This window comes from Anticarsia gemmatalis, chromosome 10 (assembly GCF_050436995.1).
Source record: "Anticarsia gemmatalis isolate Benzon Research Colony breed Stoneville strain chromosome 10, ilAntGemm2 primary, whole genome shotgun sequence".
Lineage (NCBI taxonomy): Eukaryota > Metazoa > Arthropoda > Insecta > Lepidoptera > Erebidae > Anticarsia > Anticarsia gemmatalis.
In genome coordinates this window covers 10,952,454-11,096,632 of record NC_134754.1, presented here as the reverse complement: position 1 = coordinate 11,096,632, position 144,179 = coordinate 10,952,454, and the positions used below count along the sequence as shown (strand labels likewise).

The 144,179-nt window shown below is 33.0% G+C and overlaps 1 protein-coding gene across 1 annotated transcript; it reads right to left on the bottom strand.

The window, feature by feature from the left end:
- Window positions 1–55,563: 55,563 nt before the first annotated feature.
- Window positions 55,564–134,792, bottom strand: LOC142976190 (uncharacterized). The gene is made up of 9 exons (XM_076119448.1): window positions 134,631–134,792; window positions 96,580–96,877; window positions 80,184–80,284; window positions 70,199–70,407; window positions 69,543–69,683; window positions 68,321–68,523; window positions 65,488–65,672; window positions 59,022–59,145; window positions 55,564–57,312 (listed from the first exon to the last, which is right to left on the bottom strand). The coding sequence occupies exons 2-9, from the start codon at window positions 96,763–96,765 to the stop codon at window positions 57,202–57,204; spliced, it is 1,260 nt and encodes a 419-aa protein (XP_075975563.1). The 5' UTR covers window positions 96,766–96,877; window positions 134,631–134,792; the 3' UTR covers window positions 55,564–57,201.
- Between the last annotated feature and the right edge of the window lie 9,387 nt (window positions 134,793–144,179).

The following is a 144,179-nucleotide window of genomic DNA, read 5'->3' as shown; positions in this document are numbered from 1 at the left end:
TTTTCTGGCGCGGGGGTCTCCGCAAAGCGAATGAACTCTGACCACGCAAGGCACCTAAAGGGGGCGCCACTGCAGGAGTTACTCGGGATTTTCACAGAGGTGGTCTCCTCGCGACCCAGCCGGTTAAGGCAAGGCCCTCGGTCAAGGATGGACGGATTTACGATAACCGACGGTTGACGAGGGCGGCAGCGGCCTGGCTCTTCGTCAGCTCGGGGCAGTGTGAGTGCCTACTGAGCCCGTCCTCCCACTGACGGCTCACCTGTCCCGCACCTGTGTCCTCTGCAAACAGAGGGACACGCACAGTAATTTTTTGTTACTCGCGATCACTGTTTCCCCAAACTTTCAATTCTACTAAGCCCCCTCACCACGACAAGATGCAGACCCAAGAGAGGAAACCGGCCCGGGCTATAGCCCTTCTAGCCCTAGGGTAAATACACCCCTGCAAGGAAAGATTTGTTAAATCTTTGTGTCAAAGGTGTCATACCAAGCGAACTTTATCCTTGGTATGAATCTTTACCTGTTAGTAACGATGTGGTGGATAGGCTATGTGAGCCTGACGTCACTTAGCTCGAGGAAGAAGAGGAAAATGATGTGGCTATATCATTAACCCGGGGTCATTGAGGTTGGGTCAAAATAACCCGTCTTGTTTACAATTTATAATAACTTCGTAAGTACGTGCACGACGTTGCCGTTCTTTGCAGTAGCTGGAGCCAATACGGCACTCTAAACCTTTTTAATGCGAAATCAGTTCGGCGGCGACCGCGCTGGGAGCTACACGCGTGCAATTTGAAAAAAGGTAAATATGACCCGTCCTCACAATTGACGTAACAATTATGCGCCTTTGTTTACTGATTGATTTTTACTATTGTTTATTGATTCTTTGTGTATTATTGACATATTTTTTTTGCTTTTTGCCTAGAATTTTGCTAAAAATAAAAATTTTGTCAATAGGTACTTATTATAAAATACAATGAACCGAGAGGAGAGAGAAAATCAACGTATTATCGCAGTTTTAGAGGAGTCTGATATGGAGGACGACTTACCTGATAATGACGATGAAGCGGAGGAAGAGGATCATGTTAGTGTTCGCAGTGAACCAAGTGATACAGAGCAAGAATGTTCGGACCATAGTTCGGATAGTAGTGATGACAATATCCCGCTCTCCGAAAGAAGAACAGAAATACAAGCTAGACCAAACCGTGAGCCGTCGACGCAACAAGACCACCCAGTATCGCAGTCACGATATCTTGGCAAAGATGGCACTGTATGGCTCAAGACACCTTTTCGACAAAATGTGCGAACGAGGGCAGAAAACATAATTACTCAATTGCCAGGTGTAGCACAAGGAGCAAAGTTTGCTACTTCCGAGTTGGAATGCTGGGGCCTGTTTTTCAGCAATGAGATGTTACAGAACATTTTGAGATACACTAATGTACGTATCAAACGTAAAATTGAAGCCTGTGAAGATTTGTCAAAACATACTTATATGAAAGAATGCAGTATGGAGGAATTTAGAGCATTTCTTGGTCTTTTATATATTGCTGGCCTTAACCGCTCGGGAAGACAGAATCTCAGTGACTTGTGGGCTTCAGATGGCACAGGTGTTGAAGTATTTCGGCTAGTGATGTCTCAACAACGTTTTCACTTCATACAGAGCTGTCTGTGCTTTGATGATGACACTACCCGCGAGCAAAGGAAGCAGTTAGATAACCTAGCACCCATCAGAGAACTTTTTGAAGCTTTCGTTGAAAATTGTAAGACAACTTATTTGCCGGGTGAGTGCCTAACTATTGATGAAATGCTTGTAGCCTTTCGAGGCCGATGCAAATTTCGACAGTATATTCCATCGAAGCCTGCCAAATATGGCATCAAAATTATTGCATTAGTAGATTCTACGAACTTTTATATTTTGAATCTCGAAATATATCCCGGAAAACAGCCTGTGGGTCCGTTTGCTGCTAGTAATAAACCATTTGATGTTGTGAATCGTATTGTGGGTCCAATTTCTAAATCAAACCGTAATCTTACGTTTGATAATTGGTTCACCAGTTATGATCTGGTCCAGCATTTGCTGAAAGAACATAAGTTGACAGCGGTGGGTACTCTGCGTAAAAACAAAAAACAAATCCCTCCTGCATTTACAAAAACTCGTGGCATTGACGTGTTTTCATCTCGATTTGGTTTCCAAAAAGATATAACTCTCGTATCTCATGTACCGAAAAAAAATAAGGTGGTATTGCTAATGTCAAGTCTTCACCATGACAATAAAATTGACGAAGCAAGTGGTGAAAAGCGAAAGCCCGAAATCAACACCTATTACAATAAAACAAAATGTGGGGTTGATGTCGCTGACGAACTAAGCGCCACATATGATGTGTGTCGTAACTCCAAAAGGTGGCCACTTACAATTTTTTATGCCATGTTAAATATGTCTGGAATTAATGGGCTTATAATACATCGCATAAATAATAACACACAAAACGAGAAGCGACGCTTTTTTTTGAAAAACTTAGGCCTTGCTCTAGTCAGTGAGCATTTGAAAATCCGCCAGAATGTGAATCGCTTGCCTCGGGAAATGCGCAAAAGAATCAGGGAATTTGTTGGTGAATCATCAGAGGAGCCACCTGCAAAGATACCCAATTCCCGTAAAAGATGTCAAGTGTGTCCTGCAAAAAAAGATCGCAAAACAAAGCACACATGTCAAGCTTGTCATAAATTTATTTGTCCTGAACATATAGTATCTTTCTGTAGTGATTGCATTTACAATGAAGATTCTAATTAGTTTTGTTAACTTTTGTTCAAAAGATATTAAAGTTAAGTTTATAAAAATGCCATTTGTAACCGAAAAGACTGGATATTAGTGTAGTAATGTCATTGACATTCAAGAGATCTCTGTTTTGTTCCTATCTTTAAGAGTTTATGTAAGAGTTGATTAAACCTAATAAAACATTACCTAATTATTATTATTATGTTTTATTAACGTAACTTAAATACCTTAGGACTAAAGTAATAACAGAAATAATAATAACAATTAATAATTTTAAAAATACCATGAGTTAAATATATGGGTAATATTGACCCACCTCAACGTTCGCGTATCTGTTTTCTACCACAATGACGCCGGGTTAATGCTGTTCTATTGATGATTTTGTAACGTGTTCTTGTTCATTATGTTTTAATTAGGTTTTGTATACTTAAAGACAGTTTTTTTTTCAATAAATGTTGCCTAAGAATGTTGTTTTACTTATAAACTTTTCAACTGATAGGACACTAGTTTTAAATTAGGCAATAAATTAATAAATAAGCAAAGTCTATTTAGTTGGGTATTTTATTTAGACATAGTTATGTAAAATATGTTTTACTCCTAAAATAACTAACTGATTTTAGTTACTAGTGTAATATTTAAATGCTGATGCGAAAACTAACTAAGTGACAGATAAATAGGTAAAACTTGGGGTAAAACAAATTATCCTTTACAGTTAATATATTATATACTATTTTCGTGGTTTAATACATATAACATATACTTAATTAATATATCTTCAAAAATAAACCTTTCATACATCGATAACTAATCTCCGAAAAAAGTTATATTTTTTTTTGTCATTTAAGACATAAAACACCTCGTATCTCAAAATCACTTAGGTGTTAGTTAGTGATTTTTCGCTCTACGGGGACGATATAACCACGCCAAGAGTTGCTTAAACCACAAATCGTTTAGTATCAAGGGTCTACGTAACCCCAAAAACAAATTTCTTTCAATCCACGCTAAACATCCCGCCTTAAAAGTAAAAGTTCTCGAACTAAGATACGTACATTGACTTTTATATTCTTTGTAACGTTTCACGATTATTGCTGTTCAACAGAAAAGTGTTGAAACCTTATTCAAGAGAATCTTGCCGATAATTGCCTCAAGCCCACCCGTTTTGTGTTGAGTTATAAAAGATTTTATTTTATCAAATGTTGTATTAACTGTACTATTCAATGTTGGTGTTTGAGGTCATTGACTTTTCTTTAAACGTAAAGTTCGTTCGAAAAATAATTGTTATGATTTTGAATGGCAACTTCTTGTGGTCGGTGCTCGTCTATATGTCGACGGCAATCTTTTGAGTGAATAATTTAGTCATTTATTATAAAGTATTATTTAAAAATAATTATAGAAGGATATGTTTTCAAATCAACTAGAAGTAAAGGCAGTTCAAAATAGTAGAAATTATTAGATAGACTTCTAGTCTCTCTCAAGTCTGAGTGTTTGCTTGCTAGGTTGAACGAAGTATGGTCAGTTGGCCTTTTCTGATTTATATTATTTGCAATATTTTGATAGATTACTAGCCTTAATTCTCATTTTTCTTAGAGTCTTGTACTTAGCAAGAACAATCTAAGATAATAAATACAAGCACATACACAAAAATATGTGCTTCATTAAATAAATACAATTACGCCCAAATAATTTCCCACAAATACCAAATACATCCAAATAAAACCAGCAGATTTACTATAATTGTCTTAGATAAATAATAACGAAACAAATTGTATTGTTTGCGAACAAGCAAGTATCGTCTGGCGAAAATCCTAATAGCGTTCTTATTGTCTCCCATTTCGTTATATTTCTGCTACGAACAAATGTGTCAGCGTAACTCCATTACTTAGGCATTAAGTCGGCTGTTGTCGGCTATTTTCGCCTATTGTCGGCTAATTAACAAAATAGAATGTGCCGACGGTTCTTTATTTCATTTCGCTTATCTGTGTAAGGGTATTCGATGGATGTTGTGTTACGAGAAACGTTTTGGTTCCTGTTAATGAATTGTGGTACTAGTTGCTTTTCATTTTGATGGTCGTTTAATTGAATATAAGTAAAAGGTTCCGGTTAAATTAAATTATCCTAAAAGTTTAACTAACAATTTATTTGTACTGTCTACAATTTTATTGTGTAGTAGTAAAAAAATATTCGACATACTCTATTAGACAAGTTATGGTGGAGTTTTCTATAGGTAGTTAAATAATTAATTTCAGACACTACAAAACTTTCAAACTTTCACGTATTGGACATTAATCTAATAAATCCTTCGTCAGCTTTATACTTGCATAGTGACTGACTTTTACATATTTTATCAGAGCTTAATTTACAGGCTACGAACTCACATGCTCAGTAAATAGACAATAACTCAGTAAATAAACAGAGACCGCTTAAATTGTAGTATTACAAAGGCAATAAGCGACAGTTTAGCTTAGGGACGTGTTGCTGTAGGTGCCTCGAGGTGGGTGATTAAAACTAACGTTCATGGAGTTTGAGTGTATACGGTACCGTATTCTGGTAAGCTTGTTCGAGAACCAAAATTTATTTTTATCATAGTATATTTCAGAATGTCCTTAAGCAATTGCTACTATTAATTACTGCCCATGTGTCGGATCAGTGAAATTCCTGTGGTTTAAACTTGCGTTCCTCGTGCAAGTGGTCGGTGGCTTGAACCCGATTCGACACACCAATGACTCTTCAAAGATATGTATGTGTTAGAAATAATTTTTATATTATGGAAATATACGATCATTCCAATTCTGTTACTGAGTTTAACATAGGCTACCGCTATTATGTCATCTGCTTACTAGGAAATGAATATACACACATACACAGATATTTAATACTCCTTTCTTTAAACAAAGTACAACCTCCATATATTATTTCTCCTATTCCTTCAAGGACTTTGATAAAATGCAGCTCGCCAAAATATATTTCCATATATAAACTATAAACAGGAACACAATGTCACAGTATGCACTTACCATTGCACCGAGACCCCCCTCCCCGTTCGTATTGTACCAAATTGCCTATAAAAATAAACTGCACGACTTTTTTAAAGAGCTCTCGTTTAATTGGACGTTGTTGTTATTGGGTTGCGCTTTGTATTTAGGGGATGAGGGCTGTTGTTAGAATTTCGTATTATTTTTTATATAAATCTAATGATAACTAAGAATTGATTAAACTTCAGGTCAAATAGTTTAAGAATTTTGACTAAATGTAAAGATTCTTGAGTCAATGTTTATACTATATCTACAATTTCTTATCTAAGCGTATCTTTAGTAGATATCTTAGCTAGAGCTGCGCACTGTGCCACGTAAGACAAATGCATCTAACTAAAACGTAAGTGCATATTATACACCTTCAGTAGCACGAATTTCTTCAACCGCTACTAAATTTTAGTATTTGTCATCTATAATGTACTAAAAATTTGTTCCGTCAACGCTCCAGCATCCGCTAGGAGCGTTGATCAGATCTTCATTCAAAACTTGTGTATAGTTAACCGGGAGTTGATACTCGATGGTGATAAAAAATCTTACTACGTATTATAATACATATACATTATTCTTTTCTTTTTAAGATAACTCCCGCACTAAGAATTAGTCTTGTGTCTTGGAATCGAACCCGACGACCTCCCGACGCAATAGAAGCAGCGTGGTGACCTAAACTACTGCGCTACGAAGGCAGTCAATAAATATATTTTTATATATGTTTTATAAAGAAACTAAAAATACAATTTTCTATTGCTATCACGTTTTATCAGAACATTAATTATTCCACATCAAACAGCTAGCTTTTGCGTGACATAATTACTGTAGCATTTTAATTCGCAGCGCAGATTAAAAATAACTTTGCTTTGTATTTTTAAATAGCTTTATTGCTTCAAGTGTACTGTAATTATAGTTGGAACATTAATCAATTTTATGTTGCGTGTCTTTTTGTACTATTTGTAGTTTGAATAAATTGTAAGAATCGTGATTCAAAGCTTTTAACTTTAAAATGCTTATTATTCGTATATTTTAATGTAAATACGGTACAGTTTGGAAGAACAAAAAGAGATTATCGTATTGCATTGATTTATGCAATAACTTACTAACTTATACAAACTCCATTTGTGTACACAATCCTTGATCCCAAAGAAATAAAAAGAATATTTGAGAACCTCAAAGAAATTCAAATCCCCAAGTACCTAATGCAAGTTTTGATTAAAATTATTTCCATGACACTGGGAAAGCTTTAAAAAACAGAGACTGCCAGATATCTAACAATTTGAATATTAGTACAAACAAATATGTAACAATAACTTTTCATTCACGAAAACACAATTCAATTGCTTTTTTCATTTACTCACAAAGTTTTAATCAATTGACTAAGTTTTCTAACAGATATAACAAACACCTTTTACTCTCAGTAGCTCAGTCTCAGTTTTCACTTAACTCAATATATTTCATCACTAAATCAGAAAAAAGAAACTAGCTCCTTTGATTTTATTACTTGATCAAACAAGTTTATTAAATCTAAACAATACACTTCGTTTACTACACAACCGTGAAAATAACATTATATTTCATCAAAAGTGTTGAAACAAGTAATCATTTTGCTTACAAGAAGAACACGTAATCAAGAAATTGATCAAATAAATAAAAATACAATTTTGACGAAAAAAGAAACATATAGTTTAACGTTATAGTTTTTAAATATATGTGTATCAGGTACTAACGACCGGTCCCAGTTTCGCACCCGTGGTAATTTTATTTTTTTGCAAATACTACATACTATTTTTTGCAAATGCTACATTATCACCGATTAATGTAGTTTATAGCATTCAAATGTTTGTTGAACACTTTTACATAAATTATTTTCTTCTTAATAACTTTTATAGTACAGATGTATAGATATATTATTTATTTTAGATATAGATCTTAACGATATTCACCTATATTTTAGTAAATTTTTCATCTTACTATTTGCAGAGTTACTAATGTGCCACAAATCTTTGTATTTCATACAATTATTTTTCAATACAACCGTATCTCAATGCCTCAATAGTGCAACAGAACAGAATTAAAACAGCACAATACAATATTTTAATTAAAAACTCCGTGTTTTTATCAGAAACTGTAACTTTTATTTTATTTCAAGCGTTCTCTCATACGCTCGCACTCAATTGTCGACCATTGAATACGGACAAGTGGTGTGCACTTAAAAATTGTTTGAATAGTTTTTTGTGCCGGAAAAATATGGACACCTATCCCTGTTATTTTTTGTTTTAAAAATTGCAGCAGTGGTGCAAAATTGTTTAGAATTTGTGGGCTTAATCTAAACTGTTATGCAAAAATAAAACCGAAGTAGTAGATATATTTTATAAGTAACTAAATGTATTTAATTGTTGTTAAAACAATAGTACGATCTACCACTATCTCTAGTCCTCCAATAATTAGCATCGAGCAATCAATAAATTTTGTATGAAAATATAATCAGCGCCTCTTGTGGACACCATAGGAACTATTTGTACCGAACATTCTAAATGAAAACCTCGCGCTACTGAGGTCTACTTATGTGAAATTTAATTGATCGACCCGTGATTACCTTAACGTAAACCATCGTGTAACATAAAATGCTCTGAACTTCACAATTGGTAACGCGAACCCCAAAGAAGAAAGTATAGGCCAAATCCGGTGCTTCATAATTCCACCGCGGCATCGACCGCGACCGCAGTGAAAATATATAATTTAGCAACACGAAACATTTTGAACCACCTACATCATTTTGAAACATCAAGTAATACTACACCGTTATTCAATCACAATGCATTATAAATGAGGCCCATTAAAACCGTCGCTCCAAATGAATAATGGCGAATTGTCATTGCGCACAGTGCGCATACAGCATTATTAATGAGAACCCTAACGCCATAAAATATTCCATCCTATAAAGAACGTAATATTTAAGTGAGGAAACCCATTGGTGTCTTCCGAGAGGTACTTTAAATTAAATGGCTGAGATACGATCTTCATAACTTGAAATTATGGGGGAGTATATAGGCAGTTAAATTAGGTTGGCTTATGTATTGATGATTTATCAGTGATAAGGAATAATTGCAAGATTTGTAAGTATATACTTTAGTAAACCTTGCGAAACACGTTTAGAACAGTGAATGTTTTATACAAAATTGTCAATAGTCGATAGTCGTCAGTGGTGGGATTTCATGCCACAAATAATAAACAGTTAATACATATTCGTTACACAAATTTATTTCTTTTTCAACACGTATAATTGGAATGTTAGTCACCTACATTTGTAATTATATTATATGAAGGCATCTAGTATATAGTTGTTATGTTTTACTTTTTAAGATAAATGAACTTGCATTCAAATTATAAGGAAAGTAAAATTACTCTCTAATCAAACTAAATCACAAACAAACGAATAATGTTTTAAAAACCAATCATTCACGTTAGTTCAAAGCTTTAAAGTAAAACGGCCAGTAATCCGATTTCTAATAACAATCACGTTAAATAAATAATGAATGGTATTCCAATCAACACTATAGTCTGCAAACACTAACCATGATTGCAATGGTTATAATCAAATCGATATACTCTATAAACAGAGTTGCGATTTACCAACTATTACTATTGGCAACCGGATACGTTTTGTATGAAAACTTGATCAGCGCCTCTAGCGAGTGATGTGGAAACTAATTTTGAAGTACATTTTAAACGTCAAACTCTCAATAGTTGACAGTAAACTGTAGAGAATCGCACCATTGGCCAATCCAAAAGTCGTGTCGTGCTTAGACATTGTTTGCGTTTTATAAAAGAGTGGTTGATATATTAAAAAAGATTAACAAAATTTTGTCCGACCGGCGAATACCTCTAGTATTCGAAACCTCGCGGTCAGTAGTCGTATAAACTAGGTCCTCAGTCTACGTCCTCAGACTACAAAGGCAGTAATTATTTTATCACAGGAAAAAGACGTAAGTATGACTTTCAGAAATCGCGATGTACCTAAATTTCAAGCGTTTTATACGGAATAATTCAAACAAACTCATACACAATTACAATGCAGCATACTCTCCATTCATTTCACAAATTTCAATAACACAATCCCTTTTCCAATCTCCCACAATTCCCCTCCCTGCATGCAACATTCATACATTGTAAACATGCATACGCAATTTTTTTTGCAATCTCCAGATCCCAAAACGAAATTACTGTACAAGCAATTTTCCTGGTACCAACGATTGTATATTTTTTTCCCGAAGCCCGGCTTCCTTATAAATCTCGCACGACAGCCTTCTGTGACGTGGCGTATCAGGCAACAGCCTTATATAAATCATAACTGAGCCTACGCTGTTTTTGTGGCTTGAGTTGTGCGTAACAAATGTTAAGGTGGCACTCCATATGGTTTGTGTGAGTAGGGATGGCTGGATGGAGAATATGGAGATAATATTGTTATTTTGGGGAGTTGTAATGTTGGGTGAAAATTAATCAGAGGTATAATTTTGGTTCTCTTGAGATTTTTGGTCTTTACTTGCGGTCTCTTACTATCTTTGTACGAACATATATAAACATCGGTTCAGTAGTTTAGGCATACAGAAAAGACTGACTGACATACTGAGTTACTTTCGCATTTTATAATATGAGTAAGAATTTAAACAACCCTAAGATATATACTATTGTTAACTCGTGGAACACTTTTTTATCCTGATTGAGTACTACCGCCATAAAAAAATGTCCCATACCTATTTATTTTTAATTGAGTGTATATTTCAAAGTGAAAATATGTACTATAAATGGATTTTCATACGAATTTCTCCAATATATAGAATGGTTTCAGTGTGTACTTCGGCCCAACTCAAGTCAAGCCGTGGCAGACTGCTAGTATCTGAATAAAATATGAAACAAAATTTAAAATCCTATTAAATGAATTAAAACCTGTTTTGTTTTCGTTTGAAGCTTTACAACTCACAACAGGAATTAATTAAATGGACCTGTAATCGACTAATATGAGAAAAAAATAATTTATTATCTGATTCTGCTTTATGCCTGATTTAATGTTGGCTTCGGATTAAAAGCTTTTATAAATCATAGTTTGAAGTGTGTATCTATACTAATATTATAAAGCTGAAGAGTTTGTTTGTTTGTTTGAACGCGCTAATTTCAGGAACTACTGGTCCAATTTGAAAAATTATTTCAGTGTTAGATAGCCCATTTATCGGGGAAGGCTTATATGCTATATATCATCACGCACCGATTTCAATAGGAGTAGAGTCTGGTACTCTACTCTAAAGAATGTTACTAAAACAGGAAAAATTACGACCCATTCTCTTTTGTGTGACGCAAGCGAAGTTACGCGGGTCAGCTAGTTTATCATATTATATTTATTATTATTACCAGTTAACAGTATATTTACGAGTTTTCAAGCATTGTTAAAGGATTAATATTGTAGAAGTATTATTTAAGTCCAGTGCCGATTTTAATGTTATTTCATCGTATGGTTAGTAGTCAACCTTGTGTTAATGTTCAAGCCACCTTTCACATGAATTAGCAATTCTTAACTTCATTGATAACGACCGAGACTAAGTTTTTACGTACCCTCGATAATACAGAGACGCTCTGTCCAAATAACCTCTGAGCGACTACCCACATTTGATTGACTGCGCCAAGGGTTATCTAGCCCACAAATCGTTTTCCAACCGGTGAACGTAACTATTTGGCTATTTGTGCCGATGATTTGTGTTTAAATGGAAATAGGGTTTTTTGTTTGAATTAAATTAGTACGTTTCTTAGAACCCAGTATTGTTGTCTTAGTAGTTAAAACTTGTAATTTTTTAGGCTGAGAAGAAATTCTCTAGAACCAAACAAGCCTAATCCAATTTCTATTCAAACACAGTATTAAATATTTTAATCTCACTTTCCACCAGACAGTGGGCCTGCTATTAATAACATCCGACATAATAAAAGAGTATTTGTTTATCCCGACGTCGCGGCGTCGTGACGTCACGATACACAAAGCGGGACATCCGAAACAATTCAGATAATTTTTCATCCCCGCATTTGACAACTTATTGCCTTCACAAAAGATGTTTTTTGTATGAAATTGACGCCATTTTTTCATTTGACATTATATTATATAACAATTTCGGTTAAGTCATTCTTTGCCGTCTGATCGGACAATAAGCTAGACCACTTATATACCTACTTTGAAATGCATAAAAAGACGCTCATGCAAATATGTAGATATCTGTTTGGCCTTACCGAAAAAGGTGTGATTGGGTGAATTGGTTCGTGCTCAGGGGGGTGATTATTTGTTACAATAAACTACCGGTTAGCAATCGATAAATTTTGTATGTTAATCTGATCAGTGTCTCTAGCGAGAGCCGTAGGAACTATTTGTAGAGTACAATTTAAATATCAAACTAGCGATGTTCGCACGTTAGGCTATAGAAAATCGCAGTTAAGTACACAAATATTAATTAGTCCTGAATAAGATTGGAACCCACGACACACAACAGCCACTTAGCAAGGCGGCCAGTTCATTCTAAAAGTCGTATCGTGATTAGAGATTTTTTGTTTCATTCTTACGCTTTATAAAGGAGTTCTTTGATGTTTTTTGTCCCTATTTTTAGCTGAAAACTTTACTTGTTATTCACAACGCCACATCTATTAATCATTGTATTTTTACTTTACAAGAGAACGTTACATTAATTTTTATTTCATGTCTACATTCTTAAGTTAAAAAAGAATAAAAGTGGAAAAATCTAGCATCATAACGCCTTCTTCATAAAAATGAGTGAGAGGTTTATAAAGTGCTAAATCTCTTTTGTTCTTTTTAAGATTAAAAGAGAAAACATAAGCAATAAAATCATATTCAATAAAAAAATCTTCAGAAAAACGCAAAGCTTGAAACTGTTAGAAGTAATATTTATAAAGAGCTCCCCACGAATGTTAGATTACCATTAAGATATTGTTTTATTATACACCATGGTTCCTTACTGTATTTCTCACTGCAGTATAAAGTTTTTCACCCAAAACGAAGTAGGAGTTGAGCCTTGAGTCCATCACACTGGCCTCATGTGGATTTGGGACTAATAAAACATATATTATTATCAGATCATAAATATTATTATATATATATCAGCTTAGCCTTTGTTCCAATCTATGTCGGAGTCGGCTTCCAGTCTCACCGGATGCAGCTGGATACCAGTGTTTTACATGGAGCGACTGCCTATCTGACCTCCACAACCCATTTACTTGGGTATTAACACGATACCCTTCGGTAAGACTGGTTGTCAGACTTTGAAGCTTCTGACTACTGTTAACGACTGTCAAAGATCTTCGAAAATGACAGCCGGGACCCACAATTTAACGTGCCTTCCGAAACACGGAGGAACTCGATATGTATAAGATGGTCACCCATCCTCGGAACAACCTCGGCAAGCGTAGCTTAACCTCAGAGATCAATCCGTGCGGCTGTTGTCAACTAAGCCACGAGCTCCTCCGTGATCCGTCCGTACGAGATCATAAATATTATTATAACATTTAAATCTATGTATACAACAAAAGTTTTGGAGATTAAAAATCAACACAAAATATTTCGAAATCACTGAAGCCCACTGAAACACTGCATTAGTTGATTAGAACCGAATATAGAAGTAACGTGAACTAAATGCCCCGCTATTGTTTGTTCAGGCTTTCAAATTTAAAATATCTCTATGTGTTAATATTGAAACCGGCTTTATTTTTACATTCTATAGGTGCATATTTTTTTGATAATGGTATTATTTTGGCATATATTTGTAAAATAGCACTGCTGAAAATACTGTTTGTTTTTTTTGGTAAATTTATTCTTATTAGGTTTTTAAAGAGACACGATCAAATTTGGCACTTGTAAACTTTTGTCTCAGACAAATAAAGGTGGGTAGTGATGTGATGTGAGTGATGACCATTTGATTGTTTTGGCCTATATACGACTAAGAATAAGAGTTCATTAACTAACAGTGATTTTAGCGGTCGGAGTAAAATTAAAATTTGAAATAATGTTACTTCATTGTTTGAAACTTTCAGAAACAAGAGACTAGTTAATTATCGGCTGAAGTTGTGAGTGATCTGAAACCTTTAACTCTGTATTTGATCTGTCCATATTTTCAAAATAGTAAAAATATGCAATACGACGATTTTCAGACGAAAGAGCAAGTAATGTTTATTGGTAATACAAATTTATAGTGGTTATCAATTCGGGGTGCAAAAAACGTATTCACATAGATATAGACGTAGTTATCTATATATTAATACGTTAAGCAAAAACTTAGTTTATGCGTAGGAGGAGTATAGAACGCCAATATTTTGTAATAATAATGCTTATAAGGTAGTTACATTAAATCAATAAAAAAAACATTATACACACTACCATGCATTTGACATTTGTCTATATGCATAGAGCACTGACATAGGACAGAGAGTACAGTTTATATGTTTACTGAGGTCTTATTGAATGTCATGTATTTTAAAATGAAATAACTTATAATTTAAATTCATTATAGTCGAATTTCGACTACTAGGCGACCACTAGTTATCATTTTAAGCAACACACACATAAAATATAATATTCTAAATAGCTATTGTATGAATCCAACAAACCGGATGAAACAGAAGCGTCATGTACCCAACAGGAATGTCCCTGAAATTAATTTATATCATTTTGGACAGAGATAAATGGTGTCTTAGCTTGCCCAAGGGACGAATTTGAAAATAAGCAAATAGCATAAATTAAATTATTCTAAGTATATAAAAATATATATTTCCCTCAAGGGCTATAAAATATATTTTTCTTAGGGCTGTGAAGTTTGTAAAATGAATAAGATTTTTTTTCTTTTTAATTAATCGGGAGGCATTTATCATGTGTAATATTTAATTTTGATGTTAAAATTTGAAAAACTATTTTGAATAAAATTCCATATATTATATATAATAGTATCTAAAAACATATTGTGGCCGCCTAAAAAGATTTTTTGGTTAATTTTTTTTTTCGGTTAAACAAACAATCTGAATCATTATAATATATTTTGATACCTATCTTGTTATATTGACTGTACTAGTGTATTTACTTAACTTTAATTTCAATATTTATTTATATTAAGGAACCGAACCATACGTTTAATAACCTGTAAGTATTATTACTACTAGTTATTTCACTTGCTTATGTTTACATTGTACATTTCACCAATTGAGTTATACGCAAAAAAAACACTAAAGCGAGTGTCACTTACGACCTTCTGCAAAGGCACTATATCTTTATTTACATCACCACACGCCCCAATATCTAGTTACCACCAAGGCAACCCTACTGCGTACGATCAGCAAAAAAAATATGAAATTACATTTTCGTACGTCATTTTAGTATACGAATTCAATAACGGTCTAACACGAAGGCTTGGTTCCATTTCCTGCCTTATATTCTATCGGTACACATTCATCATTTTAGTTTTTTTGACAACGCTCCTTTTGGCGTTACACAATATTGTTTTTTATTTTTAGTAGTGACGCTGTTTTCTTGGCGGTTATGTGTTTGTTCTGAGGCTGTGTGATGTATTTTTCTTTAGAATAATCCATACTATAAACGTGTAGGCGTAAAACTTGTTTGTTATATTGTAGAGTTTAGTTGAGAATTATAATAGAGATCTAGTCAAATCTCAGAGAATAAAATTAATGAAATAACACGAAGAACCTAATAATAATTTATGGAAAAGTTGATGCGGCACTATTTTGAAATATTTTTTGCCACACAACTACATTGTGTCGTCTTGATATAGTTTTCTTAATATTTCTTTAAATCTCCTTTATCTTTGCAGAAGACAATCCGCACCATGAATCACTCTTGTGTCGCGGGTAATTTTACAAACATACAAAAAATGGAAACAAAGTATAATCAGGCCCGAAACAACTATTTGTGGATTGCCCAAATGTTTGTTCCGTGTGGGAATCGAATCCGCGATCACCCAACGCACCGGAAGTGGCATGGTAACCACTTTAACCACAGCCACAAAGGCCGTCAAATTACGTGATAGAATATTCTGTATCAAATACGCAGCTAACAAATCTTGATAGCAAATTGATAAATGTAAGTAGTTTATCAACTTTTAAACAATAACATAGAAACTATTAGTAACTGACTGAGCAAGACAAGTGAATGCCTTATAACAGGTATGCTTTCCAAGAAAACTCCCTATTAAGTTTTCTCTGAACGATACTAAGACACCACTAACGATCTCTCAGTATAAATATTAGTTACTCCATGGTATTAAGATCCATACAACTTTGCCCTTTCGTTTGTATTGTGTTTAAGGGTAAAACACTACTTGGAGAGGTTATTGACCTTTAGGTCACATGACATGTGTCTTGGTATTATGGTGTGATTATATCAAAAGCTTATTTTTGATATCCATAAAAACTGTCTGTTATCTTGTGAAGCTGGACATTTTGTACGTGTAAAATTAACCATTAAAGGGCAAAATTTACCTTTAAGCAAATCACCTCGGATATATTATAATAGTGTAGGGTGGATTCTAACACTACTACAATGTCTACAATTTGTTAACAATACTAATCTTAGTTATAGTCATACCTCTACACCAAAGATAGTAGTCTAATTGAGTGCCTTATAGAGTGCTACAAAGCCTATAATTATTTCAATATCTTACTCATAATAGCCAGATAACCACCCATAATAACCAGAAAACTTCTGAGACCGAGTAAAAATGCTAGGTATATTTAACCTTAGAGGCTAATCCGATATCTGACGCAGTAAGTAATCCTACATCACATAAAACATTCTGTTTGTATCAAATAGCTTAGAACTAAATAATCTAGAATAGGTCATTCAGTCCAAACAAACGAAACAAAATTACGCTCTTATCCATATTATGTACAAAACTGTAATTTTCAAACAAAAACTATAATACTTCTTGTTCAATTATATATTTTTTTTATTCCACGTAGACATTTTATGGATACAAAAAACATTTATTAACGTTTCGCTGCTTATAATGCTGGTCTATGGGAGAAAATAGGAGGCTAACCTAAGGAAACATAGGGGAACGTAACCAAACTTAGTACGGATGATAACAACATACGAACATTATATTCTTTCTTAAACGAAAGTTACTAAAAAACTTAGCCGTATACTTCTCTATTTGGAAGAGGTGAAAATAAATACAACCAAGAAATTATTTCTATAAAATAAATCTCTAAATAAGCTCTTGAAACCTAGATATTAATTATACAACAAACTCCCAAATTAAAAATACAATTTAAGGGAAGAATCTTCTGAAAATTCCTTTAACTTTGAAGACAAATAGAAACTTCGAGAATACTACTTAAGATTCTTAATTACTGTTCGTGAGAGCTAAATTTTGATAAATTATATTTTTAGTTCTAGAACGGTTTTGTAGAGACTTGTAACCTAGTTAAAGCCATTCCGAGTTGCTAACTGTTTATTTATTGTTTCATTTGTAACACGATGTAAAAATAACGGTTGCTGTTTTTATGGTTTACGAATAAGGGTTTTGTAATTACTAATAATACAATTCATAGCCTCTAGTCACTAGTGAATAAGTATAATTCCGATTATGCCGAAAATTAGTTAAGAAATTTGAGTGCACTTACTCACATGTCCCAATTTTGCAATGTTTTCGGATTAATTCATTTTTCACATTGCTAACTTTTTCATTTTGAAAGATAAATAATATTTATTTTCACACATTTTTTTCAAAACATTTTGGTATACTAACTCATTTTACATAAAATATTACTGTCCTAGTGTCTGCGTGTAGAATGTACGTCACAAAATAATACACTATTCTAAAAAGTTCACAATAAAGCAATGCAGTCTTTACTTTCTCACAATCTAGTGCACATAATATATCCCCAACAATGCCTCAAATTCTCAATTTTTAATAATCAGTTACCAGTCATGCATTCATTCAACGAAAACAAAAGATCTTATTCATCACAACAATGTGACCTGCGAGTCAATTCAGAGAGCACATAATACGTGACTCGCTGTACCCACTTGTAAAATCAATATGAAATTTCTAGATTAAAAGCGGCTTTAGAAAATACTGAAAGGATTTTCCAGTATAGGTTCTGCGTGTAATCTCAATTGTTTTATGAGTTTTATTGTGTTTGTGAAGCGTGTTTGATGATTTTGAAAATGAATGAAAAGGTTTTGGATTAATAGAGAGTGACGTTGGTATGCTGTTATATTATACATCAGCAGTACTTTCATTGCTGAGTTAGTACTATTATAGTATGTATGAATATTTTTAGGGACTATAAAAACATTTATTTAAATGAAGCTAATGGGTAGATGGTGAAGTCTTAATAAAATATTTTTCCGCACATTGAGTAATTCTATTCACGGGTTGGTAATGTTTACATTTTTTTCTGAAATCGCTACATACGTACGTAGACTACTATTAAAAAAAATTTGAATCTAGATTTACATTTACGCTTAATAATATGTAAGTTAAGCTACGTAAATGACACTTCTAAACTAATACTAAGGCGATCTAACTAAAGGCGACCTTACAATAAAAATAATTTGACTGGAATCCATCCAAAAGGTTTCAGACACATTACACTTCATTGACATAATTCAGTACATACATAGCAGTACACTGAACAATCTCCCTAAACCCACACATAATATTCTATTACCCATCAGTTTGGACAAACGACTTTATCCGATACGTGGTTTATCTTCCATCGCTATACCCTCGTGTAAAAATATAGGCAATGTTAGTTTTCTTTATTTGATTTCGGACACTCAGTTCGTGGGCGGTAGACTACGCACTATGTTCTTATTAATAGATCTTAGGTTATTTACGTTTTTGGGATAGTTTTTGTTGCAAATGGAATCAAAATATGTGATACCTATTCCGAGAGATATAAAAAGTGAAAAAGTGACTTTTTGACGAATACAATTGTAACGATTTTATTTGATAAAGCCACATTTTTTGGTAAGATCACAAACGGTTTTATTACTTAGTATTTACGCTCAAGCTCAAAAATCAAGTGTTTTAACTACAAAGTCAAAGTTCAAACTTCCAGTAGCTTCATTAAATAATATTAGATATTTTTTTATAAAACAAAAAATTATATGTTACGAAATTTTTTACTCAACATTTATTCTTATTTCTTCTGTTCATTTCGTAAATTTTGGATCACTGATTTACTCTACTATTTTTATTTATCTACTTTGATTTATAGATAGTTCAGTTCAAATATATTTACTAAAACAGCTAGGCTTATGTGACTTTACAACTTAATCGACCGTGTAAAAGAAGGATTTAAGATACACTTTTATACGTTATTTCTCACACGTTCCACTAGACTTAACGCTAACATTTTCATGCCTAATATGTCGCTTAAAAACGTATCCGTCAACGAAATGTTACGTAAAAAATCTCAAAAAGAAAAATATTTTTTAACCAAGAATATTTTTCTGTAAACTTTTTAGTTAAAATGTTTTTAGCGACGAACGTGTTCGCATGAAAATTTAATCTACTTTCTAAGTGATGACGTGTCGACTGAATGAAGCCTACGTGCGAAGCCTTACTCTATAGGATATTTATTTTAGACAAGACTCTAGGAATTTATTTTTATTTATAAAATTTTGCCTATTTCACCTAAAGTTGTATGCATAACTTCATTTCTTTTTAATTTCATTATTAAAAAGACAACTAAGAATTGCTCTTGTGTGGACTTTTACAAACATACAAACAACGTACACAAAGTACAACCATACTCGGAATAATTATTTGTGGATCACACAAATAATTGTTCCGCGTGGGAATCGAACCTACGACCTCCCGACGCAATGGTAGCGGCGTGGCGAGCTTAACCACTGCGCCACGGAGGCTACCATAAGTTCGTGAAATATACTCGTCTTTCACCATGTACTTACTTGGCATATGGCCACGTTATTAACCTCTAGGCTAGTATTAAATCTAATATGAATAGAATAAAGCAACAGCACTTTACCTGACCCGGAAATCGAACTCCCTCGTGATAAGCAATATACTACCGCCTAGACTAGGCGCTCTAGGCACTCTAGGAATTATTTTGAAAATTCGTTTTCACACAAATTGTGACCGCAATGCGGTATGCCTCTAAATTTTCTACGTAGAGGTCACTAGAATATGTTTCCAATTTTGTATACTACGTCAAACCAGCTTTTGTTTGCGTTTCCACCTGCTAGTTTCAGAGCTGATATACTAAAGCAATTCAATTTGTAAGCTTAATATTTACATCTTAGTAGAAAGAGACGCTGAAATGGCTTTCGATAGAAACCTGTGGATGAAGGGAGCATTACATAGCGATGGGACCGTAAGGGCTGATTGAATAAATATTAGAATATTTCTCAATAGTAGCATAAAGTTAAGCAACGTACCTAGTATATGACAAAAGACGCTTTTCTGCGACTAACATTGTATTTAATGAATCGCGGATGTATTTCTCGCCGCACATCAGCATCGAGTAAAACAGGCATGAAATTTTGTTTGTATTTTCATTTAACAATAACGACAGTTAATAGTTCCGGTTAATACCATTCAAAAACCGTTTCGCAGTAATAGAAACAAGCAGTGTTGACCACAATTATGAAATGATGAGCGACAAACAGTGTTCGCACAATCATTGATTACGTTGCAACTACTGACAGACGTTGATTGCCTCACTACAGTCACTACTGTGGGTGAATCGACACACCTGTTTTGTTCTCTGCACAGACTAAAGGTTAATGACCGAGCTTTAGAATTTGTGTTGTGTCTGTAAAATGAAAAATATATTCTGGACACGGTCGCGATATGCGTTTTGGGTTTTATTAGATCTAGATTTTTTTTTGTATTAAGCTTAGTAAGGTATAAATGATGAATTATATCGTTTTATTCAAAAATTTTCTTTAATAAAGTTTGAAAAGGGCATTTTTATTTGAGTCATGTGTGTTTATTAAAATTATAATCGATATACGAGATTTATTACTATTCGAAAATTTACTTTTTATATTTTTGCCTTTCGCGTTGTTGGCCTGTTCAATTAATAAAGCGTAAATGTATTTTGACTTTGATATTTTGACGCAAGAAGCACAGATAAACGGATGGAATCAATAGCCTTGTAACAATTGTGTTATGTTTGCAGTACACTAAAATATTATATTTCTAGAAGCAAGATTATAGTACATTTAGTTTCTAAAAACACTAGACAATCCTATAATCTCTACAAGTGACATAATAAAAAATAATCATACATCAATAAAGAAAACAACTCCCAAAAGGAAATAATCCCAAGTTCAAATAAACTTAAACATCTCATCTTAACTTATTCCCGTCCGCTCTGATTACCGAGTGATTGATTATAATTGAGAGGCTATTTACTTAGATGATTGATCACGTTCCGAACCATTGATGTTGCATATCAATACTGTAGTAATAGTACTTGAGAAATTGAACAAAGTATGGCATTGGAGAATATTGAACATTTTTATTGATTTATAATATCGTATTATTGATTATGAAATTATTGTTAAGTTAATGGTGATCACATTTTTTTTCTGCTTTCTTTCTTGTAAAATATCAAAGCAACGGGTTTATTGACTTATCATCTGCTGGATGCAGGTCGAGAATAATAAATTTAAGTTTTACCATTTTCTTTTACTTTTGATTTATGTAAGAATTACCTAATCGTTTTGAATAGTTCAACAAAATTTCAAACGTTACAGTTGTTTGTGATATACGCAGCCAGGCTAGACGTAAAATACACCAACGCAGGCTTCGGCCACAGAAAGTGTACCTTGCGACAAAATAGTAGTACTAGTAAACCAAAAGATGACCTAAAGACATGACATCATTTAGATTACAATATAAATTACGTTAAGTATTATGAAAAAAAATTGCATCATTTGTTTTAAATCCCATACACACACGTACACATACGTATTTTCCGTAGTCATCAACAAATCAATACATAATAATATAAAAGTAAATAGTATTAAGCTAAAAGGCCATGGTGTGTATTCATGTAGGTCACAGTGGCCGGCATTGTGTGAAAATGGCGCTCAATTTACGCGTCACCTATTCTGTACTATGATCTAGTGAAACACCTCCCGACCACAATGCTGATGAAGCAAAAATAAAACAGAAAGTTAAGTTTGTTTTATAATCAGATTTTTTTGCGGCTAATGAGCTTTAGGTACTCAACATCCCCATCACGGCAATGGTGTCGTACTATTTTGAGTCAAATGAAATTTACAGGCATGAACATTTTAATCTTTTATAATTAGCATGAGCATTTTAGGAAACAAGTCATCAAAATATTTTTGATGAAATATGTTAATGACAGAAAAGTCAGCCCCATACACAAAAACAGATTACATTGTATTACCAAAGATTGAGCGCCAAACAGCGGTTAGCGCAGACATAGGACACCCTACCGAATATAAATAAGCTCATTTCAGAATAACTGTCAAAAACTAGGCTATTGATATGTTTATTTGACAATAAATCGGAAGACTTTAAGGTAAAACTAAAGAAAAAATCGATTAACGCACTTAACCTACTGTTCTCCAACTTAACTACGTACCCTTTCCCCCACCCGCTCTCATCCCTCATCGTACCCTACGTTCTTTTCAGGCTAGATAACGTTAATCCTGTCCCGTATAGTGCAGACATGAAACAAATTGCTTCATTAATGTTTCCCATTCTTCCTTTTGTTCAAGCTTGAGTGTTTTTTTAGTTAGGTTATTATTTAGAGCATTCGTCCTTTTAGAAAAGACAATAGAGTAATCAACTTCCGATTTCGGATGTTCTATGAAACTAAGTAATTAAAATGAGTTTTTATAAAATTTTGAAAGTCTGTTCGTTTTTTGGAGTAAGTTTTGTAGAAGTAATGCCGTTTGACAATATTTGGTACGTCGCGTTCTTTTACATGAACAAAACAGTCGCAAAAATCTTGTGTGACCAGTTGTTTGGTGGAATATTAACACAGTTCAAGTGTTTTTCAATTTAGAAGTGCAGAAAATATTTAAATTATGTATTGTTCACTATGACATACTTTTAACCCAAAAATATTTTAGGCAAGAGTTAAACCTATCAATTTAATAATTTCATAGCCTATGAACAAGAAACTCATTTTATAGTCATAATTTTATAATTTGATATAGATTTCATGTGCGTAATCCAACGCTTGAATACTAACATTTATGTCAAACAATGTATAATAAAGCATTGTTTGTACAACACGTAGAAGCTATACGTCACGTTCTACGACGTAGCTTATGTTCGATGCGAGCGTAGCACTCACGTAGCTTCTCTACGCCATAGCTATAAGCTACGCCAACCACGCCAAATTAAAATTTATTTATTTTAAGTGATTTTGAGGATTAATTAGAAATTATGAGTAGGTTTTTTATTAACTTAAGTAGTGTTATTTCACGTATCTTATGATGATAATGAAGAATAAAATATTTTTTATGCTAAAGATCTAATTTCTTTTTGACTGAAATTTTCTCTTTTCCACAAAATATCTTTTGGCGTAAAGTATTTTTTTTTATTTATTCAAGTATAAATATTGTCAATTATTAAACTAATTGACATCAAAGCGAGACCATAATTGCCTTGATTTTTTTACCAGCAATTAATATAAGAATTATAAAAAATTCTAATAGATATAAAAATATTGGTTTGCGTTCATTTTTCTCTAATGAGAAAAATCCGTGAGCCGTGATCATTATCATAATTATAGGCTTCTAAAGCGCTTCATAAAAACGTGACTCTTGAACACATAATTACGATATGAAATGATACTTTTTTTATTTCTAATGACATTTGAAGATCAGCTTAGTTAAGACTCGGTACACACTGCCGACTTAAGGCGTATACGACCATTTTATTTTGTTATACTTTCTTTTCCTTTACTTCATATGGGACTTGCCTATACATATAATATCAAGTAATTTAATAAAACATGGAATGTCTGCACTCTGCATTTAATTGAGTATGGTACAATACTGGAGTGCCGCATGTATCGTTCTTTTATATAGCGTGTTGCTGAGGCAGCTTAAAAGTGCAAAAAACTTAACGACTGTTAGTCTTAAATCGACAGCAGTAAACAAACTATAAGTCTTAGTGTTGATTGAAACTGTTAGTTGTTGACTTTACGTGTACTAGCTACTACTTCTGTGAATCGTCGAATTTATTTCTTATTTAATATCGACATAAATAAAAAAATAAAAATTTGACCCATTAATGTCCCACTGCTGAGCAAGGGTCTCCTCCCGTAATGAGGGAGGGGTTAGGCCTTGAGTACACCACGCTGGCCAAGTGCAGGTTGGGACATATCGACATATGCCTTAAAGTTCTGTTTATTTTATTTGTATAGTTACGTAAGCTTTCTTTATAATCTCAGTATCTACTTGAATTTTCTATAAATAACCAACAAACCAATTAATTTCCCAAAAAATCTCCGAAATATATTCCGTCGTATTCTTTAGATATAATTAACAGTGTAATTTTGAAGAATTCATAACGAGACGGCTATCCCGGCTTAATAAGAGATCATTAAAATTTACGGTTCAAGGCCGACATCGTCAGCGTCTTTCAGATCGAATTGAACGTTTGAAAGACAAGTAATTATAAATAACGTGAAAATATTTATTATTTTATTTTTATTTGATGTTTGATCTTAGTATGTATTCGATTTTTGCGTATGTTTAACAGATGGAAAATTGATACTTTATCTATACAAATTTGGTACTTTAGTATAGAGTATAGAAAGTTGCGATGCAGCGTTAGTAGGCCACAACATATCCAAAATATTTTCATCATATTATACTCCAAAAACAAGAAAAGTGTGCAAACCAGTAGTAAAGATTTTCTCTTCAAGACTTTTTCCGAACAAAGATTTATTAGGTATAGTACAAGTTTAGTATGACAGTTTGTCTTTTGTACGTAAAGTAATTAAAATACTCATCATCTTCAAAACTATCTTAGCTCAGTTTAAGGTAGACACGCAAAAACTACTAACTAAACAAAGACTTACACGTGTAACCCAAATCTTTGCTTCTCAAATCAGTATAAGCTACGCATGTTATCATGTTATTCTCAATACACAATTATCCATACTCCATACTAATATTATTAATGCGAAAGTCTCTCTGTTTGTTTGCTACGCTTTCACGGCTAAATCATTGCAGTAATGATGGCAGATATTAGACACGGATTTCAAGCTAATTTAACGCTAAATGCTTATTGTCGCAAGGCTGTACCTGTCGCTCCAGAACGAGAAAACCTAGAATGAACTACTTATCTATACTAATATTATAAAGCTGAAGAGTTTGTTTGTTTGTTTGATTGTTTGTTTGTTTGTTTGTTTGTTTGTTTGTTTGTTTGAACGCGCTAATCTCAGGAACTACGGGTTTGATTTGAAAAATTCTTTCAGTATTAGATAGCCCACTTATCGAGGAAGGCTATAGGCTATATATCATCACGCTACGACCAATAGAAGCAGAGTATCAGTAAAAAATGTTACAAAAACGGGGAAAAAAATCACCCATTCTTTCTTATGTGACGCAAGCGAAGTTGCGGGGGTCAGCTAGTTTTTTATAAAATAGTTGCCTAAATAGCTGAAGAGTAACACGTAAGCAAGTAAAACCGAAGCGGTTCAGCTACTTGCAAATAATTGCGTCATAACATAACAGGGGTATTATCTATAACAAGTAGTAAATTGGACTAAATTCCCGTTTACAAGGCCTTGAACATATTATTATTCTCTTAAAAATAACGTAATAGCGAAATAATCTTGAGCCTCAAATAACATATTATGACATACGGAAAAGCGTTTTGTTTTATTCTTTTTTCTCTTATACTCTTATAAAGAGGTTTTTTTTAAATATTTTATTTCTAATGCGTTGAAGTAGACGAGTAGACAACCCAGTTAGAAAATCTTACAAGTCAGGATTTTTTTTTGTTTACATCGAAAGTTAGCTGATCTATGTGGCCGTGTAAAACCTTCTTATTATAAGAGGAACTGAAGTACCTAGCAGTAAGGTGGAAGTATCGGTTCTTTATTAACAACACCCATCTAACACTGTTGCAATTATGGTGGATCCACATTGACGTTTATTGTAGCAACGATTTATGCTCGAGAAGTAACCTGAGGTGAACTAAAATTGACTCTTATGGAAAACGCTTGTTTTTATTTAGGTTTAGGTTACGGGAAGGTAACTGTGAACTTCTTTATTTAAGTTCTCTCACCGCCTCTGTTTCTGTGTCTGTTCACAATAAACTCAAAATCTGCTGAATAGACTTTAGTATGGTTTTTACTGGATAATAATAATACTGCTATTAATTCTTAAGACTTTTAGTAAACTAACTTTTAAACTCGGGCGTTGCTTGGGTGTGCCACTAGAACTTTACGCAAATTATGAAAATCTACAGTCATTTTCAACCTTAAACCTAGAAATAGAATCCTACTAAAGTTCGCCAATTTTTCAACACGTATATCACAAGGCCGCCATAAGCGCGCTGTCATGGTGATTTCCTTCAAATCTGAACACGGGATCTGTCAGTGGTTCTCTCGCGTATAATCCGGGACTAATACCTTCGGCGCCTTGAGTGCGTTCTCTTGCAAGTTCAAATGTCTCGGCTTTTTTATTTTATGGGAGTGTAATGGTGGATATGAATGTTTATGTGTTTGTGTATTGGATGAAGCTGTCTTTGTGCGGTGTAAATATATACAGATATAATCGTAGACCATTATGTATTACTAACTACTTTACTAACAATTTCAGTGGCGCGATTCTTTACAGTCGTTTGCATCAAATATTGAGATTTTACTTTTGAAATGCGATGCAAAACTAGTTCTTACGCCGTCCACTGGAGGCGATAATCAGATTTTCATGCAACATTTCTAGACAGCTAGCCGGTTGTCGCTAGTCGATAGGGGTAGAGAATCGCACTCCAGTTGTATCTTATTAAAATGTTGTATGTTTTTTTATGTCACGATACTAATACTATTATTGTATTATTAATAAAACTCATAAGAATACATAAATGGTATTTTACGATAATACTTTCTAAGTTATTGAAAAAAATATTTATGTAACTTATTGTACAGGTTGCGGTTGGATTTTATTTAATTATACAAATCTTGTGTTTATAACGGAATAAACAAGACCAAACCAACAAACTTCTTTGTACCATACTTCCTAACCCTTCAAAAACAAGCATAGGAAAATAAGGAACTAGACTAGGGAAATATCTTTAAAGGAAAAACAAGCTTAGTTCCTAGTTCCAAATGATATAAAAGAGCTTAGTTCAGACCTAATTAATTTCCTACTAATTAACTTTGGCGATTTTATTAAATTCATGAGAAAATGGGAATAGATTTCTCTAGTGGCGGTAAAAGAAGATGATCTTAATTTTAAGGTGACTTGCAAAGTTAAAGGGGAAACTGGATAAAAAATGATTTATCAGTTTTCTAGAAAATATAATGAGCATTTTGTGCAGGGTATTCTCTTTTACTTCTGTAGTCTTTGAAGTCTGTATAATTGTAATATTTAGTACCTAGCTTATGTATGATTATAGCGAAATTACTTTTTTTGTGTTTCGCTTTAAGGGGTCAACATGAAATTAGAAATATATTGATGTTCTTGAAAAGAAGTTGAAGATGTTATTCAAATATAATTTATTAAACTTGGGTGAACTTTTATAAATAAATTTACGGTGTACGTAAGCAACCTATCATTACTTGAGTCATAATGAAGAATATGAACATTAATTATTACGTATCCATATAATGAATACTAGCGTAATTAAATACTACTATTGACCGCACATAACCCTTTCAATGCAATCTAAATGAAACCATATTACATTACAAATTTAAGAATAATCAAGTACACACACCAGCCATATTAATAACCAAACGTTGACTTCGAACTTCCAAACAAACTTCAAGTCCTTACCTCACATTCAATACGAAAACTTACTCAAAAGATCTCTGTACAGTTCAAATATCAAAGCATTCTCCTTACTCATTAAACATTCGAAATCAATAACATTGGTCCCATGTATCATGAACAGGGACCAACCGAACTTTAACTGGCCAACCAGCTTACAAAACTACACACACGACCAGAATACCTTGACCTCTGAATTCAAGAGAATTTAAACTTTAACACGTTGTAATGAGATCTTTTTTTGAAGTTTGACAGGTCTTGTTATACTGGTCGTAACGGTGACACCCGACTAAAGTTGAACGTACCGCTTACTCGCCTCTCTTCTTCTGTGTGAGGGACTCTTTAATTAGGTCAAGTTATGTATAGGGTTGCGTTGAGGTATTCTCCAAGGTAGGGTAACTCTTTCGTTAGGGTCTGTCCCAAGATTTAGTTTGGTACGTTTGGGAATTTTATCTTATGGAAGTAATGTTTATTATGTAATGTCCGTTCTGTTAGAAAGAGTTTTGTTATATTGACGTTTTATACAATAGTTATTTGGTATTTAAATATTTGAGTTAATGTTTTTATAAAGTCTATTTAAGTATTGTAACTACAGACGTTTTTAAAGCTAGCTAAAAGGTCTTAATTAATACATATAATTTAGAGCAAACATGAAATGATTTTTCATAAATATTATGAAACCAACAAACGTTGAATTCAAATATATTATATTTAAAACGCTTTACTTGATACGAAGTGGATACAAAGATTTTAATGAAATTAATGAATAATAACAGTTATGTTCACAATGTAATAAAATGTTTGTCATATTCGAACTTAATGCGAAGATCTCAATTCATTACAAAAATACTACCAAACGCAAAATTCTACAATCTTCATACGTACTTCTTCATTTTAATCCAGTCTCACAAAAATATAATATCACTTTAGCATACATTGTATAATCTACAAAGATATACGCTTTTTATTTCGCCATTTGATTGGTCGGTCCTTTGGGAGGTAAAATGAAATATTATTTCTCGCCCCTGTCTCCGCGGGTCTATAATTTTGTCAAGAGTACAGTCGTATTGAATTAAGCTCCAGTGAAATTTTAGTTTTAATGTACAAAGGTGAAGGAAAGTGGTACCGAAGTCAAATTGGAACTGTTGAGAGAATTTGTTGCTTTATAAGAACACTAGTTTCAATTCACGACTCGCTTTACGGAAGGTTTCTTGAACTAATTTCTGTGATATTCACATAACTGCATAATAAAATACATCATATTATTTGGGACAACTATAGAACATGGAAGTCTCTATGATATGATTTATTTCTCTTACTTATGAGATCAAAGGAGATTCTGAATCAATTCTTACAACATTCCCTATATTACATTGGCAGAAAATCATTATAAACCTTTTTTAACTACAAATGCTGAAAAAATGGTTATTTATTTTGACATATTTTTTGAGTGACAACAGCTAATAGCTGTCAAATCTCGAACGTGTTGACCACCGTAAGGTAGTTCACAGCTAACTATAATAATTTTATGACGCAGACGGCAGCAATAAGAATGAATTCGTGATTTTCTTTTATAATATCCCGAATACTTAACAAACATTCTTGGTTGACCTAATAACAGTCACTCTATAATATTTGTCGGCACTCAGTTTTATTGTCGAATGAATGAAGCGAAACTGCAGTAAAGGGTTGCTTTATTACTGTTCTCATTCTTCAGGCATTTTGACTCGAAACTTTCGAGTTTATGCAAAATATGATTATGAGTTGAGTTATGAGTTCGGGAGTTTGTTTGTCAAAATATTATGGGAATTATGCTCTTTGAAGTAAAAGTGAGGGGAGAGGTTTTTAGTGAGTTGCTTAGTGTGCAGGGGAACGTGATATAATTATCATTATTAATCTTTAGCGTGAAATATAGATCGAGGACCGGTCCTTTTGGCGCTCGATGGGGGAGGCCTTTGTCCAGCAGTGGACGATTCCCGGCTGAGATGATGATGATGATGATGATGATAGAACGAGGAGAATAGTCAGCTTTTCTATTGAGATACGTGATAGCCTCCTCGCCAAGTTTTTAAATATCCAAATAGGTTAAGAAATTCTTTAGAACAATTCATTGATTTATATCATTTTAATCTAGAAAGTACGTTTGAATGGAAAAATACTCAGTAAATCGTGGCATTTTATTTCAGTCATTATTTCCAAGGTTTAGTCTATGCATAGTAGTAAAATAGAAATTCGGTTAAAGTTAAAAAGGTCATAATTAATGTAATCAAATGGCATTATAATGTTAAATAGTTTTATATTAATACTTTATAAAACTAAAATTACGTTAAGTTCGTTTAAAAAACTGTAATTAAGGTTTTCTAGTTCTAAAAGGTCACCTTTTGTATAATTCTTTACAATCAGTATAATAAGCTATGATTAACATTAATTTATGAAAGAAAATTTCCATACTTATTTCAAAATATAGTTTTTAATTAATATTATTACTACAGTTTATATTTTATAATTATATCCTAACTGTAGTTAATTTTACTGAAACATGTAATTATGAATTCCATTAATTATTATATAGGCTACTTTTTAAATTTGGTTATTTAGTTTAATAGGTTAGCCAGCTTATTTGTTAGAACTAGAAACCATTTAAATCTTAAACTATTTCAATGCATAATATTATGTAATATTACTTGATACTAACCACTGGTCTCTACTTCCTCCACGTAAAAAGATTTTTCGGGGAGAATCTTATCTGTAAATCTAGATTTAAAGCTATCCGTGTACCAAATTTCATTGATATTTCAGGTTTTGTGAAGCAGTAACTAACATACCTATACGGCTACATCCATCCATTCATCAATCTATCCATACTTACAAACTTTTGCATCTATAAGAGAAGTTACAAAGATTCACCTCACAGATGTTTAACGTTTCGACGCAACGGTAACACTAGACGTTGTCGCAAGCTGACTAAACTAGTTTTACAAGAGGCTTTTCCTCCTCAGTTTATTTTTCCTATCTTTTAATAGAAAGTAAAGCAATGCAAAGAGCTAACGGAATAACAAGCCCCAACAACGGTCATTAACACCGCCTTATGGAAGCCAGCCAAAACAGCATTGATAATTTTAAATTAGACCAAGTTCAGACTGCTAAACCTTTTGGATTTTGACTTAACGCATTGAAGAGTCGCGTATAAATGGGGTTCTTAACTGTCACCAACTAAAATAATTGTTGGAATATCTTGACTAACTAGTTATAAAAAAAATATCTTTATATCCAGCTTATGGTATTTAGCGATTCGATGACTAGGCGCACATGCGCATCTGTATCGCTATTATATCACCTTCATATTATGTTGATGTTAAAACAGATAAAAACCTTTTTAAATTGCAACTTGATAGTTATGAAATAATCCTCTCTGGTACAGATCACACTAAATACAAAATAGTAAATACAAAAATCAACCAAATACATGTTGACGCTACAAATACGCAAACGCAACGTCCATAAGTGTGTAAGAGCTCTAAAAACACAAGCTAATGTTGGTATAACTTTAATTTGTTAGTTCACAACCGTTTTGTAGTGAAGTAATGTGTGGTTTTATACCTCATGGGAGTGATACAGGAAGCTAAAGTAAGTGGTACAAATCTGTTACTGTTAAAAGTATTTTGTTTAACATATTATTATTGGTGGAGTATTTATTTAGGGAAAACAAACAGTTACACACTTTTCTTAATAAATATTAAAAATCATTTGTATGCAGATTTGTAACTCACCACGTTAGTATAGTAAACGGTAAAATCTTGGTAGAATAAACGAAGGTTGTTGTTATGTCTCTATAATTGGACAAGGATAGGTACAATTGCTCACTACTTTCGACTATCGGCTATCGGCTATTTTTTTTTGATGAAAAGCTGTAGCAGGTGCCGCAGGCAAATTTTAAATGTTAAATTTTCAATTCTCTTGCTACAGCGCCGTGGGTTTGATTTCTACTTAAACCAAATGCAAGATCCGAATCAATAACTGTTTTTGTTCATAATCAAAGCAAAACGATATTTTTTATCGTTTACGAGTATTTTTTTGCGAAATGTAGGCTTTGTTTTAAAAACACATCTCAAAAGCCAATACTTTTGAATATGCTGTTTCAGGTTAAATAATAATAATATGATATTTTTCATATACGTGCTCGTATTTCACGAATAATGTTTTCATTCCATAAATAGGTAAAAGCAAGTAGCCATAAATGTCAGTAACATTTTTCCGTCGGGTACAGAGAAATACTTAGAATTTAACATATTTAAAGAATAAAACTTAAAGGAAGAATTGTTTATTATTTTATACAATACGGATACTGTTATATCGTGTGTATTTTTTTAAAAGAATACGTTTTTATTATCATTCAACGTTTTCCTTCCTCATAAAATATTATTTCACTTTTTGATACATTTCGAATACGTAAGACTTGTTACACACATATTTGGGTCGTAAATATTGGTTCGCTAGTATTTATCGAACAATAAAATAGACTCCAAGCAATTACTGCACTTGTTCGGCTTGTGCCGATTGGGTAGACCTTTCAGATTTGGTAGTCTGAATGCGGCGATGTCAAGCGGCATTTTTTTTGAACATTTATCTACATAGATATATTATTATATTCTAGATGGATATAATATACTAGCTGACCCGCGTAACTTCGCTTGCGTCAAATGGAATGGGTCAAAATTTTCCCCGTTTTTGTAACATTTATTACTGGTACTCTGCTCCTACTGGTCGTAGCGTGATGATATATAGCCTATAACCTTTCTCGATAAATGGGCTATCTGACATTGAAAGAATTTTTCAAATCGGACCAGTAGTTCCTGAGATTAGCGCGTTCAAACAAACAAACAATCTCAGCTTTATAATATTAGTATAGATATAATATTAGTATAGATTAATAAGATTTTACCGTCCGGCTCGGTCGATTAATGCCGTCCCAAATATACGTGCAGCAAGCCTTACATGCCGTCTTTTCCGTGTCATGTTAAGATTTCCGTAAGAAATCTCGCGACGTATCCTTTATATTTTATGTCATGTGTAGCAATAAATTGTTTTCTGATATTCTTGGCTCATTTCGCGAGAATGTTTTATATTGATGACTTGGGTACGTCTGACCTTTGAAAGGTTTAAGGTCAATGTTAGGGTTAAAAGTCGACTTTTACTGAGTAGGTTTAAATAATAGCAGTTTAATAAACGGGCGTGGTATTTTTTTCTGTCGTTTTGTTCCTATAGAATAAAACTGTGATTGAGTAATTACAGCTATATAGCAAATTATGTTTTTTTTTAAGTATTTTACGCAGAAATGTCAACAATATTTAATAAATAATTACTCAAATCTACCCATCCGCTGTTTATTTGGTAAGTAGTCATCAAATCCGTGCAAGTTCTACGTGACTATAATATTAATGAAGCTCATCATACGATTTCATAAAATTTTAATCAACTAAAAAGCCTCGCAATCTAATTTGGGAGACAACGCAACATCACCAACCTGTCCCCTTGGGAAATAACCTCAAAAACCACAAACACAAATTCTCTAACCTATAACCCTAACCCTGCATCAATCAAATCAATCAGGTCACAAAAATCACCAACCATAACCCAATAACATTTGAGACTGGTTATTAGGCGATGGCCACACTGCCACTGTGGGCGGTCTAGCGGTTTGAGTATCAAATTCTGCGGTCACTGTAGTGCATGAGGTATTTTAGAATGTTATTTATATATATATTTATACACAATAACATGATACTTACAAAATCGAAATTAAATCATAATTTCACTTTATTAGAACTACAAATCATACGGCCTTATAGTGTAAGTGTTTACCAAGCATTTTTGAAGTATATTTGAAAAATTGACAAATCTTGATCAAACTGAAATTAGATCGTCATCATTATCTACAAAATGGGGCCCATTGGTTCACTCTCTATGTAACCTACCCAACATAAAAAGTTTCAGACGAATTGAGAACCTCTTCTTTTTTTAAGTCGATTCAGTTATCATGAACGCGCGTTTAACAAACGCAAAACGCAGACCGCCATGGTGATGTGTTCGTCGCCTTAATATCACCAGATTTATTTCTTAGCCTACAATCTTCTGACCGCTCGTAAATCATCGGAGCCAGGCTTCGGTGGACACCACGCGTATGTGAGTTATGGTCATTGTTATAGAGGTGTAGGTATCGGAAGATTGCGGTTATTCCGACTGTTTCTGATTGGTGTCGTATGAACGGTGTTGGATGGTTTTTTTGTTTATTTCCTTGAAGATAGAATTACAGATAACCTTTATATTGTTTTTTGGATTATATTGGTATAATATTGCGTATATTTTTGTATAATTTGTTTACCTGAGTCCATTAATGTAATTGTTCACAAAAACTGTAGCCCGCACTTGTTACCTACATAAAAGTTCTAACTAATCAAGGTGAAATTGTATTTATAATAATAGACAATAATATATAGTAGATACTAGCTGACCTTCGTTAAATGTTTCAACCCTTATTTCCACCCCTAAGAGGTTAATTAAAATAAAAAAACCAATCAGCTTTTATTTGATCATATTTTATTTTTCTATCAAAATTGTGTCCAAAATAGTCATATAGTAGCCTTAAAAGCGTAAATAACAGATAAACCTTCGCATTTGAAATATCAATACGGATTCCACAAGACAATGCACACTCACATCTACAGGTAGACAGTCAAATATCATTGACCTACTGCCAGAAATCGCTCTTGATGAGAATCTGGAGCAATAAATAGCAGCGCAGCAGAACGCGAACTTTGAGATCAAGATTATATCGCTCTGTGTCTGTACTGCGATCAGATTGTGATGGGACTTGAACAGTTGCTTTAGAGTACGTGTGCGGTAAAATAAGTTTGCGAGTGTGGTAATGTTATTGTGTAAAAAGGTATGTATTTTTTTTTGGAATCTCTGACAAATAAATCAGTATTTGAATGCTACAATTTTTAAATGCAAATATTATTATGTCTAATGTTGTACATCTAACTGAATCAGTGCTAACTAAAGCTTAAATGTTTTTTTTTTGTTATTATTTTGACGTCAATTCAGTGGCATTTTTTATTATCATCATCATAGATCCTGAAACATAAATAGATCAAAACTTGAAAATGAAATGAACAAAGAAATTGAAAATGAAATTTATAAAATTCAAAGAGTAAAATGACACACCTCGAATATAGAAAATGCAATAGACTCCCAATTAACCAAAAATATAAAGTAACACCATAATTTCCACCCCACACCATCACCGCATTACATCATATAGAACCCACATGTAACAATATCCTTTCCCATGAGATATTAAGGCGAATATATCACAGCCCGTTTTCAATTGGACCCGCGAAGAATCCGACCTCATTAACTCGAGTAACATATGTGTAGAATGTTCGAGAATAAAAAGTTCCGATTGACTGAGCCTGGGTAAAAACATGATGTCTAAATGGGGGGTTTGGGTTCTGAGGGTTGGAACTATTTTGTGACGCAACCCTTCGTATGGGATTGGATTTTATTATAGTAATGTATGGTGTTTTTAATAAATTAAACGAATCTGTTTGCGAAGTAGAGTAAAATTTTGATTGAATCACAAAATGATTGCAATTAAGTGATTGGTTTTGTTGAACATGCAGTTTTAAATGAGTGACGATGACGGACTGCTATTTTAAAATCCGGCTTTATTTAACGAATTTGTTAGAATTCTTATTATTACAAAATTAAACAATAGGCTTGTAGAGATTGTTCCAAGTGGCGTTATTTTGTCTTTATATACTCTTATGGGAACAAGACGTGATTTTAAGTATGTATGCATAACAGTTACTCTAGTAAATCATACAAGAAGTTGGAAACCCCTCATTTTACTTCCGTTTCACGAAATACAGATATTAACATTATCTTAGAAATGTGATTTTTTCATCAAAATCTATGCACTTTACAATATTAAAATCTTCGACAAGTTTCAAAATCAATACAAAACATAATCAAGTATTTAGCTCAATAAGTACAAAGTTGTTTCACTGAGAACTTTGTGAACTAACAAACTTTATACTCAGTACCCTTGTTACTAAACCACGCGGTTACTCGATCAGACGACTATGAAATTATTTTATGTAAACGTTTATTATATTATTCCTTTTATCAAAGGTCTATGACTTCGTGATTTAGATTTGGTCATGAATCTAGACTAGACCCTTTGCTGATGAAAATCAATACTAAATAGGTAAAATATTGAAAAAAAAATCTGTCGATCTGTCCATGTCTTTACCCTTCACAGCTAAACCACAAAATCATCTTAGATAAAATGAAACTAGAAATAAGTAAAGGATCAGGTCAAGTATACAGTCTTTATCTTCCAAAATAAATCTACCCCAAATACCCCAAATTACACGCAAGTGAACCCACGCAAATAAACTAGTTTTAAATAAAAGACAGTGTCAGTTAAACAATGCTTTTATTTTGAATTACTTTCAAGTGTAGTAATTTAATATTTAATGCGGCATGTCTGAGGCTCATTATGAAATGTTAAATTAAATTAAAAGCCCCGCAACTACTCTTTAATTAGTTGAAAACGTTTTATTCTTAGTTGAATAAAACTATAATGTTATAAAGTTTATATTGTTATATTCATTGTTGTTATTATAACTTTTATTATACTCGCAATCATTTATTTTTTTATACACGAGATTGTTTTTCTCACTGTTCGTTTAAAACAACAATTAAAGACAGCAAACAAATAAATTAATTTCTTTTTTGCCGCAGTGATCTAGCAAAAAACTGCGATTACGATACTCCGGTACTTAAACCCGGTTTCAACACTCCTTAACAAATATTCGTTTGTTTATCGTCATAATATGACAATCTTTGATATGATTTTCATACAATTTCTCTCACCTATAATCTTTCATTTATCCATAAGCCGCCAAATCTCACCAATAACATTTAATACAGTGATATTCCTCTTTCAATTGCACAACAAAACAGTACTCCAATGAACCAAATATACCCAACACAAATAAACACGGTAACCTAAATATCATTTGAGAAGCAACAGCAAACTCCACTTGTTAATTGCAACTATTAAAAAGTCATTAGGATACAACCCTAGTAATTACTATAGAATACTAACTGATCCGTGCAGCTTCACTCGTATTTTCATTGCACTCTCCATTTTAACCCCTTTGTAGATTGATATTGGGAAAATATTTTTTTTACTCTGGTTTCTTCAGCGTAGTTTGTTTTTGCTTTAAAAGTTTATACGGCGACAAATCTACTATTCACTCACCATAATATTAGCTTCTTGTTGATAGGGTTGATTTTTAAAGGAGAATGTAGCCTAAACTTGTTTACGGGTCTTCGGCTACACGCTGTATAACAACCTGTTCAGTGGTTTGCCTTTGATAGTACAACAGACAGACAGATCGTTTCATTTTTATTATTAGTATGTAGGTATGTAGCGGATAGTTTTAGGTCACGTCGAGAGATCTAAATGGAGTTTAGAGTGAACTGGTATTTGTTTTCGCATATGGTATGCATTGTTTACATTTAAAATAGTATAATGATTTTAATTTAGACGTTTTCCATGTACTCTGGCGATATTCCAAATGATGCGCCATCGTATTTGTATAATTCATAGGTTTAGAGCAATGAAAGCATGTGTATTTCCTTGTATCTCTTGAAACAATGCCGAAAGGTAATTGATTTGTGTGAATATTCATAAAAAATATTTTAAGATATTTTAGTACGCACTATATCACATAGGTCATTTTCCCCGTCAAAAGTGACGCACTATTCTTAAAAACATCAGCCATATTATTTTCTTATCCAAATAATTAATCCAGAGTTAAACAGCAATAAAAGTAATTCTTACACCTTTCAACAAGCACTTCCCATTCAAACTAAATTATAGTCTTACTAAATACCAACAGTAAAACAAATAAAATAGCCCATAAATCTCTCAGCAACTTCCATAATCTAATTAGGCGATTGAATATTTAACGGACTACCTTATACCTAGCACGGGGTAGAGAACCCATAAGATAAGACAAGACAAGAATATGGGACTTAAAATGATACTAAATAGTGATCTTATGATTTGGTTAGTAAATTTCTATTTAGTTTAATGAAATGCGCTTTTTTACATTATTTGCCAAATTTAAAGACACTGAGATAAAAAAGTTTCTTATTTTTTTTTAATTGGTTCACTTGCATAAGGGTGAGATAATTAATTTTAATTATTAATTCTTACTCTAAATAGCATAACTTACACCTATGTTCTGTATGTTACATATATATTGAAGTGTGCACATTGAACATTGTCAATGACATTCAAAATATCAGAGTCACAAAAATCGTAATCCTTTTCACACATTTCACATACATCCAACAACGCAATTTCAATTACCATCACTGGTTAGTAAATCCGACATACTGTATGTTGACAGCAGCTGTCACTACAACAACTGTCAGTTTGACAGTTGTTTGCGATACAAATGACTAATAAACTCATGCTAACCCCAGTTCAACTAGGTATTTACATGGCCACTATTTTGTTAAAGGTATTATGCAAGTAACTCTTTTTAATACGACACTTCAAAATATTACAACTACAGTCCTATTCGCACACAACACAGTCTTTCAATTACTATCACTGACAAAAAAATCCGATATACTGTATGTTGACAGCAACTGTCACTACAACAACAGACTGTCAGTTTGACAGTTGTCCGCGATACATGAGACAAACAAACCTGAGCTAAATCCCCAGTTCGACTAGGTACTTTCATGGCCCCTATTTTGTTAATGGTATTATGCACGTAACTATTTTAAAAGCGATAACTCAAAATTTAACAACCGCAGAGAAGTAAGGTCAATTTGGGTAACCTTGAATCATTTGGCTAACATTGACAGTGGGAATATGAGCTAGTTTCGATTATTTTTACATATGAAACCAACACAGTTATTAAAGGTTTGTTTTAGTTTTGCAAACTTTTATCAGTTCATTTTCAGTTACTAACACAGACACAAAAATGTATTATCCTAAATTTTGACAGCAGCTTGTCACTACAACAACTGTCAGTTTGACAGTTGTTCGCGATACAAATGATAGATAAACTCATGCTAACCCCAGTTCGACTGAGTATTTTCATGGCCCCTATTTTGTTAATGGTATTATGCACGTAAATCTTTTTAATACGACTCTGGCTGCCATTACGTTGATAGATAATTCTGTTTGTTACAGATATATTACAGCAGAAGGTTTGTTTGAAGGTAATATTTTTGTTTGCCGGAAAATGTTTGGGCGGCGTTTGAATAAAATTGGGATAATTTTAAACGTTTTTTTATACTGTTGGGTCATTGTTTACGTTTAAAGTAAAATATATATTATATTTTTTAACGGATTTTATTATACTTCAAAGTAAATTTAAAATAATAAGTACTTTATATGTGTGTCGTATAATTAATAAATGTCATGTCCGTAATTGGCATAAGCATACACCCATGCATTGTGTTGTACTTGATGCTTAATTCACAAACAATACACTGAAACGCAGTTTATTAATACGCGTCTGTTATTATTTTTCAACAGCATTACCACAAAAATAGAATTGAACAACAAAAGCCTAAACAGTAAATATTATTCACTACATAACCATAACGTAAACAAACGCGTTACCAAATTAACGCAAACGCAAAAGCTTTATTTATATCACCACTTAACTAAAATACTCACCAAAAAATGAGCAGTTTGCGTTAACCACAAAATTACATTTTATAAAGGCATGCACCCTGTTACTACGAGTGAAATATGACGTCATTTCCGTAGGACTCACACCCCCTATTTCCGCTAGCAAGTGCAGACTCGCCAAGCGGATTTGAATGGGGAACGGACAAGCCAAGTTCTGATGAAATAAAAATGTTTGGTTTAATTTTGAAGGTGGATTAAACGAATTGCTTTGCTCAAGACGTGTTTTCTTGAGACTTTAATGAATACAAAGTAGTGGAGACTGTCTTGTAAATTATAAAAGAGATTTCTTGAGGAAATTAAAGATTTTTCACTAACTTCATAAAAAAAAATGGGATTATGCATAATATATTCTCGATGCGTGGTGAAATGAGCTGATTTAAAAACGATTATCAATCATAAGTATTTACAAAAATACGTAAATCAAAGGATTTTATAAGCAAGTAACGCTTGGAAATTATAATATTTATAATCGTTGGCAGAACACGTCAAACATAACCAAAACCAGTAATGTATGTACAACATTTATTTCCATTATCTAAACAAAATCTTTTTCTGAGTATTTACAAACAACAATTTTACAATGTAATTCTCTCTTTCAATGAACAATAACATAATATTATGGCAAAAAGCAAGAATATGCTATATGAATAAGAGATTCTTAGAAATTCCTTTACAAAGGAAAGACAATGAATAAACACGTGTTTTGGCGATACACGAGGCATTTGACGGGTGAACGAGCACCTAATGACCTTAGTTATATTAATGAGAAGCTAAATTTGGCTGATTGAAGAGTAACTCCCTATACTTAATCAGGCTTTCTTTATTTTTACCTGCGCTATTATCAATAGAGGGGTAATTTGACTGACTTTCTTTCTCTCTCTTTGACACGAGGTTCCGGGATGGATTTACAGGTCGGAAAACTGATATTGGTCTATCTCCAATTCATATTAGACTAGCTTTTACCCGCGACTTCGTCCGCTACCTGAATTTTCCTATGGGAATGCGTAATTTTCCCGAGGTAAAAAGTAGCCTATGTTCTTTCTCGGGTATCAAAGTATCTTCATACGAAATTTAATGCAAATTGGTTCAGTAGTTTAGGCGTGATTGAGTAACAGACAGACAGACAGAGTTACTTTCGCATTTATAATATTAGTATGGATTATTCTCAATAAGAGTCCGGAGTTTAGTAGCGTGCCAACGTTAATATATTGGCATTAATTATAAACTGGCTCGCCCCCTATAACCTGGGCCTAGCACTGTAAATTACGAAATGCGGGTGTATTTCATACCTACCTCTGCCTACGTTCTCGGGTATAACAGGCATGATATTATGGATATATTTTTTCAGTTTGGATTACCAAGTATCTAAATAAATCGTGTCTTAAATCAAAAGTAGTAAACTGCCTTTAAGGACTAACTTCACCAGTGATTTTTTTTCCTTGTCACCTTCAAGTGACCGGTCATCACAGACAACTAAAGCTTACCGTAGCTATTTTTAGCAATATTTTATCCATTTTCTGGCCACATCAATGACACCGTACCTCGATCAGCACCTAGTAGGTATAACATCAATACTTGTATGATGAGGAAAACTACGTATTTTAAGCTATTTTTTGTCTGTTTCTTTTTATTAAACCATAATGTTGACCACTGTCCATATAAATGCCAGCATTAAAAAGCATCTTGTCGAGAAAACTAGAAAGTCTATTTCAAACTGAAAACTGTAACACGCTCGCGGCTAGTTGTATACAAGTTGTATTACATACGCATTCGTGTTTTACAAACCACGCTGTGAAATAGAAGACATGCCGCCGGCAAAACGAAGTGGGGTGCTAACTATTCTTCCTAAAGAAAAGGGAAGGTGAGATGATGGAACACTATATAGGGATCCTTGAAATGGCTTTTAAATGCCTACCGACTTGATTAGACCTAATGAAAATGTCTGCCTTTGATTATCTTTTAACTTTATTTCATGCAGTATCTAGACATGCAAACGTTTTTGATAAAACTGGCTATTTCCTTACGAGGTCACAGTTTTTTTTCTTAGTCCGTTTACCCGAGCAGCGATTCCCTACTACAATTATCCGTGACTATGACCGAGTAACTATCGATATTTTTTATGTGAAAAACTGCGTTCCAAGCGTATTTGCTCAGAACTATTCTTTCAGTTATTTTAAACGTTAAACACTCGCTGGTAAATTTTTCCAAATTGGTCGCTTAATAGAGAAACAGACACAATACAATTTTGATTTATTAAATCAAACATATGCCGAGTTCAGAAATAATTCGATACAAATGCTTTCCAATCACAATTTACTTCGATTTTTTTCAACGAAAACTGACATTAATATTTCAAGAGCATACTTTATTAAACTATCTCCTTCTATTCAGATGAGTCTAAGCAATTACTTGATTAATGGGTACAGGGACTAGTTATTAATTTTGTTAAGAGACAATTATCAAAAGATTAATGATCATACGCAGACGTTTTCATTTACTTTTTTATAAAGTTTTTTTAGAAGATAAAAAGCAATTTAAAATTCTTTATTCACAAATTAAAGGTTATAGAGTCAACTGACTAATTATGTTTTTAAAATTAACTTTTTATTTTTAAATGACAATTAACTTGGTTCTTTAATGAAATATGTTACATTAAGTTGTAATTGTATAAAACCCATTAATATGTGATATGATAATAACATAACAAACATTGTTTCAAATTTTATGACAATCGGTATTTTATTCATTATGTTTTTTTAAAAATACTTAGGACACAAGTTTACCAAAACTACCAAATAATTGTGAGATGACAAAAAATATATGCAAACAAAGTTGAAGAAAGAAGCTAGTCAAGAAATTCATTTAATTTATCAAATTGTTTCCTCAAACCAACAAACCAACTAGTCCTTAAAAACTTTGAAGAAAAAGTGCAATAACAAAAAACAATCAAAACTACCTCTCAAGAAGCCTTACAAAAGTCAATATAATAATATTAAAAATTTAAGCGGCTATAATGAGAAAGTAATCAATAATTCAATAAGTCGTTCTAATGAGTTTCATCTTACATCATCGCAACAATCTTCGATAAAAAGTAATTAAAGTAAAGTAATTAAGTAATTATCGTTGACCTGTTACAGTTCATTGGATTCGTTAAGCGTTTTCTTTTAATGGAAGGCGTGGTCAGTCTGAAAAAAATACGATTTGAGAAATAAATTATGTGAAAAGTTTAGGAATTTCGGTTGTCTTTTCATGCTAAGATTATGACAGGGTATGTGATATACTGAGTGTTAATATAATGTTGAATAGTATATTGAGTGCTGGATATGTTATGTAAGTTCCCTTTTTCGGTTTCGAATGGCCGCCAATGTTAGTGTGTTCGTTACTGTAGTCCCCTTGTTTTGAAACGGAACGCTAACTTTTAATATTTCCAGTTAAGATGAAGGATTTCAGGCCATTTCAATGTAAAATGCGTGTTCACGTTAATTCCCGTATCCTATTATTTGACATGCAATACGAGAGTTTAAAAGTTATGATTGCATAAAAAAGTATTTTAAATGAAAGCATAATTTTCCTATGCACCTGAATTGCAACCTAAAAACGGCATGACACAAGCGTCAACAACCCAACAAGATACAAACCGTAATGACAAACTAACATCGTAAATTGTCTGCATATGTCAGATATACCGTAGAAGCACGATGTGACTGGCATTGCGCCAGATTCACCCTCTGTGATATGAATGTCTCTGCGAATGAGATGAACAACGGATGAAGGGAAATTAGGAATCCTGTGTTTTGGTCTTACTTATTAACTGTGATTCAAAACCTTGAACCGCAATCTGCGTTACTGCTAATAATGTTTAAGACGCGATTCTTATGTCAGGGTTACCCATTATCTCGTTAAAATGTTTGTCAATAGTAATATCATTAGGTGTATATTTTGCAAATTGCATGCAAAGGTTCCATTATATGGAACGATTAATTTATTTTATAAACGATTCAAGTATGGCAAATTGCCTAGTCGATTTCTATATCTTTGGGTAACTATGTAATCGCAGCGTATTCTTTTATCTGATGCCACCTTAGTAATCTGCAATAGACGCACAAAAGCCAATGATCCTGCCAAGTTGTTATTACGTTAGTTATTTAAAACATAGGTAGGTGTCATCAATAACCTTAACAATAAACAATATAATTTGTCAAAAGCAATTAAAAACGTACCACAGAACAAAGCAATAAATCAAAATTGAACAGATATATCAAGCAAGTGTCAATATTCCACATTTTACGGCTGGCAATACTGGCTGGATGCCAGGGAGGTTGCTCCCCATTTTATTTGCGAATTGGCAAGCTTATTGAGATTGTGACAGTGTAGTGAGAGATATTTTAGATCGTGGGTTAATTGCTCATGGGGTTAATTTGAACCTTTATAGGTTAAACTCAGTTCATCTACAGACACAATGCGAGTATAACTTACAAGGTAATTATGTATTTCATTTGTTATTATTTGAATAAATATTAATTGTTGCCAAAACCATATTTGAGACAACTAGTAAAGATAAGTTTTTGACGGCATAGACATAAAAATACAATAAGCAAATAGCATGGAATACCCAAAAAATATATTGAGTCTGATAGATTCAGTCTACGCTGATTCTAAGCATACTGAACATAAATTAGTGCCGTCATATGTAATTAATATTTGAGTACAATTTGAAAAAGTCATTTAACAAAATCGTTTACTAAACATATTATTAATTTTAAAAACTGCACAGATTTTCACACTCACAAGAGATTAAGTCTTGAAAAAGCAACATATCTAAAAACCCACATCAACATTTTAAACCGTAGCTTTAGTGTAAATCCTCTGTTAATTAGCTCCTAGGAATTTCATATTTACTCGTAAAATAGTGGAAGCACTCACAGAAGGCTTATGAACTCGTAAAAAGTGCAGTTTCAGAGCACTAGTAAGTGCTTTAATCTTGCGACGTAGGAGACATGAATATTTATGGAGTATTAACGCTTTTCATCCAATATTGTGCTGTCTTAAGAATATTAAGGAAGATTTTTTTCTTCTTTATTTTGTTTGTAGAATATTAATGCAATCGTTTTGAATATTTTTAATTAATGCAACAAAATTTCTATTTAATACTGTCATATTGTTTTTTTGTTATATTGAACGTTTCAATATTGATATTCGCTCCACTCGGACCTGAGTGACACACTGTTTTTTTTCGAATTCGTCACTTTTTCTCTTATTCTTTCGTAAAAGGTAACCAAGTAAACTAACATACAATGTTGGAGGTTTAAAATTTCATAACATTCGTCGAAACCCGAACAAATTCTTATCGTGGTTAAGTAACAAGCTAATTAGGTACAATGCAATAATACATTTTATATATTGGTCATATTAACGATATTGGATAAAAAATTGTAGCCGAATATTTTTATAACATTAAAAAGCACCTGACTTTAAAAATATCACCGAATTGTAACTGGGTTAAATATATTTTTGTTCACAGATCAGCGAACTGTCATTGCATATTCGATGACGTCACTTTGTCTGATATCGGCTTTTAAAAATGAAAATGAATGCATTTCTGAAATCGAAGCCTATTTTTTTGTTTGTGTGTTTTAGCGTATTTAACATGAAGAGCAATATAAAACTTATTAAAAATACAGAGAAAACTGCATAAAAAGATGAAAGCATTGTCCCAGAAAGTTTATTTTTATTTTTTATTTCATAAAATCTGTTATAAAATATAACTGAAGAATATGTGCGCGCCATTTTATTTTTTTCTTTCAGAAAAGTCCCTTGACTTGATTTAGAATAAATAAAATGTGAAATGACATCCACACTAATTTTACTCATAAAAACTCTTCTCGTATAGAGACTCTCCCACAAAACTTATTTACGTACTCAATGAGTAACTTATATACTTACTCCACATTATGAGTTCCAGGCAACTACTAAGAATTCTATCATTGAAGCTAAAGTTTTTCTTTTAATGTGACTTCAACTCAATAAAATTAATTTTAAACAACATAATAGTTTTTATTCCTAGAAACGTGAAGTAATTCTGAACAAGTAATACTTAGTTACTTATTTAGAAGTTGTATATAATAATTAGTTCACTAGATTCTGAAATATATAATTGTCTTATTTATTTTTAGTTTGCCTTCGTGGTCTAATTATTGGGGTATACGATTGCAGGTCTAAAGACCCTGATAATTCAATTTGTTGTAATTTTTTTAAATAGTTACCCGGTGTTTGAAATCGTTCCCGGTGCATATCACTAGGTTCACTTTTTATGGCATGGAACTAAAAACTTCTAGTCCTTTACCTTTACTTTAGTTGCGGTTTTTTAACTTAGCGTACTTTTTTGGGTAAAATTAACATAGTAACATAGAAATAACATTTACATTTAAAAATTACTCGAAAGGAGGCAACTTATAAGATTGTTAGATAGTACGGCAGTTATCTAAGCTACAATAGTTCTTACTAACGATAGGTTATTGAAACGGACCGTTAGATAACATAACACAATAGCTTCCTGTCTATTGTCAAATATCTTCAGATATTCTGGCAAATGGTCTAAACCTAAGAATAATCGTTATCCCTTTTGGGTACGGAAGTTAGACGACGGAATCTATATACAAAACACACATAACTCTTATCTAGTAAAACTTGTAGGTAGGTCTATAAATGGAATGGGATGATATATAAATAGTAATGTCAATCGTCCATTAAATTTCTTTATGTTACAAGCTATAAAACGCAAATGTAGTGGACATTTCTTCGACAAAGACAAAGCATTGTTTAGTTTTTCGTAAATAATTTTGTTTTTTAGGAGCTGTCCTGAAAAACACTTTTTTTTACAAAAAGACTAAAAACAAATCTTAGTGCAGGTGCTGACCTGCACTAAGATGGGAGACAAACAATGTTACTATGTATTTGTAAGTTATACACACAAATATTTGCGTGAATAGAACCTACAACCTCTGGACACAATGGGAGTGTTGTGGCGATCATCTTAACCATTGTTCGACGAAGCGGCGGAGGTGACTTTTATTTATAATTACCCTATTTGAGGTAAACAGTAGCTCAATTCTCTATTACTATCGACTACCGACAACCGGATGCTTATAGATAATTTTTTGCTCAAAAATCTGATCAGCGCCTCTGACGGGCGTCGCAGAAACTTTTTTGGCAGTACATCCTAAATGTCAAAATTCGATAGCTAGCCGGATGTCGGTAGTCGATAGTGGTAGAGAATCGAGGTACAGAACAGTAGCGCAATTCTCTACAGGCGGTACTATCGATTATCGAGAATTTGACGTATAAATTGTACTGCCAAAATAGTTTCTACGACGCTCGCTAAAGGTGCTGATATGATTTTTGAGCAAAAAATTATCTATAAGCATCCGGTTGTCGGTAGTCGATAGTAGTAGAGAATCGAGCTACAGCCCATCGATCGATCATGGCAACTGTCCATAAGCCTGTACCGAATTAGTCGTAATGAATGTCATCAATGTTCAAATATTTAGGCTAATAGCTATAGAGCATCCCGTAAACGTTTGGCCGCCACCCAGATCCGATAGGTTTCAGCTGTAGATGGACATAAACAGAGGTTAACGTGAAAGCCAATAGACGCATACGTCATACATAGTGAGATACACTATGTAAGGATTTGAATGGTTTTATGGCATATGGGGTGCGAACGCCATTGCTATGGAGAAGTCTGAAGTTTGGATCGAATGAAAAATGCCCCAGTCTACTACTGCCAATTGAATTTTCTATGATTTTCTGCAGTACAGGATCCAGAATTTCCTTCTTCAGTGCTTAGGAGAGCTCGAAAGACTATCGGTAATGCGCTGGACGTTTCGCCGTCTGAGTTAGTTCGAAAAACTGTTGTTTCCAGCTATGCCACAGCAAAAGTACGACTAGATTCATCAGCTTAATCTTAATAGATAAGACGTGTATGCTTTTAAATTGGTTGCATAAAAGAGCCACTATTAATGTTATTAAGGGACTAATGACTTTATAGTAAGCATTAAACTTTTAAGGATATAATATAATTATATGCATGTAAATAGTATGTAATGTAGGTACGATTTAATTAATCCTCTAAAATAGTTTTATGAATCATTTTACTATAGATTATTAAACAAACGGTTGTGGTATAAATAAATGATACCGGTATTATGTCATGAATACCTTTAAGCTAGATTAAACAAAATGTTATGATATTGTAAATGACACGTTGTTTGTTTCACTTATATAAGGTTGTAGTACACATATCTACGCGGAAACAGATTGTTACACTATTAATTGCTCAGTGCTTTGCCAGCAACGAACGTCAAACATAGCTAAGAGGATCAGTAGCGCGATTCTCTGCATTTCATACCATCGTGTACCGAGAGATTGACATTTAAAATGCACTGCCAAAATAGTTTTTTCGACGTCCGCTAGAAAGCTGATCAAATTTTCATACATATTTATTTGATAGCTAGCGGATTATCGATACTCTTTAGTAATCGGGCTACAGTAGGTCTGGTATGGCGACTCGACCAAAAAAGTCTAGTTGCAGGTTACGCATTAATTGCAGTAAGTGATTAGTCTTAAGCATGCATAGACAGTGCCAAGTTGTAAGGAGTTGCTTAATTCGACTGTTTTGACAAATTTTAGATGGTAGAATTTTGTTTTTGTTCTATGACGACGGAACGAATTGATCCCATGTGTTGTGATCGTGTTTTATCCACGTTGCTACGTGTACTACGACTTTTAGAGTAGTACATTTTATAAATTGATATTCCAATTGAATGTATTTAGATTATTAATTGATGTTAGTCGGGTTTATAACAATTTAGTTTGAGCTTTTATTAATTAGGAACGTCATTATTTTGAACACAAAGCTGTTAAGCGCTTTTATAATTTAGTGCTTAAATTTAACATTTTCGTATTTATACAGTTTAAATAGCAATGAAAATGAAAATTGTATACTCATTCAAGGACCGTTTTATTTGGAATACTAATTTTAAAGATTTCAAAGGGCCCTTGTATGCTACAATTTACTAATTCACGGAAACAAAAAACAAACCAGCTTGTTCAAGAAGATTGTATGCGTTTAAATCGATACGAACGCGAAAAATGAACATAGCTTTGCGTTTGGTAAGCGTATAAGTTCAACTAACACGCTTTGTCGGTACGTCAAAAAGATTTCTCGAACATGGGTCCAAAGCTATGTTCATACTATATTTGCGTTTCAGTAATCGATGACAGTGATACAAATTCGTGTCACGAGTCATGTAAAGTTTCCAGACCAACGTTAATTACATCACTACGCCGTAATTACTTCGGTAATAAAATTTAAAAGATGTATTAATGTATGTACAATATTTAACAAACGAATTGAATGAAAATTCTCACATTATATTAATTAAACCACCACTTTCGTGATCAAATAATAATTACAGCAAAACTAATTTGTCAAGAAAAGACTAATATTATATTTTATAAGAAACCGCGAGTGTTTCAAAGTACAAACTCGTTAGGTACATTCATTAAAACTTTCTTACTATTCAACTTATATTCTGAATGGGGTGACAATGATTCTTGATAAAAGACGGGACTTTTTTAAATGTAATTACGACAGTAAATAAAACGATTTAGAAAAAATTTAAAACCTCCGTGCATCCGTGGCGCGCTGATTAAGGTCACTACACCGCTACCATTGCCTCGGGAGGTCGTGGGTTCGATTCCCCCGCGGAACAATTACTGTTTCAGGTCTGGTTGTGCTTTGTGTCCGTTGTTTGTTATAATTTTTAAAAGTACCCGCGACACAAAAGAAATTCATAGATTTTTTTATTTAAAAAAAAGGAATATGCGGCAATAAAAATTAAACATTTCTTAAGAGGTAAAGTCGGTATGTAGGAGTATTTTCCTACACTTTATTGTTTAATGAGTGTGATATTATGAATGTATGTACACATTGTACACAGTTATGTAATTCTCGTCAAATACTATTGACTAAAACTTTAAATAGCTATTTTAATTTTTTGTTTAAAACAGTTTAGTGTCGTTCTCATACACTATCAATGAGCATTTATTTACGGACATCTGTTTAATCTGTCATCGATTACCGATAAGTGCTATTCGTATTCTCGATATCGAAGCACTCACTCTGAAGCACGTAGATCAACTGGAAAGTTGGTTAAACGTGATCTACGAAGCATAGACGGACTTGATTTGTAAACAGTCACTCATTCGCATTTTGATTGGACAGCGTTGTTTCTGCTTTAATCGGACGATCTGTATCGTTATGCAAGTAAGTGAGAACATACTTGGGCTTCTGTTATTTATCTCTGATCAATTCAAACGTCATCGCTATTCTACGTTATAGCGGCAAATCAAATTCAGAGAACTTGTAGAATAAAGAGCGAGAGAAGGACTCCGACATGGAATTTAGCATTAGTTATAGAGCAATGAGATTTTTCATTTGAAATGTTCTGCGAAATTAGTTCCAACGGCTTCCGCTAGAGATGTTGATCAGATTTTCATACAAACTTTCTCTGTAGCTAGCTTGTTTTGTATAAAATGTAAATCAATTTATATATCTAAATCAATTTGTTTGAAATGGATGACATTGTTTGTTAAGAGAAAATAAATAAAAAAAAAACAGTTTCAGGGTACATTTTCACATTTGCATTCTTCAACGTTGCAAAAAGTTGGTGTTTGACAAAACTGCTTCATACACGTTAAATAACTATTAGTGTTAGACAAAAACAGTCTTTACCACCAGTAGTTTGGTGACAGCTGCACGAACTTCAAAATCCAATAGCGCGATTCTCTACAGTCGGGTACCGAGGTGTTTGACATTTAAAATGTACTTCAAAAATAGTTTCTACGCCTCCCGCTAGAGGCGCTGAATCGATTGTCATACATTTTTTTTTCGATAACTAGCCGGTTTTCGATAGTGGGAGAAAATTGCGTTACTGTACTGTCCGAAAATTCCTCAAAAACTGGTCTCCTTACTCATTGTTTGCGCAGACTTTCGCTCGGTAATCATGATTGTATGACACTGGGTAAATTAACTTAACCAAACTATTTACTTATTATCTGTTACAAGGAAGTTTTTAATTACGTTTCTTTAGGCATTGATCTTAAATTCAGGACTTAGTTTAATGATCTTTTTAATGTTAAATTTCGTGCCAAAATCGTCTTGTTTTTGCCGTGACTTTCAGTGATTTAGTAATTTAGCGAATGAAGAATTTACTTAAACAGTAGAGTAAATAATAAATTGAATAAGATAGTGAACTCTTGAGATATTAAAAATCTAATAACGTAACGTTTAATTTGTGCGTAGATCTTTTATTTGTTTTTGAAACTATTAATTAATTAATTTGTTAAGAGGCATGAGTCAACATAATTATATTTACCGTCTTTTGGCATACGCAAGAGATGTTGATTTTTTTTTGTTATCATCGATAGTGAAAGCAAAGCATGTTTAAATGACGACCGTTTAATAAACTGTAGATACTTGACATATTATGCTAGTTTTTTATTTAAACATGGTGAATATTTTTTTATTAATAGCGTTATATATTTATTATAGCTGACCCGCGCAACTTCGCTTGCGTCACCTAAGAGAATGAGTCAAAATTTTCCCCGTTTTTGTAACATTTTTCGTTGCTACTCCGCTCCCAATGACCGTAGCGTGATGTTATATAGCCTATAGCCTTCCTCAATAAACAGGCTATCTAACACTGAAAGAATTTTTCAAATCAGACCAGTAGTTCCCGAGATTAGCGCGTTCAAACAAACAAACAAACAAACAAACAAACTCTTCAGCTTTATAATATTAGTATAGATTACCAACAATGCGACGCTGGCAATCGTAGTCAATAGTAGTAGCAAATTGCGGTAAAGAAAATAAAGGAAAGTCGATTTTTCTTACGCTTCTTTCATACCAACTGTGATCACAATATCACGAAACGAGAAAAGAAATCTTCATAATACTAATTCAGCAAATACTCTGACAATACATCCGACAGATTTTATTGTAACTAGGCATTTTATTGGACTACAATAGGTATTGTCCGATACCATTGTCGTCACACGGATACGATTACATCAGTTATTGAGTGAATATTGTAATATTATGTTTCCTTTAGCGTTTAGTGACTTAGAATGGTTTAGTGGCTGAATTAGTCATTTTGTTGCAATGTGGATAAAGTTTTGATCAAAAGTCAATTAAATTAACGTATTAAATACAAATTAATGTACCAAAGTAAGGTTAAGGGTAAACATTTGAGCTATTTTCAAAATAAACATGGTTGCAGTTCAGAAAACTTGCGCCCAAAATAAAAAAAAAATGTTTTTTTTTAATTATCATCTTGTTTCAGGCTTACCATGAGAAACAATGTCACCCTAAAGTAGACAGCCAGACTTGAAACCAAAAGTCTTGTAAAACTTGGACTCCAGGCCCTTGTCTCGTTCGGAAGGAGAGCCTTGCCCAGCAGATGAACAGCCACGGGCTAAAATAAAAGGACTTGTTTTTGATTTTACTGACTGCACTAAACTATACTGCAAGGTATAGTTAGTTTAAAACGCAATAAGAGATGGAGGTGACTAGATCAAATTTAAAATGTTCGATGGTTATTATTCATTAAAATGTTGCTCTGTTTCTTTACTGAAGTTTACTTTTTAAAATTATTTTTCAAACGAGTAAAACCGCGTTATCTAGTTACCTATAGGCTAATGTCGTTACTACTAATGAACTGTATTCAAAGTTACACTCGGGGCTGTTGAGATAAACTACGCATTATGTGAGTGATGTCGACGGAAAATGATTAATCACTTTCTGCTACGTGAATGTGAATATTATAGGCAAGGAACTTATTTTAAATGTGGAGGGTAAGTTTGTGACAATGCGATATTAAAGGTTGATATTTTGTTTTGAAATCTCTTGGGTGAAAAATATGTGTGTAGCAAGCCCTACAATCGAAATTGTTTAAAAAACTAAACGCAAAAGTGCATTTCAGTTACTTTAACTTTAAACTGTACTAAATTGACAGAGTTTATAGTTTCAAGCCAATATAATGCATACAGGATATCACAAAGAAAAAGATTTCATTTCTTCAATGAACAATAAACTTAACTGTGAAAAAAATATTAAAAATAATAATATGACAGTAACGTAATTTTTATTTTGCTGGCATTGATAAGTTATTATTTTTCCGTAGAGAAAGGATGCTCTAACTTTTATAAATTTGATTTTAATGATCACTAACTTCAGTCTTAAACTTATTAAAATTACGATAAAATTATTAATGTTGAAAACAATATTATAAATCTTTCAAAGTATCGCCATCGTGATAATAATATCATAAGGTTTTACTACCAGCATTTAGCCTCCGTTTTATTATTCATTATGAAACGTTATTTTTATTTACTTCGCAAACAAAAACTAGACCGAAAGTCTTTCAGTCAGACAAAGTTTTGAAGCCATAAGCCGGACTGAGTCTAACTATTTACTCTTTTTTATACATTTTCAGGATCAAAAGTTTTGTTTTAAGGCTACAGCCTCCACTTTTAACATCGTTTTCATCTCCGTTTTAAAACTTTTTCGAATTGTTTTTTTTACTTTTCGATTCTCTTTCTGGCCAGTATTGTTTTTGACGCTCTAATTAATTTGTGTATTTTGGTTTTTATTTAACGGAATTATTTTTGCACTTGGTAACTTTGTTTAGAAAGGTTCGGTTGCTGAACGATTCTGTTTTATTGATCTAAATAAGTTTGGAGTTTAGGTTAAATGCTTTTGGATTCAAATTGATTTGTATATTTTTACCAATTGTAGGTTAACTGTTAAACGTATTTTCTGTGTTGCAATTAAGTTCTTTATAATAAAATGTATCTTTATATATATCATTTTTCTGTAAGTGTGTATGTCACTGAACTTCACTTAAACGACTGTACCGATTTTGATGAAATTTTTTGTGTGTGTTCAAGGGGATCTAAGAATGGTTTAGATTCACAATTTTGTCCGCTGGGCAATGTTTTTTTATTTAATTTTATGGCAAAACAACGTTTGCCGGGTCAGCTAGTAGTTTTATAAAATAACTATACATAATTTTATATAACATTCATCTGTGAATTGTTAAGTTTACGTTTTTAGAATTTAAGAATACAATATCGCCGAAACTAATGCGTCGCATTCAAACAACGGACACAAAATTCAACCAAACCCGAAACAAATATTTGTTCTGTGTGGGAATCGAACCCACAACCTCCCGATGCACTGGTAATGGCGTGGCCGCCTTAACTACAGAGGCAGTCGATCCCCGAAATCCCCGAACAAAAGTAAATCAAATTACAAACATTACTTATTCTAGCACTTATACTATACAAAAGAACCATCTAGAATATCCAGCAACAGCACATCGCTACATTATACGGAGCACGTCCACATCATAAATACGTACACTCAGATTTAGTAGGCTTTCATCGTGGTATGTACGAGAAATCCAATAATAAATATTAGCGTGAGAAATCGGTAGCCGGTACGAAACATTTATGTGATATTGGATGCGAATTTGTCTATTGTATAAATGAGATTGTATTATGAAAGAATGGGGAAATTGATTGGTAGATCATTAGTTTGATTAGAGATTTCGCTAAATTGTTTGGTACTTACACAAATAAGATTTGGCGCAAGGTCGTTACATAACTAACTAGTAACACCATTTTTAGTTCTGAAAAATACAGCAGGACCTGTAGCGGTGGTAAGTGTTATACTGCTTGTGAAATATGCAATTTTAAATCGAGTATGAAAATATTACTTCCATGAAAAAACTCGCATAACCAACTAACTATTCAGCCTGCGACTAGAGTCTGTGTAAACTGCGCCAAAACGTCAAGAAATAGAAAGTCAAATGCATTTTCGCATTAATTACCGTATGTACAGCTAATCATGCAACACAAAACAAGAAATACTACAGGCGATGTACTTTCATAGTTACACATCTATCAAAAATATAACGGTCACAAATGTTATCCAATGTAACAATATCGTAAACAATCGATATTGTCTTCATCCATTAACAAGACTAACGCCAGTCTCGTCGCTTCGTTATAAGTCGGTACTTCTATATTCTCATCACGCACACCACCATCGTAATTGGAATTCTCTGGAAGATTGTGATCTTATGAACGAAGATCTACGTCAAATAAATCACTGGAGAATGCCTTTAAAATTATAATGACAGTAATGCCAGATTATAGGGCGTTGGGTGAAACTAGGGGCTTTCTATTTTAAGGTTGTGATTCAAATTTTAATACTTGTTTTAATCTTAGCAAATTTAAATCTTAGGTAAAATTAAATTGGTCAGTAAACCATATTATTAGGTATGAGTTTGTGATCTGTTTTAATTGATTGATGTAATTAGTCATTGCTAGTTTTGAAGGTTATGGCAACTTTTCGTATTTTTTTTATTTCATCCTTTGTTTATTTGTTTAGTTTTCTAGTATTTAATCCGTTTCATGCCTAATACGCGTGTTATAAAAAATATTTTTCTTATAAGTATGTGACAAAAATCTGTTTAATCCAAAAATACGTAAGTATGAGTAGCCCTTTATCTAGTTTAGAGATTATTTGTTCGTCTACGATAAAAAATGAAATAAGTAATTGTAGCGTTCATTATACCCTCACACTTGTAGACTTTACAGTTTTTTTGATGCTCAAGGAATATTTTGTCATACTGTTAAGTAAAATAAATACATTTTTCTTCAGTAGATTCAGTTCGTATTGCGACAAATTTTCCGTATATACTTAATAGTAAATTTGTCTTTAGACAGCTTTAGATTTACGATTTAACGAATATACGATTTTTATAGATTTAGATTTCTTTATCATATCGTAAGGGTAAGAAATAATAAAACATGCACATTACAGTATAATCCTCTTTATTCAATTATTCAAGAGAAATATAAACAGTTCCTTTCAAAACATTACACAGTTAAAACAATAATATTAACAATTTTAGAAAAACTAAACGCGATCGGATAAACTAAGTCTCTATTATACTTGTACAGAAAACTAAAATCGCCTAACGTTATATAATTACAATTATTGAAATACTATCATAGAAATTATTTACATTTTAGGCCCTCTAGTGTAAGAAACGCTAATATCTCAAATACTAGTCTATTACAATATTAGTATTATAAATGCCGTGTTATATAAATTAATATACAAACATATATTTTAGAATACATTATAAATATGGCCTTTTTTCCTTACAGAAGAAAATAAGGATACATTTTCATTTACGCCGATTTCTTAACATTAATCTATGTGTGAATTTTAGTCTAGTAACTCAATCTGGTAAATCGTTTGAAGCAATATTCAAGTTCGTAAAAATAAAATCTTCTAAGCTATTTAGTTTTGGATAGAAAACAGTTTTATTCGTTTGACAAAATACAATGAGTTTTCTCTTTTGATCTAATAATACATTTATAGCCGATGTCTTTTAATATTACAGTTCACGTGTAATCTATTTATTCTATACAGCGTTATGGTCCTAATTTATACAATATTTTGAGCTTACAATATTATTGATTCGTTACATTCAAAATCATTAACACATTTACTCGTCAGATAAAATTCGCAGCTGTTTATTTAATGAACAAGAGCATTTTGGTTCATTTCCCCACGCACGTTCACGGCGTCGGTCGATACAGTGTATCAACAAATTAAAACAGTAAATTTTAATAAGGATCCGTTTGATCAACACGGCTGTTGGATGAATGTGTTGCAATACCGTCGGCAGTTACCATAATTTTTGTGTACACCGAGCGCGTAAATGAAAGCCGACCTTTAATTGGTCAATTCTTTTAATGGTCTCTGAATTCATGTCCACGTGGCAAATTAGTCCCAAATGTACTGTTATGTGCTCATATACGCTGTCATTTGACCACTGTATTATTCGTTGGGGACTTCGAATAAAAACCGAAAGGTATTCAGGGACTTTTTGTTGATACGGCGTTTGTATTGTGGTGCTCAATTACGAACTCATAATAAAAAACACTCAAAAAGTCCCAAAATTCTTTTGTCATTTTACCTCCCATAATCTTTTACTCAAGTTTTGTCTTCCATAAAATTAATTTCAATCACTTTAGAGGGATGAGAAATCCTCTTACATATAACATTTAGGAGCTTGTTCCACAATAAGCCTTTCCGAATAGCCACACATTTTTGTAATGCACATATAAGTTTCATCCGGTATCCTAAATTACGTCAAATAGGTACGTAACACACCTTACTCAGTGCAAGAAAGACGTAAGTTGACTCAAGTACAATTACATTTAAGCCTTTATTCCAATGAGACACATTTGCATTCTTTTGCCACGTTCAGTGACACAAAGACTTATATTATTTTATTTTAATTGTCGGTTACGTCTTTCTTGCACTAAATATACGCTGACAGTCGTTCGAAATCATGACGTCATTACACAACTGCATAATGCACGTTTCCACTGATCACATAATACAAGTCCAATTCATCGTTGTGTTGAATTAGTTCCAAATGTTCTACGTCTCTCGTATCGTGACGTAAGGTGTAGACACGCCGACCGCTTGGCTGGAGCACTGCTTCTGCGCTTGTCCTGCTTTTGGCACCAGCACCAACTGTTCAAGATCGCCCTGTCGGCAAAATTATCGTGTTAACATGCTATCTAGGTATTACGGGAGTTATTTGCTTAGTTGTGTTGATGTAATGTGGTGTGTTGTTTGTTTGAGGTCTGTTTTGTCTCTTAAAATAAGTAGTTGCATAAATGCTGTTAAAAACCTACAACATTGACGTAAAATTCAGTTTCTTATTTGTCAAAGGAATTAAACAAAGCATTATGGGAAACATATTGCCTTAAATGGAGACGTATACAGCAAGTAATTTTGTATTACTAGCATAGGAGTAATGCAAGATTTCAAGGTTTAAACTCACCCTCTTCTTTGAATAACGAAAGAGTAATAATTGTCTAATAATAATCTCTTTATAATCACACATTTGTTCTTTAATTCTTAATGGGATAAAGTGTTCAGACCATTTTCTCAAAAACCGACTTAAGTTTTTTACCCCAAAGAAAGGTTGGTAAAGTATTATTTCGTTTTTACTTGACAATTCCAGAACAAGTGAAATTACAAAGACGAAAACAATTACTGTTTGTAATTTTTCGTTACATTTAAAGGTAAAAGAGTTTGTGTTTTGAATTAGAATAAAAGTAAAAAAGTACTTTTTTGGGTAAAAGATGTTCAATAACATTTTGATTGTTGTTTAAGTTAATGTTATGAAATATGTAAAACTCTGTTACGTATTAACTCGTATAAAAATCTGTTACGCAATGGTTATTTTGCAAATATTTCTGCAAAATTTGTTTGAAATCAACCATTTGAAGTCGGTTAAGAATGACCTCGTTATTCCTTAAAAGAACTATAAAATTACCAACATAAATAAATATTCTAATAAAGCCATCTAGCATTCCAAATGAAAACCAATAAATAGCAATTTGTGTCTCCATAAAGCTGTGCATTCAAAATGTAAACCAGAATGGCGACTTTATTTCAAAATATTATAACATTATTCGACATTCATGTATCGTATTATCGTACAACGATCGCCAATGCGCCTGTCAAGATAACAGTAATGGTAATATCCTCCTAGCGCTGCTATAAAACTCAATTTTATCAACAAATTATGACATCCATTTCGGTAAAATGCACGTATTAACAAAATGTTTCAAAAATGTATAGGTATATTTTCACGTTCATAAAACATGTCTAAAATAAGCTCATCTTATGAAAATATAAGGAAAGCTTGTACCTGAGAGTCTGAAAGAAGACATGACGTAATCGAAACGACATAAGCACCTAAATATTCACCCAAAAATAAAACTCTAAAAGCAAAAAGAAATATTTATAAAGAAACAACGATAACAGTTTACTTTGAAAGCCTAAGAATATTCAGGTACAATAAAAGTATATTTCATCTCCTAGTATTCTTACAATCACCAAAAAAATATATAAAAGAACTTTCCAGAATGATATTCACGATAAAAATAGTAGAAACACCCAAACAGAATCTCACCAAAAGGTGCTTCAATTTTAGTACACACATTTCTAAATTCTAAGCCTTAATTCCAGACCTTTTAGTACCGAATAAACATAAATAAAAGCTTCACATTACCCAAAATGTAGCAATCACGAAACATCATGTTTACCTTTGGACCCAAACGGTTGCCCTGGGGTATACCAATCGTACAATATGGGTGGATTGAAATTACATGTCCTATGTAAATATTTGTCATGTCCCTTCTCACGGGTCGCTTACGATTTCGTTTAATAAAGCTCGTACTTACAGAGAAGAGATAGCCTATAATCAGATCAGCATCCCTGGGAGTGTCAAGAGCGTCTTTTTCAAGGACATCTGTGCGAAGCCAACGGCAGTCGACGTACGCACGTACTGTGTTGTCGTCGTGAACACTGGAAACGAAAATTATATTAGTATTGTTCTAGTTTTACTTTATAACTACTTTTCCTTATAACTATTAGATTGGAAACTTTAAAAAAGGTTAGGTGTGTAGTATTCGTTACCGTAGTTAGCTACCGTTAGTAGGTGTTTTTGTATGACAGGATGTATGGATGTGAATTAAGCATGGAGTTTGTAGGATCGCAGGAAGTGGCGTTCTTTGGTCTTCGCCGGAGCCCGTGGAAACAGGCGTGTTTTATCTGGGGGCACGGAAGTGCCCCCGCAAGTCGAGCAAAAAAAAGCGGCACGGCCGTAACATCCTTTTCTCGAAGCAATTCGGGCTATTTTTGACACCCGTATAATTTCGTTGTGGATAAAACAAGAAGCCTGGATTTTCAGCAACTAATTAGTCATTGTATAAACACGGTATATTTAAAATTTCAGTCAATTTGAACCAGTAGTTTAGGAATGACAACTTGTTAAAATTTTGAATTTTGTCACTCACTGATTCACTGACTCACTGACTCACCGATCATCAAAAGTCTAAGGTACTTCTAGCAGACTTAGAAGCTTAAAATTTAGAATACAAATAGGGTTTAGTGTCTTAATCATGGGAAAAATTTAATATTTTCTAATTTCGGTCCAGTTTTCTAAATACACCAACTGCAACAATAACTTTGTAATCCCATATAAATGTATAAGATTACAAGGTTACATTTGCAGTTAATGAATTATTATTACAGTAGAAAATAAAATAAATAGGTGTAAATAGGTACCTTCTATATGAGACATAACGGGGGAGGGGGGATTGGGTGGATAAGGGTGTTTAGCCCATGAAACTGAACAACATTCCCATAGGAAAATATGTTGAATTATGATAAAAAAAAACCTCTTTCCATACAAATTGGACTTATGTTCGCTCTACAAAAAGAAGTGAGATGCCATCAAAAACATTCTGTAAAAACCTCAAGTCTCGCCGTAAAAAGTTGTGAGATCGATAATACCAAGTCGATTAATCTATTTAGTCTCTACTTAAAGGACCTTCTGTCTTAAGTTATTACGTACATATGTTATTATCATGCCAATTAAAAAAAAATACCTTTAAAACAATTAGATCGACTTGGTCATCGCAAGAAAACACAAATTCGCCATTAACATTTCAGGAGCATTAACTTCTCGTCGTGCTGTGTAGTGTGATACATACTAATAATTAAATCATGCGATGGCCAGGTCGGTCTATTTGTTTTAAAGGTATTTTTTTAAAAATTGGCATGATAATAACATACGTAATAACTTAAGACAGAAGGTCCTTTAAGTAGAGACTAAATAGATTAATCGACTTGGTATTATCGATCTCACAACTTTTTACGGCGAGACTTGAGGTTTTTACAGAATGTTTTTGATGGCATATATTATTTTGTATGTATTAGAGTGGAATAAACTCTGCTTAAAATTTACAAATATGAAGCGTATTCAGGAATAAAATAAATAAAAAACCGCAGGAATAAAAAGTGGAATTTTAGAGTCCATATTGACAGTTAGTATTTTTTGTCTGCAGGAATAAACGAATACTGGATACACGACAACTTTGTTATCAAAGGAATGACAGCTATACATAAGACCTATGCAGGTTTAGAATCGTTTTGTAGGTGACCCAGCTTATATCTCGAACAAGATAGAATTGCGAACTGCAACCCAGGTTAAAACAATTTTAATAAAATATATCACGGTTCGGAAACTATTATAGAAATATCGGAAAATTAATTAATATGATTTCGCCAATAATAATTATTATGAAGACAATAACGCTATGATCGTACTTGTTAATTGTTCCTAGAATAGCATAGAATACATAAAATATTATTAAACACAGTAATTTCTACCTATTCGCAAATGTACCGCACTATTTATAGACCATTTCTATTAACTGCTATTTGCTGCAATTGCCGATTCGGAAACACTTAACCAATAAAAGCTTTTGAAGACCACCGAACTAATTTTCCGAGTAAAATATTTACCATTCACTATTATATAGCCTGAACAAAAGTAAGTAATTCGATTTCTGAAACCCCTTATCGAACTATTCCTGTTACCAACGTTAGGATAGGGTTATACCTCCCTTGGGAATGATAGCTCCGTTGCTCAGTTCCCAGTTGTGTGATTCTATCTTTGTACTATCTACAGTGTGATCCGGCCCTTTTTTATACAGAGATTTTTGACATTAAAAGTTTTGGTGTACAAAAGGGAATTGTTGATTTGATACTGATAGGTTGTGATGTTTTTGTGAAAATAATGAAAAAGTGGTTTAAGCAGTAGTTTTTGCGATTTCAATAAGTTTAGAGGTTGATTACGAGTCAGGCAAATTGGTGTTGAGTTTTTTTATTCTCTAGGAATTGACCTGATTATCAAGTGTCGGTTGTAGCTTATACAATATAAAAAGCGAAGCAAATAATATATAAATAAAAAAATCAACATCATAATTAACTTGTATCCATCTATTGTAGATGATACAGATGACGTCAGATGAAAATATAACATATACAAAGAAAAATAAAACAGGACGGACATAAAGAAAAAAAATAGTAAACAAAATGAAGAATAAATTCAAACTTGAGAAGAATAGTTGAATAACGAAGCAACAGATGAACCAGACGTAATTTAAAAACAACACAAAGTTTAATTCAGTTTTTCTTGATCTTATGAAATATGAACACTTAATTGAATTCATCTGTCTTTATGAGACAAGCAAGAAAATGCAGAGTAAAACTTTATTAAAACAAAATTAATTGCGTTTGGCAAGTCAACAGTTTTAGCCGAGTGGTATACTAATTAATAGTCTAGTTCACTGGTAGTATAATGTACTTTTCGTAGATGTACTTAAGTTACAAATAATTATATGCTCGAACGGCAAAGAAACACATCTTATGGAAGCCTTGTATGCCTAAGAATTCTGTTAACGATTCGTAAATGTATGGAAAGTTTCTATTTGTTGGCGTAGTCAACTCATATTTTTATCCCTTCTCTTGTTCTGGGAGCCATTGCCTAATTGTGGGACGGTAATATTATAAAATAATTATTTTCTCAAATTAAGTATTAACATAATATGCTTCAAAAATAATAATCAGAGCAAGCACGTAGGTACATAGTTCACGTCCAATTAACGCCAACGGCTTTAAAGAACTGACATTTCTGTCAGAATTTAATTTTATCGCTTGTAAAGGTGAATCTGAAATGTATTATTTGCGTTTTAATTGATGTGTGCAAAAAAACGAAGTGAAAAAGAAATTATTAGCTTTATTCCTAGTTATAGGTAGGTAATGCTGATGACGAAACAAAGGCAAAAATTAACTCGTGGCGAAAAAAATAAAAATATAATTGACCCTATTCAAATATGAATAATGCGAAATATTTGAAACTCCAAGTTAAAATATTCAAAACGTTAACTTACTAATTTACTTTTTTATTACAAGACTAAGCACGCATTTAATTTCATCATCAGAAAATTATACAAGAATTTTATAAAATGTTCGTTCATAACAAACCTCGGCCCAGATTAGTCGGTCTTTATTAACGTAAATGCAAAATCCCTAGGCCTGCACTCGACTTTCATTAAGTCCACACTGGACTCTAATTCTAGGTTATTAAAAAACATGGGAGATCTTTAATTAAATGTCTGAAACAGTTAATTTGGCTTGAAGTTTTCATTTCGTTCCACACAAAATTAAATTAGTCTCATCGCGAACTGCGTAATGGGAAAATGAGATTTTCTAACGGTGACATTGCTTGTGTGTTTATTCACACTATGCTGGCTACATATGTTTGTTAGTTTGTTTGTTTGTCAACTTGTTTTCAACTGTGTAATTCTCTTTAGGTTAAGTTTGTTTATGTGTTATCGTGTTTGGATGTTTATTCTTAGTTTTGGTTATGTCATTGCTGTTCATCATGTTATTCATAGAAGGTTAGGTTTTATTTATGTAATGTTATAAAAGCTTTTATCGATATAGTGTTATTTTTATTCAGGTATTTCTTAAACGAAATTCAACATGCTTTAGTGTATTCGTATAGAGAACTTAATAAAATAAGAGTAATAAGTTATATCCAATGAAACGATAATATAATAAAACGTGTGTCATTTTATTTTAGCAATTTGTAAATAGCGATATAGTTTAGTATGATTAATAAATTAAATTGCTAGCTCACGCGGGATATTATCTTTATAGTAAAAGTACAGCATATATAATCCATTTTATGTTCATTCTTGTAGCAAAACTTTAAATTCTAGACTAAACCGAATAATTTTCATTAAAAACACAAATCTATATTAACACAACCAAAGAATATCCACCCAAGGAAAACTTTTTTCTAGAAATTCCTTTATTCCTAGATCAGTAAACTCAACCTTTATATACTGCCCTTAATTACATCCCTAATAACCTAGCATACAAACAATGAACAACAAAACGAGATCTCAAGAGACAAACAGACCAATTTATTCCCTTACTACAACTACTTAGAACAAAACTACATATTAATAATGCCTAACGAACAAAACGGTTGTAATAAAAGCCTAATAGAACGCTAAATATAATTTAGTTGGAATGTTCTAGAGTAAATATGAGAGCTTTATTGTTTATTATAAAGACTTGAACACTCGTCTCGAAATAGAATTATTTATGTATAATATACCTGTTTTGCTAATTATAGCGTGATATTATATTTATAAGATACTATTTTTCCTAGCAAAGTAAGTATTAACCTACTTTTCTTAGAAATAGACTTTGTTTTTTCGGATAAAGAAAGTTGCCTTAATATTAAATCTCTAAATGGAACGCGTCACTACGGGTTAAAGATTAACCGAAAAAAGCAGACATACATTTGAGTATGCTTGCGGTCATATTCAAATTAAATAATATATTTTATAAGTGTAATCAAATAATAATGCTAATTGAAACTGACTTTCAACTAAAATCATCTTCTTTTAGTCTTAGATGACACCTGTATCCGGCGATTATAAAGAAACAAGTAAAATTTACTTAAGTTCTAAAAATTGCTATACCAGTTCGTGTATTAATCGAGAAAGGTTTTCAAATTGGCTAAAAGCATTACTCGCAAAACGTCCGTAAGCCGGTAGTCGATTTGGTCTATTTCGGTTGCTAATTCGCCTATTGTAGTGATTACTACAAATGCGCTTATAGCCAGTTTCGACTGAATTCACTGATCGGTAAGCAATCACCGAAGTTTAACAATCATTACTGGGGTTAGTCTGTTCCGCGAATTGGATAATGGAATTTTAGTTAAGCGTTGTGCTTTGAAAGGCACGTGTCGGTGTTTTGTTGCAAGTAAACGAAAAGTCCGATGTTGTGTTTTTGAAATACATTACGTGCGCTTAGAGTGCAATTGTTCTTTTAAAAATTCCATCTATGTCAATGTTGTGGTTAACCTATATTCAATTTTAAAATCTCTGATGTATTTTATGCGTATCTGAACCTGTTTTTTTCTTATTTTTACACCCAATTGTCTCACTAAAATAGGCAGAATATAATTATTTTTAATGCCATATTCAGAGTTCTTAAACCACTAAAAATATTTTCTGGCAACGCCAGCTTTGTCTAGCCAGGGAAAAGATGACTGACTTTTTTGCAAACCTTCACCCATCAATGACTTGATATCGGTAAAGTCGCTTAACGCGTATACTCCATGATCTTCATAATATTGAATGAACTATACTCTCTCCATTCCACCTCAAGTCCCTCCAATCAAAGTAAGAAAGGTTTTACCGTCTCAAATCGAGAACGCAAAACGAAACGTTGAGAGCCGTTTAAACTATACAAATAAACTCGATAAAATCGCTTAAAGACGTTTGGCTCCAGCAAATTCTTGTAAATCCAAGGAAAGAAAATATTTGCTAGTTTCAGTTAAGAACGTTCTTGCAATTTCACTTTGTAGTTTCTGATTGTAGGATTACCATTGTGGAGTTTTACATTGTATTATATTTCTAGCGCTTTGACTGTTATTTAATTTAAAATCTTTATGTTTTTATATTGTTTAAGAATTGTAACTTTCTAGTACGTAAAGTTATCCGAGTAGGTTACTAAATAGATAGAATATATCTTACTAAATAGAACTAAGAACTTAAAACAAAGTGGTTTGTGGTGTAGGTGGTTTCTAAGTATATAAAAATTCTACAGAGTTAGATTCGAAATCTATATTTATCAAAATCTACATCATAATATGTATCGTAATCGTTATCATAACTTTTATCGAAAAAATATCATCATCATTATGTACTAAATAAGATATGCGCGTGACAAGAACACCCTACAGCTTTTATTAAAACAAAAAATGCTCCAACTTACCTGATAGCAATATGATGCCAACGGAAGTCATACAAAGGTACAGCTAAGTATATAGAGCGTGAGCTCCCGGAGCCCGCGTGGACCAGCCTGGCTGCCCCTCGGCCGGCCAGCTCCAGTGAGAGGAAGGAGCCGGTGCGACGACGGGAACGTAAGGAAAATAACGTCCCTTGGCCGTAGCCGCCACTCTGTGGACGAAGATTGTTGTTAGAAATTGCTCGTAGTGCCTACGTTTATACAGGCTTTAAATATATTGTATTTGCTATTGGAATGTGTCTGTGCCGCATAGATTATTGAAAATGATAGTAATTTATAGTCCATACCACCGCGTTTTTATGTTATGTAGCGTTTTGGTCTGATGCTTGGACAAGCTTAGCACATACTAATATTACATGAGCTTGACAATACAACAACAATGTAAAGGTGCAACACGAACACTCGAACGCAGCAGCAGTGTAGATATTTTTATTATATGTATGTATATCCCTTGAGATAAGTTAAGTTTTTGTAGACTAATTGTATGTTTAAATATTTCTGACTCTTAACACAAAAACATTTTATACTATAGTAAATCATACATCATATAGTATCTACAAAGATTTATGAAAATTAGATACTAGAAATAGGTCTTACAAACCTAAATAAATTGTAACGAAAAAAAATCAGAGTCTATGAAACATTTACCTAACAAAGAACGCTAAATAAATAATTTAAATCAATTTCGTTAACTTTCAAAGTCGTTGGACACTTTTTACATAATTTATTAGGCCTGAAACTATGACAAGACTATTATGAGTTGTAACCTTTTTGACTGATGAGGGCGCTTCATGAATTACTTAAATAATATTATATTTACTTTAAAAAGAAAAGCTAGGTATGTATGTCTTTTTTTAAGAATTGACTGTTTATTGTGTCTCGACACAATAGCTCAATTCTCTACCCGTATCGAGTATCGACAACCAGTTAGTGGTCGAGCATTTTTGTATGAAAATCTGATCAGCGCCTCTAACGGGCGTCGTACTGACTGAAGAGAACTGCGCTGTATACAAAAGTATATTATCTATGTGATCATTTCAATATTTGTAATTGCATTTTTGGCTTTTTATCTTATGTTGTTACCTAACGGTAAGAAAAGACATCACTATTGAATTTGACAAGTAAAAAAAACAAAATTAAATTACCTTTACAAAGTTAATAAAATGGCCATGCGACTTGAAATAAAAATATTTTAAGCCGAATTAATAAATATGAATAAGTGAGCATTATTTCGACATAAACTTATTATTCCATTTATTATTAAACTAAATAAAAAAGGACTAACAAAAGTTAAATTAAATAACCTCATTCCATATTCACTAAAATAGTAATAAAGTCAAAAAAAAATATCAAAAATATTATTCAGAAATACAAATACGGCAAATGAAATTACCTCTAATATTATTTACTTTGTTGAATAAAATAAACTTCATTAAATTTTATATACGATTGCATTATTAAAGTTCGTGATAAAATAAAAAATATTGTTTTGAATATCGTATTACTTTCTGTAATAAGCAAGCAATAATGAATAAAATTAACTTTAATTAATTATGTTATAGTCGCTTATTTTATCAGTAAATTTATTTAATGAGCCTGAATGGGAACAATTAAGATTACTAATTGTAAGGCTTTAATTTCCAGAACAGGAATGATGTCATTGACCTGTAGCGCAACTAAAGTTCAGTTTTCTTGATACTTTTTTTACGCTCTCGAGTTCCTTTAAAAATACGAGCTAGGAATGCAAATATTGTGTCGTGCTTTTGACGTGTGAAATTTACAATCATAAGCAGATTCGAACACCTACCATTTATTCAGACAATACAGGCAATGTACGCAAAATCAAGATCTTCTATTCTATTTGTATAAAAAAAATATTTTGGATATCCTTTACTGAAATAAAGCCTTGTAATCGACATAAAATTTATCCCATTCATCATAATAATATTAAGACGAGAGGTCGTATAAAAAAATGTCTTGTTACAATACAATATAAGTATTGATACAATTTTGCCTGCCCTCTTGAGAGAAAAACAAGCGTGATTTTATGGCAAACAAAAATGTAAATGAGCAAAGTATTTGCCTCTCGTAGTCAGTAAGCTGTATTTCCATAAAAGCAATACCGTTGTATTTATTATTCATTTCTTTGTTTACAAAAGGCTTGTTCCGTATTCTGTGCGAAAAGAATGCAAAGTGCCAAGGTGTTGTAAATACGGTTTTCTTTTATCAATATTAAGGAATATTTAATTTTAATATTTATTTTACATATTATTATTCGTTAAATTTTATTTTTAAGTTAAAATTATTATGTTTCATACGAAAACGCGACAAAAAATTAATCAGTACCTACAGCAAATACTCAAATTACTGATAAATATCACACCTACATTGGAAAATTTACAATTTGTGATTGTAATTAAGAATCGAGATAAGTTCTGGAATATACTTGATACATTATTTCACGAAAAATTATATTTATAAGTTCGAATTACCAAAAGAAAAGTAAAGACAACAGTGAAATTTATGGCATAATGTACATAACTTGTTTAGTGTGTTTCACAGTGTTTAAACATAATAAAATTAATAACTAAGTATCAGCTTAATATCATAATGAAACGGGTCTTAAACGCGATTGAAAATTAAATGTTTGGATACTTTACTTGTTTACCTGAACGTTGCATTACAGTATGATGTGTAGGTACTAGTCGCGAGAGTTTTTAAAATAATAGAGTTCCTATACGTTATAATACTAAACGTTTCATACTATTAAAGCCTTTATAGAAGCCTTAATTAAACTCACCTCAGGCCGCAATCTCAGCGAGATGAATAGCGTAAATTCTCTTGGAAACGTCTTCCCAGCGGCAAATAGTTCCGAAGAGGCGATCCAAATGTACGAGTTAGGCCTTAGACTGAAGGCGTGAGGCCGGTCTGAAACCGCTCCCCATCTCGCTTGTGCAGGATGAAAGTTACGTCTTGCCCCCGGCGCCAGCGGGTTTATTGTCCCTGGTGAATGCAATTTATAATGTATTGTGGTTCTCTTATTAGATAGCATGCTTGTTAAAACGGGGTATGTAGTAAGGAGATAGTTGAGTGCTTTGATGATGATAGCTTATGTTATTGAACGTATATATTTTTATAGATTTTTTTAGTGCTGACAATGAATGGAAAAAATAATAGTGACTCACAAATTTTGATTCCTTTGCAATCCTTTACTTAGATTTTTTTAAAGTAAATAAAATAAAGTTCTATTTTGCTTAGCCTCTGCTATTTCCTTGTTTCATTTAATAAAATCAAGTTTTCAAACAATTTAAATATTAAATATAGATCTGCATGACTAAAAACAATTCATAGAATTTCCATTCTCATACATGTAACTGACCATGCCATCAATCACTCCGATCCCTCAATTTCCTTTCAAAACAGATGTAGGCTACTCTGCTACATACTCCTTAGTCCCGTCAATCAATGTTCTATGTCAAACTCTATTAAAAAATAATTCTGCTGCTACAAGCTGTTTGCAAGCTAAAATCGCTTTATCAAAATGTCACCTACATCCTGCATGCTTGATCGGAATAGTTGCCTAACTCCACTCGACCTATCGATTTCATGCTGTTACGATGTCAGTTAACGAGCTAGTCTGGAAATAATTTAAAATCCAATATTCGTTTGCGTTTAGACGCGGAGCAGTTTTCTAGTGAGTTGGGGGCTATTACTGAAACGTTTGCGTTTACGTTTTCGGAATTGAGTTTTGACTGCGGGAAATGCGGATTCCATTAAAATAGAAATTGGAATCGATATGTAGCAAATATAAATTGAGCAGCATTTATTTTATCTGCAGTACATATCGCAATTATACAAACATATTTCTAAATATGCAGATGTTTAACAGTCGGCATCTGGCTGCCATTTTATCAAGTTCAAACAGCAGGTGGTAAAGTGAAATTAAACAATAAACGTGATTTAATCCTTAAAGTTTTTCGAAATTCGGCTTAAAGTTCGAATTCGTAGCTTTAATTACTTACCTTCGCATTCGAAGGAGTTGCACGACCTCTCTTGTTCCCCGTACCCTTCGCAAGTGGGTTTCGAACAGTATCGCCTTCTGGTCTGCTTGCCCCCTCCGCATGTTCTGCTACAGGCCCCCCACTCCCCCCACCCGGCCCAGCCTGCAATATTGATAGATTAACTCTCTCGAAAGGGTTATTGCAATAGTTTTACTCAGTTTTGTTTGTGGAGAACTTTCTGCCAGCTGCCATGAAATTTCGTTTGTTAAATGCTATTAGAGAAACTTTATTCTGCTCCTGATAGGTGTACGGTTGAAGTTGTTTTGTAGTTTTCGGTTTAACGGTTTTTCATGTCATTACAACTTGGCGTTTGTTAACTCGCGGTATTGTTTCGGTAGTTAGAACATGGTACTGATGCAACTGACAATTGAAATGTAATTAGCGTCTTCAGTAACTTAACTAGAATTTAATTGGCTATAAGAACGTGTTTGCATTACTTTAAACATTACAGAATAAAAAAGAATACATGCCAAATATAGTTTTCTAATAATCGTTATCATTAATTGAGCTCAGAATATTTCTCTTGGGGTGAAAAAGTACATTCATAATAATTACAGTTTTCACTCAGTACTATTTATTCAATATTACAAAAGATAAAAACGATTTATGAAACTTACCGACAGCATTCCAAATAGCAATATCGACGCCCAAACTCCAGGGTACAGCAGCCGCTGTGGCTTCTAACCATGGCCCATCAGGCGGCGTGGTCTCTAGGTCTACTGCAGGGTCACTGATCCTCGCGAAGACCACCAGCTCGCTCTGTGATGGAGCCATACTCCAATTGAAACAGTCTCCCAGTTGTGGACTGATTTTTAAGTTCACTTGTCTGTGGGCAAAATGGAATTATTACTTAAAGTTGAGGCATCCATAGCCAGTTGCGCTCACCGTTCGGTAAACGATCTGTGAGTTTAACAAACATTGGCACGGTCATTCCATTGATGGGTGACCGCATACTGGTATTTGAACTGGGCGACACCGTGTTTCGGAAGGCACGTAAGATGTCGGTCCCGGTTGTTATCAATTAATATAACAGTCGTTAAGCCACATGAAAGGCCTTTGGGCGGCTTGGACAAATTTGACACTAGGATGACCACTAACCATACTACATATTACTTAAAGTTGTGTTTCTTGGATAACACATAAACATACTTAACATAATAATATACGTAATGAGCTGGAATGTGATGATAATATACTAGAATGACCTCAGTAAAGATGGTCTTCCCTCATTGCGGCTATTTAACCAGTTGTCAAAGATATTATTATTTCTACATTCAAAACAATTATTTCATATTTTAAATCGTTAGCATATTTATTGTTCTGTCTGTTCATTCTAACTGCGTTTTTTGTGATAGAAATGTGTTTTAAATTAAATTCATTTGTCATGAGATACGTTAAAAGTATTTTTTATTTAATTCTTGGAATAGAAATGTCAATTTAAATGTTTTTTTTTGCAGCATAATGAAATTTTTTAACAAAGGATAAATAAAAAGGTTATTAGTTTTAAAAATACACTTACATTTGCATTTGAACATTTGAGTTTAGTTATTTTTTAAAAGCATTTTCAGTTTTTTATAAACTCATCTATGATTAGGTTTTTATTTACTTTACTTGAAGTTTAAAATGTTGTCAAACATTTTCAATGACAATTGAGTTTTCAAACGAAAATTAAATTTTCACATTTACTACGATAAATTTTACGTCAATAAAAATGCCTTGCATATTTTAAAATTATATTTACATACACATTACTGATAATGAGTGTTTGTTTTGTTTACGTCTCGGTTTAGGACCCTTAAAGTAAGTTTTTGTATGTTATTCTCATTTGGCTTATTCGCACCCGCACTCAAGATTCAAGGAAATTATTGAAAATGTCTACATATAATTTCTAAGAAGCATTTACCTATTCTCTGGTACTTTCATATTAACCTGCCTCCAAATAAAAGTCAAAGTAAGCTCGGGTAAGTTATCCAGTATATTTCACGGTTAATCAATTTTGAAACTGCATATCAGAGAAAAGGACAACACACGGTATAACTAATCAGATTTCACAAGACGCTTATTTTTAAGACCATAAATCTCTTAACACCCATAAAAAGCATCTTAATCTAGACTTATTTCGAAAATCTATTAGTAAATAAATTAAACTTCACCCACCAACAACTTTATCAATAAACACGATTAAACGAAATCATCTACTTAAGCAAACTAAAAAACTAATTAACTACTAAAAACAGCACTCTAAAACCTTAATTATTTCAATACGTACTCAGACTAAATTCCAGTCATAAAACCAGACAAACAACTCTATTTCAAGTCTGTTCGCGAGCCAATAAAAACTGACTGAACGCAAAACTTTTACATTCTCCAGTTGAAAAGGCTTTTGTTTTATTTATAACATTCGCAAATTGCATTAAATTATTTAAAACTGGAATGAAACTAATTGGACTTTTATTTGTATAGTTTGTGATTTAATTATTTGTTGTTTTACTATCATTATATAGTAATGTGCATCTACGTATAATTTCCAACTTTTGAAAGAATAGAGACTCTCCACTACTATCAACTATTCTTTATCCAACATTTTCATATTATTCAAATAAATAGTACTGTTTCCAAGTAATTTTAAATTCCAAGCAGATGGTATAAACATTTAAGAACGCAAACTATTTTTTTTACATTTACTGATAAATCTAACAAGAAAATTACCAGAGCAGAGAATCGTATAGTAACTTTAGTGAAAGTAATAAATTATGTAAATCTATTTAAATTGGTTTTACAAGTAGACTATACAACACTTAAACTAAAATCGTATTTATAAAAATAATGTAATTGGGAAGTATTTCTAATGAAGTTTCAATACAAATTCTGTACTCAATGGAAGCAATAAAATAAACCAATCATAATAAAGGCAATTACTATAGGACCGAGAACAAAGTAAATAATTTAGAGATGTAATCCCCAGTAATAACATCCATTTTGTTCAGTAATTAGTGGACCGAAAGCACTTATTGTTGCTTATTAAAATTTATTGATAATAATATTTGTTATATTAGCAAAATTTATGATAAAACACAATAATTTAATTCAAGTATTGATTGAAACAAGCTGGTATTGGATATACAAAAGACTGCGTTAACTTTGCCCAATCAAGCCCAATAGTTGTAACGTCAGCCAAATTTTGACAACAATCGGAAAACGTGCTGAGCCGACCCCATGCTACATGGAATAGTGACAAGAGAAAGAATAAAAATGCAATGATATTACCAATTTCAATAATATGCAAAGTTACCAAACCGCGGCAATGTTGTCAAACTACACTGCATAATATTTGCTAAATTCTATGTCAAAACAATAAACAGAATTCTAAGTTTTGAAATGACATAGAATACAGGTATTCCTGTGAAGCTTTGTTCACAAATTAAATTGGTACGTTCGTCTGAATTACAAATTAATTAGATCGCGCCAGTTCAAGGAATGCAGGCAATTTGCTTTGCCAGTAATTTCTGAGCACTTTCACAACTAGCTTTAGTACAGCTGCGAAGGTTTATATGTAGTTTGAGAAGTTCTTAAAAGGCTTCTCATAGTTTACTAAGACAACGAAAGTCCAAATGCTGTTTGCGGAATTACGGCGACACAGTTTTGAAAGAGAATTTTCTTCGGGGCAAAGTTGTAATACATTTTTGTAGAAACGTGCGAGGAGTAGTTACTTTAATAAATGAATGGAGTGCTAGTAGTAACATTTTAATCAATAAATTTTAGCAGATATCTTAACACATTGTTACCGCGGGTTTCACTATCTTTTGTAAATAGAAAATATTTTTTTTGTTGTTACATTGTGAAACTGTGAGTTGTTACAATAATGTGATCATGATTTAATAATTTTTTTTGTTAATTCAACTATACCAATGTTTACCAAATAAAAGAATACCAGTAACATTACGAAATTTTAAACCAAGGCCACAACTGAAAACGTTCATTTACTCCATTCCCGTTGTACACATCGTTACGTACAACAAAAACTTGAGGGTATCCGCAACGTGTAAAGAAAGGTAGTTGGCAAAAACTTTTTACGACCAACTTACGTGACTTCTTTCCGTGATACGCGAGCAAACATGTCCTAAATTGAGTAGGAATCCGACTAAATGCCTTGTCAGAAAAGAGCTTAGGTACAAGAACGTAGTAAATTGAATCTGTACTTTTTGTATTGGCGTGACGTAATGCTTTTATTTTTCGGAAAATGTGTTGGTTGAAATAATGGAACGCTATGTTTGAAGAACCAATTATAACGGTCTTATGTTTCTATTTTCCAATAAGGAATCAATTGGTAGCTTTACTATTGCCCTTGAGAAAATACGGGCACAGAATTTTGAGTGGACCTTGTGTCGTGGGAAATTGTTCAAACATACAATTATGGACACAAAATACAACTGGATTGGAAACCATTAACGGCTTAATATTCGATGCAATAACAGTGTTTAAAACCATGTAAATGAATCCTTTATCAAAATTAACTGCCATTTGCAAAAGTATCAATTTCAGGTCAAATTTAAACTGGCTTATTTCAGCGGTAAAATAAAATTCATTAGTAATTCCTTTGAACTTTATAAAACCTTGAATGAAGAACCGCAATTAGTTTCTTGAAGTGCAACATTCTTTTCAGGCAAGAGGTGGAAAGCAAATACCACAACTTTCTCTTCATCCCTCCATCCTCAAAGGATTCGCTAAGAAACTTCCGATTGCCGCGTATCTTCCACCTTAAGGCGTTGTACAACCTAGGTGTAAGAATATATTTCGTTTTATAGATTTAATTTACTAAAGGGACGAAAATGCATTTTTTGGTATTAATTTCCTCAAACTCTTTTAACTAACTTTTCATTCTACTGCTTCACTCAAAAGAAAAATGTTCGTATCTTCATGACAGACTGTGTATTTTAACACCGCTCTAGAAGCATGCGTAGCGATATAACCAATAGCTGTTAACTATTTAGCAAAAGAATAATAAGGGAAACCAAATTATAAACGACTGATGAATGGTATTTGGATAAATAGTCGTCGTCTTGGGGAACTTTGCCAATTTTGTATAGTTCGTTGCAACTAGCAACAAATTAAAGGCCTGGCTCATTACTTGTTGTTTCTGTTTCTTTAGATTCATTTGATTTGGTTTGACTTTTTGTCACTATCATAAGATTGCCTCAGAAAAAAGAATATAAATTTGGAAAAAGTTTCATTTACATTCGCAGCTGAAAAAGCTTTTGTTGTACAATAATCTTTACAGACCAATCTTTCCTTCCTTAAAAGAAAATTCACCACAAACTATCAAGAAACCGTAAACGCGCCCTTACATCAATAAAGTCGAGTTTGCAAACGATAAACAGCGACGCCTGCATCCGAAGTACATTCCGATCACGCAGCACTTTTGCCGAGAAAATTTAATTATACGGATCGCGATCTTGGAGAAACTTGGTTGGTTTAATTGAGTTCCGCACTAATCTTTAACTTGCTTCGTTGGGACACAAGTGATAAGCGGTTATCTGTTTTTAGTTAAATGCAGAATAATGTTGTTTGTGCGAAGGAGTTTAAATTGCATTGGAATGGAGACCATGCTTATCTGTGTATGGTGCAATCAGAAATTCTGAAGCTATCAAAACGAATCGAGATTACACTGCAAACAAGATTTAGAACTTATATCTAATCTTTTGTAAAATAATAATATCCTCGTCTATAATATCATCGTTTAAGTTCTATCACCACGTTAGTAAAATTTTTGCAACTTTTCAAGAGAGATCAATTACAATTTCGTCTTCGATTCTCTAGTCAATGACATCAAAATGTCAAAACTGCCAGAACATTACCTACGTAGTGATAGAACTTAAACGACGATATGTTTGATTATTCTATATCTCTCATATATCTATATCTTAGTAATTATTCTATTCATTGATGTTGCTTTAATCGGCTGAGTCTGAGTCGAGTAGTGAACCGCAAAGGTTTGGACCACACAGATTAAGACCGAGAGAGCTAAGGATTTATAGGAAAGACCTAGAAGTGGAATAGAAATGTACTACTAATTGTCTGTATTTACTATTCAAGGACAAAGTAACATGATTTGTGTAGACTTCTCTTTGTTTATAGCTTCCACTCAGTAGTGTCAGTTCTCTTTTGATTTAAGAGACCTAGATATTAGCTTGATTTATATTCATAAAACAAATGATGTGTAGTGTTTATTTCTATTGTATTTATGATAACATCCCTATAAAGAAAACAATTTATATGTTTACATGCTATTGTAAATGGCGAAATGTGTCTTGTACCAGGTTTTGTTACCGCATTCTTCGCAAATAAGTAAATGAATTATTTTTTCTTTACAATTCGTTGTGCTTCTTACGAGGACAAGTTTTACTATGATGACTTGGAGCGTGATTTTCTACAGATGATATTAAGGAGTAACCGCTAGGGGCGCTCATATCTTCTTTATAATCATAATAAATATATGTATTATAATCGATAGCTAGTCAGTTGAGTTCAGCGATAAATTGCACTCGTATCAAGTTTTTTAATGTTAAAAAAGAGCTTGATGCTAATCGACTTTTCGTAAAACATTTTTGATGACTTTTCGGGAACTGTATTTCGATATTGGTAATCTACAATTTTACAACTACCTACATACAGTACGACTAGTTAGTCCTAACTAACCCAAGGTCGGCCTCTAATTGTTATTGATTGAGCAGCCATCAATTCTCCTGTCACACGTAACTACTGTGTCCCTGTTTGTTAATTGTTCACGCAAGGTGATGTGATTTGATTGATTGACTGTGACGGAGTGGTATGTCAATATAGCGTGAAAATAATTATTATAGCATATACGTTTCTAGATATCTCGTAGCCTTAAATAAACTATTATAATACTGAAGTAAAAATAAAGCATTGGCTAGTACATAGTGACATTTGCGATAGCGATTTTATATCAACTAGAATCAATAAAATTTTACTTTTTAAATGCACTAAAATAATTTGTACGGCACCCGCTAGGGGCGCTGATGTCGATAGTTAGCCTGTCAATAATCGAAAGTAGTAGGAAATTGCCCGCCTAAAAAGGTAAAAAAATACTTGTATGTCATAGTTTTAGAGACATAGCTTGTGTTTTGATATAAGCAACAAATGTTATCTATAGAATGTGAGTACGAACACCACATTTAAACTCTTAGGAACATAAAGTTAACCTGACGCCAATAAGATACATGGCAGTTGAAAACCAAATTCTAAGTAAGTTAATGATATTACTTTTGGGTACATATCGATTTATATCTCCGTGGTAACATTCACACCTCCACCCAAATCCACAATACCAAACTTAACCAAAACGATAATTACCTACCAAAACAAAAAGTTATTGCAAACCTCCACTTCCAACTTTATATAAAACATACCCAACGCTTATATTTTAACCCACAGCGAAACTTACGCGTGTTTGCGTCGGTCTTAGACAAACTTCAGTACTTTCAATACCGCGGGGTGGCTTTCTCTTAGTTTGTTTTGTTAACCGTTTTATTGAGCTACAAGGGATTGAGGTCTTACATGGCCTTTCCGCTTCTTCTTAATGAACGGGATGATTTGTGACGGTTGGAGGAAAGACTTGTCGGATGTTATGTTTTGAAATGTTGCTTTTGTTATGTTGAATTAACTATGTTATAACTTTGTACATACATTAGATTAAAATGAGTACAGATTTGTATGTGTTATGAAAATATTCTTACATAAAATTGAAATTAAAGTGTTTTGTAATAACACGGATATTGCTTTCTGCCACGGTCAGTCGGAATACTTATTGCGTTTTTTGAAGTATTTAATGATTTTTGCGATACGTAATGTAAAATGTAAACATACAATGTAATATGTATTATGCTGGGAAAAAATGTAATTCACTAAGCTTATTTGCAACACGATTCCTAATGCGTTATTCTTACGCACTTTAAAGAAAATACTGGTGATAAAAGAGTTAGATAATTTCTTCTTAATAAAATATACTTATTTCGGTTTATCCTTATGCATATACCTTACTAAATATATAAACTATAAACTCACCCATTATATCAAATCTTCTAAGAAAATTATCTTTAATTTCTTGCTTATCAATAAACAAAGTTTTTTAATATCACCCAACATATTTTGTCATACACACCTTCGCAGTATTTTCATCCAATTTCAGTCACTCAAACAATAGTCTATTGTGTCATTCGCACTACACAGACGTACTCAAACCTTTGAAGCTAATTACAAAGCAAACTTTCATTAGACAACCAAAACTTGGCTTTAATTTCTAGGAACTGTCGCCTTATTTCCTTTTATTAAAGTTTGGCACCTCAAACGTATATAACGATGACTAGATTCAACTAGATTGTACCCGAGACTTGAAATTATTTTCCGGGGTAACGATTAAGTGCTCTGTATGTAATAAATTATTTATATATATTATGATGATTTTTTTACATCCATATAGTAAATATGCCTATGTCTATAACTAGGTCACAAATTTCATAAATATCCGATAAGTAGCTTTTTCAAGACAAAAACAAGATGACAAAATGTATGGATGTGAATGAGGCAGGAAAAGTTTGTCAGGATCGTAACAAGCGGCCTTTTTTGGTCTCAGCCTACCCCTATGGGAAAAAAGCGTGATATTATGTATGTATGTTTCTCGTTTTTGCACGAAAGAGTGATAAGTACATCCATCTTCACAAACTTCGCATTAATAATTTAATTAATAAATAATTTAGCAATTAAATTAGTACAGGATTTTGTAGGAAAAGATTATTTACTTTAAGAACCAGGAAAAAGATTAACTTAAAGTGTTGAAATCTTTGTAATGTTTGAAACATTTTCCTTTATTCATTTTCCTTGTCTTACGATTACAGATACCAAAAGTCAGGTTGAGATTCTAAATTATAAATATTGAGTTTTTCTTTATATCATGATAATATCCCGAGAGAAGTATAACTTAGTCTCAGTCAATTAACTTAGCATCATTTATTTAATAATGGCCATCTTGTTTGCACCCGGCATTATCATATCATATTTTTATTGATCTATTTACCCTCGGTTTACGTTTAGCGGTAGTTTATCTATACAAAAGCGATTAAACACATATGTATAAAATTGCTTTTGAATAAACATATAAACTACCGCTAAATGTACCTCAGAAATCGGGGGTAAGTAAATTAAACCATAAAACAGTTAATATTATTTTTAATACGGTTCTGAAGATTACAGAAATAAACAGAAGCTCTGAGAAGAGTCTGAATTTATTAAACTCCATTAAGTAAAAATAATCACAAATAGTAATTTTTCTCGGTTTCGCCAACCATCTTTACAGCTAGTCCCAACACTGTTCCCTTCTAATAGCACAAATAACAAATTACACCGTATATTGCTCTAACAAGCTAATATTACATAATAACGCTAACGAGAGTGTTATTAAAACTATCACAAGAGTTTCAAGAGAATTTCTAAGTAACGCTTTTGTGAAGTTTAAGATTTCACGTCTTTAGATATGTAGTGAGTGCCTTTGAGGCTGTGTCAGGAATTACTATAGCGTTTTCTAAGGATGATGGTAGTATCTTTAGAGAGTTTTGTTTGAAATCTAATACCATGTTTACTTACTCGTAAACGTGTGCTTGAATTCATTAATTTGAATAATATTATGTTGCTTCCGTGGCTTGACATTTATTTACAACACGTACATAATAATATATAGAAATAATGTACTACTGAAATATGACATATTTTTATTAACGTGGTATACCGGGTAATTTTTGTTTTTTGCAACTTGATGTTTGGCTCAAAATCGGAAGTTAGCTCTCTAAAGAAATCTTTCCTGTTACAATGTGTTAAAAATAAAAATTGACGTCTATTAATACCAACCATTTTAATGTTACTCTAGACTGAAAGCAAAAGACACCATAAGCCTCCCAAATGGAACAAATAATTGTTTTCAATTTCTCAAATTTGAGTAACCAAACAGTTTCAATTGCCAAATCAGTTGGAAAATACAACCATTGATAAATTTACAAGCACTTTCAAGCCAATTTCAAAAGCCAACACCAAAAACTAAGGTACTACAGATCACTGGCGGCCAATCTGCTGCAAGAAGGGTTAATTGGGGCTCTTGCATACCTTTGATAGATAGAAACGCTTGATTCGCTTTCCGTAGAGTATTTTTTAGAATCGGCTTGTGTTTATTTAGATATGTATTTATACTGGTGGGTTTCGCGCTTCTAGTTAAGGCCATTTTTTTTAGATTGCAGAAAACTACCCTATAGGTAGTTGTTTGATGGTGTAAGATTTTTTCAAAACAAAAACATTTTATGTTTGTATTTTAATGTTTAACGTAACATTTTTTACATTAAACAGTTGAATAGTTCTGGCACGGTAAATAATAATTAACAACAAATAACATAAAAAAGTAACAATACAAAATAAATATTTTCTTTACTTTATTGCAAAATCGTTTGTTGTCATAAGATCACACATTATCAAGAAGCTAGCAAGAAGTAAGTAATACAGGTAATGTGCCTATACGTCTAAAAATGTTCTTACACTCACCTATCTGTAGTATTGTAAGGTGAACCCGCATATTGGCTGATGGATGCCAGCTCCACTCCTCCCCTGTATATAGACACTAGAGCTAAGTCTAGTGTCTTACTCTGAAACAAACAATTTATACTGTTATTATAATGTTACAAATTATTATAGATTTGATATATGATATTGATTGTTGTATATAATTTTTCCCGAAATGTAATGGGAACCGATCGAGATAAAAATAAATGGAGTAGTGTTAAATTAGATCCCAAAAAAGGATAAAAGCTACTTTAGAAGCCGCGAGTTTGCTGTGATTATGACGTTGTAAGAAATTTTCTTATACTTTTAAGATTTCTTAAAAAGTATGTTTTTATTTGTAGCGTTTTTTTTGGAATCTAGATCCGTGTTTTGACATTATCTATAAAATTTAAGATTCGATAGAGAAATCAGGCCTTGGAAAGTTGTGTATTCTCAAAAGGACAGAGTTCCTTATTACAGCTGTTGAGAATTTACCAGAATTGTGGGTTTTCACAGGTGGCTACAAGACCACAATCCTTTGGACATAGATGCAATTTGAATTACGCGTGTATATTACCTCTAAATGCCAGAAATATTGTTTAGACAGCATGTCCTTAAGGAATATACAATTTATTTCTCAGTATCATTGTCATTTTTTGGACATCTAAAAGAATGATATGGAACACTCTACAATTGTAATACGAAACTGTCTCTTGGTCACTTTTTTACAGTACCTAGCCTAAGTAGTAATAATAGCAAAGATAATGTTAAAAAGATCTAGAAATTTCTGAAACCACTAAAATAAATCAAGCGACTAATTAAACGGACCGAGAAATTCTTGTACAAATACTGTTAACTACTAAATATTATATTACGAGTAATATAAGCTGGCTCGTTGGGAAAACTTACACTGTTACTATGTTACAGGCACTTTGCGAAATTAGACTTTTAATGAAACAGCTGTTCTTAATGGATTTTATGATAGTTCTTATTGGACGTTTTATCATATGTGTGGATAGAAATTTTATCTGCGACATAATTAAATCTGTACTAGCAAATGTTCAACTTTCAATTTTAAGTAGCAGTCTCAAGTTAGTTAAATGGATACAAGTACTGGTCCGTTCACATTTTCAGTTGCAGTTTTCAGTTTCGTGAATTCACGTTACATAGAAAAGACTTTCCTTTCTATACGGGATCAAAAACACTGGTTATGGGAGATATGCTCGGTATATATAAGACTTATGTGAAAAAAAACAAAGGGATTAACTGTGCAAACAAGACTTTCAAAATGGAAAATCGAAGCCTTAGGATACAGAATATGCCTCAATATTTATTTATGTTTCTGTACCATCACAAACTGACATTTTCTGCCCTTACATAAGCCATTTTGACAGTTACTATAATGTAGATATAGAAAAGCTGTTAAAAAAGTAAAACATATTTTTTCAGTAATATTATTCTAATAATCTCAATCAACCTTTAACAATCTTATAAAGTTCTATTCACTCCACTACAACGTATTAAAAATGCCTACATTTTTTACTCTGCAGTAACAATATTTTAATTGGCTTATACAACAGATTACGTCGGATTATTTATACGTGGAAATTTAAACTAAGCCACTAATACCATTAAAATATGACACAACGGGTTGCTAGTTTAGCTTTCAAATGCAATTATATTTTATTGACAAAATAAAGGGTTGGGATAAAATAAATTTATTTGTTTTAAAGCAGATTAGTCTATTTGTTTTGTGGTATTTATCAACAGATAGAAACGAATAACTAAGCCCTCTGCAATCACATGTTTTGAAAGCGATATTTTTGAAACATAGCAAGATACCAATGCCAAGCACAAAATTAAATGTAGGATAGAAGTTGCCCTTTATGGTCCGAAGCGGTAAATCTAGATTTGTCAATCCTATCGCCAAATATTTAAGCCTGTTAAATCAATTAAACATATAAATGGAAAACATGTTTAACGTAGACACAGTTTTTTATGACTGTTTCATTGCTCTACAATTTTATGCAATATGACATAAGAAGACGTCCTTAAGTAATACCATACCTGTTTTAAAAATAAATTAATAAATGTTGATGGACAACTCACACACAGTCATTTGATTCGAAACTAAAAAAATAAATCTTATCAGATCGAAACGAAACAAATCTTTTGGTCAAAACTTTAAAGAATTCTAAATATTAGTGTTCACTTTGCTTTTGACAACGTATCTAGCGTCATCTTACCCTACGTTCAGATTGCAACCCTAGTACCAAGTTGTGGGTGTATAAGACTATCAAATCCGTGTAGCAATAACTTTGAATGTGTGCGTCTATTCGGAACTAAGCCAATTCAGTGGAACTCTATGCACACGGCTCTGTGTGTAATCCACCATCCTTCAGTGAAGTGTTGATATAGACACAAAGAGGATAGTTGTCTCTGGTCTTTGCAATTATGAAAATAATATGTATTTTTATAAAAAAGTTATAGGACTTAAAATGGTTACCATGAAAACAAAACAAGGATTTGTTTTGATTTCATGTCAAGATCTCTTGCACAAGCAGTGACTAGCTCGGAAAATATGACTTATCGGAAAAAACTTAATGGTGATGAAACTGGCACTAAATCATTTATGCATACACTCTTAATTCATCGTTTATTAACATTAACAAGTAAATTAAACGCAATCTACGTATTAAAGCCTCGTTTACAAGTTCTAAGAAAACATTTCTTTAGCGTGCTTGTTTCTTCGAAATAATACATACCTCCGCTTATTTGTCTTAGTGGGATAACGAAACAAAATACGGATTTACCAAAATGACTGCGACATATCCATAAAACGTGAAGATAATCGCCCAACGAGTAATAAAACACTTATCGAAAGAAAACCAACCTTATGGCTGAAGCTATAGAGAACATTTTTCTTTGACGTCAGGAAGAACTTAAAGTTTCGTAGGTATTCTGTCTTTTCTCATACGCAAGGGACGAGAAATATTAATATTTTCCCCTGTCTCTGCTACGTTTCTTTACCTTGTAAAGTAAAACAAAGTGGGCAAAGTTTGGAAATGTATGGGTGGTTACTTGGAATTTGGGCGTGGGATTGGTGACCTACAAAAATGATTGCGTAGTTGTGGTTGAGAAACATGTTCTGAGAAACGTATGCTGTTCTAAGATAAGCGTCTGACTGGTCGGCTTTGCATGGTTTTACTTGTAAGATGCCATCTCTCATTTTTATTGTGTTTGATTTTTATAAATTTATCATAAGATTTGTTAAATCCTGTCTTTCTGTTATCTTCTCACGGCTAAACTGAAAAGTCAGTGTGATGAAACTTAACTTGGATGTATGAAATACACATAGGTGTATTTGGTTAACAATGTTAGTCCCAATATGGATGAGGCTGTTGTCGTATTCGGGGTAGATTACCGAACTCAATAACAAATAAGAACCCACCACACCAATCAATGATGACCCCAAAACTGCAGACCACATGATGAGATCACTAGCCGTATGTCATAGTACAAAATTTACGCGAACAAAGTCGCGGGCACAACAAACCCTACTAATATTATCCTACTAATGTTATAAATGCGAAAGTTTGTGAGTATGTATGTATGCATGTTTGTTACTCCTTCACGCAAATACCACTTATCCGATTACAATGCAATTTAGTATATAGGTAGTTGAAGACCCAGAATAACACATAGGCTACTTTTTATTTCAGAGTTTCTGAGAGATCGGGATTTACACGGGAAGGGTTTCCGCGCGGATGAAGCCTCTAGTAGTTTATTAACTATGCTATAGTATTATTCTTATGACCCGCATAGTTAGCAAGTCTGCGGGTAACATGTTAATAGAACAGGAGGTTTAAACCAGCCTCAGAACTTTGCCATAGTTTACCAAAGTTTAAGATGTTTGTGTTAGATTAAGAGTTTATTTTCTTATGTTGTAATGTGATGAAATGTTTCTGAGAGATATTGAAGAAGAGTTTCAAAGTATCTTAAATGTGTTAATTTGAACTCAGAGATTTTGTTTGCAAATTAGATATTTTTGATTTCTATAACTTAAAAGAAATGGGATAAACAATTACTTAAACCAAATTATTCGATTATATTTTACTCTATCTATAACTGAAAACCACATGAAAATCCGTTCAGTAAATGTTGAGTTTATCGCAAACAAACAGTCATACATGGCAGGGGGCTATTAGTTACTTAAACTAAACTATGTATATAATATAATTTTTATATTCTTTTATAATTTAAAAAATACAGGCAAAATAAAAACTGCACAGATAGTACAACAGTATAGTTATACTTAAAGAATACTTTATTTCTTTCACACAGATGTACCATAAACTTTGATGCTAGTTTTATGCCTGTTGCTTTCGCAAACTATTTCCGTGTTTCACAACCGTTATTCCCCTTCTCACGCAGACTACAAAACATCTGAACCTACCCAAATAAACACGAAACTTTCCTATCTTACTATCTCGAGAACCAAACCCAAACCCATAACAAAAGGGCGATAACATAAGATCACTCATAACATCACATTTCAGATCCAATCCATACCTTTATTGAACTTAGAATAATAAGAACATAGTGCCACATAAAATTATATGGAGGTATCACCTGCTATACGATAAGCCAATATGAACCTTACGACCTATAATATTAAGTCGTAATCGGGTTTTCATGGGCTTATACACATATCTGAATTAGGTGCAAAATATCTTCGCCTATTCACGGTGGCAATCTGATTGAAATACATTATGTAGATTATGAAAACTTTTATTGAGTTATAGGGTTGTAAGATAATATTGCAGTTTTTTTGAAATTGCAAAGGTTGTTTTTAAGGTGGATAGACGTTTTATGGGTCTAATATTCTTAGGTTGTAAGGTTATACTGTAGATTAAACTGGACTTTATGTTATCGGCAGCTAAAAAAAATCGTGCGCGCAATACTAATTCATAGAACGAAAATTGTATCGAAAGAAAAACTAAAGTAGACGAACCTTTTTTCAATATTTTAGTCCTTCAGTTTCACTCTTTAACGAAGTAACTGTTTATCCGGGACAAGACCTTTGCTTAATAGTGTGACAGTTATGGGTTGAATTCATTATTTAGTTTAAATTTTTAGATGGAAATAAGTTCCTATGATGCTCATTGAACGCTTTAGAATTGAATATTCCCTTGTCTTTTAGAACAACGATTATAGAGCACATGTATTATAAAATAAATAAATATAATGTACTTAAAATACTAAACTATAACTTATTTTAAACACTAAGCCTACTTTTCCAAACAAGAAAATATTCCACGCACATAAGTCTCACGTTATTGGCTTAGTAGCAAATGAGTTAAACAGTTTTGAGTTAATTCGATTAAATCTGTGTATCTTTCAATGTTCACGTTTACAGTTGAGGTGAGCAGAAAGTTAGCTCAGGTGATGTGAAGGTCGAATTACGTGTATGTAATGTGGGGTGGCCATCTTGGAGTTATTTTAGGGATAATAATGGAAACTAATATTAGGTCGCGGAAAAAGTCTTTTCGCATTATAGTATGAACTTGTAATAAAATCTCTTTGGCTTCAAAAATCACAAATGAGTACACGGTACATTAGGTTTCTTTCAGTAAACTCGTGAGGTACCCAAATATAGAGCTTTTTTGTGTAGAGAAAAGATTTTATTACAAGTTCATACATACTATAATGCGAAAAGACTTTTTCCCCGACCTACTACATTATTCGTTTCCACTATTATCCCTGAAATAACTACAATATGGCCAACTACTATACTATAATGCGAAAAGACTTTTTCCCCGACCTAATAAAATTGTACTAACACGAATTTCTACAAAGCTGTACATGCAAATATTATTAAGAAATCAGGATTCAGTTTGTCTTAAACGATTGAAATACTTCATATACATTAGGACAAAGAGACTGAGACTGACTATGTATTGCGGTTGGTAGTGGATTCGTGGATTCGACTAGTGATCATGAGTGACTGCAAGTATTTTCTAATTTATATCAGAATGTTTCTCAATAGTAGCCCGGTGCTTGATAGCTCGCCTCCTATTACATGGCACATTGTTAATGGCGAAACGTGGGTGTATTTTACACAGCTCTGCCAAAACAGGCGTGACATTCTGTATGCATGATATACATATATTCCTACAGGAACTTACGTGGTAGCAAAAGAATTTCTTAAATATTTTTTAAGTGAACTTTAGTTTAGTCAGTTGCCTTATAAAAGTTAAGCGTCTTGTAAGAGTACATTTATATGATTCATATAGCAGGTACTCATACTCACTCATACCTTTACACGCAATTTATAATTGGTTTCATGTACGCATATAAAACAAAGTTTACGAACTAACTTATGACATTTTCAATCCCGAAAACCTTCCTAACCGCACGGTTACCCTACACGCATGAAGCAATTTAGCAAAATTAAACAATAAAAACTTACTCTCGCAAATTACTCTTTGACTTTCGTTTTACTGAGTAAACGTTACTTGTCTAGTTCAGACCTAATTCTGTAAAGCCTTGTTGATATAACATGAGTTGAATAAAAGCTAAAATTGAAGAGTGTTATCGGATATGTGTATTAAAATGCTTTAAGTTGTATTCAGTAGCATTTGATTTCAGATTAACTTTAAGGTCGCATGACTGTTGTATATAGTACTGCAATCGATAAGACTAGCACGTATTGAGACGCCTATACTCAATTGTGCATAGAAGTGGGTTGAATTTAAATATATGGGTAAAAATATTTAACATATTTGTTCATCATGTTTTTATATATGAAGCAATTGCCATTATTTGGCCCATAATTACCTCCAAGAACACTTTAATGATTATGCCCGTTTTGTTTTATATTATCACCCATCGTAAAGATCAAAATATCAATTTTCTGTTTACAGGATGACAACAAATCAAAGTGCGTGTAAGTCCTTGGAAAACTTCATATATGTACTTTTATTAACTTACTAGTTTTATTTTATTAAAAAAACACAGCAGACGTTTTATACATCCAAATCTATACCCAAGATTTCGGAATAAAAAATTTCGTAACCTAAATAAAAGTGACAAACATAACTTAAATGGCCCTACATTTAAACATAAAGCATACACAGCAAATTATATCACACAAAATTATACCTAGCTTAGAGAAGCTCACGAACTCCTATTCCTTAGAAACTTTGTCCCTAAGTAGGTTACTTAAGACTATAATTTGTATACACATTTACTTACAAAACTTACTTAGACTGCACCTGTTTATGCATAAAGGAAGTGCAACTGAAATGTTAAGTTTAGAAGTCTTCATTTGTTGTATAATTATGTCACGTCTTGACTGTCACATGAAGGGTATTTTATAAAAGTTAGAAAGACGTAATTCTGTAGCAAATTAGAGTTTTCTATTGATAAATGATTTTGTCTAAATAATTTAACAGCTGTTTAAATATAAGAAGTAGGTTTAAAGTTCCTTAACCATGTAAACTATATAAAATAATTTTCTATATACAAACTCCAAGAAAGCTGCGTTTTAGTTAGGTTCGTGAAATAATGACTAGTAGATAAAGACATACAGTACTAAAGAATATAAAATGTAAATGGACCAAACATTTTTTTTGGAACAGAGTCTTCTACAAAATAATATCTTCTGTCCACTACCGAAGTGTGCAGCGCTGAATTAAAATTTCTATTTTTACTCTCAAGAAATTCTTAAACGAAAATTCACCTTAGCAAAGGCAACAAAACTAAATTTATTTGAGAAGAAATAGCTCGCCTATCGGTAACTGGCACCCTAGTGACCCATTTCTTTAGTGCCCCTTATAACTTTCACGGGTCTATAAGCATGGCCATTAACACCTCGTGTTTGGACCGAGTCCGATGGAAAAACTAGAGTTATGTATTTGACGGGAGTATTACTTTGGTGGTAGATATACAATGTATGTGTAGGAAGTGCAAGGTTGGGTTATTTTCGAATAGTGTTACTTTATGTTGTAGAAGTACGTATAAGAAAGTTAACATCAAAGAAAACCCCTGTAAAAAAATATATCCCTGGATTTACACAGCAGTTCTTTTGTAAACTTTAAAATATCCGTGATGGTTTTGAAATATTCATAACTTTATTTAGCTGTAAGATAATCTTATGGTACTTAGCCACCTGAAAGTTCTTTATCAGATCTTAGATAAATGTTATATTCTTAAACCGCACTTGGCCTGTGTAGACTCAAATCTGACACCTATCCTATTACGGAAGAATTTAATTATATTTAAGTTCACATCCCTATTTTAGTAAAGTTTCAGCCTTCTAACTAGCCTTAAGCTCGGGCAATAAAACAATTTAATAGCCCGAAGTACTTCAATTATACTAAACCGTTTACACCAGTACATATCTTTGTACTTTGGCCAAATTGTGTACAGTGAGCCTCACAAATCCGGAATAACATTGACTTGGCAAAGTTTGGCTGTTTGCTCTATTACTGGCAACAATATTCTGTCTGGATATGAATTTGTGGATAGGCAGGACTCCAAACGGTTAGTGTCTATAGATTGTGTTGTGTGGAACTAGGTGTTGTATTTGTGTATGAGGTGAAACGGGGAGGAAGAGGCGATTACAGTATTTGGAAACTCTGTTCCAATTCAGCAGATTCTGGTCAGAACTGGTATAGGTGTTTGCTTCTTTGGAATTCTGAATGACAGCTCCAAGAATCTATCCATTCAGTACTATAAATAAGATAAAACGACGCTATAACAAGAGTATTAGTGAGACATTAATTCATTTACTGTGCAAAAATGATAGTTTTTTTTCATCACAAAGTAAATAATCACTTTGTTCGGTAGCATTATTTCAAAAAGTTCAGGATGTAATATAATTATTTATATACAAGAGGTCTTACTAAAGTGGAAATATAAAAATAATATTTATCATAATAAGCCAACTTATTACTTTTTCAAAACCCCTCAAGATATCTCAAGTGTACCCAATACAAACCAGTAGGTACCCTTGAATACCAACTATCATGAAAATTCAAATCGTCCCTTCCTTTTTCAACCACTATTGGAGTAACTTAAGGGTCGTTCCGGACTTCAATAGGGTCCTAATTACCAAGGATATTGTCCGCTGGGTAACTTTTATTATTATTGTTACACAACGGAATTTTCGCTACGTCAGCGTCATGAGGGTTGTGGAATCGATCATGCGGGTTAGGTTATAGATAACTTACTACGTTGAAGATGAAAATATTTTACTTTACATAAAAATGGTTTGAACAAGAAAGATAATATTTATTTATGTATTATGTTCTTTTCAAAATACTTTTAAACATACATCAGAAAAAGAGATCCTATTTACAACGTTTGCAAGATAAACTATCATGAAATACAAGACTTACCGAACTGTTTTTCCGGTGTGTAACAGCACCGGATCACAACCAACGCGCAACGGGATGTTTTCGCAATTCGTGGTTTGTTTGAAATAAAGATATCTCTAGTTTTTAAATAAATAGTTTGACCGTTTCATTTCCATTTTGTTTTAGTAGTGCGAAGATAAGGCTTTATTACTTTCAACGAGGTTAGAAAATGTTTGTAGAGAAATATTTCAGTGAAAAACGTATGAGTTTTATGGAGGTTTTGCTAGACGTTTATACATAGTGTTATTTTATTTTATCTAGAACTAACAATATACTTACTTTTATATTTTTTTACTGTTTTATAGTTCTTTTAAACCATACACTCATATACTAGTTTTTTGTGCAGCTAGGTATTTAAAAGCATCTTGGCTCAAAAACAAATAAAAAAGAAATACATTATTTTTAATCCATCAATAATCCGTTCTGTTTATTTCAGTAAATCCAGCCGCAGACGTGCAAGTAAACATTTATATTGAGTAGACTCATATTCAGACAGATATGGCTACAACTCTATAAACAGACACGACCTTCAACAATAAATAAAACAACCGAGAATATAATTACGACGAAGACTAGAAATATCATAAAGATAATAATGTACTGCATAATACCGAATAACTGAATAAATTTCCCCTCATGAATTATTTACTAGATCTCCTAGTAAATTACTATTGAAAATTGTTATTGTTGGAATTCAAATCGTAATAATTTCATTGTGAAACCGGCAAACAAATCAAGGAATTTTCTCATTACTGTCAAGAATGCCTCAAGGCTGACTGTGAATGGATTCAGAAATTAATAAATCAAACAATAATCTTCCGTTGTGTAACAAAGCAACCCTCCATTGGCTTACAAATTGTACTGAATTGCATTTACAAATCGACTTCGCAGTAAGCCCTTGAGAAAGCCGTTACGGGCATTAAAATTAATCACTGGTATTGTCTAATTCATGTTGCGCTTTGAAATGCTATGTATTCTTGATAGAATTGAAACGGGTTAAGGCAGGCTTAAATTGAAACTTTTGTGCTTGTGTATCTAAATATTATCGTTAGGTAGAATCCTGTCTGTTATTTCGTAGTTTCTTTGGCGTGTTGTAAGTGCCTTTACTGAAATACTGTCGTTACAATAAATTTGTTATTCTAAACTTTCAACTTGAAAGTTTGATTTTACTTGTGATTGATTATTATTTAAGCTTATATCAGTAGCAATTGTTTATTTATTAAAAAATAACGTCAAAATGAAACAGTAATAAGACATAGTTTTTCGAAATAACATAGTAATATAAAATAAATTTCCTTTTATCTAGCCTCTGCATTACAAACTCAGTTACTATTTCACCAGAACACTAGAACAAAAGTGCCATTATTTTAAACCTAGCTTTTATAACCGTACAACGGCCTGATTAGTCCATAATTTCTTCAACACTCAACAAAATTTTATTTTCCCCTATAAACCGAAACAATTTCATCTCATTATCTACAAGGCTAAGCTTCCCCTCTAAAGCCTGCTATACACTTCAGCGGTATTTACAAAACCGTAGTTTTTTTTTAAATAAAAGTCCCGTTGCAAATACGCATGTGTGGCTTCGTTTGGCGTATCCTTAATGTGCCAATTTAATGGTGTTTATTTGCATGTCATCCAGCAAAAAATCCGCATCTCAGGTTTTATTCGTAGCATGAATGAAATATGGCGAGCATTTTGAGGATCGTATAGTGTCTTGTCTTTATTTCAGCTTTTAATGCTATTTTTAATCAAAATTAAACATGATTAATTCAAGATGTTCTTCATACACCTGAACCCGTGAAAAACCCACTGTTACGTTTAAACAATTTACTGGTTCATATTGAGAAAAATTAACTATATGTACAACCTCTAAAATTTATGACAGGCCTAAATAACAAAACAAAAAAATCGGTTTTATCGCCCGCTGGTGCCAACGTTCTAATAAATGCTCGCTTTAGTGTGTACAGTTCGTTATGTTTGCGACTAAGCGACCCTACTTAAACACGTTTATCAGACGATCCACGCCGTGCTTAATTAAGTACGGCTATATCAGGTTATCGCGAACATCCTTCATCGGGGACGACCTTTAGAGAATTTGTTGGGCCTTTTTGTAGTTGAGTGTGTAGCGATATGAACGTGATGCGATAGTATTTTACAGTTTACAAATGGGTAGTAAAATTTTAGTTTTGTCAGAATTATAGACAGTTTTGTGTTTTGTCGCTTGGATATAACGTGATACAATCTAACCTGTATTTAAATTATATTATTTGGTGCCGTAAATATTAGATACCTGAAGGCCATTTTATATTATTTAAGGGTAATATCTACTATGTATTTAAACTTTATGTTAGTAGTATTAATCTTTAGGAAATTAAGTTTAACACTATGTTTTCCAGACGTGGCCACAACTTTCTTTGTTTTAATTACATTAAAATTTATCCATAGTCAAAGCATTAATGTTTTCCTATTTAGGCTCTTTTACGATACAGTTCGAGCACACTTACACTAAACTATACTAGTAGTTGTATCGATTACTAAAGAAAACACGTGCAAATTCTTGATAAAAGATGACAACTCATAATTCCATAGCGATGTACAAAAATATTTCCATTACTCGCAAAACCTTTTTATTAAGCCGAGTCTACATGAATAAAGAATAGGTTTTCGTATAGAGCTAGGTGAAAATTTATGAGCCTAGGAACTGATGTAGGTAAGAAAATGTGTGGACGTGGCTCTGAGGACGTTCGTAGAAATAAATGGGCGAAGTAATACATAGACGATGTTCACACGCATGTAATCATTTATTATTTATAAGAAGCGTGATGATAAAATATGGTTTTTGGGTATTTTTTTGGTGTTTTACCAAAGCGTATGAAAGGTGTTTCTTGAGATGAAATTTTGGAGAATATTTTTGATATAGCTTGTGTATTAGTTTTTCTTCACGTCTTAAAGTAACATTGTAGACGTTTTAATTTATTTTCTTTGTAGCGTACAAAATGTACGAAAAGTAGCTGTTTTTTATAGTGTTATTCAAATTTAATGAAAGTTTTATTTACGTTAAATTTATTAAAAAATTTTGAAGCTGGATCTAATAACATTATCATTGTGTTATATGCCTGACCTGAGTATCAATGAGGCATCAAATGTCTACATAACTAGTTACAATGTCTAACTATAATAATATGTTAGACATTATAGCTCTCCAAACAATGAAATCCCGTGTCTACACAAGTCGATTTTAAAATATTCATGTACCTATATCTCGTCTGAGTAAACGATATCTGAACTCAAAGAACAATGAATCTGCCTTCCTTTCACCGCAGTTTTCTTTCTTTGTTTGCCAAAGCAAAAATGTTTTCGACTTGGGATTCTTTTAATATCCAACTTGTTCTTAGGATTTATTGGATTCACGAAGTGTAGGCATTCCACAAGCCAATCTTTCGAAAAAATGTAATAAAACCTTGTAATAAATCTACGACAGTTCTTGTATCTAGTGTTTGTGGGGAGCCTAAAGTGGCCAGTGAGGTCTATAAAATAAAGCGGCTTGTTAGCCAACGTGAGTTTTTGTGTCGTTAGACGCTTACGTGTCATTACTTCGTATCCTCGCATTGTTGTTCGTCTATTGTATTTCACCATATTTATTACGATAAATAAAAGTCGTAAGATAAAAAAAAATCGTGACTAGTAAATGTCTGTGTTCTCTCTCTTCATGTCATCTCTTATTACTGAGAATCATAGTCACTGGAACATTTTAAACAAATTCTCTTTCTTTTGATCATTTCCGGTACGTAGTAGCCATTACTATAAGATAGTATCTGGGTGAGGATATGGCTTTCTTTACTTAGTGACACCATCGTGTTGGAAACCGAACTCTCTTCTCTCTTACCCCTATATTACCCACTGTAATAGTGAAATAGTAGAAACTGTAATAGTAGAAAACTATTTTTTTATCTATGCACAATGGCGCAGTGGCCTTCTTAACAAACACACGGATGGACGTTGTCAATTTATATTCCTTTAACAACCCCCGGTATCTGTGGTACATTTAGCGGTAGTCTATCTATTCAGTAGTGTTGAAACTCATATAAAAAAACGCTATTGAATAAATAAACTACAGTTAAATGGACCCAGAAACCAGGAGTAAATGAATATCTATAAATAATGATCGCTTCTTTTAAAATAACCTTCTACTTTATATCACGACCAACATTTTCTTTTGTCTACCACAATATTAAGTTTTGTACCAGGAAAATAAGAAAAACAAGCAAAACAACTCTTTTATCTAACTGTATTTATAAAAGTTATTTTTGTAAAGGGAAATCTTGAGTTTATAAATTACCCACACAATGCCTAAAATAAATATTTATGATACATTTTTAGTTATTTGGAATATAATACCTTTGACATTTCAATAAATAATTCTAATATTTCCTGTTCAGAAATACACACGTGTAGGTTACTAATCTATACTAATATTATAAAGCTGAAGAGTTTGTTTGTTTGTTTGAACGCGCTAATCTCAGGAACTACTGGTCTGATTTGAAAAATTCTTTCAGTGTTAGATAGTCCATTTATCGAGGAAGGTTATAGGCTATATATCATTACGCTACTACCAATAGGAGCAGAGTACCAGTGAAAAATGTTACAAAAACGGGGAAATTTTTTAACGCTTATGAAACGCAAGCGAAGTTGCGCGGGTCAGCTAGTGATACTATAAACCCACTCGTTAACTAAATAAGTTTATAAAAGCGTAATGAGTTACTTTAATAGAATTATTGATGAAATAGAGAACAATAACTGACAGTTATGTAGGTGTTAATACGAAATAGATTTCCTTGCTAATAATAGATCTAATCTATACTTAAATTACTGGGTATAACAGGTTGATAATATATATTTATTATTTGATTGAATGTATTTTTAAGGTTTTTCTTAGTCCCTTGCTATCGAGAAAAAGGATTTTCTAGACTCTCCGGGTAGTACAGAATATTGTAATAGACAACTTAAATTGCAATAAAAACATTCTGTTTGTCATCTATACTAATATTATAAAGCTGAAGCTGAAGAAAAATGTTACAAAAACGGGGAAAATTTTTACCCATTCTCTCTTATGTGACGCAAGCGAAGTTGCGCGGGTCAGCTATGTTAAATAAAACCAAACGGGCCATATGCAAAACGAATACCTTTCAAAAATACTCTATCCATATAATACACGTTCCTTGCGAACCTCATCAAAACGTTCGTTCGCCCGCCATCAATTGCCGAACACTATTTCATTCCGAAATATTTCATCGGCTGCCAACGATTACATTTGCATTTAATTAAGCACACCAACCGAGTTTGTTTTAATTTTCAACGCTTAATTTAATGTGGATTTTCTGATATTAATATAATAACGATTTCGCGACATATTTCGATATATTGCGGAGGTTTTGGCTGTGGCATATTTATATTGGAACTGTTTAATGTTTTATGATGATAAAGTGGAATTGTCACACTTATTTTGTTTATACATTCATTTCGAATGTTGTAACTGTTTGAATTCCTATAAAACATGTTTAAGTACAGTTAAACTTATGCTATCCAATTTTCATAACACATTTTTAAAGGTTAAAATAACAATCTAATATACAAAACTTTCACTATTAAAATTTTATTGTTTTTTATAACAATTAATCAATAAATAAGTACATTCATGAGTATATCTAGCCTTCCATATATATTCCAAACTATGTACGAAAATCTATTCAACAAACGGCATCACAAATCCTGCTAGTCGGATTTCTTCCGACTCCGGTGTTTTATTTCCAATCCCAAAACAAATACTACCATTGTTTCCTAAGAAACCTTGACACAATGCCTGCGGTGTCTTCACAATCATATAAAAGCACTTGTCTATCTCATTCTCATTGTAATCTCGAACTGTCTCGAACGTATTTAATTCATCTTGATAGTGTCTTTGCCATACAAAGGAATCTTTGATGGAAATTCCGTGTGGTAAAATTTTAGGTTGAGGTTGAAGTATTCTGGTTGTGAAGTCTCTGTTATTCTTAAAGGCGTTATTGCTACTACTTAATATACTTTTAATCAAATATTATATTGATTAAATTGTTTTAAATGGGTATGCAATTGCCCACATATAAAAGAACTCTATTCGTTGTTGAAAACCAATTATAATGTTCTTCTGCCTTTATTAAAAATCTATCTATGGAGGAAGTTTGATATTATGGGAAAGCAAAGGCATTATGTAATTTCAATGTAGATCACTACCACTACATAACTGAACGTATCAGTAAAACAGATACTAAGCAACTAGTCAAAACAACGAACATTTTAAGTTCAAAACTTAGTGAACTTAATATCTCCAACAAATTCCACTATATTAATACGTTGAAATGCTTACAAGACAAAACAGAATTTTAGTTGTAGGGTTATAGTGGATAAGCAACACAAAGGAAACATTTCACATGACTTGGTGGTTGATACTTGAGCCTAGATTAATGTTTTTTATATCAAAGTAGATAAAAAATTGTTTTGATCTTAGACGAGATTACGGGTAAAGCAGAGTACATTTAAACTCAAATGTGAGATGCAAAGGAGAGTAATTTGTTTATCAATCTATTAATAAAACCTGATATTTATTTATTCGTATGGACTATCGATGTGTAAACCAACCTGAGCCAGTTCGCTCTATTGCTTATAACACAGTTAAATCGGTGACCATATTAAGTGGTCTCTCTTTTTATCCAGTTATTATTTTTATGTTCTTACTAGCAGCCAGCCCGTGTTTAGCTTAAACAGTGAGCCTCTTAACAAAAAACACTCTATCCATTGGAGACAACCGCACAAAAATATGTTCAGCTAATTTTGAGTTTATCGCAAAGACAGACAGACAAACGCGGTGATGGGTCTTTATTATAATAATAATGTAGTGGTATTATTATTAATATAAAGAAATGATAAATGAAACTCACCTGATAGTGTGCTTGAACGACGACCGCCCTAAAAACTATCGTAGCATCTTGAACTCGCGTCTCCAGTGGCTTTTCCGCGAACTTCGGACACTGACTGTCACAAACTATTGTCCTACACAAGAACAAAACTACCACTAACAAATCTCTGTTCGTGAATCTACCCATTGTGGGCCACGAGAACACCATTTTGAACCTTATTTTCACAGTTTTAAGTTACATTTTTCTATGGCAAGTCCACCGTACGACACTGCTCTTCACTCGCCTTTTTCTTTGACGTTTTCGGGCTTGCATTTTTTATCTGAAACAAGGAGTAGATTGTTAATATTTTAGTTGTTTTGTACTTTAATGAATAAATTAAGATTTTATTGAATAAAATTAGAACGTTATTTTAGGGGCTGCAATACTTTGATTGCGTAAAGGCTTTGATTTATTAATTGGGTGGGGTTTAAAAGCTTTGTTGGTACAAGACAATGTTTTGTACAGAAATAACCCAGCCTCGCGTAAAGGGAGGCGTAATAAGACATCTACCAAGTTTAGTGACACTGGCTTCAAATGCACAAAGATTATTGGGTTTTAAAATAAAGTGAATGTTTTTAGCGTTGTTGTTAAAGTTACATTAATCCACATCAATCCAATTTCTTGAGACAACGTAGTTTTATAGCGTTTATTAAGATTTTTACTACCACGATTTTGAAAAATAAAATTATATTTACGAGAAATCTTAGAAAATTACAAAATAAACCGTGTATGTTTAATTTGAATTCTCAGAAAGACTTTTTAGTCCTTAGCATTCCATCTTAAACCCACGAACATTAAATGGAATCAACACCGTCAACCCTTTAAATGCCAAAATATAGTACACAAGCAAGTTAATTCAGGCAAATAAACTAATATTGAACAAAAATACAAACTTCATAGTACAAACAAATGAAAGTCAAACTAATCGAGCAGCTTGCTTAGAAACACGATCCACTAATTATTTTTCACGTACACTGTAATTTTAACATCGTTTAACTAGGTTTAATTTTACCGTACAAACTTGTAATTAACTCTTAATAATTAATTTTCTATTAGACGTCGTTTAAAGCGAATACCTGGAATTATAATTTGATATGACGAAAACAGGTAAGAAATTGTAAGGTTGTGTTTTTAAGAGGTGTTTTTGAGGGTGATTTGGGAGGCCTATTCTCGTTCCTCGAATACGGCTCTGATTTATTTACAAACACGCAACCGACAACTACTATCGAACGAATTTGCCTTTGCTAGTTTAATGCTTGGTTGGTAAAGTTAGGTTTATTATTTCGATCTCTATACTATGATACTAAGTCATCTCTCTATTCAAAGCTACTCAGATTTCTCAGAAAACGTTCGGAGTATAAAACAACATGTCATACATTCAGCTCCTCAGCTTTGCTAAGAAACGAATTATTTTCCAAAATGACTACTTTATAAAGCCACCTATTTAACTATTCGCCAAAGGCCGTCGTTTACCAAACTGCGTATACTAATTTCAACCGACTTTGGTTCACAAATCATCCATTTCACTCCATATATAAGAGAATTTGGCTATAGGCTTATCAAAATTACACACTTACGTTCTCCTAAAACAGCTATTCCGTGCATTTCCGTAGATTTACTGCCAATAAGCCTCGTAAATATTAGGGGCAAATGAAAATTAATAGCCATGATCAAAACAAACGAATACCGATTCGGGTATTAAGGATGGGTACGTATTGGGCCTACAATTTGCATAGACTATTAACTGTAATAAGTAGTTTTTATGTAGAAATACTGCAGTTTATATCCTAAAGATTACATCTATTATTACTAGTTACTTGCCTTTTTGATTTGTCTAAATTAGGTGTAATTAAAGAATGTACGAGTCATATAATTTAAATTGGCATTTTTCTTGTTAAAATGGTGTTTTTTTTTTCTTCTTCCAAATTAAGACATTTACTTTTCCTACTAAATAAAGCACTACGCGTTATGTGTTTGTGTTACACAAAACATACAGAATATTAGCTCGGCAAACAAACAGCAATCAATTCGCTACATACTGTTTGTCTACCTAGTACGTAGCCTTACCCAGCCATTATCATTGAAGCAGATAATTAATTTTTGATTTGGTACATTCACGATAAAAGCTTTCAATACTGAACTATGTGGGTGGTGATATTTGAAGCCATCGATTATTTGATCTACTGTGTGGAAAGAGTTATGATGGATTATTCTTGGCATTCTATTTGTGGCTTAATATGGTAGATTATAAATAGTAAACGGTTTATGCTTTTATTTTTGGATTTCAATATGATTTTTACTTGACAAAATAGTACATAGAAGACTATAAAAAAGTGATTTAGTACCTACTAATATTCTCTAGTTGTTTTCACAATTTATTTAATTATTTGAAGGGGAAGCCTATACTCATTCACTCACTCACTCAGTGAATAGGAACAATTGCCACTAGGGATTTCGTTATATTACCTGCACAAAATATTAGGTCGGGGAAAAAGTCTTATAGTATGTATGAACTTGTAATAAAATCACAAATGAGTACACGGTTCATTAGGTTTCTTTCAGTGAAATATTGAGCTTTTTTGTGTAGAAAAAATATCTTATTACAAGTTCATACATACTATAATGCGAAAAGACTTTTTCCCCGACCTAATATTATAGTCAACCTGCAACAATTTAAGAATAAACCAAGAATCTTATAGCATAAAGCCTAGCCAAAGAGAATAACTAACAACGTCACTTGATACGCATTGCAAATTCATCGAATGCAGTCAACAGTTGGACACCAGGCTCTATATCAGTACCGCAATATCCGCTACCACCTTCCGTTTACACTCTATACAAATACCTTCAGTAAACGATGTATGTGATGTCTGGTATTCTGATTTTCTACATTCGATAGCTAGTAATCGAGTAGTTGTGAAGTTTGTGAGAATCAATCAAATCGGCGCCTTAAATTTTTTTTTAAGAGACTTACCCCCGGTTTTGAGGTACATTTAACGGTAGTTTATCTATTTTATAGCGTTTTTTTTTATTGGCTTAAACGCTAAAGAATGGATAAACTACCGGTAAATGTACACAAAAACGGGGGGTAAAGTCATTTTCAATATTAAGAACTAAAACTGAGTGATATTATAGTGTCGTTTGCAGGAATGAATGGACGCTTATGTGACTAATAGTAAACTATATACACTGGATGACAAATGATAAGTAAGTTATGTAACATAAGACGCAGACATTTAATAGAAAACTAACTGCTTAGTGGTTACAACAAAAGATAAAGAACGAAATAGATAAACTTAACTATGTGCAATCGCTGAACAAAACATTCTTTCAAAAATCGAATCGAATCAAATCAAATCTAATTATGCCTCCTCATGAGCTATAAACTTTCATTTTTCAAACGCCCACTTGAACCCAAATTAATTCACCACTCACATTCACAAAATTCGTTTCATTTAATTACACAAAACTAAACCTATGACCATTAATTATACCTAAAAACGTAGGTTCAAACCCGTAATTTAGGGTTTTCACATAACCTTGTACCCAATAACTGTGACCCGTTTTTACATCGAAATGAAATTAATTTTGCGCGAACAATTTTGTAACAAAAAATATGTATTTAGGACACTCAACGGCTGTCGTTGTTTGAGAAGGGTTCCGTACAATTGTTTTCCGTTGCATTATTCAATTTAGTCACAATTCGATTCTGTTCCGTGGAAATTATTTGCGTAAATAATAACACCTGGGTTTTATCGGAAAATATATTTGACTGATAAAATTGGTAGAAATATATTGCAATATAAAGTATACAAATTTATTTCCAATTTATTGCTGCAAATACGTGTCTGTCATATTTTTCTTGGGATTAAAATAAAATTTTTACTGCTTCTTTTTAAACATTAATTTCTCGCTTCACTGCAAATATTTTCCAGAAATAGACAAGAAACAATATCAATAAAATATTTTCTTTTTGTTACGTATATTGATACAATTAATGCTGTTTTCTCTTCTATTCACAAAACATTTTTATGCGTTTTGTAGCAAAACACGTATTTACACTGTACACTGCTGGGCGAGGTTTTCCTCCCAAACGAGAGACCTTGAGGTATTCATGCTAGCCAAGATAAGCTCAAGAAAAGTGTCAAACAATAAAACATCTATTCTACAAAAAGGAATTCAGTTTCAACCATTATTATTACTCAAATTGACGAAAACATAAACTTACTACAAAACGCTGTCAAATTATCCACAAAGTATCAGGAGACTACAATCAAATTGAATTATTACATTATTTACGGAAGTAGCAAAAAAATGTACATAAAAGGTAAAATTACTACCTATTTTATTTGGTTGTTTTTGTTCCGGCATTTGCTCTTGGGAAGCATGGTGTTTGACACATCCCTTGAGGCAAGACCCATCCTGAGTACCTACCGATGTATACATAAGAAATTTTTCAAAGAAAATAAATTTTATCGTAAGTACACTTAATCGGGATGGTTAGCTTTGAAATATTTGTATTGGAGATTTAAATTGATGACCCTTTTTTATAAAATTACTTTTTATTTTGTCGATCATACAGTTTTTGGCAGCCTAAATGTGTAGTCAGCATATAGTTTCGATATACGTATAGGAATAAGTCGATGCTCATAGCTGAAATTAACTTATGTAACACCAAACACAGTCGAACTAATTCGAGCTTACACGCGGTAAAGTCATTCAAAGTCGCAAAATTTTCATGATGAAAACAAAATTAAATAGTACTCATTTACTAAGATATCTCACAATTGTTTGAGCAAACCACAAACCAGAAACCCTTTTATAGCATTCAATTCCAAATATACAATAAACTCAAGAACATAATATAAAATATATACACCCATTTAAATTACCACGTACTCAAGCACATCATAAACAGAATTAATGCATCAACATAAATACAATAAAACGTGAGATCAAGTGACTACAATTTGTTGTCAAAGGTATTAGAGTCGATCATTATACGTTAAACTCAATCTGTAAAGCATGCATAATCCTTCAAACAGGGCCTACTTAACGTACTGTATCCTGTACTGGGAGGGCTGCCTCGTAGGGCTGCCCAGGATTTGAGGACTCTTATGAGAAAGCTTAGAGCGCCAAAGTTGAGTTTCATTACTTTTATAAGAGTACGGACAAAGTAATAAAAAAAAATCAAAAAGATATCTATATTCTTAATGATGATAATAGATACTAAATTGAACTTTAATGCTTTCAAACTTAACGACAATCTAAAAGTCGTAGAGGTACACTCACAATATGCTTTTCAAAATGCCACCGAAGCGTTACAATTCCTAGCTGGCTGCGGATACAAAATTTTTGTCCTATTTTTTTAAGTTTTTGAAGATATGTGAAGAAGACTGCTTATGTAGAATGCTACAATTGTTAAAACTGTATGTTTAGCATTTTGATTGACAACAATCTGACCATGGTTCCAAGCAAGAGAATAAAATAAAAATAACAGCTACTAAAAAAATAAGGTTGACTTTTTCTACTCAAGTCACGGCAGCCCTACCATCGTGAGCCCTTAAGCCGTGAGTGAGCACTCCCCCCATATTCGAAGATAAAGGGAAGCCTTCTTACAGCTGTGCTAATATTACTTTGTACATTCAAATTTTACGAATATGTCAAGTGTTCTCCCTTGGTTCGGTGGATTCTCAAGAATTCTGTGTTGATTCTATTATATACACGTGCTATTTATAATTGTGTTTGTTTATTAATGAAGTCAATGAACGTGAGAGATAAGCTTTTATACTCATTTTTAGTCTAGATTGAGTACTAAAGGAAATCTTACATGATATCGTTAACTATTCAACTGTTAAAAACAAGTGCTTTAAATACTTTTAGATTTTATTGTACTACAAACTATGTATGTGAAACCTCTGCAGATAATATTTCAGCATTATTTTCAATTATTGAAAAACTCTTTTCTATTTACTAACAATAAGTTTATCTTATTGTAACATAATTTGGGATGACTGCATAAAAAAATGATCCACAAACGAAACCTAAAATTTTTAATTCTTAAAAATCTATTCCATCTTTAAGCTGAACACTATTCAAAACCAGTCAACATTTGCACCACAAAATAAAAATAAACTTATAAAAACAAACTCTCCAAGGACTTTCTTGAAAAAAAATTACATTTTCTTCATAAATAAGACGTGAGTATCTCATTACACACTAATAACTCTGTGACCTCAATGTATAGAGGCTTTACTTAAGGCTCTACATCCTGTTATATGAACTCTTGAGCCGAGTGCCACTCTCATATTCGGTGATAAAGTAAAACCTTATATAGTGAGTGCTTAATGTTATTGGGGCTCAAATTAAGCAGTGAATTTGAATTTTCGTGTCGATTATAAGTTTGTTAATGAATATTTTATGGATACAAGTGTATGGTTTGCCTAATTAATACACTAGTATAAAGAAAGTTAAGTCTTTGATTTTGACAAAAAAAATTACAATCTTCCATCTTATTGGATACAGTTCTCCGTTCCAAGTTAGGTACTATGATTGTCTTAATGCTAGTAAACACTCATTTTAATTTTGCCTTTGCGATTAATAACTAATTAATACAAAATTAAATGAGTGTGGCATTTTCATAATTGACAAGGGGATACTAATTTTGTTAATCGTTTTACAAGAAACTAACACGTTATGTATTGACGCTTTAATAATTCGAGAGTATTATGTTTATCTTTGCAACAAAACAAAACTAACAAATAAATACAATACAAAAAGAAAACGTGATTCACATCGTATCTATACTAATATTATAAAACTGAAGAGTTTGTTTGTTTGTTTGAACGCGCTAATCAGGAACTACTGGTCCGATTTGAAAAATTCTTTCAGTGTTAGATAGTCCATTTATCGAGGAAGGCTATACATTATCACGCTACGACCAATAGGAGCAGAGTATCAATATTTTTTTTTACAAAAACGGTGAAAATTTTGATCAATTCTATCTCATGTGACGCAAGCAAAGTTGCGCGGGTCAGCTAGTTAGGCATAAAAAGACTACGCCAATGTCAAAATCTATACCAACATCTGCTAACAAAAAAATAATAATTAGGATAAACCATCATCAAAATAATAATTAACCAACTAATACAGATATTACTAACTCAAATATACTCTACATAATTCAAGCGAGGCTCACATTAATCTGATAAGTGCGTAATGGACCCGTGACATAGTAATTAAACTTAAGGTACGGTAGTTCGTAACTGAGATGTAAAATATTTATCATAGGTTTATGACCTCCATTGTTGTAAGGGTCAACAATACTAACTGTGGGTAGTTTTGTGCTTTATGGGGTGGTAATCAAATCAAAGGGGTTTTGGTGTGTTAAGACAGAAGAGGGCAGAGTGAAATGGATTAATTATACTGATTAAATATATGACTGTATAGTGTATAATCTGTATATATAGTCTGATTCATGGTGTATACGACTGCTGGTCACGAGGTTCCGGGTTCGATTCCTTGGTTCAGCAAACTACTATCTGCGTTTAAAAACTGATGTTAGAATATTTATCATAGGTTTATGACCTCCATTGTTGTAAGGGTCAAAAATACTAACTGTGTAGTTTTATGTGTAATAGGGTGGTAATCAAATCAAAGGGGTTTTGGTGTGTTAAGACAGAAGAGGGCAGAGTGAAACGGTTTAATTATACTGATTAAATATATGACTGTATTATCTGTATATGTAGTCTGATTGATGGTGTATACGACTGCTGGTCACAAGGTTTTGTGTTTAATGCCCTGGTTGAGCAAAGTGCTATTTGTATTTTAAACTGATGTTACAATATTAAAATGATTACAAAATTAAATTGCGTACCTATTAAGCGAGCTTCCTGCTTCGTGGGACTAACAATGTAAATGTCGAAATATAGGTGTATTCCATATACCTCTACGCCATCGACCAGAACATGCGTTACGTTATGCATTAGCAGCCATGCACATATTGCTCCGTGACTGCCTCCGTGGCGCAGTGGTTTAGGTCACCACGCCGATACCACTGCATCGGGAGGTCGTGGGTTCGATTCCCACACGGAGCAATTATTTGTGCGATCCACAAATAATTGTTTCGGGTCTGGTTGTGCTTTGTGTCCGTTGTTTGTATGTTTGTAAAAGTCCCCGCGACACAAGAGCAATTCTTAGTGCGGGAGTTGTCTATTAAAAAAAAATTGCACATATTTAATAACAAAAAACATTTAGTTACCATAGTACAAACTCTGCTTAGTTTGGAATCAAATGACCGTGTGTGAGTTGTCCAATAATATTTATTTATTTATTTGTAAAAGACATCACTAAAAAAATTCATCATATACTTTCAGTAGCGTCTACTAAGCCTTCTTCATCAGAATTAAATTTGGGAATAACATTCACCCACACTTCCACTTTAACAACAAAACAAAAGGCCTACCGATCGATAACTGTTTCTGATTTCATTAATTACACCACAGAACTTGACAATTATTTATCGGAGGAACTCACTCACATTTCAACGTTGTTTGCCTTTAAGGCTTGATGCACACATAATCAAGCCGGCATTAATAGCTACAGTCGGCAAGTACAGTAGCGTGATACCATACTATCGGTACTATCAAGTGTCAAGAGTTTGACAAATAAAATGTACTCAAAAATAGTTCTTAAGCCGTCCGCTAGAGGCGACATTTATACAAAATTTCTCGATAACTAGCTGGGTGTCGAAATTCGATAGTGGCAGAGTCGCGGTACAGGCCCGAAAAACTGAATTTATTATGAGAATGAATGTTCAAAAATCGCAAACCACTCGGCTTTTGTATACTCAGCTTGGCAACTATCTACTTAAGTCGCTATATTACTTCTTATTAAATCATCTTTTGTTATTTTTATTATCGACCGGCGGGCTATTATCCGTATTTTTTCTAAAAGCAAGGTGACTAATACTTAATTTCAAAATAGAAACGTATTGCATAGTGGCTATCATACGCTATATTATGTCGGCTTAAGATCCTGGGATGATGACGAACAAGTGTAGTAATTTCTTCCGGTTGACTTGGTGCGACAACTGCCGAACCGTCAATGCCGGCCCATTTATGTGAAACAACCCTTATACTCTCTGAAATACGATATACACCATCAATAGCTATTTACGTATTAAATTTCGCACAATAACGGTATTTACTTGAACTAAACAATGTTGTGTGTATTTGGGTATCAGTTACATAGACTACTTCACCTTTGAATATTGCGATGCCGTATTCGTATCGGTATTTCGTAGATAAATCTATCAAATAAACGTTCTAGACTTTTAGAACTTTATAAAATTTATAGCATTTTGTAACATACCGAATTCAGAATTTATTTATTGCCAAATCTATAGTGCGTTTGCCATGTTTTGATACTATATTCTCTTTTCGTAAATTATTTAGTAAAACTATTTGTTTTAGGTGTCGTAAAGAGCTTAATTTCTTTCGTTCTTTTAGTACTAATTAATGACATTTGTGAAGTAATAATCATTTCCACCAAAATCTTCAGTCAAAAGCGGCCTTTGTGCCGATCTCACTCAATTTGAAATTACAGCCACATAGTAATGCCATAACAAGCGTTTATAAATCTTCATAAGTCATCGTTCCCTTTGATATACCGATATATCACTGTCATTACCTCACCCAAGTCATTTACTGATTCTGTTTCAATGGCCAAAGAAAACTGCTTTTTACGTTTCTCAGATGTATGTGCTCTTCGCAAAGTAACGGTTTCTCTAGAGAATTGTTCAGCTAGAACAAAACATTACGAAGATTAGTTGTACTTGCTTTGAAAGCATGTATAATGGGATGTATGAATGTTGAACACGATGTCTTTAGGGAGTCGGTGTTTCCAAGCTTCAAATTCTAGCGTTCTGCAGTGTTGTGTAATTTTTAGCATGTTTTTTTAAAGAATATTGACTGTAAAGTATACGGAAAAGATAAGGTAGATAATATCTATACTATAATATTATAAAACTGCAGAGTTTGTTTGTTTGTTTGAATGCGCTAATCTCAGAAACTACGGGTCCGATTTGAAAAATTCTTTCAATGTTAGATAGTCCATTTATCGAGGAAGGCTATAGGCTATATAACATCACGCTACGGCCATTAGGAGCGGAGTAGCAAGGAAAAATGTTACAAAAACGGGGAAAATTCTCTCTTCGGTGACGCAAGCGAAATTGCGCGGGTCAGCTAGTATACAATACAAGTATGCGGAAGGATTTCGATCTGAGGATATGACCTTGTCTTTGCAACTGGAACCTGAGCCAGAACATCAAACAAGAATTTATAATGATTAGTAACAATACAGTAATATTGTCTTGATACTTTTATTAATATTAAGAAGTCGTGGCTAATCGACAGCCACACGCATCGATCTTTCGGGTTAAGCGACGCATGTTGGTCTGTGGATGGTTGATGATACTGTTCATATTGAGTTCCTCAGTGTTTTGGAAGGCACGTTAAATTACGGTAAACGCTGTCATTTTAAAAAATCTTTGGCAATCGTTACCAATACACAGTACCTTGAAAATCTGACAATCAGTGCCTCGATATTCTACTACTATCGACTACTGATAAGCGGCTAGCTATCTAAATTTTGACATTTAGAGTGTATTGCCAAAAAAGTTTCAAGTCATATCGAGAGGTACTGTGTCCTAAAAATACATAAATAACTTTTACATTTAATTCAGTTTTCATTCAAAAGAGCTTTAAATAATCTCCATACAAAGTCCACACTTTATTTGAATGCAACATAGAGTATTTCGTTTCCATGTTATCAGTGTGGTTCTGTTCATAAAGGACGTGTCATTCCCGCACTCCCTTTGATGTTCGCAACTAGGACACTATAACTTTGTCTTGTGTGAATATGATAGTATATTATGTAGGATTTCAAGTTGATGTGGATCTGTGAATTTGAAAAGCAGTTATTTTTTTATACGCTTTTTGGTGATGAATATGAGTGTATCACTGACATATTTCTGTAAACCTATGTATTTGAATTGAAAATGCGTTTATTTATAACAGACTAGTTGACCCGCGCAACTTTGTCTGCGTCACATAAAAGAGAGTGGATCATAATTTTCCCCATTTTTGTAACATTTTTTACTAATACTCTGATCCTGTTGGTCGTAGCGTGAGGTTATATAGTAATTTTCAGTTTACTCCAGTAGTTCCTGAGATTAGCGCGTTCAAACAAACAAACCAACAAATAAGCAAACAAACTCTTCAGCTTTATAATATTGGTATAGATTTCTGTTACTGTTTCTCGCAAAATGTTTAATGAAATTTAACATAGAAGTAGCTGAACTTTCAAGGTTAAAAAAAGTGTTTCGTTTATTGTTTCAGAAATCAACCAAAAGTAGCAAGTGCAGATGAAATGATGCACGCAAGCGCAACTTTTCGGCTCCAGCATTTTTTCCGGATTTAACCTACCCCATTTTCAGCCAAAACGGTTTCTACGTAGAAGAAGGACAAACAAACACGTGGCTACAGTAATAATATGAATAAGGATTAACATTTCCATAGCAACCCGTTTCATATCTGTATCATACGAATAAGTAATACAATATCTTCCTTTGTTTGTTCAAATAAATGGACAAAATAATACATTTATTTTATTATCAAATGTGAATAAGGAACAAAGAAAAGCCTTAAAAATGTAGTCGGAAATAATTCTATATGTAAGTATTATATTGCCCTTATAGAAGCCATAGAATAGTAAATGTGATTTCATTTATCTTGATGACTTTTATATGGTTTCTGAGAGTCGTAATGAACGTGATATAGAAATAATATTCGTAGTTAGGAGTGTATTATGTATGTTGGAATTATTTGTTATTCTTGTTAATAGTTTGGGGACAAATTGGGTTATATTTTTAGAAATGTTTTGGGATTAAGCATGTGTTAATTATGGATTTATTTTGAATAGTAATAGATAAAATAAAAGCAGGCTATTTGATTAAATCATAATATATTTTCTGTATTACTAGTTTTTTAAATTATCTACAAAATTCGCTTTCCTCAGTTCACAATAATCACAGTTATTAAGTAAGTATAGTTGGATTAGTAAAAAGAAGCAAAAATTTGAGAGTTAAAATGGAATAGTACGAGTATTACCACCCTGATCAAAACATAACCGCAAACAAATGCCTAGAATTGAAAAAATAAATAACGTGAATAACTAAACAATTGAAACAGACTTGAAATGACTACATAAAATTCAACTTCACACAGCGATGAAACAGACAGTAACGTAACAAAACAACTCAGCATATTTTTCAGTACATTAACTCGAGTTGTATCCGAACAAATGGTCTGACGGAGGCATATGGGGGAGGAAATTAAACTAACATTTTTCAACATTAGGCCGAGTTCAGAGGTTAATAGTCGTGAACGTTGAATATTGATGGCTGTAATTTGTTGAGTAAACCTTAAGGTTGTGTTTTGTAGGTGGTAGGAGGGCTAAGATTTTATTTTGATTTGCATCTTGTTAAGAGTTGTCATGTTTGATAAGATTAGTATTTTAAGGAAGCGTCTCTATTAGTATTTATTAATAAGAAGTAAATAAAAAAGTTTCTGGCGGTCTAGGGCAGATAACGGCTTGTGTTTGAAAACATATAGATAAATTAATGCTCAATTTGTTTAGAATTTTATTTTATATGCTTATAATTCAACCACAGAAAAACTCAAAATATCTTGAGAATCAAAAACTATTTCTGTGTACTTGTCTGTACTGAATACTTCACACACAGATACGCATATAACCAGAAGAGGTTAAGGCTATCCTTTATTTATTTAGTGTGCTATGTTTAAATTAAGACTTACAACAAAATAAAAACTTCACCATCAATTCACACCACTATCTCCAATTAAAAATCACCCCGTCAGCTGTTACAAACAAAATTAAGTGCTTCAATTCTACAACTTAATGTGTCTGAACACGCTATAAGTAGGATGATTTACTGGATAACAGGCCTTTTGGTAGAAAAGTGAAGAGGGTTTTTGTGTAGAACGTTTTTGCGGTACACATGGTTTTGAGTAAAAAAGGCAAATGGGATTAGTTGAAGTTGCGAGTGTTTTGAACTTGGGTTTGTAAGAGATACGGAGAACCTTAAAATACTCTTAAATATACGGTGCTAGATTTCATTTTCGGAGTTAAAATGTGTTAATTGATATTTGGGTTTGATAGTTTAAATCTATACAAATATTGGAATGTAAGTTTTTATGTAAAAACATATTTTTGTTTGCATGTTTGTGTTTATCACTCAAACACGTCAAAACTACTGAACACATTACGATAAAAATTTACCTCGGAAAATTTCACACGGGAAAAGTCGCGGGCAAAAACTAATGAAAATAATAGTGTGAAAAAAAACAAAACTTTCTCTTTATGTAACATAATATAATCGACTAATAATAGAAATATGTATAGAACAGAGTACGTTGCCACTTGGATCACCAACAAACTTAGCACTAAAACACGTTCTAGTATTAATCACGAAACAAAATTAATTACTGACTAAAACTACGGGAGCACTTGATTAATTTATTTAACACTATTAATAGATTCAACTTGTTTCAACTAACCTTTCTCAAATAAGTAATGAAATGTTTTTAGACCTGTTTATTTATAAGCATTGCGCACAGTCTAGACAGATTTTTTGTCTACGATCTATGTTAATAGTTTTTAATAGGTCTGTGAATGATGATACCTAACAATTTATTTTAAACATTGTACGTACGTTGTATTGTATGTATATTTACTGACACATAATAGAAAAAAATGGCAAAAATCGGTAGAGCTGTTATGGAGGAGTACAGTAACTAACTTTGAGACACGAGAATTTTAATTTTATAGTATTGGTCAATTAAATTTAACATATCTACAAAATTATTTTTAACTGCACGGCGAATCGGTCGGCGGTTATTACTCTCGTTACACAAAGTCATCGCATTATGACTATCTACAACTATAATAAGAACACGGTATATCACATTTTCTATCATAACATAACTCAGTTACCCTAAATAAAACAAATCTTTATGATAACAATCTGTCTAACGACAACAACTGCACACAATTTGGTACCAGATAACAGGGTTCTCAAACCGACACCGTAATTGGACAGTATTCGGGATACGATCCGAAACTCGCCCGCATTCTTCTATATAAATCATTTTATCTTCTTTATAACTCGGATATTGGTTAAACGCGCATGAGGATCTCGTGGCTTAGTTAACAACGCGCGGATCGATCTCGAGGTTTAGCTACGCTTGCCAAGGTTGATCTGTGGATGGGTGACCATCTTATACAATGACATGTCGAGTTCCTCCTTGTTTCGGAAGGAACGTTTATGGGTCCCGGCTGTCATTTTCGAAGATCGAAGTAGTCAGAAGCTTGAAAGTCTGACAACCAGTCTTACCGAAGGATATCGTGTTATATCCCAGGTAACTGGGTTGTGGAGGTCAGTTAGGCAGTCGCTCCATGTAAAACACTGGTATCCAGTTGCATCCGGTGAGACAGAAGCCGACTCCAACTTAGCTTGGAAGAAAGACTAAGCTGGTGTGCATATATATTGGATAAACGCTGCGGTATTATGGTTAGTAGGTAATGTAGTAAAGATGAGGGAATAGGTAGAATTTTTCTTGCTTAGCTATGATTCACTTTATGTTAAGGATTACTTAACGCGGTAGTGAAAATGTGGTAAAATTATTAGTTACTAGTACGGTATGGATTTCACTAGAAAAAAATATTTGTTTGTGTAAGTATGCACAAGAAAATATTTTAGATTATGTAGTGACAGTTTAAAAGCTATCGATCAACTGACTGGGATATGACATAGACCACTACAACATTTAACAATTTATTTATGGGTAATAATTTGTCAAATCCGTCTAGAACAACTTATTTTTTTTTAAGACAACTCTCACACTAAGCTTGCTAATTGCTCTTGTGTCCCAGAGACTTTTACAAACATACAAACAAAAGACAAAAAGTACAACAAGACCCGAAACAATGATTTCTGGATCGCACAAATAATTGTTCCGTGAGGGAATCGAACCCACGACCTCCCGACGCAATGATAGCCGCGTGGTGACCTAAACCACTGCGCCGTGGAGGTAGGCAATTTTACACAACAGTTTTAATTTTAAAACATAAAAAAGGACTTTGTGGACTTTATTTTCGCATTATTTTATTTAATATTTACTCGTTATTATTGAAATTTTCATTAATTTTATATTATTTATCGAGCTTCGTTTCGCAGAAGCATTTCATCAAAGTGTTACGATTTTATTTTGATGATATAACGGATTTTAATAATTTGCAGTTCCCAAAACAGTTATTTTCGATTTCTGAGTTCGAGGAAATAATAAGTAATTACATCAGTGATTATAAATACCTACCAACATATAGAATAAAATCTTGATAATTCAGATTATTTAAATAATATAGTTAAAATGTAATAAATTGATTTCATGCTTAGAAACTACCGGCAGTCCGTCAAACTTACTTCTTAAAAAATATTTTTAATCATCAAACATACACATTGACAATAAATTATATATTTTATCTTTATAATAATATTCCAAGACAAACATGACGTCACATTTTTTTTATATCTTTATTTAATAAGGGCTTTTGACTCTATGACCTTAACCCCGGTTTCTGAGGTACATTAGGCGGTAGTTTATCTACTTAATAACGTTTTAACTCATATAAAAAAAAACTGTTTGAATAGATAAACTACTGCTAAACGTGCCTCAGAAACCGGTCATAATTCAGCCCCATTAATAACAAAAACTAAAACAAAATCTGTCATCTAAAGCAGATGGCTTTGTCTCGATTACTCCACGTCACAGTTTGCTAAAAGATTGCAATGAATCTTTTTCTAAAATATGACCTCCAACAAAACGTTCTTACAAAATATAAGACGTTAAGGAAATCCGGTATATAAATTGTAAACGTATTTAATTCTGTGAGAACCCCCACAGTGGCGACACCTGTCGGCATCGCATTAACATACGAGAAGGCTGTTGTACTAAGAGAAGCCTTAGTGTACCGTGACGTTGTATTACATGAGATAGGTATTAAGGGATTCTGTGTACTATGTCTCCTTAGTCTATATTAGGAAATAATGTTTGGTTATTCAGTTTCAGAAATTAATACTTTTACAATTAACTAACTGACCTGGCTATATCCCATTTGAGCTAGAAGTTGAATTTTCGAAAAAGTTGCCTGTTTTTGATACAGATTTGTCAAAAATTTCGATGCTAACTTTTATCGAAACTAGTCGAGCAGTGAATCTGATAGATAAACAGGCAGAGAAACTTTTGAATAAAAATTTGGACATTATCATAAGAAACAAGACTGGGTAGATTTAGAGTAAGCTGTTTTAACGGCCCTGAAAAAAGAATAAAATAATAGTAACGGAATGGAACTAATTAATAAACTGAAGAATAAATAAATTCGCGAATTGCTTTTGCTTATTACATCAGGCTTCATTAAAACAAAACTTAAGGATATTGATATCACTCCTAACATATTGAACTATCTTTTGTACAACATAAACACATCAAAATCTCATTTTAGTAAGAAAATACGTCCTATTTTGATAAAACTAGATTGCCTGTATATTCAAGAACATTGTAACATAGGATTTATACGTCATGTTTGTGTTCAATTTGTACGAAGAATTGACTTTTTCTAACATACAATAACTCTCGACTTCGGTATGTGTTTCTTTCATAAAGAATTTTTGTCTGTTTTTCTGTACTTTCCGTACAATGTTTTGCAAAGCCGTTTGTTTCGTGGAAATGTAATTATTGAATGATATTGCGACTGATTTCTTGGTAAAGAGATGCATTAATACATTTCTATTACTTTGAGCACCTTTTCCTGTTAAGAGGAATTTTTGTACGAGCATCGGAGCGATTCGTATGTTTTTACCAAAGTTTTCCGCAATAAAAAAATGTGAATACGTCCAAATTTCAAAGAGTTAAAATACAATTCAAATAAAAAAAATGCAATAATATTTACTGCTATAACTTTTTCAAATATCTGACAACTCATAAAACTCGCACACTGTCATCTGATTTCAAACTAAGCAGAGTTTGTACTAGGATAACCAAACAACTGATCCACATATTTATATATTATGCTTCATATACATACTTATATAGATACTGCGCTACAGGATTACTTACCTATTGTATTAGGATAGCTAACTAAACTCATAACCACGTTATCTGATTTGTTGATTGCGTTACTATCATGTCTAACTTCTTTCTTAGTCCTAGTTAACCTAAAATCAAAGTTTTTCAAGCCTCTAGACAGCGGATTGTCAAAGTTAGATGTATTAGATTACTATTTAGACAACTAGCGAACATATAAATACACCACTGTCTTTAATTGTGTTGTATTTACCAGCTTTTTGTTTCTCAAACATTCTCGCTCTTCTCTGCTATTAATCCCATATCGTAGTGGGGTCAGCCTAAAGACCAAATAAATAAATTATTATGAGCTCCAAGTTTATCATCATCATATTATTATTTTAGCAAACTACTCTAACTAGAAGGCGTATCACGTATCTCAGTTGGCAACTAGTGTACGTTGATTTGATAGCCACTCTTAAGTACATTGCAGCTTTAACGTAACGTGTTGGTCGTTATAATCTAAGGGAGAAAAGAAAGAATATCATAGTAGCTTTTAAATAGTTGTCAACTGAGATACGCGATAGCCCCCCAAAATGCATAGATCATTCATAAATACCAACATTTTTGTACTTATGAACAGTATAAAAACCTGTCCAGTGGTTTTTGAGTTTGCAGACCGACGTATTGCAGGACTATGTTTTCCAACACGTAGTACCAGTTACCTAGTTCATATGTAGTACTAGACCCAATCAATAGTACTAGCGCTAGCTTGTGACCGCTAATCGATCAACCAATCGTAGTGGTAGCAATATTCTAGTAGTGTCGTAGGAATATGCAAGGATGTTATGGATGTAAAGTTTCGGATATGAATATATTGCTACTATGTTTTTAATAATAAAAATGGATTTCGGATTAAGCGAAAATTTCAAATTAATTGGCTTTTTGGTATTGAATGCAACTTTTGATCACTAGGTGTTGGTTAAAATTTGCGGGTCCGGGAAAGGCTTGCCCCATATTATTTGTCCGATATCAAAAATATAAGCGGCGTAACGTAGATGGAACTCAAGTTTAAATAAAAAAGTATTACGATTTCGAGAATTCAGGATTACATAACATAATACCACCCCGGTTATACGTAGAGGTGCAAGCAGATGGGTATGAAATACATTCACGTTTCGCCATGACAATGTTGAACCGGTCTGACTTTGTCTGGCCCGGATATTTAACCCGAGACGTTATTGTCAGCAGTCGGATACCGATCACATCATAATGGCAGTCTTCGAAAAATTCTGGATATACAAATCATTTACTTCGGATATGGTTACGGACACGAATATTCAATTCGGATATCTTCAGTTAAGAGACTCCATAACATCCCTAGTTAGAAGCTTCATTAGGAAACGTTTATGGTGGCTTATACCGTGACCCATGAGTTTAATGGCTGAGCTATTGTCCTTTATGGCCTGTTGTACTTGTAAATGGTAGTTTTGGTGTTTAAATGAGCCTTAATCTCATTACTGTAAGTATAATTATTTTAAACGAGCTATAACGTTCGTAATCAGGCTTTGCTTGCTTAGTGAAGAAGGAGTATCTTCCCACGCAGCAAAAGTAGTTTATCATAATATTACTCTTAAGCCCTTCAACTATTTTAACTCAAAAATCATTCGATCAGTTGCTCTTATTTTATACACACAATCATATGTATATTACATTTATTTTCTGTAATCGTAAAACAATCAGAAAATATTAACTATGGGGGCAAACAACGACTATGGGGGCATAGTCGTTGTATGCATAGAGCTAACATTTTAAACCGTTTTTTTTATACCTCTACAATTTTATTAGGATAGTTCTTAATTGAATTGTATAAAACAGTGAGTTATTGTTTACGTGAAATGGGTAATTTTTAAATCCGTAAGCATTTATTTTCAAGTTGCGCTCAATATGGAATAATAATATTTACAGTACACTGTAATTATTAATGAATGTGCAACACTTACAGTGCTATTGCAATTGTTATAATAAAAATACAAGTAAAATAATCAAATTACAAATTTCAGTTGAATTAGTCGCCCCTAACACCCTATCCTCAATCGCAATTAACATCAAACAAGCTATCAACTTCATTATAAACTATGGTAACAAAGTTCACCCTTGTAGATTACAAGCTATCGCCCGATATCTGGCTCCATCGGCTAATAGACTTATAATAGGAGATGATCACTTATTCAGCATCTGATAAAGGCAGAGCAATTAATGTGATTATTATGATTCTATTAATATACTTGTGCTAATATTAAAATGCGAAAATTACTGAGAATGGATGTATGTTTGTGACTGTTTACAGGAAATAAACTAAATGGTTCGAACTCATAATCAAATTATATTATTATGTATAGAACGGTGTGGAAACCTGTAGCGCAGTCTTCTTCAGATAGTAAATAAATTAACATCTAACATTACAACAGTAATTGAAGAGAGTAATTTTCAGTAATTATAAGTATATTTACCCCTAGTGATTACCGTCAAAAGCCAGTTCATATATATTAAAGTCATGATTAAAGAAAGAAACTACTTAAGTCCATTTTAAATGCCAAACTCTCGAAACTCGTTTGTACGGATTATATAAATTCGTGCAAAAGGTTTTCATACAAAGTCAATAGCTAGCCGGTTGTCGATATTAGTAGGGAAAGACATGGATAATTTTTATTCCAAAAATCTTTGCACCCGAACGAAGTCACAGGCTGAAGCTAGTAAACTGATATTAGGAGATGATCACTTATTCAAGATCTGATAAGGGAGGTTCGGGGAGCAATTAATATGATAACATGGCACTTGAATAGATTAGGTGAATTAGGACGATTTGGGTATGACCTCGAGATCAGATTAGTGATGTGTTTCTGAGCTATATTTGTTTCTATTTATGTATACATGTGAATGAAAACTTTAGTTGTTCTTCGATAAAATTCTGCTTAGTTTATTTGATAATTTAAAATCATTTTTTGCTATCAATTATCAGCAAAAAATTCAAGATTTGCACTAACTTAATTGGGTTAGTGCAAATCTTGGTGTATCTATGAAAATCATTCCAAGTTTTTAAGTAAATTCTCAAATTTTATAACCAAGAAAATTCTTATTGTTACATTTTAGTTTTTGAAAGGGACTCTGCTCACTTTTTTAAACAAAGAGTAGTCGAATCTTTGTGATACGTTCTTCATTTTCAGTTATTCACTCAGTCACTCTGTCAATAGTCCGAAACAGTTTTGCAAAGTAAAATAAGGACAAACAAACATATACATACACATTCGCATACAATATTATGTAAGTATGGAAGTACAGATTCAAATAACATAACTGATAACAGTTATATAACACGAAATCCAATATCTATGAGATATTATAACGTTGTAAGTTCGTAAACAGAATATGTTACACCCGATCCTGAACTAACAGACAAACAATCAAACTTATATATTAACAATTCTGATATTGATTAATAGTATTCGTAGTTGGAAATGTATTTAGGTTATGGGTACGATAGGAATATAAAGTTCAAATTGTTGTAAAGTAAATCGAAATAAACCACGCAATTACGATCTCTTCTTAAAATCTAATTGTTTTTCATAATACTAGGAGACCGTATTGTTTCCTATATCAGAATAGTGGCCATATTTCAGAACTTCAATATCGCCGTGCTATAAAAATAGGCAACTAAGCTTTTATACAAAAAATAGTAATAGTCAGCGGTCATGGTTCATGATAAGAACTATAGATGTAAATGGGGACAAGGGAAGTCTGTAAGGATCGAACCTAGTGCCGTTCTTTACTCTCTGCCTGCGTCTTTGGAAAAGAGGCGTGATATCATGTTTATTCGTAAATCATTCTACGATTTTGATACAATAAAATTTTATTTGACGATAATCCAAAAAAGCTTAATTAACGATTAAGCAATTAAAAATCACCATCAAATCAATTTTAGGAAAAGCAGTAAACAAAAACCACTAATCGAATCCCGATACTCAGGAAAAACTAATCAATACCGTATTTCGTAGTATCACTAAAACAAAAAATAACCTTTTAAAACCAACTAAACTAATATTCAAATTGAATACAAATACACTTCGGTATTTCAAATAAACCATTGTACAAATAAAACAACAAATCGTGCCCACTCGAATACTGCGTTTAGCATTTTACTCTAATATTTTTTCAGTCCGTGACATATTCATATGAACGTATGAATATTTTTGAATGCAATAACCAAGTTGAAATAATTCAACTAAATGCTGCAAAGAATAAATCATGAAAGACAAACGCTCGAGGGTTGAAACAATAAAGTCGTGTAAATGGATTTACGTTACATATATGTTTTTAAATTTTTATTTTTGTGTCTCGGTGGACTTAATTTACCCTAAATAATTTAGGCTAGCAACCTACCAGCTACCAGGTCCAAAGCATCTGCTCGATTTATATTTGCAGGTCTTTTTAAAGATATGAAAGCAATATTATTCACTGCTTAGATAAGACATTGAACATGCGGTATTAGTTAAAACACCTATTATTATACATATGTATTATCTCATCATAGCGGAGTTTAGCACTGCGAATTATCATGTCCGCTTGAAATTGTATTTGAAAACCTTGGGAGCCCCGAATTTTTTGAATATAACGCGGAGTAATAACCAACGATTGTGCTGTATTACGTTAAGGTAAAGAAAATTAAATTATGTTGATCATCATCACAATTTTCTTTGTAGTTCTATTATATGTGAAACGTCCGTGTTCCTTCGACAAAACTGCACAAATGGAAGAAAATACAACATTCCATGACGAACATTTTTCTATCTTTGAAATTATATTTCCGTGCTTTCCAGTACTAACTTAGGAATTCCAGGAAAACGTAAAGTCTAGTTCAAGAAGTAAGCTCATCTTAGAGAGCACGTTTTCTTTGGCAAAGTTTAGGAATGCCACGACCTAAAACTGCTTGGTAGTACACAAAGCGCTGAAGATGGTCTTTATTCGTTATTTTCCATTTTTAAAGGCAGTTTGCAGTCAGTAAGATTTTACTGGACGCGATGCGGAAATTTTTGTTTAAAACATTCTAATGGTAAAGTTTTAATGGAAGTAAAAAGTTTGAGATTTCGACCAGTTGTAGAAATGCAAGATAAGTGAATAAAAACTTTTATTACACTTGTTTTTTGAAATACAGAATCGTATAACTGAAATTCTCGTTGCCATGTTTTCAATTGTATCATACCTATATTAAATGAATTTTAAGTTATTTTTGCAATTAAAAGTTGGAAGGGATTGGTTTAACACCTCGCTTTTATCGGCTGCAGTAGGCCTTATTTAATGAAAGCCGTACAAAGTAGATTATTAAAGGGCACGCTTTTTCTCAACAATACAAATGGTGGTGGACTGAATGAATAGATATAAAATGTAATTATTTATAACTTTATTACATAGTCCTTATAAAAGTAAGTCAATTTACTAACGACTAACTCTTATCATAAATAACGAATAACGATCCACTTTCAAGTAATAAGAAGTAATTCATATAGATTCAAGCACATTTATAATTGAATAAAGGCTTCAGACATCCCGAAAGTTTAAAGCAAAACTAAAACTAAATAATGAAATTACCATATCAATAATATTCCTTATTCCCAATGGTAATTCCACCACAATAGGAATTTCAATACCTCGATTGACGTAAAACGACAAAAGTTGAATCGTATTAACAATCGGGACCCTAAACACTTTATTATGTACGATCCTTTGTTCTTGAAGCATCATTTGCAAAACAAAAGTGAGTAGAGTATGTATATACGTTCCCAGTTAGAATATAATTGAAAAAGTTAGAAGAATGTTTACTGTGGTTGATGAAAAGTTGTGGTTAATTTTTGGACAAACCAAGGGAAATATGATTAAATCAATTGCAACTGTCATCAAGTTCCCATTTATTTGTACATCCTCAAAATAATTTAGTCAAAGGTCTGCTTCAAATTCCATGGTCCTACTACATGAAAGCAATACTATAAACCTTATAATATGATAGTATTTTAGATACGACTACAGCTTCGGGTTTAACAGTGGTTTAAAAAGGAGTGTTTTCTGATGTTGTCATTTCAAAACGTTTATTTTTTCTGCTATACAGTTATTAAAGGCAGCAGTAACATTGACTCTTTAAAATTATCGAACACTTCTAACGTAAAAGTACTTCTGTAACTCCGTTTGACAAATAGCAATGTATTATAAAAATAACAGAATAATCACCAAGTAAACTCGACCTTGAAAACTCAAGATCAGCAATCGCACAACCTACCAACAAGTACAGAAATCAATTGAAAAACTTATTGAATATCCCAAAAGGTTTTGTGAATTTATTCATGGAAGGATTTGCGATATAAATTACAATTTTGAACGAACTGTGAATGGAGGAGTCTGATGACTGTTTCGGCGACGCAGTTAGGAAAGCCTGAGTTGAATTTTAATTTAGAATCTTGTTTCGTGATGAAGAAAATTCGCCGAAGTCGACAATTTTGCAGAACAGAATAAGGATGTAGAACGTAAATTGTCGAATCAAGTTTATGTGGTCGCGTTATAAATTATGGTATATTGAAATAATGATTGAAATTTAATTGCTTTTGTTTTGTTGATAAAATAATAACAGTTTAAAGCGAGAGTCCATTTAGTTTTAGTTAAATTTTACCTAATTGGAAAACTGTCAGGTTACATACTAGACGTTAATTTAGGTGGTTAGTAAATTTAATTTGGTTTATACAATCTGCAATTAACATTTTTATTTTATATCGCAATAAAGGTTAACAATAAAACCATTTCATCACTCACAAATGACTTTTTAAAATATATTTATTTTTCAAAAATCCTTACTACGGAAAGTCACAAGCGTTAAAGGCCAACCCTCACACCGTAGCGAACTTTCAATATTACAGTTATTGCGCTTCGAAATTCTCCCAACTGTTTTACTCGAGTTATATAAACTTTGATGGAAAAGGTGCTGCAATAAAAAATATATAAAACCCTTTCAGCTAACTCGCGAGATTACGGATCGCGGTACTAAAGTTCACCCAGCGAAAATACGAAAGCCGTAATCAGTTTACAGATAAGAATTTCTAAGTATTTCAACCCCTATTTTTATTTATAGCAGGTGAAATTATTCGTGTGTTTTAAAAAACTCAACTCTTCAAATACAAGAGCAGTGACAGCCGAGTGGTTAGTACCTCCCGCACCTCACGCAAGTGATTTCAGGTTCAAACTCGAGGCAACACAACAATGACTTGTCGAAGTTATGTGTGTATTAGAAATAATTATCACTTGTTCCAACGGTGAAGGAAAGCATCGTGAGGACACCTTGCATGCCTAAAATTTGTTTAATACATTTATTGAGGGCGTGTAAAGTCCTCAACCCGGACTTGGCTAGCGTGGTGGACTCAAGACCTAACCCGTCCCTACGAGAGGAGACCCTTGCTCAGCAGTGAGACATTAATGGAATAAATTATTCATTTTTATATATTTCAAAACTCGTAAAATGTTTGTCTTTTGATCTCACCTTTTATTTCGTGAACTCTTGGTTATTGTGTCTGCAGACTGCATCAAATTACTTTGAAATGGATTCAAATGTTGAAAACATAAATATGGAGCTTATTTCGTATTGTGTTGAAATTAAAGTTTCTTTTTATTTATGGTTCTATTAAATTCCTTGGCTTTGCAAAATCGTATATTAGACTTGTATTTCGGCTTTATGAGATTATGTGGAATACTTTGCGTGCTCTTTATTTTAGATTTGAAAAATAAACTACTGTTATTATATTTTCAAGAAATAATATTAACACTGATACTATAACCAATCAAACGTGTATCTTGTTATAATGTACATTGATTAGAAAGTGAGATAACGGAGAAGTTAGTGCGTATCGCTAACCAAGAATGGAAGAGAATCAAGAATGAATATGTGAAATTAGGTCAAGAATGAGATTTATTCAGTTCATAGGAAACACATCTCATGTATAAGGAGACTTGGAAATTAAATATTCAATTGGATTTCTCATTTCTTAAAAAAATACGAAATTGTACGTATTTATTTATATACTCTTAGACCAGAATAGTCTTAACAATGTATTTTCACCCTAAACCCCTCCTCATAGCTCAATCCCCCTCCTTTTGTCACACCATCTCTTCTAATTACTTAGCTTAATCCCAATATTCTCCTTCGGTGTAAAGAAATTCCAAGGCAGATTAATGAATTAGACATCGTAGCGACAACAGAGGGCGCCACGTTAACATCACCAATGAAAGTTATTATGTTCATTCAGAAGTCCAATTTATTATACCAACTCTCAACTATTGTTTCCGAACCCGGCGTGGGAACCAGAATGAACAATACACGAATTCTGCGCAAGATCTTTGAATAAACGACTTTGATTCTTGTTACGAATCAATTTGAGGGTTTACTGTGGCTTTTTGTAGCGGGATTTCATTTGTTTGGTATTTTGACTAATAAATATTTGAATTAAAATTTATTCTATATCGTAACTGGCGGTCCTGTATGAAGGTGAATGAAGCAAGGAAAGTTTTTAGAGATCGTAACTAAATGGAGTTCGTTAGTGTCTGCCTACCTCTATCGGTCCAAGGCATAATTTGATGCAAAATATGTTTAAAAAAAATATTTGTAGGCAAGAGGCAATACCTGGAATTATTAGATATATTTAGAAAATGTAATAAAGATTCATACAATATTCTTTTAGATATTTTGTTTAAGTAATTTCCAGGAAGAAAGGCTTCACTTGATTACTTAATCTAGGAACAAGTCTTTTATTACTCTCGTTATGAATAACAAAAGATTTTAAATAATTCTCTATGAAGCCTGAAAATTAAAATATATTTTGAAAGCAAAATCTTGTACTGCCGTAAATAATAGGTGTGTTTGATAAATTTCTTTTCGTACATTATATAATAATATCACGCCAGTTGCACCTGAAGGTGTAGACAGATGTATATGTTCACTTACGTTACGACTTCAACAATGTGAGTTCCATGCCATATGAGGTGAACCTTTTACCATATACCGGGCACGTTATAAAACTGACAGTGGCTGGCAGTGTATAGCAAGACAGAAAGTGTCATACACTATTAATATTATAATTTGTTTGCCATCGACACGCTAAGAAGAAGAAGTTATAAAACTTCGAGCTTCTATTGAAAATTATTCTTATATTCCTAAATCAAAAGGTAAGACCTTTTTTTGACCTGAAACCTCGTGATCAGCAGTTGGTTACACTACCGACCGTGCCACAGGGACTGTGATATCGTACTATTATTAACGTATAATTATATTTCCTTATTTTTAAACTAATTCCTCTACAGGACAATGTCCACCATTAAACATTAGCTGCCGAAGGTTAATGATAATTACGGTGGTTTGTCCGATTGTTCCAAAAACTTTGTATTGACGTACATAATTTCCTTGTGTCATGCAAACGGGTGATCAGCGGTGGCTGTTTGCTGAATTGATATCAATTATACCAGTTTTAAGCTAATTGATCAATCGATAGTGATTGAAGTTGGCTTTCTTTTTAATGTTTCGAATGAAACACTTAATGGAAATATGTTACACGATATGGAAATGTATGGAATGAAATAACGTAAAAATTCTTCCTTGAGCCGAAACTAAATAGGTTCCCAAAAATTTAAAGCGACAAAGTACTTCAAAAGGTTACAATATTATTTTTAAGTTTTAAGAACAATAACAATAATTAATGTAAAGCCCAAAAAAGTATCGGAATATTTTTTCTCTGACTGACTAAGGAAACTAATAATATTACAATAGAATTATTCGAATTAAATACTAATCCTTAAACAAAATAGCTATACTAAATAAGCCCTATTCAAAAATAAAATCAAGCAAATTAGGTCAGCCGTTCAAAACAGTCTACTTATTAAGAACTTTATAATGAATTTAGCGAATCAATGTCAGTAACACCTTGGGAAACTCTAAGCAAATTCAAAAATTAATAAATCAAATAATAATCTTCTATCGTGCCAGGACAAAGCCACTTCGTTCCACCTTCCCCCGGCTAACAATTTCTTGAGAATCGCATTTAGAAATCGAAGGAAAGTCTTTTAAAACGTCTGAACGCTTCGTAAGTATCAAAGTCGTTTATTGCTTCTATAAAATCGTGTTTTTGTATGAATTTTCTTGCACGTTCTTTTTCTTGATACTTTATCACTATACGTGTGAAACTGATGATTTTCGTCAAGCAAGTTACGGTAATTGACTGAATTTAAATAATATCACACAAATGTTTTGTTTTGTCTTTGGGTGTAATTGTTACCCCCAAAGTACGTGAAATAGATCACAATATACTTAGGTATCGTTTTGAAAACAGTTTTGTGGGAAGAGTTAGTTCTTTTCTAATATGAAATACGCTGTCATTAGGTGTTGACATCAATTTTCATACACACTGACGTGAAAATCGCACACTAGCCAATTGAAATATCGATCACTATTTAAAAATTAAAGATACTGTAGTGTGTAGCATAATATAAACAGTCAGAAGTTCGTTCGTTAGTAGATACGAATCTCTTCTTGATATTATTAAATAGTAAATACTAGCGGCCCGGCCCAATATCGTCCGGATGCATGGTAAAATTTCATTCCGTTGATCCCACTACTGTAGGAGTTTATGTCCTTTACAAGACCTATCCTAAACAAATACATATACAATAAAAAAATAATGTTCTCACACAGTACGTTATGTGCGTCCATACATTTCAATGATTCATTTTTATTTGTAAAGATAAGAAATAATACCGTAATTATCGCTACAAGCTGTATCCGTAAATCGATACCATGTATTTCTAAAAACAACGGTGTAACCAACCCTCCCATACAAATTGAGGTTTCGGCAAATACAAAACAAGCACGAACAAGGTACCGCGGTACACGTGTAATTTCAAATAAAACAGAAAAAATCGGCACCCGAAAACCGCTTATATCTATTGTATTCGTCCTATAGCAAATATGTAAAACCCGAAAAAACGTTTGACGCAACGAACTTGCATGAAAAAATCAGATTTTTCGTAAAAAATGCAGCTAAATTCACGAAAAAGTTCGCAAAATGTGTTTCGGGTCCGCAGCCGCCCTAATTTTATGTTCCTCCGTGAAAATTAAAAAAGTTATCTTTAAAACCTTCGTGTAAACAGACAACAGCTTTTTGCAAAATTGACACTGCCGTTTTGATTAAAAAGCGTTTTCTGGATTCGTTGAACATTTTTTCATTCGGTACATTTATTTTATTATTATATGAAGACATGCGTACTAATACTGTATTATTCCTTAAAGTGTTCGTAAATAACTTTAAAATTAACAACTGGATAATAGGCTTTTTTAAACATCCTTCATTTTACAACCACAGCGATAGCTGTAATAAGTAGTTAACAGTATTCTCTACTTTACTTAAGGTAAATATACTCAAAAAACACGCATTAATTCTAAATACATTTCAAGAGATTTACAAACAGTTAAAAATGTAATATACTATATAATAAAGAAACGACAATACACATTTGCACAACGGGATGTAAACGTTTTAAAAATATTACATCAAAATAATACCAACATTTTTCAACTCCAAAATCATTTTCTATTCGGAGCTTCAAAAGCGTGGTAAAACAGCTACCGGCAAAGTAGAGAAACTCTAAAATCTGCACGAAAACGTGTGACCGCAATATGCATAATATCAAAAGGAGCTTATAAAACAAGAACTGCATTAAACCTACAGGAGACTGCTAACTAAGTGAATACGTACTATGAGTTACTATAGTTTGGATACTATAGTTAGTTAGGTAAGGCTTTTGGTTTGTATATAATGTGATGTAGAGTTGAATCTCTAAAAATTTGGCGTCGATTTTAAGTTGCATACGTATTTGTCTATGTGTAGACTTGACAATAAACGAAGCTAATATGTTTTAGACAACATAAACGTGATTTACTACAAATACTATTGAGTGAGTGCAGTGAGTGTTAGAAATTAAAAAAAATCTCTGAAGAAAATGGTTCTAATAAAATACGCTTTTAGCGTTAGTCAGTCTTTCATGCAACACATATCGATTGTCGAGCAAGTTGTAAATTTTAGTGTATTCTAATTCCCTTACATGGTACAAGGTATTAATTATATATTTTCTGTGTAGTATGTGTTATTTCAGGAATATATTTTTGGTAGAAAAAATGTGTTTTATGCAGACTAAGTCGCAGGCACAATCTAACATGACGTAAAAAATATAATTCGATTTATTCAGTTCATAGAGGATTAAAACAGCTAAGGCAATTCTCGGAATCCTAGTTCTATTAGGTGCGAAGTTAAATCGATTACAAAGTTTTTGATTTGTTTGAACGTAAATTGGTAGAATGATTGACAGATTTTATGGTTTACCGACTTTATTATTTTGACATTTAAAGGGAAAAATATTGTTGGCAACTTTTAAGTTCGATAAATAATATAGATGTGTTAGGAATGAAACTCATCATCTTTGCAATTGATAGAAACTGATCTGTAGCGAGATATTGACATTAAAAATTTACTATATAAATAGTTCTGACAGCGCCCACTAGAGGCGCTGATCAAATTTTTGTGCAAAATCTGTTGTGAATAAATAAATAGTTGTAGAATATAGTTCCTCTGCTGATGTTATAAGATAATAAAATAATAAACAATACTAAATGTACCGTAACTATAGTGAAAAACTCATAGTAATAGAGAAACGTGATGCACACAGTTTGTAAATTAAATTGTTTAATCAAAGTGCGGGAGGCGAGTGTAAAGAGCTTATTTTTATTTGATCTCGGGAACCTGGTTCAGGAGAGATTTTTATCAGAATGAATTTGTTGTATAGTGTTATAAACTACGTGGTTTTGATTTAAAATTTAATTAAATATGAATGAATTACTTCGTTTGTTATTGGATTGTTCTCGAAAAATTGTAACAATTTCGAATATTAAAAGTATGATTTTGTTTGAGTAAAATTATTGTGGATACGTTCAAAAATTTTATGAATGGCTTCAATATAATGCAACGATAATAATAATAAAAATGTGTCCGGAATTTATAAGAACCCACTCATAAGCAGTTCAAAACTATTAATTTTATATAATGTTATTTTTTCAAATTACTTAATTACTCAGTATGCTTGCAACCAAGGTTTACCATGACCAAATTAAAATAAGCCAGAACGTCCAGAAAATCCACGAAATATGTGTGTTCGCATTAGTAAACGGCAAAGATAAAAAAAAATGTTATCAAAAATGTATGAAATATACCAAAACATTTGTCTAATTACCGAGAGTGTTATATAACATTATAATTATTGTTCGTCTACTTCATTATTAACACTGACTTAATTTGATTGAAAGTCCCTGTACGTTCAGAATGACTAATTGATCAAACACAAGGGACATTACACATGGTCTTGAATTATAAATGACCATATTATCTGTTTGTGTTACATTGATATACTCATTATAAATGAATGGATTGAACCAATTTGCGTCAGTCGGAGTAGCCATTTTGCTAATCCCTCATTGTATCATACACTTACATAATTAATAGAATATCTATATAGTTAACAATTAATCACTGAAACGTATATACGCGTAACTTTTGAACAACTAAAATCAATTGGATAATTCTTTTTTAAATACGTTTGTATATTATCGGGACAAGGTTTGTATGGGATCGATGGGATCAAAATTACTACGGGTATGGAATTAACGGGATAAAATTGTAGTAACCCAGATGAAGTCGGGCCAGTCCGCTAGTTAGTAATAAAAAACTTGCAATATTGCTTCTGTGGTCTGCGAGGTAGTTTGTACGACTGCTCGATTCCCGAGTCGGACAAAATTAAAATTAAAATTTTCAATGGTAGCCTGGAGTCTAGACCAAATCTAGATAAACGGTGCCACAGGCTGGTTGGTCCCTTACTACATATTATCACTAACATTGATAGAGGTGAAATAAGTTGTTGGCAGTAGTAGCTGGTAAGTTGTGGGCAGCAGAAGTGTATAAAATTAGACACCTCTATTAATAAGTATAATTATCATTTCTCTAAGATATAAGACCTTCGAGTAAAATACTCGTCATGTTATCTATGTGTGTTTTAGTGTATAACAATATTTGATCATAAAAACATGTAATAAATAAATAAATAGTTGGTAATGTCCCACTGCTGTGCAAGGGTCTCCTCCCGTAACGAGGGAGGGGTTAGCCTTGAGTCGCTGGCCAAGTTCAGTAGTCAAACATGTAGCTTCAATTAATATTATTGATATCCGAAATGATTCTTAAAATTACTTCCACTTATCTAGTTTAATCAGGAAATGAAGTTCTAACGATACAGTTTCAGATGTAAATGGAACCTGGTCACTTTTTTCCGGATCACCTAAGCTTAAACCGATATTGGAGCGGATCCTATTTGCCTTGGCCTCGAGAACGGATCGCGTAACTTTCCTTATTGGAAGTACTATGAGATTATCGGAAGTTATTTACGGTATTAATTATAGAGAATGTTTCATTTTGTGATGTGATAGCTGTATATTTTTTCATTGAAAGCTTATGGAAAATTTGTATATCGTCCCCGTAGAGCGAAAAATCACTAACTAACACTTAAGTGATTTTGAGATACGAGGTGTTTTATGTCTTAAATGACAAAAAAAAATATAACTTTTTTCGGAGATTAGTTATCGATGCATGAAAGGTTTTGTTTTGAAGATATATTAATTAAGTATATGTTATATGTATTAAACCACGAAAATAGTATATAAATTATTAACTGTAAAGGATAATTTGTTTTACCCCAAGGTTTTCCTATTTATCTGTCACTTAGTTACTTTTCACATGTAGTTAGTTAGTTTTCGCATCAGCATTTAAATATTATACTAGTAACTAAAATCAGTTAGTTATTTTAGGAGTAAAACATATTTTACATAACTATGTCTAAATAAAATACCCAACTAAATAGACTTTGCTTATTTATTAATTTATTGCCTAATTTAAAACTAGTGTCCTATCAGTTGAAAAGTATAAAAGTAAAACAACATTCTTAAGCAACATTTATTGAAAAAAAACTGTCTTTAAGTATACAAAACCTAATTAAAACATAATGAACAAGAACACGTTACAAAATCATCAATAGAACAGCATTAATGATGTAGCCACATCATTTTCCTCTTCTTCCTCGAGCTAAGTGACGTCAGGCTCACATAGCCTATCCAACACATCGTTACTAACAGGTAAAGATTCATACCAAGGATAAAGTTCGCTTAGTATGACACCTTTGACACAAAGATTTAACAAATCTTTCCTTGCAGGGGTGTATTTACCCTAGGGCTAGAAGGGCTATAGCCCGGGCCGGTTTCCTCTCTTGGGTCTGCATCTTGTCGGGGTGAGGGGGCTTAGTAGAATTGAAAGGTTGGGGAAACAGTGATCGCGAGTAACAAAAAATTACTGCGTGTGTCCCTCTGTTTGCAGAGGACACAGGTGCGGGACAGGTGAGCCGTCAGTGGGAGGACGGGCTCAGTAGGCACTCACACTGCCCCGAGCTGACGAAGAGCCAGGCCGCTGCCGCCCTCGTCAACCGTCAGTTATCGTAAATCCGTCCATCCTTGACCGAGGGCCTTGCCTTAACCGGCTGGCTCGCGAGGAGACCACCTCTGTAAAAATCCCGAGTAACTCCAGCAGTGGCGCCCCCTTTAGGGGCCTTGCGTGGTCAGAGTTCATTCGCTTTGCGGGGACCCCCGCGCCAGAAAAACCAGACGCAAGCGGCCACTGGGGCACCTCCCGCCCTCCAGTAGTATAAGGGTCACCGGATTATGGGGCCTCTACCTCGGTGGAACGATACTTGCCACCACACTCGCGGGAACTGTTTGGATAATATAAATTTGAAAACGAACCCAAATGATGTAAGTGGGAGAGGCGAGAAGCTCAAACCCGAGGAGATCGGGGGCAAGAAGCCCAGCCGTATTGACTGCATAGCATAGTTGCGGAGGGTCGGAGCACGCCCAGTTTTAGCAAGTGTCAGACAATGACCCTAAGGACAAATTCACCATCCGGCTGGCGGACACCATCCTCACTCACCACTAGGCAGTGGTGGAGGTGGCCGACAAATCCGGTCACCTCAAGGGTGACCTTTATAAAGTCCCTCAAAGACGCTGCCAGGAACGTCAAACTGGCAGTGTCGGAGTCGAGCAGGCAGTATGCCACGAAGGAGAATTTGGCGCGTCAGGCCCAGAATTATCGCTTGCAAGAGGAGGTCGATCACATGTCACAGGCAACGGCATCAACCCCCGCTCCAGAAAAACCAGGGGCAGCGTCCTCAGCTGTACCTGCTAACGCATTCGCCACGCCACCGCCACCGCACCGCAGCTCACAGGTCTCCGGACCAAGGAGAAGCAGGGTAAACAGCCGCGTCTTACAGTGCAGTGGCTTCCAAACCGCCGTTCACTAAACCGACGGCTGCCAAAGAGTAGCAGCTCGTCGGGAAAAATAGCAAGGCGCCCAAGGCTACGGAAGCCGACAAAAAGGGCAAGAAAATCAAAATCAAATCATTTATTCATTTAGGTCAAATATTGACACTTATGATAGTCGTTACAATGACTGAATCTACCACTAGCTCGGAAAGGGGGTGGAGCCTTATGAGAAGAGCTAGCAAGAAACCCACGGTTATTTATTAGTCTCTGATCATACCGTATGTTGGGAGCACCTACTAGCATGTGATAATAAGAATATGGGCAACAAGTGAGCACATTGGTTGTGAACAATATAAAAGAAAAAAAAGTGACAGTTTTATGATTAACATCAAATTGTATGTAACATCACCTATTTGCATCATTAAGTGCCCATATTTTACAATATTTAGACCTACTGCTACTGAGTTATCGGGGAGGACACCTTCCGAGTGTCCAGGCCCACAAAGACCGCGGAACTGAGCATTAAAGATCTGGACGACTCAGCCTGCCCAGAGGAGGTGAAGGTCGATTAAAGCCGATTTAATAAATAAAATTGATCAGGACAATGTAAAAAACTAATTTGTTAAAAATGAAAATAAAGTTTAGTTTTTTCATTCCTTGATGGGGCGGAAAGCTAGCGGAGCCCAGGGCGCGCCATCTTAAAATACGCCTCTGTGAGTGACTGCAATAATGCGCGGGCGCGGCGAGGGTCCCAAGGTCAAAGGGCGTAATCTCACTAAGTAGCATCGTATCACGGGACATAGTTACCAACCTTTCATCTAGTAGTGTTTTTGCTGAGTGAAAAGTAGCCAAAACATTTTAATTATAATACTCTAATGTGTTATGTCATCTACAGTCAGGGAAAATATTAACCAGAACACTATAGTTAGTTGTCGTTTTTTCTTTTAAACGTCTGGTCTTAAATAATATAGCTCGAAAAATAATTAATGGTAGTTAGTTACTTTTCGCACAAAATATCACATACAATAAAATTACTAAGTCACTTTGATGAGTTTTCGCATTACTATTTTTAAGACATGCCTATAGGGAGTAATGCGGAAAAAGTAGATAAGGAACTTTAATGCGTAAGTATCTTTTTCAACAAAGAAGAGAAAAAGTAATCAGGTGACTTAGTTACTTGTAACTCAACTGTCACAAATCAAATAATGTACTTAATTAAGTCTCGCGATTTACATTTTTCTAAATAATTACGTTATGAATACGAGAGTAAGACAGAAATATGGAGAAAAAATTACTGATTTTATTGGTATTTATAAGTCGATTTTGAACATTTTGTTACTTAATGACTTTTCGTTCTACGGGGACGATATGTCGTAAAAATTTACCGACCTATCTTTTGTTAGATTACGGAATATATTAGTAACAGATAATGTTGTGATGCCATTACAGTTGAATCGTGGCAACTACGTTATATTGTATCAAAAGACTTCATGATCGCTTGACAGAAAATTTAATAAAGAAACTGTTGTCAAAAGGTACACAAATACAAATTTTAAAATGGCATTACGTATTTTTATAATATTTAATTACACAGCATCTTTGCATTCACTCATCTTATAGGTAGCCTTTAATTATATTGTTAACCGCAATGCATTAGTTTCTTTATACAAAATATTCTCTCTTTTCTTTTCGTGAAACGTGAGTATATCCTTATTAACCGAACTCGTTCAGTAAAATCCGTCCCAAATCTGCAAGGTAATTAGCAGGATATAAATTCAATGTTTTCCTCCCCTTCCGGGATTAACCAGAGAGTAATTACTCGAACGAAAAAATATTCGGCTTAAGAAAAAATATAATCAAAAGGAAATTCTTAGGTGTTGATTATGAAATAGGTACTGTAGATTTTTATTACATTTATTTATTTTGATATCGATAACAGGGACCGAAAAACACTTTTAGGATAGTAATTTATAACAATTGGTTTTCTAAACAGTGTAAAACTAATTCCAGTCTGTGCCTACACTCATACTAATAACTTGTATCGTAATATAATTTTGGTTGGTGTATATTTTGTTTATTCAATTACTTATTCTATTTAGAAGTCAAGGAGACGCGAAAAGAAACAAAAGAATCTTTAAAACTGTTCAATTTAACTTCCAAATAAAACAAGTTTTTCTTGAAGATTTGTCTCTAAGAATATTATTCTACAAAATTTGAAAATCTGTCTAGTTTCTCCTTAGCTTAAGTGTTCAACTTATCTATTTTAAGACAATTCAAATATCCCTAAGACTTGCTGAATCATCACTCTTTAGTCTAAAGGTCGACCTTTGGATATTATCATAAAAAATGCTTGCTTGTCAGTTTAGAAAATGGATAACGACCACCTGATCGTATACCAAAACATAAAGTGTACATTTATATACTCTCTCTCTCTCTCTCTTTTCAATGCCATGAATCTCGTATAATAGAGGAGTCAACCTTCCTTATAATGACTTCTTCCTTTAGCTAAACCTAGACATCGTCTTAGGAAACCTCACACTCGCTCATGTCTTTTTGCACTACAGTTCTCTATACAATTCAATTCAATTCAAATAATTAATGACAATAGTACCAATTAATATATTTATTATTATTTATCAAGTTATTGTTAACATCCGCGATGATATTTGAAAGACAAACAATCATTTTCTGGAACATTCCTTTCGCGTTCCACTCCTTCAATTAGCAGTACTTCAGTACTTATTAGTTTACTATTTCAGTCAGTGCTGACCACAAGTGTTCTCTTTACGATTACTTTGATAAGATTGTAAAAGACAAGGTAAAATTTAATACAGACATTATTTCTGCAGTGGAACAATATTATAATATAATGTATACAGGAAGGAACTGTACTTCCTGGAAACACCCAAAGATAAATAATAGACAGCCAGGACTCACAATACAAGTTTGACTTGTAAGTTTGAATGAAATATTTTCTGGAATATTCTATACTGTTACCCTTGAACTATGAGGTAATGCAAAGTATTATCGGACTGGGTTTATGAACAAAGTCATCCAGTCAGCATTTCCTAATATGTTAATTAACATCGAAAGTCTCCCAGTCGGTCTGTTTTGCTTTCACCTCTAAACCGCTGAACCAATTTTGAAGAAATTTAGCGAATCAAACGTTTTACTTACTACCGATACACAAGGAATCCAGAAGCGACTGATATAGGGATATAATGCAAAAAATCATAGAGGTTCGGTCAACTAGTGTTTCTATATTATCAAAATGAGGCATTACTGCTTGCCAGTAACCCCCAGTAACGACCAGGTAACCAGCCCTCAATGTTGGAAACGCGACGGGTGGACGCTTTATCGCATTTGATCAGGGCGTATTCGTGTTCCGGAAAGCACGTAAAAAGTTAGCCTGGATAGCCTGTTTTAGCCAACGTTGTGCTATGCTAAATATCTTAAAGAAGGATGAATGTCTTTGATACTAATAGCAAAATAAGGAAAAGATGTAAGGTAAGGTAATTTTCCATCATCAGATAGTTTTACTCAATAAATAACACTGGCAGTATGGCCGATTCTGAATACATAAGTACCAATCAGAAAAAAAAAATGGTGATCAAATTGTCCTGCTAATAAAAATATGTGATCACGGAAAAATCATTCCATAAATAGCCATCATCAAAATATAAGTCATTTATTCAAACCAGGTATATAATTTACAAAAAAACTCTCACAAAAAAGAGGGTATAAACCGCAAAAGCTTTTCAGACAGGCTGCCAATTTGCCGTGTTATTGTTCCACTCCCAAATCACCATAAAGATAAAACTAAATTACTAGCAGTCGACTCCAAATATGAGTTGTAAACGCAAAAGTTAGATTATTACTACAGAATTACTAAGAAGGTTTCGTATCCGTATATTTTAGTGGTATTTGAAGCCTGAATAACTGCGGCGGATGGTTTTTTATCGCAGAGTAACGGATGATCGCGTTCATTGGTATATATTATGGCTCTTTCTACCTAATTTGTTGCCTAGTCGACGCGAAAATCTTAAATTGAATTAGACGGGGATGGTAGTCGAGACATGAATAAAAGATTTCACTCTGACTTGTAATTTTATGTAATTAGAAATGACAGTGAAGTCAATTACGTAGCCTTACCTACGAATATAAAGAAAATGTATCAATTGATAAATTATAACTATTTTTTACACGGTAAACTTTTCATTGAAAAACATTGACGCTAATCACAAAAATTACGAAAAGTATTTAAAAATGTTGCAAGTATAATACATCACATCACAAATCATCTCTATTATTATTCGTAATAAATCACGAAAGATCTATCTACTTACATTGTTGGAAAAGTCTATAGAATCCCCTTTTAGTCACAGTCACACATAAAATTTTCAATCACCGAATTTTTCGACACAGCAGCGCGCCACCGGTAACCGTTAAGTTGAATTCAAAATGGCGAGAGGCGACGCGAGACGTGCGACCACGACAACGGCCAGCCGAGCACTGAAGCTCGCTCGTCGCTAGATACGAAAGGGTGTGAAGCACCGTTCCATCATCCCTTACATTATAGGAACATTAGTGACTCCCTGATCAGTTAATTAAGTTAAAGTTTGCAGTCTGTGTGACGATAATTTAGAGCCGATGGGTATTGGAAATGAAAACTGTTGAAAATTTCTGGAAAGATTTGGATGATTTATTTAGTCGTTAACGATTTCTTAAATCGATGTTTGTTACTTATAATAATAATAAATAAATAAATTTAGCCCATTACTGTCCCACTGCTGGGCAAGGGTCTCCTCCCGTAATGAGGGAGGGGTTAGGCCTTAAGTCCACCACGCTGGCCAAGTGCGGGTTGCGGACTTTGCATGCCCTCAATAAATGTATTAAACAAATTTTTAGGCATGCAAGGTTTTCTTACGATGTTTTCCTTCACCGTTGGAGCATGTGATAATTATTTCTAATACACACATAACTTCGAAAAGTCATTGGTGTGTTTTATTAGAGCATAGGTAGGAGGTATAAATTTATCAGACGGCTTCAATGTAACGAATTACGATATCGGAAATTACGGGGCGGATTATTTTTACGTGGTTTTTACGCTTTTACGTTTACGTGCTTACTGCTACATACTTTTTATTTATTTTATTTTTAGGCTGCAAAGAATAATTATGTCATTGTAGAGAATACGTTAAACTAGACACTAACAAATCTATTACATTTTACATACTGTCAAGCCACCTTTTTCATAAACTTGGAATCACTTTCGATTCACAATCTTAAGTACAGGTACTGTAAAATTAAGATGAAACAGTCAATTAAACAACTATAGGCGAAATAATAAAAAACGTACCCGCGTTATTTAAGACATACCAAAAAGTCGAAATTATAGACACTAAAGTAGCCTAAAGTACAGCATATAGGCAAAGTCGTTGACCTTTAAAACCTAATTTATAAAAAGATAAGTCCTCTCCTCTGTATCGTATTAAGAGAGTTAATTGAATCCCCGATATAATTGATACAATATTCATATTTTAATATTTCACCCGGCCGCTTCAATTTGATCCGGTAACGCGTGGGATCAAATTATCCGGATTGATCCCGATTCATAAGCAAAAGTAATTTTGTTGATGATTTCAAACGGTTTAAACCGAATTGATACAAACGATTGATTAATTATCTTTTGATAATTAAATGGGAATTGAGATTCGGGATTATGAGATTTATTGGATTTGGAATTCGTAATGTTTGATGTGTGTTTTTAACGAATTATGAGTTGAAGATGATTGGAATGATGTTTAATGCGATTAACTTTTTTATTTATAGCATGTACTAGAACTAAATTTAGGAAGATAGTATTACGAAGACCTTTTTCAGTAGTATTCGTATCACTACACTTTCAACTCGGATCTTTAACCTGATTTCTTTTTTATCAAATTTTCTAAGCATTAATTTTGAATGCTAATGATAACAAACAATTGTTTTTTCTGAGAATGAAACCTGAACCACAATTTTGTACACAAGATACTTACGAAGATATATATCGATAACTGCATGCTGATAGTCAATAGTAGTAAGAAATTGCACGTGGTCAATCGTATCCACATGCCATCAAACACCGTTTCTATTTAACAAAATCTCTAGCGAACTTTTTTAACCTTTCCATTGTCACGTTTGTTTAAGACCTTTATTCTACGTATCTTTATATTTTTCCACGCACGCCCCGTTTTTTTCCTCTTATCAATTTCTTTCATATTTTATATTTCAGACGTCTCGTACAATGGCGTCGAAAAATACAGATATTTGCTAAATAAGCTTACACTTCACAAATATTAGGTTGCTTGAATAAACTATAGGTTTTTGTGTTTATCGTATAAAAGGAAGGTTATGGAAACTTTTGCTGAGTGTTTTCATAGAAAGGCTTTGTTAGGCTTCGAGTGTCGTAGCTAGAATTTCCCAAGTGGGTGTCGGTCAAGTCACACTCGACGAGATAAGGTGTGTATTAGAGGTACGTTTGCATGTTGTATGATATTACTTTGTTCTGTATGCTGTTTACGACTGTGTTATACTATTTCAAATAGTATGGGGAGGAATCGGAGAGGCCACTGCCCAGCAGTAGAAATCTCAACCGGGCAAAGGAAAAATAACTGTTGCGGCTTAAATAAGTTAATTGAAGACGTTTCAACATTGGCATAGTATCCAAACTCAGAAAAAAACTTTAATGTTAGAGAATCTTCATTAACTAGAGAGGTCACAATACTCTTAAAAAGGTGTCATATCATGTTCTATACAAATACAATTTAAGCAATAATATAGGCTATCATCATTTTAATCGTTCTAGTAATCCGTTTCTGTTTTTCTATCCTATCAATTTAATTATACCTTTTATTTTTTTATTACTTTATTTCCAAATGTAAAACTGACACTAAAAATGAGACATGGAAAAGAACAAAGCTCCCATTGAGCCACAGGTCAGCTCGATCAAGTGTGGAGTGTCGACGCGGACTAACTGGTTGTTCAATCGCGCGGTCATTGAAAACGTCGCCAGAATACATTGTAACAAACATTTCATTAACCATCATTATACAACTATAATTTCTAATTTACGAATTGGGGCCATCAAATAGACTATCATCATTCGAAGGAAAAAAAACATTCTGTATACTTTAAAATATTTGTATCAAAAAGTAAAAATTACACATGGAAAAGAACAAAGCTCCCATTGACCTACAGCTCGATGAAGTGTGGAGTGTCGACGCGGACTAACTGGTTGTTCAATCGCGCGCTAATTGAAAACGTCGCCGGTATAAATTGTAACAAACACTACATCAACTTACATTATAAAACATAACCACTTAAGTCTAGGTGCTCTCTCATGATCCGTAAATTATACACCGGTTGGGACCAGCAAATAGACTATCATCATTCAAATCATCATAACGAAATCCGTATATTAAGAACTCTATATAATTCTGCCTTTTTATTTCTGCAGCATCTGTAAAAATCTATCCAACGCAATATTAATATCCTTTTTTCTGCATCATCTCAAAAAAGGCATTCTGTACGCGTAAAAAAAATATTTCAAAAAGTAAAAATGAGACATGGAAAAGAACAAAGCTCCCATTGAGCCACAGGTCAGCTCGATCAAGTGTGGAGTGTCGACGCGGACTAACTGGTTGTTCAATCGCGCGGTCATTGAAAACGTCGCCGGTATAAATTCCGCTGACCGGCTCACCGGACGCCAATCACGGAGTTAAGATAGATTGCCAATACCGCAACGACACGGTTTGTTCTGTTTGCGACTGGACGTTATTACCTTTTTGTTTTGAGAGGAAAATATTTTTGTTTTATTAGTATTACTTGAGGTTTTTATTTTGCTCATAATTGTGTCGGAAAATTTTAAAATTCGCCAATAATAGCGTTGATATTATATTACAAATAGACAAGAAATTAAAAAGTAAAAAATAATATTTATTTTGAGCAACTAACTCAGTTTTAACCACTACTTAAGAACAAGGAAATTTTCCCACTGTTGGGCTAACAGACATTTTATTTAAACTGTAACCATAATATAGGATTTATTGTTCTTTAACGTTTTATAACATTAAAAAGCTAATAAAGCATGACGCAATATCTACAATAGACTCTACGACAGTCTACGAAGGGCTACGAAACATCTACGAAAGTCTACGAGCGTCTACGAAATTAGCTACAAGCGAACGTATTTTAGTTCTACATTTTATTAGTTTCCAAATGAAATATAAACTAAAATCACGAGCTGTTTGAGTCAATCGTTAGATCGTTGGAACTGTCGCCGGTATATTCCGTTTAGCGGCTGAGCAAGCGCCAATCACGGGTTGGGATCGATTGGTAATAGCAGGGCGCTATGGTTCGTTCAGTTTACGACTGTGAATGCGGCTTTTGAGTGCTGGTTTTTGGACTACATAGTGGCTAGATTATTAAGGAATAAATTTTATTATTTAGTTAGTAAGTAGTAGAAATTAAATCCATGATGAACCAACTCAAAGAGCTAAACTATAGTCTTCATATTTCATCAAATCGTATTGTGTCGTCTTATCTTATGAATAGTAAATGTATTGGAGCTAAAATATTTCTGTGTTGTTTATTAGTTTTATATATTATATAACAACAAATTTCTATATAGCAGTACATAACGTTATAACCTACATTTAAATTTGAATATTATCTTTATATTATTTCATAGACTAAAAAAATATTATTATTAAGTTTTAGGAACTAGGATAACTCTATAACAAACCATATTAACTAAAACCAACCAAAATATAAAACTACTAACCCACAAAACCCGTCAAACAAAACAAAAGAACACCCACATAAGAATAAAATCATCCAATCTGAGTAAACTCGACAAACATGTTTCTGAAGCTAGACCTCAAAAATTAGATCGAACGAACTCGAACGAAAAAGAGGCAACAATTCGAAAGTTAATAAAAGGAGAAACTGGTACAATACCGGCCGGGTTCGATCAATCACCCGCCAACTTCGAATGAAGACGAAACGTGTGATTACCGCATAATGACGGTACTACGGACCCTCGAATGCCCACATATAGAGTTGTCGCTTTTTGCACTCACTCCCCGAGATTTTGGGTGAGTTGAAACGTTTTTTGTTGACGCTTCTTGTTGAATGTTCAATGTTTTTTGTTTAGGAAATGTTTTGTTAAGTGTGAGGACTAATTAAGGGAGTTTTATAAGAAATGTTAGGTCAGTCTTAGAAAGGAAATATTATGCTTGAAAAAAAAGAACTCCACAATCAAAATAAATATTTGTTTTTTGCCCATCGTGAATTTTTAACAATCTTATGAATATTCATAAAAATAATGACACGTGAAATTTATTTCACTCAATTTTCAATTACAGCTTTGCTAAATAGAGACACGACACAATAGCTTTGGACAAAGATATTGAAAGACACGTTACAATATTTTTATGTCTAACTTAATCTAACGCAACAAAATAAAGACGTCATACTAAAGTTCTTTACACAGACAGACACAGTCAAACAACTTTCGTTATTTCTTACTCTCAAAGGAGCAAGATCCTTACACAATTCCCTTCATAATATCTGCATTGAACAAGCTCAGTTCCCACGCACTTGACCTTTGCAAAGAACATTAATATTATGTTTGAATGTGATCACCGTCTTAAGGCACATTCGATAAATCATTTCCATTGAACGCTTTTCATTCATCGTTTTCGTGTGACTGAGTCACTGATGAATCGCACTTGTCAGTGCTTGCCTTATGTTGTCTTTAGGACTATTATTTCTGTCTATTATGTTTGTCTCCTTAGTGTCCTTAACTTTGTGATAGCTATTTTTATTTATTTTTGTGTACATTTTTCTTTATCGTCAGTCAACTTAGTTATCTATACTAATATTATAAAGCTGAAGAGTTTGTTTGTTCGTTTGATTGTTTTTTGGTTTGAACCCGTTAATCTCAGGAACTACTGATCCGATATGAAAAAAAAATTCAGTGTTAGATAGCCTATTTATTGAGAGAGGCTATAGGCTATAATATATATCATCACGCTACGACCAAAAGGAGCGGAGTAGCAACGAGAAATGTTGCAAAAACGGGGAAAATTATGACGCATTCTCTCTTATGTGACGCAAGCGAAGTTGCGCGGGTCAGCTAGTTACAAATATATGACACATGTTTTTCCCTTAAATATAATACCTGTAATGTGATGAAGTGTCAACACGATCACTTTTTATTTACAATTAATATATCGAATAATGATCTCGATTAAAATCAAATTTTAACCTTCGATTCACACGAACTTTGAGGGTGCTTGACACTGGATTACAACCGGACAAATTGTCAATTCAGGTACGCTTTGTTCTCTTGTCATCTTAATGTAGTTTTCTTGTCAATCTAGCCCCAACTACACATAACATTTAAAACCTATAACTTTATGAATCTAGTTTACGAGACATTCCACTCCACTTTTGTACCGAAATTCATAAAACAGACATTCCATACAGAAAATATGACTACGATCTAAGTAATCCTCCTACAAACGAACTACTTGGCGGTTTTAATTAGTACTGACTGTGATGCCACTGCACTTTGTCGTTTAGATACCGAGTTTGAGGACAAAGAAATGAGTGAGGAAATTATAATTGCGTGTTTGTCACTGATGAAGGAATTTAATATCCACATTCTCTCCTATATGTTGTATGACCAGAACTTTTAGTTCAAGCTTAAGAGAAACTAAAGTAAGTACTCAAATTTTGTAAAAAATATTCACTTGCTGTTACTTGTGACCAAATGGGGTGTGATAAATCGATACAGTTAAACCTTCAAGTTTGAAAATACAAGCGTTAAGTAAAAAAAAATGATGTTATATGTAGGTATTATTATGTGGATTTACATAATATATCATATCTATGCCTGATACTTTCTCGGAATAAAGTGCAAAATAATGTTTTATATTTCGTAATCATTAACTTTGTAGTCAAAAACTTTAACACAGTTACTTAGATAGTTACTTTAACAAGACTTAAGATATGACGGAATATAACAATCTGTAAAGCAAGTAAACCACTTAAAATTTACTTCAATTTATTTTTCATTGCCTGCTTTGTTGCTTGGGGAATATTCAGCGTTTTTCCAAAGAAAAATATTAGTTTACTATAAAATATTGCAACTTAAGTTCCCAGGCTCCGTTTAATTCTCTCTAACAAGCTTTACTGCTTCGTTGAACTTTATATTGTAGTTAAAACCTTTTATTTTACCCATACTCTTATTTACTTTTCCGAGAAAATAGTTGTTCATTATCTTAATATTTTTTGTAAAGTGCCGCTCTGTAAACTAATTGCTTGTTCCGATATACTAACATACAAATATTGGATTAGAGTGTTTTTGGTCGTTGCATAAATATTACATATTACGTCATTACATTATATATTTTTACTCAAAATAGCATGTATGATAAATGCACTACATATTTTTCAATAACGTGTTAACATATTTTACCTCCAAAATAATCCATATTCTTATCATTTCGAATAAAGGTTAGTACCGCAATTCTCTAACACTCGACTACCACAACAACCCAAAATTTGTATTTCATTCGGTTCAGCGCCACTAGCGGGCGTCGTGGAAACTATTGGCAGTACGTTTTGAATGCCAAATTTTCGATACTCGATGGTCCCAATTATGTTACATGAATCATATTTCAAGTAAGATTTTGTGTATTTCACAATTTGTTAACTTGTTAACCACTGTACCGTCTTAACATTGCCAAAACTATGATTGTATTATGCCAACAATGTACAGATTTTCTCTTTACTGCATATAAATACAACACTTACTCCAATAACAATATTGCAAGTAACAAAACGTCTGTAGAAAAAGCCAAAAAAATTCGCCATCCGATAAACTCTTCCGCAAATAGGATAAGTTGCTATGGCATAACTTGTAAGTTCCGTATTCGTATCGTAACAGGATTGTGTAAAGATCGAAACAAAATCGTTGTTTATTGAAACTTTTATCCCTCTTTATTTCGTGTTTACTGGGTGTGAAGACGTGCTTTATTCTGAATAGAAGCGGATGTGCGCCGGAATTACTATGGAGATTTGTGTTTTTTCTTGTTTTTTTGTTTACATAATTTTGTATAGAACAATTATTAGTATTATACGTTGATCGTTTCACATTAATACATGGAGTCGCCTAATTTCGTAGAAAATTGCTATCACTGATCGTCAATGACTTTAATTTATGTCAAATACTCGTAACCACTCGCTAGATTGAAAACTTATGTAGTGACGCACTCACGCGCAGTTGTTAAAATATTAGCAGGCAGTAACCGGCTGGCTGTGGTTGACGTATATTATTTCTTAGGATTAGTTCTATTGGTTGTCAAAAATATAATAATAACTGGAAAAATCATGTTGTCTGTAACCGATTTTATAATATTTAAAAACCTTTCTTTATTATAAACTCAGATTGTAATGTGGAATTGGTTCCTGTTTGAATAAGCACATCCATATTACAACGAGAGAATTCTTTTTCCTGTTTCCACGAACATTGCAATTAAATATAAATATCCACTTAAATAATTTATTAATTACTTTAAAGCTATTAAGCAACTTGTTCCGTATTACATTTGAATTAATCTCAGTTCTAGGTAATACGATAGAACACTACTACGAAACGGCTGACTCTTTAAAAGCTAGTCTACTGAGAACATCTTACAACATACATCAACTGTTCACTAACTTTTATGAAACTAGGATGACATGTTCCAAGAATTTTCTGTTCTACTCTGATGCCGCTTAATGTACTCAAAAGGTGCTTTTCCTACACAGATTCTTTGTTCAATTGAACCAAAGTTTTATCCTTACTATTTATTCCTACCTATATTTGTGATTCAATGCAAAATATTACGTCAGGGAAAAAGTCTTTTCGCATTATAGTATGTATGAAATTGTAACAAAATCTTTTCTCTACACAAAAAAGCTCGATATTGAGGTACCCAACCTCACGAGCTCATTGAAAGAAACCTAATGAACCGTGTACTCATTTGTGATTCTTGAAGCTAAAGAGATTTTATTACAAATTCATACATATTTTAATGCGAAAAGACTTTTTCCCCGACCTAATAGATATATTTTGTAATTTGTTATTTATATTTGGTCCAATACATTAACCATGTACTGGTGTCTCCTATAAACTGTAAATTTCCATCGCCTGCAATTTCAAGCCATCTCTTTAGGATCGTTTTTTGCTTTTCCATTTAGGTCTCTCCATGATTGTCAACCGTAGGGCCATCTCTCTAAGGCACCCATTTTGGATGTAACAGAATACTACGAATTATTAAAAAATGTTCCGTTACTACCGAAAGCAAGGAGCTGAAGCTTAGCATATACATTCATTGAAAAGTGTAGAGGAGCACTAAGAGAAGATTTATGAAAATTCCACGCGGAAAAGCCGCGGGTGGAAAACTTTCATTGAATTTTACAAAAAATATTTCCTTGACAAAAAACTTAGTAGTTATACCTAAATATTATAAGTATTTATGTAAGATACTGGCCTTTGTCGATAAAAACACCTACTTTTCCCAGGATTAATCACAAACGTACCGAGCTCAGAGCAAAGATAAGGACACATCATTACTTGTCCTGTCGAGACCTGTCTCAAAGCTGATTCCGGTACTTCAAGAGAAAAGATGACACAATTTATTGCGTATGAGATTATTATATGTCATGTATGAGGAGTATCTTTTGTGTATGTCATTATTCTTATTCAATTCCATCATATGATGAACAGTATAAGTCACAAGCTTTAGATAAATATTGGTTAGGTTAATGGGGGAGTATGAACATTTGTAGGATAGTATAAC

Excerpts from the sequence above, each read along its gene's own strand:
- LOC142976190 (XM_076119448.1), bottom strand. The coding sequence starts at position 96,765 with ATGGTGTTCTCGTGGCCCACAATGGGTAGATTCACGAACAGAGATTTG. Across the intron at positions 65,673-68,320 it reads CGCTGAGATTGCGGCCTGAG|AGTGGCGGCTACGGCCAAGG; the intron begins GTGAGTTTAATT and ends CTTCGTCCACAG. Across the intron at positions 59,146-65,487 it reads TGGCATCATATTGCTATCAG|TGTTCACGACGACAACACAG; the intron begins GTAAGTTGGAGC and ends TTTCGTTTCCAG.